At 40.9% G+C, this 142,907-nt stretch overlaps 10 protein-coding genes and 1 long non-coding RNA gene across 17 annotated transcripts in view; 5 read left to right on the top strand and 6 right to left on the bottom strand.

Moving 5' to 3' along the window:
• The window catches only part of LOC135500835 (mucin-17-like), a 104,529-nt gene extending 61,963 nt beyond the window's left edge, over positions 1-42,566 (bottom strand). For 4 of the 7 annotated variants that reach the window (XM_064792493.1, XM_064792498.1, XM_064792496.1 and 1 more), the window contains exons 1-57: positions 42,413-42,566; positions 40,925-41,089; positions 40,407-40,462; positions 39,934-40,038; positions 39,392-39,580; positions 38,934-39,130; positions 38,549-38,678; positions 37,938-38,120; positions 37,255-37,439; positions 36,824-36,998; positions 36,357-36,594; positions 35,619-35,772; positions 35,204-35,359; positions 34,747-34,923; positions 34,314-34,496; positions 33,890-34,130; positions 33,371-33,641; positions 32,659-32,872; positions 32,334-32,434; positions 31,628-31,790; positions 31,087-31,327; positions 30,619-30,830; positions 29,822-30,065; positions 29,130-29,288; positions 28,817-28,910; positions 28,393-28,565; positions 27,838-27,939; positions 27,280-27,402; positions 26,856-26,963; positions 26,503-26,526; positions 25,996-26,130; positions 25,697-25,744; positions 25,183-25,472; positions 24,870-25,050; positions 24,381-24,422; positions 23,800-24,089; positions 23,487-23,667; positions 22,998-23,039; positions 22,417-22,706; positions 22,104-22,284; positions 21,615-21,656; positions 21,034-21,323; positions 20,721-20,901; positions 20,232-20,273; positions 19,651-19,940; positions 19,338-19,518; positions 18,848-18,889; positions 17,713-17,999; positions 17,109-17,274; positions 16,848-16,898; positions 16,485-16,517; positions 15,528-15,805; positions 15,014-15,176; positions 10,039-10,053; positions 8,501-8,530; positions 1,450-1,611; positions 661-741 (exon numbers count right to left, since the gene is read on the bottom strand). In XM_064792493.1, coding sequence (XP_064648563.1) covers positions 661-741; positions 1,450-1,611; positions 8,501-8,530; positions 10,039-10,053; positions 15,014-15,176; positions 15,528-15,805; positions 16,485-16,517; positions 16,848-16,898; positions 17,109-17,274; positions 17,713-17,999; positions 18,848-18,889; positions 19,338-19,518; positions 19,651-19,940; positions 20,232-20,273; positions 20,721-20,901; positions 21,034-21,323; positions 21,615-21,656; positions 22,104-22,284; positions 22,417-22,706; positions 22,998-23,039; positions 23,487-23,667; positions 23,800-24,089; positions 24,381-24,422; positions 24,870-25,050; positions 25,183-25,472; positions 25,697-25,744; positions 25,996-26,130; positions 26,503-26,526; positions 26,856-26,963; positions 27,280-27,402; positions 27,838-27,939; positions 28,393-28,565; positions 28,817-28,910; positions 29,130-29,288; positions 29,822-30,065; positions 30,619-30,830; positions 31,087-31,327; positions 31,628-31,790; positions 32,334-32,434; positions 32,659-32,872; positions 33,371-33,641; positions 33,890-34,130; positions 34,314-34,496; positions 34,747-34,923; positions 35,204-35,359; positions 35,619-35,772; positions 36,357-36,594; positions 36,824-36,998; positions 37,255-37,439; positions 37,938-38,120; positions 38,549-38,678; positions 38,934-39,130; positions 39,392-39,580; positions 39,934-40,038; positions 40,407-40,462; positions 40,925-41,089; positions 42,413-42,495 — 8,860 coding nt within the window. In that variant the 5' untranslated portion in view covers positions 42,496-42,566. Of the gene's footprint in view, positions 1-660; positions 742-1,449; positions 1,612-2,293; positions 2,348-8,500; positions 8,531-10,038; positions 10,054-15,013; positions 15,177-15,527; positions 15,806-16,484; positions 16,518-16,847; positions 16,899-17,108; positions 17,275-17,712; positions 18,000-18,847; positions 18,890-19,337; positions 19,519-19,650; positions 19,941-20,231; positions 20,274-20,720; positions 20,902-21,033; positions 21,324-21,614; positions 21,657-22,103; positions 22,285-22,416; positions 22,707-22,997; positions 23,040-23,486; positions 23,668-23,799; positions 24,090-24,380; positions 24,423-24,869; positions 25,051-25,182; positions 25,473-25,696; positions 25,745-25,995; positions 26,131-26,502; positions 26,527-26,855; positions 26,964-27,279; positions 27,403-27,837; positions 27,940-28,392; positions 28,566-28,816; positions 28,911-29,129; positions 29,289-29,821; positions 30,066-30,618; positions 30,831-31,086; positions 31,328-31,627; positions 31,791-32,333; positions 32,435-32,658; positions 32,873-33,370; positions 33,642-33,889; positions 34,131-34,313; positions 34,497-34,746; positions 34,924-35,203; positions 35,360-35,618; positions 35,773-36,356; positions 36,595-36,823; positions 36,999-37,254; positions 37,440-37,937; positions 38,121-38,548; positions 38,679-38,933; positions 39,131-39,391; positions 39,581-39,933; positions 40,039-40,406; positions 40,463-40,924; positions 41,090-42,412 lie in introns of those variants that run through there. The other 3 variants (XM_064792494.1, XM_064792499.1, XM_064792500.1) reach the window with 3 other exon arrangements.
• On the bottom strand, positions 5,593-8,291 carry LOC135500757 (mucin-2-like). The gene is made up of 2 exons (XM_064792409.1): positions 5,746-8,291; positions 5,593-5,656 (listed from the first exon to the last, which is right to left on the bottom strand). Exons 1-2 carry the CDS (start codon positions 8,289-8,291, stop codon positions 5,593-5,595), a joined length of 2,610 nt encoding a protein of 869 aa, XP_064648479.1.
• LOC135500756 (mucin-2-like) lies at positions 12,007-14,173 on the bottom strand. The gene is made up of 2 exons (XM_064792408.1): positions 12,326-14,173; positions 12,007-12,108 (listed from the first exon to the last, which is right to left on the bottom strand). The coding sequence occupies exons 1-2, from the start codon at positions 14,171-14,173 to the stop codon at positions 12,007-12,009; spliced, it is 1,950 nt and encodes a 649-aa protein (XP_064648478.1).
• Positions 42,567-45,523: 2,957 nt separating the features above from the next.
• LOC135500722 (protein SPEC3-like) lies at positions 45,524-48,123 on the top strand. Its single transcript, XM_064792353.1, has 4 exons — positions 45,524-45,849; positions 46,163-46,442; positions 46,812-46,994; positions 47,275-48,123. The coding sequence occupies exons 2-4, from the start codon at positions 46,226-46,228 to the stop codon at positions 47,604-47,606; spliced, it is 732 nt and encodes a 243-aa protein (XP_064648423.1). The 5' UTR covers positions 45,524-45,849; positions 46,163-46,225; the 3' UTR covers positions 47,607-48,123.
• A 7,926-nt stretch (positions 48,124-56,049) lies between these two features.
• LOC135500694 (uncharacterized) lies at positions 56,050-93,379 on the top strand. Its single transcript, XM_064792308.1, has 6 exons — positions 56,050-56,606; positions 63,686-63,855; positions 67,654-67,853; positions 90,950-91,100; positions 91,475-91,647; positions 91,883-93,379. The coding sequence occupies exons 2-6, from the start codon at positions 63,765-63,767 to the stop codon at positions 92,294-92,296; spliced, it is 1,029 nt and encodes a 342-aa protein (XP_064648378.1). The 5' UTR covers positions 56,050-56,606; positions 63,686-63,764; the 3' UTR covers positions 92,297-93,379.
• LOC135500367 (FMRFamide peptide receptor frpr-18-like) lies at positions 76,563-79,555 on the bottom strand. Its single transcript, XM_064791801.1, has 2 exons — positions 78,150-79,555; positions 76,563-77,520 (listed from the first exon to the last, which is right to left on the bottom strand). The coding sequence occupies exon 1, from the start codon at positions 79,190-79,192 to the stop codon at positions 78,155-78,157; it is 1,038 nt and encodes a 345-aa protein (XP_064647871.1). The 5' UTR covers positions 79,193-79,555; the 3' UTR covers positions 76,563-77,520; positions 78,150-78,154.
• A 198-nt stretch (positions 93,380-93,577) lies between the features above and the next one.
• Positions 93,578-100,502, bottom strand: LOC135500693 (urea transporter 2-like). Its single transcript, XM_064792307.1, has 7 exons — positions 100,418-100,502; positions 96,131-96,690; positions 95,685-95,856; positions 95,206-95,353; positions 94,680-94,814; positions 94,366-94,415; positions 93,578-94,064 (listed from the first exon to the last, which is right to left on the bottom strand). Exons 2-7 carry the CDS (start codon positions 96,589-96,591, stop codon positions 93,897-93,899), a joined length of 1,134 nt encoding a protein of 377 aa, XP_064648377.1. The 5' UTR covers positions 96,592-96,690; positions 100,418-100,502; the 3' UTR covers positions 93,578-93,896.
• A 2,284-nt stretch (positions 100,503-102,786) lies between these two features.
• LOC135500277 (uncharacterized) lies at positions 102,787-103,874 on the top strand. Its single transcript, XR_010449412.1, has 3 exons — positions 102,787-103,037; positions 103,349-103,391; positions 103,664-103,874. It is a non-coding gene; the product is annotated as an uncharacterized LOC135500277 (long non-coding RNA).
• A 709-nt stretch (positions 103,875-104,583) lies between these two features.
• On the bottom strand, positions 104,584-129,609 carry LOC135500276 (uncharacterized). The gene is made up of 5 exons (XM_064791623.1): positions 129,277-129,609; positions 113,763-113,907; positions 110,133-110,235; positions 109,861-109,932; positions 104,584-106,803 (listed from the first exon to the last, which is right to left on the bottom strand). Exons 1-5 carry the CDS (start codon positions 129,291-129,293, stop codon positions 106,493-106,495), a joined length of 648 nt encoding a protein of 215 aa, XP_064647693.1. The 5' UTR covers positions 129,294-129,609; the 3' UTR covers positions 104,584-106,492.
• Positions 129,610-131,236: 1,627 nt separating this feature from the next.
• On the top strand, positions 131,237-137,749 carry LOC135500782 (DBH-like monooxygenase protein 1). Its single transcript, XM_064792433.1, has 13 exons — positions 131,237-131,522; positions 132,633-132,782; positions 133,086-133,262; positions 133,522-133,605; positions 133,878-134,054; positions 134,268-134,370; positions 134,618-134,784; positions 135,249-135,440; positions 135,739-135,798; positions 136,111-136,250; positions 136,586-136,724; positions 137,194-137,271; positions 137,744-137,749. Exons 1-13 carry the CDS (start codon positions 131,244-131,246, stop codon positions 137,747-137,749), a joined length of 1,752 nt encoding a protein of 583 aa, XP_064648503.1. The 5' UTR covers positions 131,237-131,243.
• Positions 137,750-138,676: 927 nt separating this feature from the next.
• Positions 138,677-142,202, top strand: LOC135500582 (partner of bursicon-like). The gene is made up of 3 exons (XM_064792125.1): positions 138,677-138,794; positions 140,141-140,414; positions 141,171-142,202. The coding sequence occupies exons 2-3, from the start codon at positions 140,145-140,147 to the stop codon at positions 141,318-141,320; spliced, it is 420 nt and encodes a 139-aa protein (XP_064648195.1). The 5' UTR covers positions 138,677-138,794; positions 140,141-140,144; the 3' UTR covers positions 141,321-142,202.
• Positions 142,203-142,907: the final 705 nt, after the last annotated feature.

Below are 142,907 nucleotides of genomic sequence, written 5' to 3'. Positions count from 1 at the left end.
TGAAGAGAACTTGCTGACTACTTTGATGACAAATTCCATTCAGTCACAGTACATCAGTCAATCACATTGTACGTTTAAACCATGCTGTTAGTGCCTGTACAGCATCAGGCTCCTTTTCTAAATTTGTGGGAATAAGATTGCCTCTCCGCCAGCCATTTTTTCGTGTCCTACCCTAGCAGATGTTGAGTGTGCTAGGTGTTTGGCATATTGTATCAAATATCAGCAATTTCAAAAGCACTTCACTCAAAACGTTGACCGTATATGATACATCCCTAATGATGTCTTGTTATTTTTTAGCAGGGGCTGGTCGTTCAAGAAAATCAAGACACTCATAAGGCATAGCTGCACCTATTAGATTAACCACCAATTTATCGTTGCCGCCCAAACTAGAATGACTAATTTTCTTTCAACAACCAAGACACTGGGTACTTTTTATGCACTTCTTTTACCTACCTTAGGTGAAGATGTTCATTGTCCTTCTTTAATCTTGATGCGAGTTTTGTATCGGTGTTTGCGTGTGTGGGTGTATAAAGCAACTAATTATTCGTCGGATGAAATCAAGTAATGATACAACGCATTATCAACCATTCACACTTCCATCACTTACGCATCTAATACACTATACATGAAAAATAAATCAAAGCTCAATGACTCACATACCTGATGTGGTACTCTCTGTTGTACTCTCTGTGGTACTCTCTGTGGTACTCTCTGTGGTAGTAGATGTACTTGTTGATGAAGCTATGAAACAAGAAGAATGCGCTTTTTTACTTGGGGTTACATGTACACTAAAAAAAGAGTTGAGAAATGCCGCGATGACTACCGAACTTAAAGTTCTAGCAATTATTAAAAGAAAGTCTACATAGAAAATGATATTGTGATGTACACAGACACTGCGCTTGTTTGTTTTGATATTTTCATGATTTTATCCAAACATTGTTGAATGTGACGAATGCATCATTTATTTTAACGTAGGCTTATACAACATCAATATATGCAAGGCGAGAAAGGCATGCAAGGTGCAAGTGGAGATATTTTTCCAATCACGGAACATTTCTAGTTTGTCTTTTCCTCGTACACGAATTGTAATTGTTCTGATTGTGAAAGTTTCATTTTTTTCTGGTCACGACAAAGCTTTAGTCCACATCGAGCTCATTCGAAGAAATTCGACATAACTTCTAATAATAAAAGATATAAATTAAAACTATAAGCTATATTTGTTTTTAACGTTCTTGTCTAAAAAAACACTTCTTGGTGCCAGGCTCTATTGTGTTGTTACATTATATTGCATAATCAGTACACCTCAATAGCTATTGCATATGCTATTTGGATTCCAGTTGAATGATTTTTTTTAATTTCCAAAATTATTCTCGGAGGTGTAAAATAAAGTGCCAGATGGAATGCACTTTTTGAAACGCGCCCGAATACATCTAGTACAAAGAAACTTACAACATCCTTCCTCGTCTGTTCTGTCATCACAGTCGTACACACCATTACAGCGATGGCCTGGATCGTGGCATGTATCATTGTCACAGACGAACATGTCAGCGAGACATTCAGTTGTCGTCGTTCCAGTGCTCGTTGTTACTGTAGTTACTGAGGTCACAACTGCTAATAAAGAGTGAAAATGTGAGCAAAGGAACTTGATTATGATATGATAAGCTATTGATGGACCAGTGTGCCAGTCATTTTAATTTACCTTACATCGGCTGAACATGATTTTCATGATTCTCAAATGGACATTCATCTTTATGAACACCACGTTTTGGTCAGGTATTGTCGATTGTCCGTCCGACCAGTAAGATAGAAGGAAAAACACACCGAAAATTCTGTATTTGAATATCATTTGTAGTTTGTGAGCAGGTCTAAATTAATGCTTTCCGCAAACGAGTTGTTTCAACAATAAATGCATATCAAAAGATCAAGGAGGTCTCAGGCAACTGACATAATATTTCTATTTTATATATATTTTCAAAGAGGTTATTTTGCTCACCCAGACAATGCAAAAAAAACCTCAAACTATGACTTCAACATCACAAGTTCTTTTTGCTTCAGTTGGCCATTATAAGATCAGCCTGAGTTGTTTTGTTTTTATGCAAGAAAAGTGTATTAATCAATGAAACCGGTGCCTGAGTACTATATATGTCCCACTGAAATATGAAAACTCGTTCATTACAGTAGGTTACACCATAAATACAACCTCAGATAACCTTTTTCTAAAAACGCACAATCAGCCAAAAATACAATGCTGTGTTGCTTCGTCTATTTCTTCTCAAAGCCAACATGTAAATACCTGTCGTGCTTTGTGTAGACAGTGGTGAAGGAAGTAAAGTTGAAATTGCAGTTGACCCCACTGTAGATACAGAGAAGCCAAGCGAAGTTGTTGGAACATTTGTAATTCTAGTTGTTGGAAAAGAGGTTTCTGGAGGTAAAGTAGTTGGTAGACTAGCCACTCGTGTTGTTATTGGAGCAACAGTGGTTACTTTAGTCATAGTAGGAGGACTCGCAGTAGGTACTATTGTTGGGACTGTTGATTGTTGGGTAGATGCTACAGCGGTAGATTCAGTGGTAGCCTCAGAAGTAACCAGAGTTGCGCTAGCTTCAGTTGTCGGTTCAACTGTGCTAGTTGGGGCTAACGTTGTTACCGAAGGTGTGGTTATTGGTGGACTAGTCACTCGGGTGGTTGTTGGCGCAGTAGTTGTTACTTCAGTCGTAGTAGGAGGACTAGTAGTAGGTGATGTTGTTGGCACTGGTGTTGGTTGGGTGGATGCTACAGTGGAAGCTTCGGTGGTAGCCTCAGAATTAACCAACGTGGTAGTAGCTTCAGTTGTGGGTTCAACTGTGCTCGTTGGGGCTAAGGTTGTTCCTGATAGTGTAATAGATGGTACACTAGTCACACCGGTGGTTGTTGGCGCAACAGTGGTTACTTTAGTCATGGTTGGGGGACTCGTGGTAGATATCGTTGATGGCACTGGTGTTGGTTGGGTGGATCCTACAATGGTAACTTCAGTGGTAGCCTCAGAAGTAACCAGCGTGGTGGTAGCTTCTGTTGTGGGTGAAACTGTGCTAGTTTGGGCTAAGGTTGTCCCCGATAATGCAGTAGTTGGTACACTAGTCACATGGGTGGTTGTAGGCGCAACAGTAGTTACTTTAGTCGTAGTAGGAGGACTAGTAGTAGGTGCTGTTGTTGGCACTGGTGTTGAATGGGTGGATGCTATAGTGGAAGCTTCGGTGGTAGCCTCAGAAGTAAACAGTGTGGTGGTAGCTTCAGTTGTCGGTTCAACAGTGCTCGTTGGGGCGAAGGTTGTTCCCGATAGTGTAGTAGAAGGTACACTAGTCACAGGGGTGGTTGTTGGCGCAATAGTGGTTACTTTAGTCATGGTTGGGGGAAACGTAGTAGATATCTTTGTTGGCACTGGTGTTGGTTGGGTGGATCCTACAATGGTAACTTCGGTGGTAGCCTCAGAAGTAACCAGCGTGGTGGTAGCTTCAGTTGTAAGTGAAACTGTGCTAGTTGAGGCTAACGTTGTTACCATAGGTGTGGTCATTGATGGACTAGTCACTCGGGTGGTTGTTGGTGCAACAATAGTTACTTCAGTCGTAGTACGAGGACTAGTAGTAGGTGCTAATGTTGGCACTGGTGTTGGTTGGGTTGATCCTACAGTGGTAACTTCAGTGGTAGCCTCAGATGTAACCAGCGTGGTGGGAGCTTCAGTTGTGGGTTCAACTGTGCTAGTTGTGGCTAAGGTTGTTCCCGATAGTGTAGTAGATGGTACACTAGTCACACGGGTGGTTGTTGGTGCAATAGTGGTTACTTTAGTCATGGTTGGGGGACTCGTGGTAGATATTGTTGTTGGCACTATTGTTGGTTGGGCGGATCCTACAGTGGTAACTTCGGTGGTAGCCTCAGAAGTAACCAGCGTGGTGGTAGCTTCTGTTGTCGGTGAAACTGTGCTAGTTTTGGCTAAGGTTGTTACCACAGGTGTGGTTATTGGTGGACTAGTCCCTCGGGTTGTTGTAGGCACAACAGTAGTTACTTTAGTCGTAGTAGGAGGACTAGTAGTAGGTGATGTTGTTTGTACTGATGTTGGTTGGGTGGATGCTACAGTGGTAGCTTCGGTTGTAGCCGTAGAAGTAACCAGTGTGGTGGTAGCTTCAGTTGTGGGTGCAACTGTGCTAGTTGAGGCTAACGTTGTTACCGAAGGTGTGGTTATTGGTGGATTAAACACTCGGGTCGTTGTTGGCGCAGCAGTTGTTTCTTCAGTCGTGATAGCGGGACTCGTAGTAGGTGCTGTTGTTGGCGCTGGAGTTGGTTGGGTGGATGATATAGTGGTAGTTCCAGTGGTAGCCTCAGAAGTAACCAGCGTGGTGGTAGCTTCAGTTGTCGGTTCAACAGTGCTAATTGGTGCTAAGAATGTTACCACAGGTGTGGTCATTGGTGGACTAGTCACTCGGGTGGTTGTAGGCGCAACAACAGTTACTTTAGTCGTAGTAGGAGGACTAGTAGTAGGTGATGTTGTTGGCACTGGTGTTGGTTGGGTGGATGCTATAGTGGAAGCTTCGGTGGTAGCCTCAGATGTAACCAGCGTGGTGGTAGCTTCAGTTGTGGGTGCAACTGTGCTAGTTTTGGCTAAGGTTGTTACCACAGGTGTGGTTATTGGTGGACTAGTCACTCGGGTTGTTGTAGGCGCAACAGTAGTTACTTTAGTCGTAGTAGGAGGACTAGTAGTAGGTGATGTTGTTGGCACTGGTGTTGGTTGTGTGGATGCTATAGTGGTAGCTTTGGTGATAGACTCAGAAGTAACCAGCGTGGTTGTAGCTTCAGTTGTGGGTTCAACTGTGCTCGTTGGGGCTAAGGTGGTTCCTGATAGTGTAATAGATGGTACACTAGTCACACCGGTGGTTGTTGGCGCAACAGTGGTTACTTTAGTCATGGTTGGGGGACTCGTGGTAGATATCGTTGATGGCACTGGTGTTGGTTGGGTGGATCCTACAATGGTAACTTCAGTGGTAGCCTCAGAAGTAACCAGCGTGGTGGTAGCTTCAGTTGTGGGTGAAACTGTGCTAGTTTGGGCTAAGGTTGTCCCCGATAATGCAGTAGTTGGTACACTAGTCACATGGGTGGTTGTAGGCGCAACAGTAGTTACTTTAGTCGTAGTAGGAGGACTAGTAGTAGGTGATGTTGTTGGCACTGGTGTTGGTTGGGTGGATGCTATAGTGGAAGTTTCGGTGGTAGCCTCAGAAGTAAACAGTGTGGTGGTAGCTTCAGTTGTCGGTTCAACAGTGCTCGTTGGGGCGAAGGTTGTTCCCGATAGTGTAGTAGAAGGTACACTAGTCACAGGGGTGGTTGTTGGCGCAATAGTGGTTACTTTAGTCATGGTTGGGGGACTCGTGGTAGATATCGTTGTTGGCCCTGGTGTTGGTTGGGTGGATCCTACAATGGTAACTTCAGTGGTAGCCTCAGAAGTAACCAGCGTGGTGGTAGCTTCAGTTGTGGGTGAAACTGTGCTAGTTGAGGCTAACGTTGTTACCATAGGTGTGGTCATTGATGGACTAGTCACTCGGGTGGTTGTTAGGGCAACAGTAGTTACTTCAGTCATCGTAGGGGGACTCGTAGTAGGTGCTGTTGTTGGCGCTGGTGTTGGTTGGGTGGATGCTATAGTGGTAGTTTTAGCGGTAGCCTCAGAAGTAACCAGCGTGGTTGTAGCTTCAGTTGTGGGTGAAACTGTGCTAGTTGAGGCTAACGTTGTTACCAAAGGTGTGGTTATTGGTGGACTAGTCACATGGATGGTTGTTGGTGCAACAGTAGTTACTTCAGTCATCGAAGGGGGGCTCGTAGTAGGTGCTGTTGTTGGCACTGGTGTTGGTTGGGTGGATGCTATAGTGGTAGCTTTGGTGGTAGCCTCAGAAGTAACCAGCGTGGTGGTAGCTTCAGTTGTGGGTGCAACTGTGCTAGTTTGGGCTAAGGTTGTTCCCGATAATGTAGTAGTTGGTACACTAGTCACATGGATGGTTGTTGGTGCAATAGTAGTTACTTCAGTCGTAGTAGGGGGACTCGTAGTAGGTGCTGTTGTTGGCACTGGTGTTGGTTGGGTGGCTGCTATAGTGGTAGCTTCAGCGGTAGCCTCAAAACTAACCAGCGTGGTGGTAGCTTCAGTTGTCGGTTTAACAGTGCTAGTTTGGGCTAAGGTTGTTACCAAAGGTGTGGTTATTGGTGGACTAGTCCCTCGGGTTGTTGTAGGCGCAACATTAGTTACTTTAGTCGTAGTAGGAGGACTAGTAGTAGGTGATGTTGTTGGCACTGGTGTTGGTTGGGTGGATGCTATAGTGGTAGCTTCGATGGTAGCTTCAGAAGTAACCAACGTGGTGGTAGCTTTAGTTGTCGGTTCAACAGAGCTAGTTGGGGCTAAGGTTGTTACCACAGGTGTGGTTATTGGTGGACTAGTCACATGGGTGGTTGTTGGCGCAACAGTTGTTACTTTAGTCATGGTTGGGGGACTCGTGGTAGATATCGTTGTTGGCACTGGTGTTGGTTTGGTTGATCCTACAGTGGTAACTTCGGTGGTAGCCTCAGAAGTAACCAACGTGGTGGTAGCTTCTGTTGTCGGTGAAACTGTGCTAGTTTTGGCTAAGGTTGTTACCACAGGTGTGGTTATTGGTGGACTAGTCCCTCGGGTTGTTGTAGGCGCAACAGTAGTTACTTTAGTCGTAGTAAGAGGACTAGTAGTAGGTGATGTTGTTTGTACTGATGTTGGTTGGGTGGATGCTATAGTGGTAACTTCGGTGGTAGCCTTGGAAGTAACCAGCGTGGTGGTAGCTTCAGTTGTGGGTGCAACTGTGCTAGTTGAGGCTAACGTTGTTACCAAAGGTGTGGTTATTGGTGGACTAGACACTCGGGTCGTTGTTGGCGCAGCAGTTGTTTCTTCAGTCGTGATAGCGGGACTCGTAGTAGGTGCTGTTGTTGGCGCTGGAGTTGGTTGGGTGGATGATATAGTGGTAGCTCCAGTGGTAGCCTCAGAAGTAACCAGCGTGGTGGTAGCTTCAGTTGTCGGTTCAACAGTGCTAATTGGTGCTAAGAATGTTACCACAGGTGTGGTCATTGGTGGACTAGTCACTCGGGTGGTTGTAGGCGCAACAACAGTTACTTTAGTCGTAGTAGGAGGACTAGTAGTAGGTGATGTTGTTGGCACTGATGTTGGTTGTGTGGATGCTTTAGTGGTAGCTTTGGTGATAGACTCAGAAGTAACCAGCGTGGTGGTAGCTTCAGTTGTGGGTTCAACTGTGCTCGTTGGGGCTAAGGTTGTTCCTGATAGTGTAGTAGATGGTACACTAGTCACACGGGTGGTTGTTGGCGCAACAGTGGTTACTTTAGTCATGGTTGGGGGACTCGTGGTAGATATCGTTGTTTGCACTGGTGTTGGTTTGGTGGATCCTACAGTGGTAACTTCAGTGGTAGCCTTAGAAGTAACCAGCGTGGTGGTAGCTTCAGTTGTTGGTGAAACTGTGCTAGTTTTGGCTAAGGTTGTTACCACAGGTGTGGTTATTGGTGGACTACTCACTTGGGTTGTTGTAGGCGCAACAGTAGTTACTTTAGTCGTCGTAGGAGGACTAGTAGTAGTAGGTGCTGTTGTTGGCACTGGTGTTGGTTGGGCGGATGCTATAGTGGTAGCTTCGGTGGTAGCCTCAGAAGTAACCAGCGTGGTGGTAGCTTCAGTTGTCGGTGAAACTGTGCTGGTTTTGGCTAAGTTTGTTACCACAGGTGTGGTTATTGGTGGACTACTCACTCGGGTTGTTGTAGGCGCAACAGTAGTTACTTTAATCGTAGTAGGATGACTAGTAGTAGGTGATGTTGTTGGCACTGGTGTTGGTTGGGTGGATGCTATAGTGGTAACTTCGGTGGTAGCCTCAGAAGTAATCAACGTGGTGGTAGCTTCAGTTGTGGGTGAAACTGTGCTAGTTGGGGCTAAGGTTGTTACCGAAGTTGTAGTAGTTGGTGAACTGGCCAATCGATTGGTTGTTGGCGCAACAGTGGTTACTTTAGGTGTGGTTACGGCACTTGCGGTAGGTTCTGTTGTTGGCACTGGTGTTTGTTGAGTAGTTGCTACAGTGGTTGCTTCAGTAGTAGCCTCAGGTGTGCCCTTATATGAAGTCGTTTCAGTTGATGATTTGGTAATATCCGGTCGGACAGTTGTTGTTTTTGTAGTTGAATGAGATTGTGGTCCAGTATTATATGATGTAATTGGAGAGGTAAATTTGGAGGTTGATGGGGAAGCTGTTTTCACTGAAACCATTAAACATACAGTGATATCCATATGAAAAATTTTGAATATTGTTATGTCACTTTCGACTATTTTTCGCCTATTATTAGCCTTGCAATTCATCAATATATATTTTGATTTGAATACAGAGGTAAGAGGGGCAAAAATGGTCAGTCGTTTACAGTACATGGAATGTTAAACTCCAAATATTCTTTTTTGAGTTCATAGTTTATAATACTCACTTGTCGTTGTTGTACTAGTAGTAGTGGTACCTGTAAAGAAAAAGATATAGGTAAACCGAGAGATTTTAGTTTTGACCTTAAAGCAATCCGAAGTTTTCATTTTGTATTTTTAGTAAATATACATCAACAGTGGCGATTCTTCGAGTGTGGCCAAAAATAATCCAGAATACATTTTATATTATTTCAAGATTACAGTACTTAACGAATACAGCCAAGCCTGTAGTACGGTGTTAGTATAAGCCATTTTAGTTTTCTCGAAGGCAAGGCAATTTGATGTCAACACTCTTTGCAGCAGAGGATTTCACATTTCAATGCTAGTTATCAAGTATTTGTATGCATTTTTTGTAAATTTACGTTGTTTATTTTCTCTATAAAGTTTATTTTGGAAAAAATTTTAATAACTTTAAGCTATGCGTTTTATAAACGAGTACCGATTACAAATGTTATCAAAATGTACAACATCTTAAAAACCTAATTGATACTCATTTCTGCACGAAATCGATTTTAGCGTTTCACCAAAAGGTTTTTAAAAGTGTCCAAAACACCTAAAATATGGCATCAACAATGCGGTGATTCTGTCTAAACGTTGTCTCTGCACTGGATCGGATGGGAAAAGATTATTCACTAACCGTAAGCTGTGTAAGATCTGGTTGAACGGATCGTGTTCGTCAATACACCTAAACTCTTTTAAGATGTCACGCAGACATGGTTAAGATCGTTTTAATCAGTCCACAACTATTCAGGAATCGATTTTCAAACAAGTCTTGTAGGAACAATGATCTTGTGTGAATGTACGTGCTAGGCACTGGGCATAAGAAGTGTGTTCGAGTTCTCAAGGGGTTTATCCAAGATTGTTAAGGCATCCATTGTAGAGGCGACTCATCGATATCTTGCCTGGCCCGTGTCAACGATTGTAAAAAAGTTTGGACATGAAGCCAGGATTGCCGCAGCTTTATAATCACACTCATACCACTTCATTAACCACATGTCACTAGCATACTTCACTACAGCCCAGAACAGCAAATCCAATTTCTTGACTTGATCTGCTGGGCGAGGTCACTACTTTGGCAAGGCAAGTTTTGACATCACAGCGACAAAAATATGACGGTTACTCATACGTCTAGGCCCGGTGTAACATCTGTGGTTGTTCCCCATGTGTCAGTGTTTCCAAACAATAGGCAGCTAGAGAGACCACGACTTTTCAATAGGGGGGATACACAGAAAAACTTGTCAATCTATTTTTGAGCGTTCCCAAACAATGAGGGGAAACACTCAAAAACAGAAACACTCAAAAACATTACACCGGCACAGGTCATCGAACATGTCATACTTCATTCTAAGGAAATCAATATGGCGTCAACACTGACATTTCTATCTGCTGTATCGATTATTTTGGTTTCAATTACAATGAAGATGACAACGTTTAAACGCTGTAAAGGTTGCATGGAGTTTGTTCACAGCGAATGCACTGAGAGAGAACATGCATACGAAACTACTATGAGGAGATAAAGCTTATTACAAGCAAAGAGTTAACTCACCAACTGTGGTCGTTTCTGTAAATATTAAAAGAGTAAATACGTTCAATGGAAGACGATAAAACCTGGTATTCACATTGAATAAAACACAGAGTTCTAGCAGATATTTGGAATAACATAATTCGCGTATAAAAAAAATGCAAAAATATTAATTGATGGAAAAATACAAGAAAAATCGTAATCCCATATACAATGCTTATAAAGGAGAAAAAAAATAGCGCGGACACAAACCTTCTGCTGAAGAGCTTGGGATAGAAGTTGGACTAATTGATGTTAGGTCAGTAAATTGAACTGAAGGGGTTTCATAGGTGGTCTCAACAGGAAGTTCGGTAGATGGGATTGGCGTGGGAGAGGTTGGCACGAAACCTGTTGTTGGTAACACTTTAGTTGCAAACTTTGTTGAAGGCGTTACACCAGCACGTGTTGTTGGACTGAGGGTGCCCGCATATACAGTTGTTGTGTTCATACTTCGAACAGGTGTACTGGTTGTTTGAACAACTGCAGTGGTAATGGTTGGAGATGGTGTGGTGGTAGTCGAAGGTGATGGGGTAGTTGGTTGAATTGGTTTTGTTGTTGATTGAAATGCACTAGATGTTTTAACCTCTGTTGTTACACCTGTAATAGGTGTTGTAAAGCTCGTCATGGGCGTCGACACTGATGTCAAAGATGTAGCAGTTACTGCTGCAGTTGTCGTGGGAGTAGCAGTTGTAGTTTTTCGTTCAGTAGTTGTTGGCAATACAGTAGTTGACAATTTCGTTGTTTTTCCAGTGATACTTGTTAAAATTGATTTTGCAGTTGTCGGAATCGATGTAATAGTGGTTGGTACTGATGTGGTTGAAGTTGGAACTAATGTGGAAGAAGTCTCTTGACTAGTCATAGCTGGCGGAGTGAAACTAGTCCTGGCAGTTGACGGTGTAAATAGATTTGTGGTTAGTGTAACTGTTTGTTCCGCAGTAGTTCCGGATGTTTTAGTGATTGTTGGTATGGCCGATGTTCTAGTTTGTGAAACTCCTGTTGTAGTAGATGGCAGCACAGTGTTAGTTGTTTTTGTTGTTGGGACTGTTGTTGTCGATGTAGTTGTAGTTGGAAAGGATGTTGTTGTTGGTTTAGTTGATGTAGCTGTCGAAGGAATTGAAGTTAACATTTCCCCTTTGGTTGTCGCACTTGTGAAAGGTGTTGTAAAGCTCGTCATGGGCGTCGACACTGATGTCAAAGATGTAGCAGTTACTGCCGCAGTTGTCGTGGGAGTAGCAGTTGTAGTTTTTCGTTCAGTAGTTGTTGGCAATACAGTAGTTGACAATTTCGTTGTTTTTCCAGTGGTACTTGTTAAAATTGATTTTGCAGTTGTCGGAATCGATGTAATAGTGGTTGGTACTGATGTGGTTGAAGTCGGAACTAATGTGGAAGAAGTCTCTTGACTAGTCATAGCTGGCGGAGTGAAACTAGTCCTGGCAGTTGGCGGTGTAAATAGATTTGTGGTTAGTGTAACTGTTTGTTCCGCAGTAGTTCCATATGTTTTAGTGATTGTTGGTATGGCCGATGTTCTAGTTTGTGAAACTCCTGTTGTAGTAGATGGCAGCACAGTGTTAGTTGTTTTTGTTGTTGGGATTGTTGTTGTCGATGCAGTTGCAGTTGGAAAAGATGTTGTTGTTGGTTTAGTTGATGTAGCTGTCGAAGGAATAGAAGTGAACCTTTGCCCTTTGGTTGTCGCACTTGTGAAAGGTGTTGTAAAGCTCGTCATGGGCGTCGACACTGATGTCAACGGTGTAATAGTTACTGCTGCAGTTGTCAAGGGAGTAGCAGTTGTAGTTTTTCGTTCAGTAGTTGTTGGCAATACAGTAGTTGACAATTTCGTTGTTTTTCCAGTGGTACTTGTTAAAATTGATTTTGCAGTTGTCGGAATCGATGTAATAGTGGTTGGTACTGATGTGGTTGAAGTTGGAACTGATGTGGAAGAAGTCTCTTGACTAGTCATAGCTGGCGGAGTGAAACTAGTCTTGGCAGTTTGTTCCGCAGTTGTTCCCGATGTTTTGGTGATTGTTGGTTTGGCCGATGTTCTAGTTTGTGAAACCCCTGTTGTAGTAGATGGCAGCACAGTGTTAGTTGTTTTTGTTGTTGGGATTGTTGTTGTCGATGTAGTTGTAGTTGGAAAGGATGTTGTTGTTGGTTTAGTTGATGTAGCTGTCGAAGGAATTGAAGTTAACATTTCCCCTTTGGTTGTTGCACTTGTGAAAGGTGTTGTAAAGCTCGTCATGGGCGTCGACACTGATGTCAAAGGTGTAGCAGTTACTGTTGCAGTTGTCGGGGGAGTAGCAGTTGTAGTTTTTCGTTCAGTAGTTGTTGGCAATACAGTAGTTGACAATTTCGTTGTTTTTCCAGTGGTACTGGTTAAAATTGATTTTGCAGTTGTCGGAATCGATGTAATAGTGGTTGGTACTGATGTGGTTGAAGTTGGAACTAATGTGGAAGAAGTCTCTTGACTAGTCATAGCTGCCGGGGTGAAACTAGTCCTGGCAGTTTGTTCTGCAGTTGTTCCCGATGTTTTGGTGATTGTTGGTATGGCCGATGTTCTAGTTTGTGAAACTCCTGTTGTAGTAGATGGCAGCAAAGTGTTAGTTGTTTTTGTTGTTGGGATTGTTGTTGTCGATGTAGTTGTAGTTGGAAAGGATGTTGTTGTTGGTTTAGTTGATGTAGCTGTAGAAGGAATAGAAGTGATCCTTTGCCCTTTGGTTGTCGCACTTGTGAAAGGTGTTGTGAAGCTCGTCTTGGACGCCGACTCTGATGTCAGGGTGATAGTAGATGTAGGAGCTGGTGTCGTGGGAGCAGCAGTTGTAGTTTTTCGTTCAGTAGTTGTTGGCAATACAGTAGTTGACAATTTCGTTGTTTTTCCAGTGGTACTTGTTAAAATTGATTTTGCAGTTGTGGGAATCGATGTAATAGTGGTTGGTACTGATGTGGTTGAAGTTGGAACTGATGTGGAAGAAGTCTCTTGACTAGTCACAGCTGGCGGAGTGAAACTAGTCCTGGCAGTTTGTTCCGCAGTTGTTCCCGATGTTTTGGTGATTGTTGGTATGGCCGATGTTCTAGTTTGTGAAACTCCTGTTGTAGTAGATGGCAGCACAGTGTTAGTTGTTTTTGTTGTTGGGATTGTTGTTGTTGATGCAATTATAGTTGGAAAGGATGTTGTTGTTGGTTTAGTTGATGTAGCTGTCGAAGGAATTGAAGTGAACCTTTGCCCTTTGGTTGTCGCACTTGTGAAAGGTGTTGTAAAGCTCGTCATGGGCGTCGACACTGATGTCAAAGGTGTGGTAGTTACTGCTGCAGTTGTCGAGGGAGTAGCAGTTGTAGTTTTTCGTTTAGTAGTTGTTGGCAATACAGTAGTTGACAATTTCGTTGTTTTTCCAGTGGTACTTGTTAAATTTGATTTTGCAGTTGTCGGAATCGATGTAAAAGTGGTTGGTACTGACGTGGTTGAAGTCGGAACTAATGTGGAAGAAGTCTCTTGACTAGTTACAGCTGGCGGAGTGAAACTAGTCCTGGCAGTTGAAGGTGTAGATAGATTTGTGGTCAGTGTAACTGTTTGTTCCGCAGTAGTTCCATATATTTCAGTTGTTGTTGATGTGGCTGATGTTGTAGTTTCTTGAACCCCTGTTGTGGTTGATGGCAGCACTGTTATAGTTGTTTCAGATTTGGGGATTGTTATAGTCGTTGCTGTTGTAGTTGGAAATAATGTTGTGGCTGGTGTTGAGGTCGGTTGAGTCGAAGGAATTGAAGTGAATGTTTGCTCTTTGGTTGTCGCACTTGTGATCGGTGTTGTTAAGCTAGTCATGGGCGTAGAAGCTGATGTAAGGGGTGTAGGAAATGCGGCGACTGTGGCAGTTGCAGTAGTTGTTTGTACAACAGCAGTTGAAAATTTCGTCGTTGTTCCCATAGAAGTTGTTGTGGGGTTATGAGTAGAGCTTGCTGGTGAATGACTTGTCTTTGTCGAAACTGGTGTAACTGAACTGCTGGGGACTGTGCTGGTTGTCAATGGAATTTTTGTGTTAGCTTCCGTTGTTTTTGGCTGGCCAGGAATGGTTGATCTTGATGTAGGAAGCTGGCTCATTGTGGTTGGTATCGCTGTAGTTGCAGATGTCATCTCTGAAGTCACACTGGTCATTTGAGTGGTAAAGCTGGGAGGGGTTGGATAAGTAGGAGTACTGGTGGGGCTGGTTTGGATTGATGACATAGCAGAAGTAAAGGTGGTTTCGACAATCGAAATATCTGAAAAACATTCATTGCTAATTATAGAATGCAATACTAACCAAAAGTTGATCCTGACACAAAAGGATAAAACTAACTACATAGTGCATTAAATGATGCTACAGTTTTACTTAAAGCAAGGTATGGTACTGAAGAAGATTCATTCAGTGATCAGTTTCAAGCAGTCTAAGTGGTTGGCATCCTACACTGATTTTCACACTAAAAGAAGGATGGATTCTACTTCTGATTTCGAGAAAGACTACTTTAAACTGATGAACAATTATTTATGGAAAAACGAGTGAGAAAAAAAGGGAACATGATGGAAATTGAATTAGTCTCAGACCGAGAAAGATCCACGCTTTCCTCAATTTGTGTTTATTGCTATCTTAGTTTACGGCTCTTTGTTGTATTTCGTCTTGCTTCGATTAAATTATGTCTCGAATCCCGGGGTTGGCATGCAATGCCTTCACCTACACCTGTATTCTGTTGGCTGTGTGGTGTACCCAATCGATTAATATTGTAAGGTTTGTCAAGGTTGAACTAATGAAGAATTATAATCAAACGCACGAAAATAAACCAAAGAGCTCTTGAATGATGTGTACTTGAAATTGATATGGCCTATTCTCTATTATCATGTACAGCTTGAGCTTAATCAGGAAACATGATGCAGTTGAAAATACCTAAATTATTTTTACCGCTACATACATAGAACTTTGAGATCTACAGAAAAACTTACGAGGTATTTTAAAGCATGCCCTGATCGAAAGCTGCAACTCAACGTCGTCTGCTGCGCCTGCGTTAAGATCTTTGGTGATGATAAGCTTCAAATCGGACATCAAAGTGCCAGGTAAGAATTTAACCTTGTTTCCAGGCTTATCTGGTGAATACTTGCTGGTGACCTTGAAAACAATGATAATTGAATATTTGTATCATTTAGTTCACCAGCTTCGCATTTAAAATAAAAACTATTATCAAATCATAAGCAACCTCGCGTAAACAGGTACCGATCTCATCATGGTTGACCGCTACACCTAAGGCGTCTGAGCAGGAGCCATGGCCGGGTATGGAGTATTAGGGTTTAGACACCTGGAAATGATCAGGCGTGTATCCACGATCACACACTTTTATACTCATAATGTGTGCGGCATTAGATATTCGCGAATGCTGAGCAATGAATAAAATTGTGGCAGTTCATTTTATCAATCAAATTTGAAGAAATGTGCGTTCTCTTGAAGATGAAAATCACTCACTGGCACAATGCTATCCCATGTTGCTTGTTTGTCAGCCATGTATAGCACTTCGAGTTTTCCAGCATTCGTATGTCGCAGCAAATGGACTCGATCAACTTCGATTGGAGTAACACCGAGATCAATCTCAATAGTGATTTTCGATTTTTTGGTAGCAAGGAAATCACCCGAGCCGTCCCTTAATTTGTCTATCTCTAATTTATTCGTGACACCTTCGACTTTTATGTTCTCCGTTGGGATTTTGGTGTGGTTGTCCATTCCTTCTGTATGCTCACAGGGTTCTGGGTATGAAATAAAGCACAAAATATCGGTTAAGCAAACGTGCATGGTCAGAGCATTAGTTGAGGCTTCCAAACGGGAGCTGGAGCAAAGCCCAAAAACAATGATAAACCGTATAATAAGCTAGTCGCTCACGCAAACTTTGCTAACACACTTCCACTGAAAAAATATGTATCTGGGGCGATAATATTATAGCCCTTTTGACATCCTTGTTAGGAGATGGTTAGCAGATAATTCAGTAACAAGCAACAGTATTATCTCGATGTCTACACTTACGCCGGACATACTGGCGGATACCTTACTGACAGTGATCACAATATCAATGTTGATAAAGCTATTCATAAATCAACGTTGATGATGCAAAGCCAGAGATTGATGACCCACTATTACTGGCTAGCTGAACATCGAGGGTACATAACAGATGCATCGGAATGGACATGGTATTATGGTTTCTTCATAGTAATTCTGTCTAGAAACATCGATCAGTCGGAAAATAGTAAATACATCGCTTCCGACCATTTCAGCGCAATGGCGTATGTGACTCTCTCGAGAAAAATGCAAATTGTCCACCACTGAGTTCCAAAATCGGGCAAAGTACGTTAACTAATGTGCCATTTGTCTTGAGTCGGTGGAAAGCGCTACACTTAACCGACAATTATATTTGACCTAAATCAGACTCACGTGGAGGTGTGGTTGTTTCTGTCGTCGTTGAAACTGAAAGGGGATAAAGATGATTGTATCGTCAATTATAGCCAAGAACTTTCTACTTCTAGCATCCCTACTTTTAATTATCAGAGGGATATGCTACTGAAACAATTTAAAGTGTCCTAAATGTTCATGTCCAGGCAGGATAGGATTCTATTTGAGGATAGGTTCATTTTTTCATAGACCTGCTTGAACTGATTTCTATTGCCTTTCCAGACCTGTTTCAATTGGCTGCTTTGTTAATAGTTGAAATATATATTCTTCCGTTTAACAACAAATGCAAGTGTTGAACTTTTATTGATGCACCCTGTAGAAATGAAAGTTCAATGCAATAGTTACCTGTTGTGGTTGTAGTTGTGGTTGGTAAAGTTGTAGTTGATTGTGTTGTTGCTAAAATGCAGAAATTGTGTGGATTGTTTGAGAGTGTTCTACCGTCATTTAGAGAAAGATCTTACGACTAGGACAATGCAAACGTATAATGTTCTTGATATTTCACCCTCATCAAAATGATTTCAAGAGCCCATCAATCCTTTACAGACTTTTGCAAACTGTATCATTCATTAAATTGTGTTTAAGAGCTGCTTTTTTCTATCAACTTACTTGTCTTCTCATGATAGCAAGCAAACAACTCCAAATATGTGCTGATTGGTGTGTACTCGTCTTCTTTTATAATAATGATAGTGATTTCAGTGGTGAATAGTGGTTCTTCTAAATCTAGAGGTTCTTCCTCATCGTATAGGTCGCCAGATGGATTTTGGGAAGTTTTCTTAAATAAAGCATAATAACGATGTGTAAGTGATGAACGTACAAATTGTATGCATGTTTCCTTGTCATCTTAAACATCCATAAAAGCGTGTTACTGCACACCACCAGTCAGTTTGGCATGCTACAGTGTCTGAGAAATATACGTTGTCTTCCATTGCGATGCAGTTTTATTCAGGTGACAATTTCAAAGATATTTCTAAACGGTCGAGATTTTCATTAAGCACGGGTAAAAATCCACTGAACTATGAGTGACCAAGGCTGATTGCCTTGTTGAAGTATATTTAAAAAAACACTTTCTTTGAATGAGCAGTAACTTATGGGTTATACTCAACCAAGCAGTGTTCCGATTACATCGAATGATGTCTTTTTCTAAATGCACATAATACAAGTTTTGATTACCAATATTATCTGCAGAAAGGCATTACCAATTGGGACATACCTTATCCAAAGGTTTAACGTTCCCATATTTATCCTTGTAATTGACCTTAAAACCATCGATACCTTCCTGGTCTCTCAGCACAAGCTTCTTGACTTGAATCGCTGGTTCCCCAGGTTCTACCAAACTAATCGTGATCTCAGTTTGCGTTAGATTTGACTCGAATTTAGTTGCACTGCCAGGTATAAGGTCCTCCGGCTTTGAGAGAAGGCTGTTAGTTTTGATGTCACTCTTGGTATTAATGTTTCCCGATGTCATGCCCTCTTTCTCTTCGCAAGGTACTGGCGTTGCTGAATTACAAATGGCAAAAAAGTGTTACAACTTTGTTAGGACAATTACATGTATATACGGTCATGTCAACCTGAAATTCTGCCACTTCATATCCATACTATACTAAATTTCTCGAGTGTATCACTTTCGTGAATTTCCCGGATACTATAGATTTCGTGAAAATAAAGTAAATGGCCACTTTCTTACGAAATTATGAAAGGCCTTGAGCCATAATAATAAAATCACATATTAAGTGGGATTTTTCAGCAATTTTCGCAAATTGCAAAAAGATGGGGCATTGAAATAGGGTTCACAGTACTTATCCATTCATTTGGCAATGACAGGCCATGCCGAATCAGAAGTGATTGCTCTTGCCAAAATGTTTTCACCTATATCGAAAATTGCTATATATATAATAAGTCTCAGTTTAGATCTCATTAAATTCATTTCTTATGGTTGATATTTTAAATGAGTATCGTACACGAGTATATTAAAAATTGTTCATAAACTCACACGTTTACAGAACAGAGCAAGTCCTTAACTAGGAATCTCATAAGCATCTTATATTATCTTTATCTTTTCGAACTGGGTGTACTAGTAAATGTTAGATTGATCATCAAACATGCTGTCAACATTGTTATTTTATGCCAGCCTAGGAACTCGATACCATTTAAGTGCAGTAGTGCATAGGCCCATTTGGAATTCCCCTGGTTGCATTCAAACGCACTCAGGGGCAAAATAATACTACGTTTAATACATGTTTTGGTTGCAGTTTATGTAAGCTCATCGCTTTAACTTTTCTTACAATAAAACTTGGTTAAACAAATCGACCATTTTCAGACCAGGATTGAGAAGAAGAAATACTCACTTGTTGAGACGGTAGTTGTCGAAGTCGTCTCAGTTGTAGTTGCTGTTAATAATATAAGTTTTATAAAACTGATTGCTCAAGTTTGATACAACTGATTATTATGAGTGCACTCGTCATTCTAAGTAATTAATACTATATACACGTGCTCATTTTAACATGTATGTTCATTCAAAATTCACAATTACGCGAATTCGCCATATACAGTTTCGCATCTTCGAATCTACCTAAAGTTGTGTGGTCAAGGAGATAATATTTTCAGTACAAAAAAGTAAATGTCAGAAGAAGTGTCTGGCATTCAAGCCTAAACTTCTATAATATGGTTTCCAACCACACCTTATCGCCACTATGGACAGTGTGAATTTAATCATATGCCGGCCAATAAAAAAACACCGAAACACAAATCATTCAGTTGATTCAAGAAATTATAACACTTGGTGAAAACGAGGAAAGAAAACCGCTGAAGGAAATCCTACAAATGAAATAAACTTACTAGAGACAGGGTGGAAGCAGGCACGGATGGCAATCTTTGTTGAAGCCGGTTCAGTCTTGTTTTTCTTGGTCACAGTTAAGCTAATTTGGCTGGTTGTAACATTGTTGAATTTAATTTCGCCACCGGGCGGTAGCCTTATTGTGCCATTGACGTCCGGCTTGTTCGGGCCACTGACCTCTTCCTGAATTGAAATTAAAATGCAATGTTGTCAGTACGGTTATCTAGTAAATATATTCGTCCGTCTGAATAAACAGAGCAATATAGATTGAAAACAATACCAGTATTTGAAGATATTAAGATGAGTGACACTTACTGGTTTCAGTGGTCGTAATGTATTCGTATCTGGATCCATCACCTCGATCGTCACTGACTCGACATTTGTGCTATTTTTCAGCGTCAATGATTCGACTTCGACTGGTGGTTCTGGCTTTTTTGTCAAAGTAACCTTGATATTCGTGTCTTCTTTGGTTAGGTTGAATGGTGAAGTGTTGTCTGGCCGTAACTTATTTGTGTCTTTGTCACCACTATCGCTTTCTATATTTTCTTGGGGGATCTGGGTGTCGCTTTGCATCCCTTCAGTTTTTTCGCATCTTTTAGGAGTAGCTTCAATTTGATAGGAAAATATCATCAAATTAACATAATGTATTTTTTAACACCGAAGAGCTGCTGCACTTGATGCAAGTTCACGATAAAGGTTCTTAAGTTGCTATTTCTGAAATACCTCATGGTCATTCTCCTTTTCAACCCACGTCACTTAGGGGCAAAATAATATTACGTTCAATACATGTTTTGGTTGCAGTTTATGTAAGCTCATCACTTTAACTTTTCTTACAATAAAACTTGGTTAACAATTCGACCATTTTCAGACCAGGATTGAGAAGAAGAAATACTCACTTGTTGAGACGGTAGTTGTCGTAGTCGTCTCAGTTGTAGTTGCTGTTAATAATATAAGTTTTATAAAACTGATTGCTCAAGTTTGATACAACTGATTATCATGAGTGCACTCGTCATTATAAGTAATTAATACTATATACACGTGCTCATGCTTACATGTATGTTCATTCAAAATTCACAATTACGCGAATTTGCCATATACAGTTTCGCATCTTCGAATCTACTTAAAGTTGTGTGGTCAAGGAGATAATATTTTCAGTACAAAAATGAAAATGTCAGAAGCAGTGTCTGGCATTCAAGGCTAAACTTCTATAATATGGTTTCAAACCACATCTTATCGCCACTATGGACACTATGAATTTAATCATATGCCGGCCAATAAAAAAGCACTAAACACTATGCATTCAGTTGATTCAAGAAATTGCAACACTTGGTAAAAACGAGGAAAGAAAACAGCTGAAGGAAATCCTACAAATGAAATAAACTTACTGGAGACAGGGTGGAAGCAGGCACGGATGGCAATCTTTGTTGAAGCCGGTTCAGTCTTGTTTTTCTTGGTCACAGTTAAGCTAATTTGGCTGGTTGTAACATTGTTGAATTTAATTTCGCCACCGGGCGGTAGCCTTATTGTGCCATTGACGTCCGGCTTGTTCGGGCCACTGACCTCTTCCTGAATTGAAATTAAAATGCAATGTTGTCAGTACGGTTATCTAGTAAATATATTCGTCCGTCTGAATAAACAGAGCAATATAGATTCAAGACAATACCAGCATTTGAAAATATTAAGATGAGTGACACTTACTGGTTTTATTGGTCGTAATGTATTCGTATCTGGATCCATCACCTCGATCGTCACTGACTCGACATTTGTGCTATTTTTCAGCGTCAATGATTCGACTTCGACTGGTGGTTCTGGCTTTTTTGTCAAAGTAACCTTGATATTCGTGTCTTCTTTGGTTAGGTTGAATGGTGAAGTGTTGTCTGGCCGTAACTTATTTGTGTCTTTGTCACCACTATCGCTTTCTATATTTTCTTGGGGGATCTGGGTGTCGCTTTGCATCCCTTCAGTTTTTTCGCATCCTTTAGGAGTAGCTTCAATTTGATAGGAAAATATTATCAAATTAACATAATGTATTTTTTAACACCGAAGAGCTGCTGCACTTGATGCAAGTTCACGATAAAGGTTCTTAAGTTGCTATTTCTGAAATACCTCATGGTCATTCTCCTTTTCAACCCACGTCACTTAGCGGCAAAATAATATTACGTACAATACATGTTTTGGTTGCAGTTTATGTAAGCTCATCACTTTAACTTTTCTTACAATAAAACTTGGTTAACAATTCGACCATTTTCAGACCAGCATTGAGAAGAAGAAATACTCACTTGTTGAGACGGTAGTTGTCGTAGTCGTCTCAGTTGTAGTTGCTGTTAATAATATAAGTTTTATAAAACTGATTGCTCAAGTTTAATACAACTGATTATTATGAGTGCACTCGTCATTCTAAGTAATTAATACTATATACACGTGCTCATGTTTACATGTATGTTCATTCACAGTTCACAATTACGCGAATTCGCCATATACAGTTTCGCATCTTCGAATCTACTTAAAGTTGTGTGGTCAAGGAGATAATATTTTCAGTACAAAAAAGTAAATGTCAGAAGCAGTGTCTGGCATTCAAGGCTAAACTTCTATAATATGGTTTCAAACCACATCTTATCGCCACTATGGACACTATGAATTTAATCATATGCCGGCCAATAAAAAAGCACTAAACACTATGCATTCAGTTGATTCAAGAAATTGCAACACTTGGTAAAAACGAGGAAAGAAAACAGCTGAAGGAAATCCTACAAATGAAATAAACTTACTAGAGACAGGGTGGAAGCAGGCACGGATGGCAATCTTTGTTGAAGCCGGTTCAGTCTTGTTTTTCTTGGTCACAGTTAAGCTAATTTGGCTGGTTGTAACATTGTTGAATTTAATTTCGCCACCGGGCGGTAGCCTTATTGTGCCATTGACGTCCGGCTTGTTCGGGCCACTGACCTCTTCCTGAATTGAAATTAAAATGCAATGTTGTCAGTACGGTTATCTAGTAAATATATTCGTCCGTCTGAATAAACAGAGCAATATAGATTCAAGACAATACCAGCATTTGAAAATATTAAGATGAGTGACACTTACTGGTTTTATTGGTCGTAATCTATTCGTATCTGGATCCATCACCTCGATCGTCACTGACTCGACATTTGTGCTATTTTTCAGCGTCAATGATTCGACTTCGACTGGTGGTTCTGGCTTTTTTGTCAAAGTAACCTTGATATTCGTGTCTTCTTTGGTTAGGTTGAATGGTGAAGTGTTGTCTGGCCGTAACTTATTTGTGTCTTTGTCACCACTATCGCTTTCTATATTTTCTTGGGGGATCTGGGTGTCGCTTTGCATCCCTTCAGTTTTTTCGCATCCTTTAGGAGTAGCTTCAATTTGATAGGAAAATATTATCAAATTAACATAATGTATTTTTTAACACCGAAGAGCTGCTGCACTTGATGCAAGTTCACGATAAAGGTTCTTAAGTTGCTATTTCTGAAATACCTCATGGTCATTCTCCTTTTCAACCCACGTCACTTAGGGGCAAAATAATATTACGTACAATACATGTTTTGGTTGCAGTTTATGTAAGCTCATCACTTTAACTTTTCTTACAATAAAACTTGGTTAACAATTCGACCATTTTCAGACCAGCATTGAGAAGAAGAAATACTCACTTGTTGAGACGGTAGTTGTCGTAGTCGTCTCAGTTGTAGTTGCTGTTAATAATATAAGTTTTATAAAACTGATTGCTCAAGTTTGATACAACTGATTATTATGAGTGCACTCGTCATTCTAAGTAATTAATACTATATACACGTGCTCATGTTTACATGTATGTTCATTCACAGTTCACAATTACGCGAATTCGCCATATACAGTTTCGCATCTTCGAATCTACTTAAAGTTGTGTGGTCAAGGAGATAATATTTTCAGTACAAAAAAGTAAATGTCAGAAGCAGTGTCTGGCATTCAAGGCTAAACTTCTATAATATGGTTTCAAACCACATCTTATCGCCACTATGGACACTATGAATTTAATCATATGCCGGCCAATAAAAAAGCACTAAACACTATGCATTCAGTTGATTCAAGAAATTGCAACACTTGGTAAAAACGAGGAAAGAAAACAGCTGAAGGAAATCCTACAAATGAAATAAACTTACTAGAGACAGGGTGGAAGCAGGCACGGATGGCAATCTTTGTTGAAGCCGGTTCAGTCTTGTTTTTCTTGGTCACAGTTAAGCTAATTTGGCTGGTTGTAACATTGTTGAATTTAATTTCGCCACCGGGCGGTAGCCTTATTGTGCCATTGACGTCCGGCTTGTTCGGGCCACTGACCTCTTCCTGAATTGAAATTAAAATGCAATGTTGTCAGTACGGTTATCTAGTAAATATATTCGTCCGTCTGAATAAACAGAGCAATATAGATTCAAGACAATACCAGCATTTGAAAATATTAAGATGAGTGACACTTACTGGTTTTATTGGTCGTAATGTATTCGTATCTGGATCCATCACCTCGATCGTCACTGACTCGACATTTGTGCTATTTTTCAGCGTCAATGATTCGACTTCGACTGGTGGTTCTGGCTTTTTTGTCAAAGTAACCTTGATATTCGTGTCTTCTTTGGTTAGGTTGAATGGTGAAGTGTTGTCTGGCCGTAACTTATTTGTGTCTTTGTCACCACTATCGCTTTCTATATTTTCTTGGGGGATCTGGGTGTCGCTTTGCATCCCTTCAGTTTTTTCGCATCCTTTAGGAGTAGCTTCAATTTGATAGGAAAATATTATCAAATTAACATAATGTATTTTTTAACACCGAAGAGCTGCTGCACTTGATGCAAGTTCACGATAAAGGTTCTTAAGTTGCTATTTCTGAAATACCTCATGGTCATTCTCCTTTTCAACCCACGTCACTTAGGGGCAAAATAATATTACGTACAATACATGTTTTGGTTGCAGTTTATGTAAGCTCATCACTTTAACTTTTCTTACAATAAAACTTGGTTAACAATTCGACCATTTTCAGACCAGCATTGAGAAGAAGAAATACTCACTTGTTGAGACGGTAGTTGTCGTAGTCGTCTCAGTTGTAGTTGCTGTTAATAATATAAGTTTTATAAAACTGATTGCTCAAGTTTGATACAACTGATTATTATGAGTGCACTCGTCATTCTAAGTAATTAATACTATATACACGTGCTCATGTTTACATGTATGTTCATTCACAGTTCACAATTACGCGAATTCGCCATATACAGTTTCGCATCTTCGAATCTACTTAAAGTTGTGTGGTCAAGGAGATAATATTTTCAGTACAAAAAAGTAAATGTCAGAAGCAGTGTCTGGCATTCAAGGCTAAACTTCTATAATATGGTTTCAAACCACATCTTATCGCCACTATGGACACTATGAATTTAATCATATGCCGGCCAATAAAAAAGCACTAAACACTATGCATTCAGTTGATTCAAGAAATTGCAACACTTGGTAAAAACGAGGAAAGAAAACAGCTGAAGGAAATCCTACAAATGAAATAAACTTACTAGAGACAGGGTGGAAGCAGGCACGGATGGCAATCTTTGTTGAAGCCGGTTCAGTCTTGTTTTTCTTGGTCACAGTTAAGCTAATTTGGCTGGTTGTAACATTGTTGAATTTAATTTCGCCACCGGGCGGTAGCCTTATTGTGCCATTGACGTCCGGCTTGTTCGGGCCACTGACCTCTTCCTGAATTGAAATTAAAATGCAATGTTGTCAATACGACTATCTAATAAATATATTCGTCCGTCTGAATAAACAAAGCAGTATAGATTGAAAACAATACCAGTATTTGAAGATATTAAGATGAGTGACACTTACTGGTTTCAGTGGTCGTAATGTATTCGTATCTGGATCCATCACCTCGATCGTCACTGACTCGACATTTGTGCTATTTTTCAGCGTCAATGATTCGACTTCGACTGGTGGTTCTGGCTTTTTTGTCAAAGTAACCTTGATATTCGTGTCTTCTTTGGTTAGGTTGAATGGTGAAGTGTTGTCTGGCCGTAACTTATTTGTGTCTTTGTCACCACTATCGCTTTCTATATTTTCTTGGGGGATCTGGGTGTCGCTTTGCATCCCTTCAGTTTTTTCGCATCCTTTAGGAGTAGCTTAAATTTGATAGGAAAATATTATCAAATTAACATAATGTATTTTTCAACCCCGAAGAGCTGCTGCACTTGTTGCAAGTTCACGATAAAGGGGCTTAAGTTGCTATTTCTGAAATACCTCATGGTCATTCTCCTTTTCAACCCACGTCAAATTTCCGGATAAAATAATGTTCTAATTATGTTGTAGTTGTTCATATTTTATGTGGTTACCATATAATACTCACTTGGTGTAACGGTTGATGATGTAGTTGTAGTCGATTCAGTTGTAGTTGCTGTAAATATAAGGTTGAAATAATGTAAACTGACCATATTGGTGTAGCTCTGCTAAGTGCAAATGACTTTGATTTGCATTTCTCGTAAAAGGTTCGAGGCTTGTGTTACAATATGAAATACTGTGGTCAGATTAGCCGACTGATTGAGACTAAATGCCAACCCTCATGGCAAGTGTGCACCCTAACAACAGGTAATGATGCATTAACAATGAAGTCAACAGTATAACGGGTGAAGGCAGGGTTATACGTACTCGATGTAGTACTGCAACCGAATTCGTCTTCTCCTCCGGGACAATCTCTTTCGTGATTGCAGAGCCTCTCCTTCTTAATGCACTCACCCGTCTTGCACTGATACTCTGTACAGTTAGTAGTTGTCGAAATCGAGGCTATTATAGGAAAAATCAAGATGTGATATATATATAACAGATTATCTCAAAATGGCCTTATGCATGAAAGAAGTATATTTTATCGCTGTCTGACCCCATTTAAAGACTGACCTCTGACATTAACCCGTTATTTTGGATCATGGTGCAAGGCTTGAAAAAAAAAGAAAAATATACTAAGTTTCTGCCAAGCAGCATTTTGTAGAACAGAATCTTACATCAATATAATATTGCAAAAATGTCCATGCATGATGACTGATGAAACTGAATAAGACCTTTAAAACGAATCGTGTGAGAATCCTATCGAGATTTATCTTGGTCTTGTTCTTTGCCAGTGACATGTCCGCACTGCCATCGAACCACCAGTATACTTACTTGTCGATATCGTTGATGTCGTGCCTGCAAGATACGCATACATATTGAAGGGTTAGATAATTTAATAACCTAGTTAATCATGATATGATAAAATCAAGGGAAAGAGATTGATGTGCACTTCCTTTTTTCTGAATAGAACATTCAATGTCTACAGCTTTAAGACGGCACGGTAGTTTTCAGAAAAGATTGGAATGAAGTCCCACTGCTCGTACGAAACTCAAATTAAGTCAATGTTTTAATCTCGTTTAACTTCAAAATATTGTCAGTATGAATCTGCCTTGGGAGTCGAACGTACAACCTACTTAATGCAAACCAGGCGCTCCAACAGTGATATATCACCTAATTTTACTTACATCCAATTTCGTCCGAAGCATCACCACAGTCGTCGTGGCCGTCACATCTTCTGGCGAAGTCCACACATTTGTCGTTGCCACATTGATACTTGTCTTTCTTTTTGCAAACTAACAATTAAATTACAAGGTAAGTCAGATTATGTTTTCAATGAAACTGATAGAAGAACACGCTATTTGAAATTTAGCACACACAACTCAACACAAACACAAACATTTCGCACCGCCCGGGAGCACCCCACGAGGTCCAACTTTACCCCTCCCAATTGCATAATGCTAACATCACTGTCAGTATTATCACATCCTACAGATTGGTTGGTGATAATGCTCCTAATAACTTCTCTGGTCCCTTAAATGTTTGTATAGTAAAAGCATGAGAAAAATGATAAGAGTTATTAACTGTGGACATAAGTCAATGTCTACTTACTTCCGCAATTGACCTCATCAGAGGTATCGTTTTCGCCACAGTCATACTGTCCATCGCATTTGAAAGTGAAATGAATGCAATGTCCACTCTTTTTACATTTCCATGAATGTTCTGAACAGTTGCCTATATCCAATTAGAGAATATTATTATTCGACACATAACAGTAATTTATCAACTAACAGCTAGAAACCACTGGAAATGTATGGAATCGGTGATTTGCGTGGAAACTTAAAGGCTTTCACAGGCATGGGATTATTTGGAAAGAAGTACATTGTAATTGCCTCATAAGTTGTATCTGACTACTAAGCCTGTGAAAGGGGCAAAACTGCGACTGTTTCCAATTGCAGTAGAATTTTACCCTTTTACGTTCACCAATTATCAAGTTTGAAGGCAATCGATCAACGGTGGAAATGAATAGCGCAACAAAGCAAAGACAATGTCTTGGCTTGGTTTCGTTAGTATTTCTTAGTTATCAACAAAGCGGCCTCACATCGATGAACTCGAGGATGAGGTAACTTTAGCTACATTAAGCACAACTCCATTTTTCATTTCACTTACAGTGCATTTCGTCAATTCCGTCATCGCAGTCCTTTTCGTTATCGCAGATCATACTAGACTTGAGACAGTTGCCTGGGCATGGTATGGTACCTGGTGGGCATGCTGGAAATAGCGACAAAAGCGAGAGAATTTACCAGCTAAAAGAGAGTTATAAATATTGATGTCATGTTCGAGCAAAGCGATACAAGACCAAAAGTGTGACGCTATGCCACGGTGATCAAAGCGGGTACTGTAATCGCTCGGCAATGTGAAGCAAGGTCGACAAATTGCAACAAGATTCTTATAAGATTCGTATTCAAATTCTTGTTCAGTTTTGTACACACTGTACATACATGAGATTCATTAGACTCCTACAGGAATCATGGAATCATGGAATTCACAAGGACATGCATCCGAAACTGAAGATCCGTCTTAACTAAGAATCATACATGGATGCTATCGCAACTTTCGACCTGACAACGTTCGCGCTTTAGGTTTCATGATACGCGATTAAAAATGAGAACGGGTGTATCCTTAGCTGACCAGATCAAAACTGATTGAGTTAAGATGACTTACTTGGATGCTCGCAATCTTCCTCATCGCTGGCATCGTCACAGTCTTTGGCATTATCGCATTTCCATGTTATGGGTATGCACTTCCCGCCCCGCTTGCAAGTAAACATGTCAGCAGCGCACGTTTCATCCTTACACTTCTCCCCGACACAAATCAACTTGCCTTCCTCACAAGTACTGAAATAAATATCATTAACAGAAATTCAAACGCCTCCTCAACCTTTTTTGATTTAACGGACACGGTCCAACGTGCTCACCTTCCTACACCGTGCACAACTGATACGTTCTTGGGCAAAGAATCGTTAAACATTTTTTAGCTAGAAGCGTTGGGTGTGAAAACGTTGGAAAGGTACGCTACAGCTTTCCCAGCAACACGTTGAGGACGTATCATTTCACAATGCCATTCTCACTACATTATCAATACATACCAGTTCTGACAATCAATTGTGGCTGAAGTGTCCGAATGGAATGGGACGCCCTTAATGTAACATGGACACTCCCTCTTCGGAATACAGACACTATCTGAAAAGGACAAGACCAACACAAATGTATAAAATTCGGAGTTCCTAATTTTTCACACGATGGGAATAGGCACTGTTATAATGTAAAAACTCTGTTTGCACTTTTCAAAATATTAATTGCAAGATGTATTATTGTTCCGTCACTCCGACGTCCCTTATGACCCTTTCAGTTATATTGGCTAAAGGGAGAGTTAAAGATATTAAGCACTTTTGACAGTACCTTGCAGAACGGTTCCTTTTGGACAGAAGCAACCTTCCGAACACATTGGTGTGTGTGCACATTCATCGCTAATGTTACGTCCAAGGCTCAAGTCCATGCACGTTTCCTGACAGTAGGGTCCACAAGGTCTGTAAACAGTACCTCCTTCGCACATAATGGCTGGAAAACAGAATGTAAGATCATCAGTTATCTATACAACTTTTGTAGTCTGGTAGAATTCTGGTTGAAATCTTAAACCACATAAACCAGAACTTTACAAGAATATTATAACCATTATTCAGGAAAGTAGATTTTATTTGACAAGATCTTATATCAGAATCGTATCAGAATATTTTTCGTCGTGTGACGGACTCGAAATGATTTGTGCAACAAGCCACTTCTCACAAACTCGTGTCGAGGGTGACTGAAAAAACGTTTGATTCATGCACATATTGCGTAGGATACCGGGAGTGAAGGTACTATACAAGCACGGTGGGTAAGGGTATCGGTTTGCCAAGAAAAATACCGCGAGAGGAAATGACGACACAAAAGAAACGGACAAAAGATTAGTTCATTCTGAGGGGCATTAAGGCCCGCATTTATTATTTTTATTCGATTTTACCCATCCAACACTGTAATGGGAACACCTTGTTTCTATTGTGTAACTAGGTAAACCAATACCTTTACCCTCCGTGATAAGTATATATACTAACGGCAAAGTGTTGGTGTCCTCCACTTCACAGGCTTCCCGACATTGGAGCAGATCACAGCAAACGCGGCCAAGGCTGTACACAAACACTCGCAGTCGCCTCCACGGTCACATCGACAGGCGTCATATTCGCAAATCTCTTTGAATTCGTCAGCGGCAGTGGTGAACTTGAGGCATTCCGCGAATGGGCCATTTTCATCCTTGATAATACCGCAACTTTGTTTCGCCCAGGCTTCCCTGAACTCGACCTAGGCGATGATGAGGAACAAATTCAGAATACAGAATTATTATGGCACGACAAAATTATCTTTTATAACCCGAGAAGACCTATTGTCTCAGCCACAATTGTTATTGAGCGTAGGGAAGATTTATCATTATAATTGCCACATTCATCATGTTCCCCTGCAAGAAATATTATCCAGAGGTCGGATGCTGACAACGAGATAGCTTACAATGTGTTGGGCGTTAATTTTAGGTTAGTGCTGTCACCTTCAGTTAAGCACTGTAGACTTAACGCCAAAGTTAAGTTTATGACATTATTATGTAAGTGACTAGACAAGCATTTTGAACGACTTGGCCATGATCTTGACGACATATAACCCTCGAGCTATTGCAAAAATGCGGCTAATTGACAGGCTAGTTCTTGATGAATAAATTATTCATGTCCCTGTTAGGTTTTGAATCATTCTTCTAATGTGCTTTTTTTAACTTTTACTATCTCAATACGTACACCAATTTCATTGACATTATTTCAGTTACATACATATTGTATGTATTTGCGACCACATGCTGATTACTCACCCCAGTGCATGGCTTGACATCGGCAGCTGGAGGCTTCACGTCTTGCTTGCATTTTTCGACACTCCAACTGGAGACAAAGGTGTCAGCACTCTCAGTCAAGGCACCGGATTCTGTCATGAAGTCGTTGTCCGGGTTACCGTCGTAGTTACCACATATTCCTCCAGAAATGTTGTTCTTATGCATCCCTCTCAGGCCGATGGACACACTGGTGCCTTGATAATTTATAATTAATTTTGATGATGGAATTAAGGTAATAAAACCAGCAGCGAGTTATAAAGTGAAATCTCGGCAAAAGAAAGTGAGCGTTATAGTCAGACAGTTTTTTTTTATTTAATGAGAATTGGGGCAGACTATATTTTGTTTCCTAAAATGACAAAACCCACTTAAAGATATATACTATACATATCTAGTACTTATAAATTGTGTGTGAAGTGTGTATGTGTGAAGCACCACTGATGCTGCTCTTACCCAAGTCCCATTCTAGCTTGACTGCCTTGCTCTCTATTTCAATCACAATCAACCGCTGACCAACCTTCTTGATAAGGATATCGTCATCGAGGTGGACTTTGTCGAAATTTGTGAGAGTGAGCTCGCCAGCAGTAATTGGTCTGCCTCTGCTGAGCACGATTGTGAGATCATTAACGATCATTTCAATTGTTTTCGTACATGTCACGCCTGTTGTTCCGCACTGTTCATTTTTGACGAAGACCTTTAAAAATAAAGAGGACAAACACTGACGCATAGGATGACAAAAAAGACTAAAAGTTTTTTGTCAATGTTAAGGTATCCCCAAAATCTAAGCAACAAAAACTGTATATATGATATACGTCGATCAACCAAATGCAGACACCTCCAATGCCTCCGTCTTGGAGCGACCTTGCTGCCCAATCCCATCCTTACAAATTGTGCAAGACCTTAATCTCGGAGGAGTGGGAGGTCTGATGATTTTAAGGTGTTGTCTGATATTTTACTACATTTATGTTCTTAGTGCACTATCCTTAATACACACCTTTATGGGGAAAAGCGCTAACTCTACGAGGAGCATTTTACATGGTTGTTGGCTGGTATACAAGCTCCCGTCAAATGTAAGGTAATGCGGGTCGCCGAAGGCAAAGCAGGTCTTGTAACAATCGATGTCCTTCACCTTTGATACACTTCCTTTCGAGCATTTGCTGTAATTAAAGGTAGACTAATATGTATATTTAACATTTCGCCAGTTGGCAACCAAGGATTACCCCCCCCCCCTTCCTCCCATGAATCCAGTAGTCATGTCATGTTGGTACAGAATGGAGAAGATGGCAACGTCTTACTGGGACACATTACTAGGAATGCTTATTAGATAATCGCCCCCTACCACACAGCCAAGTTGAGAGACGCCCTGTTCTCCTTATTCTTTGATTCATCCACGGATATGTAAGTGCAAAAAATCCTAGGTCTAAGCCTTCGCACACAGGGGTAATTGGGAGAGATGACTTCCTCTCCTCTCAATAACCTGAACGAGTCAGCGAGAACTTCTTCTCTATCGACTATCGAGTCTTGGGCTAGAAATGATTATCCTCTCATACGACTCGAATACAAGGAAATCGATCAAACTTCAAATGTGGCTTGTTCAAAATCATGTAGGGCTATTTCCCTAATGTTCGAGCTCTAAGAAACATAACCCTGTAGCAAACAATGCAATGGTTGTATGGCGAGAAAATGGAAGATGAACTCACAAAAGTGCACAACCGCCAATGTTGACCTCCGTATTTGGTGCCATGAAAATTGGTGTGTAACATGGACAGTCGGTCTCGTCAACACAATTGAATCTGCTCCCCTGGAAATAAAAAAAAAGTTGGAGCAACGTTTTGAACTATCATTGCATCAATCTGAAGGACCTGAAAACCTAATATTCGATTTTTATTCGATGAACTGTTTGTTTCCCTAAATAGATTGGTCACCACTGTTGGTAGGAAATCTGACCCCGCGGCCTATGGCAAAGTTAAGTCGACTTTCATCGCTGAGCTACTACTTTAAGGCTGAGGATGAACATGTACTTACATCTGTTGAATAGGCTCGGAACTTTCCAGCTGGGCAAACACAGAGTGGTTTGTTTGCTCTTATTGCAGGTATCGGGAAATTTCTTCCACACTTCATCTGTGGAGGTATTTTAGAAGGGTCTTTGAAATGTACTTTTCCAGTTGGACATCGAACGTTTTCCGTACATTGCGTATCGTTGTGGTTTCGGCACATTAGTAAAGCATTCGAGCATTCACTAAGTGAAAAGATATGAAAAGAAAAGAGTCAGCAACCTGTGACTGGATGTGCAAGCTATGGTACCACCAACCAGACACGCTGGAGGGCGTTCGAGCACCCGCCCACCGTTCCCACCATATTTCCAACCATCGACATGAACAGGGAAGACTTCTTTGAGTCTCATGCCTTATGAGTGGAACCTCTTCAAACGGAAAAAAAAGATGAAACCACATTGGTCACATTGCGTTTTAAGAAATCACCAATAGGTGCCACTACTCGGGATATCATAAAGAGGATTTTTGCCACCGAGTCAAACCAGACCCACTTCCCTTACCCCTAGCTTCTGCCTGTATTCCCAGATATAGCGAGTGTTTACGTCAATTCTGGACAAAATAGCCTCGTGTAATGAACATGAGGTTTCAAGCAAAATCATTCACTTTACTTACACCTTCACCCATATCTCTTACTGTCTGAAGCCTAGGATGGCAGTAGGAAATTATGCAACAACTGCACTTACCAAGTTATACAGCTCATCTTGATTTCATCTCCCGGGTTCAGCACTGCACGCTCTCTGTAGGGGTTCCTGCACTTGCATTTGTTTCTTGGCACACAAACTCTGCCCTCATTACCGTTTGAATCTGTTGCCATGAGTTGATCTTTCGGGCATCGACAACCGGGAATGCACTCGTATGGGGAACACTTGACTCGAGCTTGAACATCCGCACAAGCCGAGTGACAATTTTCGGAACACTCGACGTAAACGGTGTTGACGCAGTCAAAGATGGTTCCTAAAATGTAAGGCTTTAAGTAAGCTTGAGATAGATGCGCTTCTTAGCGCTCAAGCTAGAAATATATAGCTCCTTTTACTGGGGGCGTCTTTGTTTCTTGTTGATGGTGTTTTCGCGTGTTGTCTTAGGATTATGCCATTGGCATGTTTTGCAACCCATACGGTCTACAAAGAGCAACAAATGACAAATTAAAGTGCAAGGTATGTATTTATGTACGTTATTGAAGACATAGATAAAACTTAACTTACGGCATTGAGACACGGCAAGTGTCCAATCAACACTTATTCCCTCCAAGCTGCATTTTCTTCCAGCAATGTGGTAGGCTGCGCACATGGTTTTTGTTGAGTCAAACTCCTTATTACGACACATTTCCGCTATGCATATTTTGTACTGCGATTCGAGGTTAACCTTCGTGCCCAGACACGCGGCAAATGCGCCATCTGGGTCGAGAATAGGACTACAGGCTTTTTCCACATCTGCCTTTCGAGCCTGGAAAAAAATTGGGAGCTCAAACACTTACCGGTATCATATTATGTGTCACAATGCACCACAGTTGGTCATCATCCAAATGCCTCCGTGAAACAAAACATGCAGTTTTTAGGTGCATTTTCAGATAACTTGGGAAGGTTTTGCATTTGAAGTAAAGTTGGTAATGAAACTAATCAAACTTACTAGATTCGATGCACACGGCTCCTCCTTGGGTTCCCAGGAAGGCTTGCTGCATGCCACTTCACTCTCTGCGGAGTCTTTATCAGCAGCACTCCCCGCAATGAATCTGGCCTTGTTGACCGACACTCCAGCAGCCGTGGAAAATATATTACCTTGGCTGTCAACGATGCTGCAAAGTCCAACCATCTTTAAGAAAAAAAACGCATCAAAACACAGTTAAAAAATCGGTTCAACACTAAGAAGGCTCCGGTTTAGACTTTACTTCTATCGACATCATTCCTCCTCAAATCTATCAACTCGACCAAGTAGACGCCTGGTGTATTTAGATCTGTCACGAAGGTACAAGGCAATGATCAAATGATGTCTTTGGGCATTGAAATTCTGAGTTTCAGGGGCTATGGGAGATTTTTTACTAAAATGGGGCACATATACTGACCTTGCTTTGTAAATATGGTGCAATCCTAAAGTAGATTGTCCTGTAGGCGCCGTTAAACTCGATGGTCAAGGTTTTAAGTACTTCGACGACGTAGTACAAATTAGTTGGTTTCCGGATGTGGAAAGTATCATCTTTATAGGGCATTTCACTGATTGTTTTTGTGCCTTGATGAATGATCTGAAAATGAAAATGGAAGTGAATTTTGCGAAACGATATATTTATCAGCCTTCCGATCAAACCCAGTCACGAGGAGTGTCCAATTTTCAGCTTTAAAAACACACAAAACTTCTTGCATAGCTTCGAGTACATGCCGGCAATCTGTATTGATGAAAAAACTTCTTCTCGATGATGGGTAATTGTTTACGAAACACGGTGGCAATACGGTAGCAAATGATCGAGAGTATAAATAAATTTTAGAGGGAATACTTGACCACAATATCTTGGGACTTGTACTTACCGAAGCATCCCCTTTTCCGCCAGTGGGTGTCAAAGTCAGGACGATACCGCCAACTTTGATTTTTAACGTAATTAGGCATTTACCGGTCTCACAATCCTCCCGCTGCATTACAACAGTCATGTTCGCTCTTTCGTCTTGGGCATAAGCTGGCCTTGGCTGTAAAAAAGCGATTAAGAAGATGGAGCTGATGTAGCCGGCTCATATTGCGACCGTGTTGACTAATGAGACTGGCATGCGTGATGCGACAGAAATACAGGGTGGTTTTTAAAATAATGCACAAAATATGACCTCTGCATATAATTGATGATAGCTTTTGCTTTCTGACATGATCTCTTAAAGAGACATAATTCAAACAGTTGGTCTTTCAAAACTCAACTCACATGCCTTCATAACTTTAGGGGTGAACTTCACTTACCGTCAAAACCGTCATGGGACATGTCCCGACGTCGACTTCGTATCTATGACCAATGAATGGTATGACTGAGCTGCCGAAAATTAAGCAGTTCTGGGGGCACTGTATGTTTGGACATGTCCACCTTGTTCCAGTTTTCGGAGTGCCACCGCACACACTGTTGAAAACAGAAGGAAAAAATGCGTGGTATCTTGTTATCTTTCTGGCAAGGTTGAATTGAAATAATAGGCAGATTACTCAAGCCTAACGATTAGTGAAATTATTCAGCGACGGTTTTTTAAAGACACCAGTATCCCTTATGCTTTTTGCTACGAAGTGTGAAATCAGATTTAAAAGTGTGTAAATGAATTTGCCCAGAACTCGATGGCACCACTACGGGTGGCTGGGAAAAGACATCCCATGATTTATTTCCTGAAATATCTCGATTGATGGATTTATTACTTCAGTGATCGATCGAGATATTATCTCGGGCGATTGAGATAAATAAGTCGATCGCCCGAGGTGATTATCTCGATCAATCCAGCTAACATCTCCATTAATCGAGATAAGTCGATCGATTGAGATATCGCGGAGTTTACCAATCATAGATATTGAGCGAGATTGCCAGTTTGGCAATGATTGTGGAAAAAAAACGTCAGATTTCATAAAATAATGCTAAATTGACTTCTAAAGTCGACGGATAAATTATAAATCACCAAGATAAGCGAACATTTTCGTAACAATATAAAGAAGACAACTTACCACAACCGGCAGCCCTGATAGACTTTTTCGCCCTCGTTGTACTCTTTGTCTCTGTAGATGCATGGACATTTCATTGGGGCTATGCACTTATTCTTGTATATCAGTTTCCCATCAGGACAAACACAATCTGGACGCTTCTCATTGCAATTCTCTTTTGGCATTGGAACCTGACCGCAGAACATTACATCGCAGGAGCTGGCTGCTTCCTTGAACACTAAGCCAGCAGGGCACGTTTTGGCTAAATGAGTAGACAGTATACATGTATCGTTAATACACATTCACGTTTAAACTGCATCGTATTTGGAACTTATTAAGACATTTTCTACACGGAATATTAGTTAATTCTAATATTTGTGCATGCATATCATGTATATATGCTCCAGTGTCCCCGATCTACGACAGCTTCTAAACAAGAAAAAAGGTTTGAAATTATGCTCATGGTCGTGAAATTTCTTTCATATACTCACGGCAGAACCTCTGCGACCGCCATTCGCCGACCATACCGACTTCGGCGCACGTTACTGAAAGACAGGTCGCCAAGTCACAAACTGCCTCAACCAAATCTGTTTCAGTTACCCCAGGGGTGTTTTGCAGCTGACAGTGGGCGTTGACGCAATCGTCAAACCAGTCGTTCGGGTCTTCCTGAAATCATACAATGGGTTACAATTAAAAATCACAATTTTGAAATATCATCATCTCTCAAACGATGCAATGAATTCTCGCACGCGTTGTTCTTTTTCTTTCTACTAACATTGGCAAAAGCCTATTTTTCTACAGACGTTCGAACTATTGTGTGAAATGAGCCGGCGGTGTGTAACCCTGGTTATAATCAAGATAACCTTCGTTAAAAATGACACTCTACCCTGTGGTTCCAATGTAGCCTCGGCCTCACACTTACGTATTTAGTGCCACAATAAGCGAATTTCGTCTTGAATGCGGAACAGGCTTCAGTGGCCGCTATCTTGTGCTTTACATTCTTGCAGGCCATAGTGCTTCCACCGTCTGGGCACTGCTGAGAGGTGTCTTTATAGTGGATGAAGAACTCCGGTACAGTTAAGCTCTGCCCGTCAGCTACGAAATCATCTGAAACGTAGTTGTCAGTCGTGTATGAAAGGATAACGAAATTAAAAATCCGTCGGACATTTCCTCGCAGTAGCAAGGCCGTAATACAGCCAAAGTATACATGCCATTCCCCATTAAGTAGGTTTACTGTGCATAACCATAAATTTTCTGGCGCAGATTCTGGTGGTCGGGTTCCAAATGGGCGGTGTAAGATGTCCCAGAAACAGCGATGTTCAGAATGCCCCAAGAATCGGATTCAACACGTTTTTACCTTTGCGTCATCTTTTTCTGTTTACTCGCTTTTTATCGAACTGAATTTGTGTTACCCGGGTTTCATTGCATATTGCCATATGCAAATGTCACCATGAATAAAGCAATGCGTGTTTCATAGTTATTTTATTTGTCCTTGATAGCCCCGCTACGAAATCTATGACCAGCGCAACAGTGTGCGGATTGATACACCGGAAAATACGTAGTGAATAACACAACAACTTGATAAAACGCCATATAGAAACTTACTTTTAGGATCTTTGTCAAAGTTTCCGCAGATACCTTCCAGTTTAGTGGTATCTAACATACTTTTCTTCACGGTGATAAAGATGTTGTGTCCCTTCGTATTCCACTTGAGGAGCAATAAGCCTCCCAGCGCGTCAAGATAGTAGTCGCCTGCCTTGCTTTGATAGACTTTCTCTGGGGTAGCGACTGAAAAAAAAAGGATCTATAATTTGACAAGGCGTGGATCGTTCGTGTTCATCGTTTACAAGACTCTATTGTCTTGCCTGTAACTACATGTAGAAACATAACAGGACCGTAGAGCAGTTATGCACCATGCATTGCAGGCTACTTGCATTTCAGTCTACACAAACGCACGAAATCTATACCAGATCCGTACATATTATAATGAATTAAATAGGAATTCCTATTTGAAATTTGAAATTTTGATTTCAAAATCTAAAAAGAATATGCCGCTTCACCAAGATGTCACGTTCAATCTGCGACGTCTGACGAGCTGGTCTTACGCAGCAATGTATTAAGTCACCTTTCCCGAGAAAATGTTATATATCCCAACAACTCCCTCCCCAACTTCGACTGCGTAAATATAGAGTTGGACCCTTGGCAATATTGCTTACGGCTTTTGGGTGGGAAGGTCTCATCCTTATCCATGGTTGTTTCATATTTCTTGGAGTTGGCATCGTTCGTGTAGGTCACCTTTTTTCCAATGATTACGAACAAGCCGTTTCTTGTTTTTACGTAGACGATCTAGAAAGCAGACAGAAACGGAATCAGTTTAAGTCCGGTCGGATGGATGTGTGTATTGGTCGGGCGAGATAATTGTGAATGTGTTAACCAAATGAATTATAACCTGCACTGAATTTCACCTTTCATATTCATATTCGATTTTCATTTGGGAATATTACATACTATGCGTGTACACATATACTTAACATTATATTTTCGTGGATTTTATTGGTCCAGAAGTGATCAGTTAGATTTGCAAGTGCTGTAGGTAAATACCTTTTTACACGACATAGGGGTCCAACAAGTCGTGAACTCAATCTTTACATAAAATGTTGATTGCGGATCTTTCAACATCGTGAAGATACACCGTGCTTTGTAGGCAAATCTGAGACCGTCAAAACTCCGGAAGTTGTTTATGCCAAATGAGGCGCAAGTGGAAAAGGGGATTTTCGCGATCTGCGATGTTGTCAGGTCTAAAAAAAAAACGTATCAATTATTCAAGTGTCAATAATAAACATTCGAAATAAGATTAGAAATATGTAACGCGTTCGGTCCATAAAGCTTAGTCTCATGCTAAAGATACGTCTTTACACGTGCTGTTTACGCTGCTTTCATTAGCTCGCATAGTGGAACCATGCCTTCCGAGTTAAACCATCCTGACACACAACGCTACAAGATTACTAGGTCCCCTTCAACGATTTGGGAAAGGTGCTGTTTTACATAAATTTACTCACATAGTTTGTCGCCAATCTTCACTTCACCACATGGCTTGCAGTTGCTGGCATCAGAACCCTTTGCAAGGCCCCAACTTCCCGATTTACTCTTGCAGCAGTCGTCTTTCGCGGAAAGGCCGGGATATCCATCCTTTCTTTTTCCGTCACAATTTTCGCTCTGGTAGCAATATTTCGATTGATCATTGACAGCTGTAAGTAAGTGTGTAAAGTAAGGTTTTTAGACGCGGTCCCAACTCTGAAGCTGTTCAACAGGCCAGAGTGTTAAACAATTCTCTCAAGTGGAGTTTCAGTTTGGGCTGTTCGATATGGCCGGTACCGTTAGTACGAATGCTCTTTAGTCTCAATCCGGGCTGTTTTAGTCTGCAGACCGATCAAAGAAGGTCTGGTTTCACTGCTGTTTGCGAGCGAACGTCACAAGGCGCACTGTGCTGTTTCGAACCATCTGGATGTTATGTAACTGTGCTAATGATGTAAGTAAACTGAAGAAAAAACATGGATATAAAGGATATTTTACTACTGGCGTATTTGACCATAAGACGTACCTGCAACTTCATCAGCACAAGATTTTCCGACGTATTTATCCGGGCAGGAACATTGGTCCGGTTTAAGGCAAAGACCGCCGTTTTCGCAAGGGGCTTTGCATATAGCTAAGAAAGAAAAGATACAGGTCTTTAAACAGCCAAATATGCGTTTTCCGGACAACTGACGGCAAAAAACCAAACTGTTCTTTGCTTCCTGGGGAGAGGCGCCCTGAGAATCAGTTGCTCCCCGACGAATAGGGGTAGGCGCCTCATGGGCCATCTCTTTAAATCAGTCGGTGAAATCGCAACATCGCTTATAAGTGACATTATGTAACTAGATATCCTGTAGAGCGTCCAGTTAGTTGGCTCCTGCTACGCCGTTGAATGGCTGGTTCCTCTTTTCAAAGTCTTCAGGTGACTCGATCGACTGCAAATCCTTTGACAATGCTATTTGTGTTGGCATATTAGCGATAAGAGTAGATTATTTGACTTACCTGTCTTGCAACCTTTGCCTCCCCAGCCAGAGCAGCATTTGGTTTCGTCCATGACTCTGCATTTAGAAGTATCGAAAGAAAATGAGAATCATTTTTAAGCGATTAATAGAATAGAATGCCTACAAAACTGAAGAGTCTCGTTTCGCGTGGGAGGTTCCTCTTATTTGACGGAGGTACGAATGCGTAGGTCTTTATCTTTTAATTAGATTGGTCTGGGCTACGGTCAAGAAGCAACCAGAGGAATAATATTCGAAGTCTGAATGCCGAAGTTGATAGTAATGAGCAGTCTCTGGGCGTGAAAACGGAAGAAAATGAGAAATAAAAGGGTTTAATTTTGGAAGGACTATAGTAACAAGTGTAATTCAACTAAGAAAATCCCGCTTGTATCTTCATGAAAAGGAATCTGTGATAAATTCAAAGAGAGGCAACAGTAAAGTATCTTCAATGGGAACAACGGTGTTGACGTTTTATTAATTTCCCTACAGTTACGTATTTTTTATCAATACAGCGCTACTTACACGTATGTGCAATCTTGTGGGCCAGTATTTGCCTTTCTTTCCGTTGGAGTAAACTTGTCCTTCAATTTGAAACCGGCCGAGATCCTGTTGAAGTAGGTTACGTCATCGCATTTATCGAGGACTGTGGAATTCGCTTTCTCCTCTGGACATACTTGCTTCACCGCTCTGCGGAAAAGAAAAGCCATATCCTTTTTAAGTATTTCATTTCAGCAAGGGAATTGAGACGAGATGATAGTTTTTGTTCAATGAAAACACACCGAAGCTCGGACGTTCATCAAGGGCAATATTACTCTTTTTTGGGGAAGGTGTTCTCAGTATTCTTGAAAAATTCTTTGATAGTACAGTGTGAGCACTTTTTCAAGGATCCAGAAGAGGTTATGTTCGAAATAAAAAGCGAAATATAATTTCTGCATGACAAGATTATTTTGCACAGCGCAACCTTGAAATGTGTAACGCATAGACAACAGCCGCCGCCTACACACACACACAGTGGTGATGTACTGCTCTAAAAATACGAGTACCCGCTGTTTCGTTTATGTCACATTAAATAATCCACCCGCTGTTTCGATTCAAACTCTTGCGCGGGTCTGTATTCCCTACCATAGGGGGCCTAGCAAATGATTTTACTTCCTTTTTGTACAGAAACGCCTAGCGTAAATGTACGTGACAGAAATTATAAAAAACACACTTCTTCGACATAAGTCATAGGACTCATCTTTCCTGTTCTCTTCATGAGTGGCAGGGAAATATCATGCGAGTAGAAAGTAGGACCTGGTAAGGCCTATCACTGTATCGACTTGCACGGGCGTTTTGCGAACATTTAAAATTAGAGAGTTTTTACAAAGCCGCATAAACGCCTATCCAACCCAGGCGACGAACGATAGAACAGGCGTTCGCGTTGGCACTATGTGTACTTTGCAAAAACTCCCTGTTCTTGGGCAACCCGCCGCATAAAATACTGGTAACAATTATGGAAGAAAGGTGATGCTGTTCACCTTGAGCTTCAGCGCCTTTCATTCGACAATTTGTACCGAGTCTAGGCCCTGATGCGAATGTATATTGGGTCCCCTACATGTAGCTTCCAGAGGGATTATCGCTTGTTCACTTAGGCCGCCCTGGGATATATATCTACCGAATTTCGTCTCAAAAACCAGGAAGGGTCTCATGTCGGTGAAATAATAGTCTTTCTTAAGCGTAATCGCATAGACTCCAGATATCATTTTGCTGAGGAGCCACCGTTTTTTTAATACCATCTCAGGACATGTCTCAAATTGCAGGCATAAAGATGCCTGCAACTCATATAATTTTGTCAGCCTAGATATTTTTTTCAGGCGACACTTTTGTTTTCATATATGAATACTAAAAGGATTCCAATACGCAATCAGATTATTTTCTTTCTGAAAAATAACAAAATTAGTTTTGGCGAAAAAATGAAGCAGGTAAATTTCGATGGAAAATTAAAACCTATAATGTTCGATTTGTACTCACGCGTAGGTCGTTTTTCCGAATTGGGCAATTATGAATACAGCCAAGACTAGGCCTAAAAGGCCTATTCCTGTTGGACCTCCCATATTTCGGGGGTGTCAAAACCGTCACTTCTTGTAAGAGAATTGCCGCAATATCTATTTTCGTCGTATTGGTTTGGGGTTGGTGTTAAGAATTTTCGCACTCTTAGGGACTCTTCTCTGTCCCCTGAAACACTAACGCTGGGCTGGGCCGGGCGACTGACTATATTAGCGACATCAGCTGGTGGCTAATTACCATATCTATTGCTGATTTGACGCATTGATTTTGGCACATGTTGCAAGTTCGATTAAACAGGTGCTGCGGTCACTTCAACCTGGACACAGGTGGAGCTTAAGTCTCACTAGCCAGTGGAGGATACAGGTCGCCACTTTTAACCCCCTCCCCCCAAATAAAAAAACTAGTTCTTCAGACGCTGGCCGTTTCCATGGCTATGAGTTGGTCTATCGTGTTCAAAAACAGTATTTACTTTAAAGACGCCATGATCTTAGTTTCCATGTACAGAGGATGCTTTGGCGATTTGATGAGGCCGTTTAGCGTTTCCCCAAATGACTTATTTCGGGGAAAACGGGTTTGTATCATGCGCTTCAAATCTCTGGGGTATTGAAGACAGTCATGGCCTCTCTACAGTAGAGCTGTAGCAACCCGACAGACTACAACAGGGTCAGAGATTTTTTGCCAGGGGGACATTTTCTCCTTCTTCACCTGTCCAATATGCAAGTTAAACGTGGTGCCTATTATTGAACGCGTATTGTTTCTGAAAGAAATGAACAACTTGCCTCGGCGCAGATTTCACCAGCGACAGCTTTCAACCTGTTTGTTTCAATGACAATTGATAACGAATCTCGTATCGACCGAAACCGAAATTTTGCTTAGGTTTGCGTGTTTTTGCAAAACACGTTGCGGCTCAACAATGGCCTGGACTATCCCTGGTTAGGGTGAATAGAGAAATGACGCATTAATATTGATGGACGGACATGACACTAACAAACCGGGATTAACTTATTAATCATTATTTCTCGAAAAAGAACCATTTAAATGAAGTTTGTCAGAATTAAACTTCGAAAAAGAAAATGCTGGTCGCCTAAAAACTGTTAAAATGTTCATTGGCAAAATAACTGTAAAATGGATTATAACATTATCATATGTCTTTGTATTGTTTTCCACCTTTTCCCAAGAATCGTGGTAAGCTCAGTTTGTACTTTGTACACAACTAGAAAAACGCCATTTTATCATCCGTCACAATATTTTGACGCTTCGAACATTCGAACATAAGGCCATTATGTGAATAGCCAAAGGAGGGTTGTTGGAAATTTCTCCCCATCTAAAACTGCCCAAACATCCCATTTGCAGATGTCAGTCTTTAAATTATACGAAAAATCCGAAATAATGTGACAAAACGAGCGCCCGCCCCAACACTCCGATTCTGTGGTAAATCGCCCCCAAACCTTCCTCGTAGATATCATTGCCTCACTTATCATAACGATTATGGCAGATATTATGATAATTGCTATATTTTATCAATCTAATCACAGCTACATTTAAGACCAATCATCGAATTTTGAACATTCATCAAAAGGACAGTACCATAGAAACGATTATCTAAATTGTATTTCTCGCAATTAGAACGGCCATTTTGACCGCAAGCTGTTACAAGTGGCGACATATGTCGGCAAGTTTCTGAGAAACATATGCGACATGATCGCTTGTTTATAAAACAAAAAGTTGTTGCAAAATTAAAGGGTCACTAATTCATCTCACTGTGAACTTATAATCACCTCACCATCCTACAGGGTCCAAGTCTCTCGCCGAGTTTACATAATAATCCCAACTATGTTTTAAAGGACAACTGTGGCATGAGATATGTTGGTTTTTCCTACAAAAATGGCTTCCAGCAGGACCGTGACTTTTCCAGACAGCATAATTGAAAAGTCATTGAACTGTAATAAAGAATGCACTAAAACGGGGTGTAACCATAGGCCTGCCTGAAATTCACATGCATGTCGAAAACTGTCTCGCAAAACCGTCCAAAATCATTATTAGAACTCAGCTGTGTGATACTACTGGTGGCGGCGCAATGTGACAAGCAAGGTCATTAAATCCTCCTGGCCAGGTAACTACTACGCCCAAGTTGCCCCTTTAAGGTAATGGCAAATATATATACTCTAGATTCACCGATCGAAGACCGGTCAGTTAATTACAATCAAGAAAAAAAACAAAGTAGAGAGTCGGAACATGACGTCGTGAACAGTGCGCGCTTGATGGCAACACACTGCTCCTGAATCAATAACTGGGTGAGGCTAGCATAATCGAGACCTGCATCTGCCTCCAGATCATCCTGCGGGCGTCCAGGGATATTTTTGAACCTAGGCCAGAGCGCCTGCTGTTGCAAAGTCTTGGCTGGAAGAGACTTTTTTCATTCTGGAATATTTTTTTCAATCTCGACTTTTTTTTCATTCTCGAACGTTTGAGATTGTCTACCTTTTCCGATTACAGTCAGAGCAGTGCGTATTCATAAACCTTTTTTGTGGGCTGTGGAAATGTTCCTCCACCTTCATGTTACTTTGATAACTGGCACCGAATGAGATGATAACTAAAAATCTAAGAATGATCTTATCGACATTTTTCCCTTGTCACACAGTCAGAAAGCAAGCCTGATATAGCTAACAATGGATGAATTGGAATTCTAAACTACCTGTAGTTTTTGTGTTAGACATCCAGTGTACCCAAAATGACTGTCAAAATTCACTGTCAAATATATCGACAAAGCATGACTCATATTAAGATGGCAAATTAGATACTCTCTCTTTATTTGTTGAAAATAATACCCTCTACAAAAGGCTGCGCACCCATGGTATGTCAGCGGTCGTCATAATATCTTTCAATCTGCACGGCAATTCAGCTTTGATGCATGACCCGAAACGATTCACCTTTCGATGTAATATAAAAGATTAGAATTTGTCATCATTCGTGACGAGTTATTATGTTTGACAATAAATCACACAACTGTGCTGATATCTCAAGCCGAAATAGAAAGATAGAAAGTGCGCACTATGAATTGCCATTATGTTCTATTTATTTGGCAACGCATGGTTGTCACGATATGTATTGAAGACTTATATGTAAAGCTAATGTTTGGGAGATATATCAGGTTTAATGACCTTTTCAAGAAATATCTCTTAGTGTATAGGAAACCCATTCCGACAACTTTTTCGGTGTATATGGTTCTTCATATCATAAACGTCATATTTGGACGGACTGGAATTTATTTCGACTGCTTACATGAATCTTTCTTAAACGTCGCAACAACCCAAATTTACGTTAAGTGGACCTTTTATTTCAAGCATATATGGATTATCGAAAGAAACAATGGAATACTTGATGTTGTTTGATTATCAAAGGTAGGTGGGTAGTGTGGAAGTGTTTACTTACTAAAATCAGGCCCGTAGCTAGAAGAGAGTCATCGGGCAAATGCCCCGCTCACAAAAAGAGAATATCTTAAGAATCTAGTAAAGAATGTACATGGAGATGTACACGAAACTGGGTAAGATCTTAACTAGGAATCCATCGGGATTTTCAACATGATATTAAGGTGATACATTGTACCTCAAAATCAGTTGGTGACGCCAAAACACGGAAGTGATTTTTGGAAGGTTTCGCCGCTCGTCAGCTAATACGTCATTCGTGCTTTTTTAGTATTTTGTCTAATTTCAGAGCAAAATGTGAGTAAAAATCAACCAGAAATAATATTCACGTGCCTAATCTTATTCACACAATATGTCGGCTCGTCCGGGGCCTAGTCATGGAAACCGGGTATCCCCAGCGGCTCCGATGACGCCTGCTACACCACAGACTCCAGCAACGCCGACGATTAGGATAGAAATACCCCGTGAGGAAAAGCAGGAAGAAGACGAGTACCGATTTCTTTACCCTCCAGTACCTCTCAACATCGCTCAGGCGTGCTTTGTGATGAACTGTGTTCTACCAGGCTCAGGTATTGATATGTGTCTATTAACGTTTTTCCCCCTCACCTCGCAGTTGAAATAATTCAAGCCTAGTCCTGTACACGGTGTATTGCCTTAAAATAATGTCCGGAGGCCTAAATTCCCTTTGTTCTATTGTCTAATCAGAGGGTTAACAGGCCATATCTTTGATAACAACGACCCCCACAAAACAGATTTTCGTGGGGGTCGATTCTCCTAAACCGGCAACGGCAAAGAAAGGTGGTGACCTGAAATAAAATCGCCAGGGCCTCGCCTTATTTCCACAAATAATATTTTCAGACTAACTTTTTATCAAAAATGATAACGACGTCGACAATTATTCTGTGTATGCGACATTAAAAATTGGCTACTTTTTCCAGGGACATTTGTGATGGTTTTTGCGGTGTGTTGCTGCGCCGACACACACCGCTGGACGGGAGGGGACAAGTGTTTTGCAGTATTCTTTGCTCTTCTTATCGCTCTTCTTCAAGTGGCTCTGGCGCCCATTATCATCGGCTGGGTGTGGAGTGTCATTTGGGGAGTCAAATACGTCTATCATGCAAGTAAGTCGTTGTGCGTATATCATCATTCACCGCCGATAACTCTCCCCTGATTTGGTCGTCAGAAGGGCTGTTTCTTTATCGGTAGTCTCCCTGCATTCGCTTCCTTTCACGCGCGTCCTATGTCGCGGCAACACCAACATTACAGATGGATTAACAGACTGTTAACCCATCAGTCCGGTCCAGTGTTTCTAATTGAGCCAGCTTTTTCGGGTACCCAAAAATGTAAGAAGGAGCCAACAAATGAAATGTGGTGAAACATGTGATTCTTTAACCTTTGCAGGATTGCGCTATGAGACCGAACAAGAAAGTGATTATGAAGACGACGGACCAACAGAGCTACCGTATCGCCGGAAACAAAGCCTGCGACCACACTTGTTCATTGACCCATCCGAAACAAGGCCCTCAACGTCATCTTCGGTCAGCAGCAACGGGAAGCGGGTCTCTTTTGCACCGGGTGGTAGCCAGACATTAAAAACTGACAGAGACAGTGATAGTGGGGTGCCACCGTCACCATTTCCCTACTTGGAGCCGAATGATGTTCCGCCGTCTCCGATCTTACCCGACACTTACCGACCGCCAACAGGTCGGTCTGTGTCAACGGCCAGTATATGATCGTGAAATCATCACTCGGACACTTTTCATTGGGATTAATACGTTTAGTGTACATACTATTTTTATAAATATTTTTGTGTTTTAAAATGTCGTGTATATGGCCTTGGCAAAGGGCAATTAATGCGACTATTAAATGATATGGCTGTGACAGAAACACTTTGATACATACTATGGAGTCAGTTCAACGCAAATTGGACTACATCGTATTAAGCGACATCTAGAGTTCACCTCTACTTGCATGGAAAAGGGTGTTACAAGACGAGAAATGCTATTAAATGATCGTTAAATTTTAATGTGATTGACAAATTAAAGGATCGAGTCCAACATACATGTAAATATGTGGTCAACCTCCTGATGTTATCTCAGATACAGAGCTCCTACTGGCATATATATAATATAATGTACATTGGTAATGGCTGCAGATGTGACGAAGGTATTATGAATTAAGTTTAATTCGTAACCTCCTTGGTATGATACTAATTATGCATCGTGAATACAATACAATCATCTGAAGGCACGGATGTGTTGACTGGTCTATTTGAATAATCCTATGAGATTCCGATACTGTTCCACTTCAATATGATGAAATGGATATCAAAATGGCCAGAAGAATAGAAAGAAGTGCACTGCCTTTGAATATGCCCGATCCGGCGCAAATGTCATGATATTTTACACTATAGATGTTTATGATTCGTGGCTTCCTTGCCGCTACAATGTGACATTTTACGCCATGAAACATGTCCTTTCGGTATGTCTGCGCCCAACGGATGTGTTCCCAGGCATCGCACGTGCATTTGAACTCACTACCGTCGTAATAAACCTTCGCCGATGTCGGAATATAGGCGTACATCTCTTGCAAAGGATGCATCTGCGTGAAGTTATTTCCGGACAAGTCTATACGTTGGACAGATGATAATCCATAGAAAGCTTCAGGCGCCAACTTATTTAGACCATATCGCTTCAACTGCAGTTCTTTCAGTGCAGACAAATCATTAAATGCATCTCTTGTTATTGTTGAAAAGTTCGTTGTTTGGGGTTGTTCATGTCTACCGTCACTGCGTATCACCAACAAGTTTTTCTTTCTCTTGAATATCGATTCATCCAATACCTTGTCGCTGTAATAGAAAGTGACATTCTTGATTGTGTCCGGCATGTTTTGAATGATTTCTGTCAGCCTCGTCGCTGGTAGGAACCTGTGTATGTTGATCATGTCAGCCGAGCACACACACTCATCTACGTCACACAACTCGGGCGGACATTGTCCCCGGCCAGATATCCCCGAGACCAGAAAAAGCATAACTGCCGTGAAGGAAATGGTCATCATGTTGGCCTGAAAATAGATGTTGAATGGTATTAGGAAAAAACGTATGCCCATTCTCGATCTTAAAAGTCCATGAATTAGCAACATTCAACAATGAAAAGTTCGAAAAAACTAACAAGAAAAATATCAACTTACTTTGCACTGTTCAGAGGATAAATATTTAGCGTCTGATTAAATTCAGGTCAGTATAAGTCCCAATAGAATATTTCATTTTTTGATATGACTCATCACGCATGCGCTCTTAATTACACCGAACACCATAATACCATGCTAACTTTTCGAAAACACTGTGTATTTGATACGAACAAATGCTTTGATTTAATACCAAGAAAGGTTTCTGTAAATGGTCTGAGAAAATCTATACCGGTATCGATTGTCAAGTGTTTCACATTATTAACTGAATTGTATAACCAGCTGTCGTGTATTGATGCAATGTACGTGTATATGTCACGACATAGTGTGCTGTTTGGAGATTACCTCAGCTGAGAGACTGACAGCTTTATTGCGAGTTGGACATATCGAACCAATGTTCTACATTTGGATAATCCTAGATGAAAACATCCGCCCTCAAGATATGACCCTTGGCCACTAAATATCCGGTTTATCACATGTTCTCCTGCATTACAGGCGTTTTACTGACGATAATGATGGCATATGGTGTTTACGATTCGCCATGCGCCTATTCCTCAATTCGAGTATTTGTTCAAAGATTTAAAGATGAATTCCTTCACTTGACAAAGCTTAGTCAGTAGGTAGAGCACTTACTCTCTATAGTGATTTGAGAAGTTTGCACAGATTTCTTACCGTGACCTTTGACACCCTATTATTTGGAGAAAAGCGGACAGATGTCTAACTACAATGTATCGTAAAGAGGTCCCGTATCTGATGCAACAACTACGAATAACCACAGTGATGCAAGTGATGCAAGTGCTTTCTCGGCCCCCTAACTCCCTCTTTCTTAAAGCAGTGTCCGAAGCAAGTTGATATAACTCCAAGGTGCGAAGAAAACATAGAAAACACAAACCTAATCAAAATTGCTTTGCAGTCACGAGTATTTTGATTTCTAAATAATTCCTAGCAATGTCAGCATATTAGATCATATTCGGAAGAGGAACATACCCCATGTGGCTCGGTCAAGTTAGGTTATATACGTTTAGGGTGTGAGGGTTGAAATCGTGTGGAAATTCCTCCGCCATTAGATACTATTAACACAGTGTTTGCGATCACTCTACCACATCTGTCCAGCTCACTATTCAACAAGCTATTTCGGCCATCATGGACCATGCCTGCCTGAGCCCACTTGACATGTCAAATAAGGGCCACGCAAACAAAAGGTTGGAATCCGAAGATGGCCGTAACTTGTGGCAGGCAGAAAATCTTCTTGAAAATGCAATCGTTTGGTGGGTTGATGCAGACCGAAGTGTTGGTGTAAGTGGTTCATGTAATGCATTGGTTTGTGCTTACACTCAGTGAATAACAACATTTAGGCGTATTTGTTTGTAAATGCGTCCACGCATCATGTTCAAGTGAAAATCTTTTGGAACATCTGTATGGCTCTCCGAAGATAGAGACCTCCACTTGACAGCCCGAGAGGATTGGCACAAAACTACCGCTCACAGCGAACGCCGACGTAGGTTATTTCACTGTCAATATCTGCTTACCAGGTCGCACACGTCAGGTAAGACAGGGCTCCTGGCTAGCCCTCAGGCAGGTCACACTCCGTCAGGGCGCATCGTCACTGATGGTCTTAACCCCGATCTATGCCCCCACGGAGTAGAGCTATTCTTGCCTCGAAGTCAAGCCTTAGGCGTTCTGGCCAGACAGGTGTGCCCGACTCTTCGTTTTAAAAAGGTTAATATTCAGGAGTCTGAAGTGAGTTGAAAGTGCAATTTGACCATCTGTCATCATGACTTGTTGGTTCAACCTGGGCCTTCACTGAGACTGTGCAAAATCGTCGGTAATTCACTGCTCAACACTATTATGCAGAGAGGGTCTCCTCGTGAATCAGACAATGTATCATCCCACTTTGCATTAAAAGACGACATGAATGACTATATATCTTGGCTGGATCTACCGTACGACAGCAGCTAGAATAGACTTTTATAACAACATCAAGTGAGCTTCACAAGTAACATTGCCGTTTGGATGCCTTGAGACAATAGTTGATGTTGCTCGGTTAATTTAGACCTTCTCGTCTGATGATAGCGACAGCGAAACTCAATATCTCCTTGATCAGTCTCCTCCAGCCAAACGACCCAGCAGCCAAAAGTCCCTCCCTGGGCATTTCATCTCCAGACCCTACAGGTGGGCCGCTATTCATACCAACAACCGCGCCAGGCGACTATTGGTCGACCACGTGCCAGGGAAGTGAAAGTCGAAATCGTCGCCACATGCCACTGCTTATCCAAATCTAAATTGAGAGCAATGGACTGCCTCCACATTGGAAAAGCAAATGTTGGGAAGTATGCAATCCAAATAATAAGAGGTCATCTCGGCAGGTCATGATTTCACTCTAATGAATATCAAAAAACCATCGTCCCTTTCGTCTGAATATGTTGTATTTCAATACAACACTAACTCACTTGATCGGAGTTAGGCAAATAAATGTTGAGGTCATTTTGCCATTTTCTTATTCACATCGTGGAACTAGCGAACTCCGAAACTTTCCCATGATACATATGTATCAAGATTGACTCCACCAAACACCAAAACACTCAGAGTTATTACAATCCCGACATCAGTGGGCATCTCCTGAGCCATCTCATTCAAGTAGATTAGACTAAAACACTCCTCATCAACGCAAGAGGCTTACACTTAAATGTTTCGTATCCGTCCGTTCTTGATGTAATCCCATTTTGAAATCTGACGAGTCAGCAAAGAAGCAACTTGCTTGCGAAAGGGCTATACAACCTGTACCACGGCGGCATTCAATCTCTTGGTTGATTAGCCTCGTGTCTTACACTACACTAACGAGACATTGTGGACACAGCGACATAGCGCAAAAACTGTTCGGCGCTGCTGTGTAGCGAATTTGGCATCACAGACGACTAGTATCCTTACCCTGCAACATGAATGACGGCGGTGGTGTAGCACTGGATCTTTTTCCCAAGATATGAAAGAAATCCAGTCTAAGAGGTCAATTATTATATACCTAACTATGATTATTGTGGCGCTATTAACCAGGTCCGCAGCATCCGACGTGATGCCGCCCATCTTAGTTTTTAGAAAATTGGTAATTGCTGCGTACACAATTCTAAAGCCGACTAAGCAGGTGATGCTTTTCCCGGCATTCCAAAACTGGAACCCAACACCACAAATTAACACCATTTACTGCTCAAACTTAATGAAATTCCGAAATCTCTTCAACGTGCGTCAAAAGATGATTTTAATTGAACATCCGATTGGAATTCCGGGCATATCTCGAACAGCCATTTTATGGCGTTAATTTCGATGCTCGCTCTATTAATTGCTATCACTGTTGATCTGCAGGCGGCGATTTTGACTGAGGACAGCTGGGGTTGAGTACTTCCTCAATGGTTCCACAAGACAATGAGAGGTACACTACAGTGAAATCATAACAGTGTATTGTCAAATACTAGAAAGGAAGCGCCAAGTTGACATTAATGAGTGGGGCATAGCCACGTGCTGGGAAATAATTAGAAATTGTCAACAGTAGTACAATGGATCGCAGAGTTCGGTGCGCGCCCGGACTTAAGCTATCTATAAACAGAGGATGTGGCTGCAGCATTCTGGACAAAGACACGCATATAGACATACATGTGGTTTTTATTAAAGCAAGCTTGGCCTTGAAAGAAACTTTGGTCATGACTCGAATACTGCCAGGGATCATGATTTCAGCATCAAGTTGGTCCAATTTCCTTGGTTATAACACGAAAAACATAGCTCGCGTGTAAATTACAATATTTTCTCCTGACGTTTTATTTGGGTACAGAGTTTCCTTTAATTGACACTTAGAGTAACTTCCAAACATGGGAAAGAGCCTAAGAACCCGAGGCTGTTTTTAAAAACCAAAGAATCAGCGTTACGTAGGAGGGCGCCATGCTGCGCGTGTAAAGGGACGAAATATCGTGTGTCTTGCTAATTGGAGCTTTTAAAATATCACATAACATCCGAAGTAAGGCAATAATTACATCATTATAATACCAACCTTAATGTTCTAGAAAAATAACTCAATTAAAGGGCAATACAAAGGTGTGTTAACAAATTAAGACAATTACAATACAAGGCACACCAAGGTCACGTCTTTTTGGTGCGCAATCGAAGGACAAACATTTGACCATAGATACGCAGAAGCGGGACCACGCAAAAGTTAATTCTAAGGTCCATGGACCGCGGGTAAACTGAATGTCAAATGCGTAACTACTTTAAGTTTGTTGGGCCGTACATGGATATTTCTAATCAACCTAATACTTGCTTAGACAAGTGATGCAATTCCGACGGTTATGATTTGTATACAAAATAATAAGTTCGATTTGATAGTTGATTTGATTAAGTTAGTTGGATTACCGAGTGAGAGATGGAAGCACAATAAAAATATGTGACTCGCTCTACCAAAACTAGGCGCTTGTCGCATCTGAACTCGAGAGGTTGATACGGACTTGTTGTTCATTTCCCTATTGTAGACCTTTTGTGAAATCTATTACAAACTGATTTGGTCACATTTCACAAAAGGTCTACAATAGGGAAATGAACAACAAGTCCGTATCAACCTGTCAAGTTCAGATGCGACAAGCGCCTAGTTTTGGTAGAGCGGGTCACAAATGCTGTAGGTCTACGTGTAACCTCGCACCAATTGGCTGAGACGCGTCAACACAGTATTGGACATGCAATCCTCGTATCTGCCCGCTCATTATTGAACGGAACTACAATGTAACATAAACGCCAATCTTGGTTGTCATGAAATAATATCGGAACATTTTATCCAAATTTAAATCAATAAATGCCAGCGCACTCCGCCTATATTGCACACCTATCCCTAAATCTAACTACAAAATGTGGCAATAAAAATGTCAACTTTCCGATTATGGGTAAAATAGTCTATCTTCTATTATGAAATTCCATTGCCAACTCGAAATTACATCGTAAGTCATGCACACTTAGTTGAATATGGCGATACGAAGGGACTGCCCATCGCAATTGACCCTTGTCATTTACTTTAACGATAGCGATGACTATTTACAGCCTTCATAAGGGTATTACAACACCCGATTTAGTCCTAAATGATAGCTTTTCAAATCACACTAAGCTAAACTTAGCTGCTGATATTATCATGCCATTTCATTTTCTATAATCGTATTGTTGGCAGGTTCTCCATCAAAGTGGTAAGCACACAAACAATTCTCAACATCATGGCCATCATGGCCATCACCACGAGACATCCGTCCCCCGGGTGAGGTCATATGACTTACTCGAGAAGTTAGCCTGGTCAGTTAGGCTTACTTCGATAGGACTGTATACGCGGACGTGTCTCACTGGTCGATGCATGTCAGCGCAACCTGGGTGATGTAAGATCAGTGGGCCTGGTCTTGCAGATCTCCCTACAGGATTCCTAATTATGCACTCAGACAATTTGGACCCTGACTCGGACCCTCAAGACCTCTTCGCCTAGAGTAACAAGCGAAACATGGGCCTACTTAATTAGAATATTAACAAGTGCGGCTAATGAGTAAGTTTTGGCGGAAAAATGCATAAATTATCCACTCTCAAAAGTGTCACGTAAACATTATGGTAATTTATGATTTAGGCATTTATTATATTCGGTACAGTTGAAGGAGCAAACTAAAAGACAATGTCACAGATGCGGTGTTTATGTTGGTCTAGCCATAGACGCCGATTTATTAGATTGGCTCCGATCGTCTCGCCTTCTTTTGGATGCGTGAAGTGCAAATTTGTATTGGAATTTTGAAGAGTCACAAAATGTCACAGAAATACTTTGGATGCACTGTTGGATGATAGTAAAGGCTTAATATTTTGGTGATTTCATGGAACTTTAATAATCTGACATCTCTGGCCCCAGCCTTCCAATAGACTTCCTCAAAGATGACATACATTTCTTTTCGGCAGGGAAATATTCATTTAACAAAGGTGTGCTAAACCTTGCATATTCACATGCAGTATTTGACAGTTGTCGCAATAAAGGTACATGTTGACATGAACTGTTATCAGCAAATTGAAAGGAGTTTCTATGTATGGTATGATTGTTGCCAATTATGACAAAATAAATATACCACCCGCACAGATATTTCGCCGTATTTTGAAAACAATTGGCGCCGGCGGGTAGAAAGGGAGTGGGAAACCTTAAAATGAATGGGTCGCTAATCAAAACTGTAGCTGAACCCACAGTCAAACCATTATGCCCTGGCCAACCTAAAACAAGACGAGAGACGGCACAATCTTCTGGAGTTGGTATCGTCTTCGCCGAACACAGCTAAAAGAAAACTATGATCACGAGCCTCCAAATGTATCAGTACTCGCTACTGGTACGCCTTGAATATCAATCAAACCGCATTCATTGCTCAAGGTGAATCCGAATCTTTAGTGTTCTGTGGTAATATTTTATACTCGGCCGACATGGAAGAGACATAAAAACAAGCTCATGACATCAGGGAGGTGTGATAATTCAAAAAAAAACTCCCCTGGTGACATCAGGCACAGAAACCGAAGCCAAACCCCTTAATAACAACACCATCAACAAGGATGAAAACAATACACAACAATAACAAAACACGAGTTGCACATTCCGAGTTTTGTTTTGATTACAATGACCAAGCGATCAATCAACAGGATATAAGCACAATCAATGAGATTACTGCTGAAAGCACAGCCTGGATTTCGGCTCCCACGCGCAAAGTCCGTATCACCCAAATGAAAGCTATGCTTCATCTGATCCATGCTAAGAATACACGTTATCAACCGCGAGCAACAGCTTTGAGCGAATAAGAAAGGGTCAAAGTTAGATTGAAAGGGCGTCCCTGATCCGTCCATTGGGTCCGACCTGTGTAGGTTCGCCTGGAATGCTATTCAAGCTCACCGAAGCGCGGCAGAGCCACTCAAAACTACGAGGTGGTGAGCGAGAGGGGATCAGTTGTGACTATCAGGCCGACGAACCAGGAACTGCTGCCCATTCAACAGTGACACACACGTGATATAAATGTCCATAATTCGATAACTCATATAATATCATTCATACAGGCCTACCTGCCCCGACAAAAAAGGCTTACGTGTTTCAAAACTCATTATTTGATAGTCTGCCTGCACGGGCTTTACCAGGAGTACTTTGAATTTTGTGATATCGCACGGACGGGCGACCGCAGAAGGGTGCGATTATCGGCACTGTCTACGCCGGGTGCTCCGCATGGTGATAAGGTTGACCCGCGTACTTCGTCCGAGGGAAATATCATCGGAACTACTCTCCTAGCATCTCTATCGAAATGATTGTTTATCTAGACCAATTAGCGGAGACTATCCTTAGTGATTTATCGACCGGTGCGTAAATCACATCAAAAACGGATACTTTTCGAATCGGGGTTATTAGTGAGAATTCCGCAGGAACGGCCATAATATTGGGTGCATTGGCATAAATCGTTGGTACATTTCGTGATCGGATTACTAAAGATTTTAGCAGCACGTGGACACGTTGACTAGAAATACATATTAAGGTCAGTATCGTTACCCACAATATATCATTATTGTCATAGTTATTTTACCATTTGATGTAAGTATTATTCATTTAATTAAACAATATTGCCTTAATTATGATCGAGTTATCAGCCTGTTGCATTTTGACTTGTCAAGTATTACGGACAGTAATGATTTCGGGAAAAAAAGATGCTGCTTGATTCAATCAAGGAAACCTCATCGAAACCATAATTCCTTATATCTTGTTATTATTGTTAATTCACGTTTTTATGAGGTTTCATATCATTGCTGTTCTACAATGCTGTTTTTTAAGTTTAAGTCCACATTTTGGCCACATGGACGAGCCTTTACATTGCCGAATGTTGTATACAAGTTACAACAGTATGCCACTGTGCTCCTTCACGTTTGCCGTGTTTTGAACTATCCGAAACACGGGCTCCAAAACACATTTCAAATCGGTCGATTCTTTGGAAACTGCTTGATTGGCCTTGGCATTTTCGGAAGCCTGATTCACATCAACGTTTACCTTGCCCCTGGTCCTGTGTCTCCCCACCCTCTCGTTGACTATCGCTGCCTGTGTCTCCCGACTAGCCTGTGGCTACACTTCTCAGTAACTCCTTGAGATCTCACCGCCACATATCCCATGGTCGGCTTGAATCGGTGGCGCTGGCACTTTGTGTGCTTGAAGAAAGTTTCCGGGTGTACCCTTTCTCACTACAGACTGCGTGATATCAATAAGTTACTTTGCTACCATTAGTACGTATTCTAGCCTCAATAACGATAAGATGCTAGCAACACATTCGAAAGCATAGAATAGTATGATAGCAGTAAGTCTACATTTTTGGGGTTGACCTACAAGAAACTCTTGGAATTTTCAAGGTTTCCATGACACAATCTAACGAATCCTCTCTCATCTTTCTGAATTATTCGCATTATGTTTTTATTGTCTGTTCTGTCTGATACATTACCAACGAAGCTGGTGTTAGTAAGTTAGCTCCATCCAGTACCTAAATGAAGAATGACCAGACCCGATCTATGTTTGTGGATCTCGTATGTACCGGGTAATATTTAGGTAGTGCATGACTCTTCATCCAGTCCGATTCCGTTGGCCTGGGCTACAAATTGCACGAATTGTACACAAATGTATCATATGTCTCTAGAGTCCTGCAACATTTCATAATGAAAGTAGGCCTAATTATGTTCATTAGGTTACAATACAGTAATTATTCAGTAAAGCAAGGAGACAAGGGCGCTTGAAATCATATATATGATAGGTCACTGGCATGTAGAAGTGTAAATATGTTGTTTCTGGAATTAAAGAAGGGAGGGCTCTTCAAAACATTACGTAAGCCACCCTGGTCAACCGCAATCACAGTGACATCATGCACAGGCCCTGAATTCATACTGGATAGCCCAAAGAAAATACACATTCTTGTTGCAAAAGTTGTTGGCTATCAGTTATCAATACCAGGATGGGAGTTAGTTACCTCTCAGAAGGTCAGTGTCTGCGTTCGATGTGAGAAGGTATGGTGTCATTCAACTTAAGCTCTCGGCCAAGAGGTAACTGCAAATCAAGATCGTCAAATTAAGCTGTGACTTTCATGATGATACGGCTCCTGTAGAGTTATCCGACATTGGATGAATCGATTGTGTCCCGAACCTCAGATGCAACGTTCGAAGCAAAATGCAATAATGGGTACTGCTTGGATGCAATGCCTGAAAAAAGAAGAATCAGGGGAGACTGGAATCTTCATATTTGCTTCAGAAGCAGGTGCTTCGAGTCGTGATATACAGTGGGACCGTGTGATAAGTTGTAACTACTCGGTAGCAGTCAGGGGCTTCGCCCCCATCGTTCACATCTCCTGCACGCCGCACGTGGTGACAGACCCGGGTACAATTCCGCAATATTCGAGATACGAATACTCGGTGTTTAACTCTGCATGATATCAGCACCTTGGTGAACCTGAGGTAACGGTTAATAGGAAGAAGAATGTACGCAGTGGTCATGACTTGAAACCATATGACGGAGAGGATATTTTGAGATTGTATTCTTGCGGGAAGAATGGAGAAGTGTAGCCTACTGTTCATCACTGTGGGAGCGAATCAGTTCTTCGGGGAGGCTGTAGGAATAGGCAAGTTGTCGACCTCCTTAGCGAATCATTATGACCATATTGGGAGATCGTTTTGAGACGGCGATGAAATATATTTCAATGTACTGTGTACTCCGTCACTCGCAGCTCTTCTTAAAATTTGCGAAGCATACACAATATTTTGTTAGCGAAGGACGACACAGAGCTGCGTTTACAGTATGTCGCTGATGAATTCCAGTGAGGCATTAATCATCGCGATCAAAGTTTAACAAGCATGTTGTTTACATGATAAACACGATTAATTGTGTCAAATGGCTATTAATTGTCACCCACTCGCGACAAAAACAATCAGACTTAATTTGATACTCATGGTATTTAATTTGCGATGATGATGATGTGATAGCAGGCGTTAAAAAAGTAGCGACAAACCACCTTCAATTTAAATTTCGATCGTATTAACTTTTTTTTCGTAGAAAACCACTGCACCATTTATAGGACTTGAAAGTTTTATAAGGTAGTGGTTTTCCTAATGTAGGCTATGTTTTTCACTAAATTTTTGGACCAAAAAGGTTTAAGATTCAGAAAAAGCTCTCTGCCTGTGAATGTTTTCGGTAACCCTGGTTTTTGTTACTGGGTTGTTAAATTTCTGTACAATATATATGTACACACTTTCATCGCATCCTGACAACAGAGCAACATTGACACTTCTGCATCATTTGGCCATGAAACGCCCACCCATCCCGTAACACTGAAATGAGATCAAAATGGAGATATGCAAATAGAATACTGTATGATGATGGTTATCTATATCATACGAGGAAAATCATTGTTAAATCTAATTAGGGCAATAAAATAATTAAGTAATTACCACAATAATTACTTATTGATGATATTTCTTTGGTCCAGTGCAGTGTAGGCCAACATTTCTAACCCAGTGTCGTGACCTCAGAATGACTGATAACAAAATTGTAGCACTTTTCAAAGAAAGTTAATAATGATACAAACTTTGAGGCATCTCAACCAACTCGTTAATGGCGTACCGCCCCCAAGGTTCTAGGTCACAGGCGATGATTGAGATTGAATTATACTATTTGATATATAGTTTAGAATATCATCATGACTTATTTGAAAAAAACTTGGCGACCTTTAAAGTATCACGTTAGTAAGAAGAACGAGAATGATGTGCTTCGGATAGGTACAACATCTCAAATAAACAATACGCCAAAAATAAAGATTTTTTGTACAACACTGAGTGCAGATTGCTCATCAAAATACGATCTTCAAAAGCGGCGCTTGGAAAAACAAGGAACGATGTCTGCCCTAGTAGAACTTGACACTTCCTCTTTCTCCTTCCTCAGGCCTTGCGGGGACACCTCACCCTGAATGCACTGCAGTTACTTGAGCAGTGCCAGCCTCTTGCCAGTAAGATTAGAAGGCGCCTATAATACCAGTGTACCTTGTGATCGCAAATCCATATCGGAATGCATTAGCACTCTTCATAAACCTATTCTCTGCATAATCTCTTCATTCTTATTTTAGAACAACCTTAAACCCTAATTTAAGCGATGACGATATTTTTGTCCTCGGTGACATACCAAGGAAAAGGTCCTTGTGACAAGAAGGGCTCGGCTGTGAGAACGTGGTCTGGGAAATAGACACCTCGCTCAAGGCGGTTTAGTGAAGCTTATCGGAAGCTGGTCATGATAGCAAACATTTTACAATGCATGAGGCTACTGCATTCAGTGTATTCAATGCATCAAGCATCTACACTCAGTCCAGTACCAATGGAAAACCGGCGTATAATCGTGCATCTGACGAAGTGTTTGCGTCATTGCACGTACAGTGTCGCGTATGCACTGCTGAGGTGTGTAACGCTAATTATGTACCAGTTGTCGTTCATCTAGCTTTCAACTCAAAGGTATATTATAAAGCACATGTAGAACTACCGTAGCCAATGTAGCCAGGCTTCGGATAAATATAAGGGGTAGGTCTATATACCAAGTACTGCCAAACTGAGACATCCCTGCGAACTACCGTAGCCAATGTAGCCAGGCTTCGGATAAATATAAGGGGTAGGTCTATATACCAAGTACTGCCAAACTGAGACATCCCTGCGAACTACCGTAGCCAATGTAGCCAGGCTTCGGATAAATATAAGGGGTAGGTCTATATACCAAGTACTGCCAAACTAAGACATCCCTGCGAACTACCGTAGCCAATGTAGCCAGGCTTCGGATAAATATAAGGGGTAGGTCTATATACCAAGTACTGCCAAACTAAGACATCCCTGCGAACTACCGTAGCTAATGTAGCCAGGCTTCGGATAAATATAAGGGGTAGGTCTATATACCAAGTACTGCCAAACTAAGACATCCCTGCGAGGTGTAAAAAGCAAGTTAAACAATCGCAAGTTTGAGAAGTTGCTCTGTACCAAGTCCTAATGGAGAATCTGCAAGTGTTCCACAAGGCACTATGTGTAAGCCTTGGCTAAAATTTCTTCAACACAAAGAATGACGGCCTGGTGAACGTTCTCTAACCAATTCCTCCACACGAAGGGCCGACCTTATGTGATATGTATACATACATGTACATAAAGTAAGGAATTTCAGCTAACCCTGATTTATAGACATTCTGCCTTGGCACTCACAAATGTCAAAGTATCGTGTCCCACGTCTGACCTGGCACCCACTATGAAAGACGACACCGATGCGACAAGCTACTGTGAACGGGCATGTCAATAGTGGGCCGGTCTCGGCTGATATGTGTTTGTAATGATTGTTCAGTTGGTATGTCAATAGTCTAAGCTAATAAAGTGTGTATGTCGTGATATCTGTGGTCTCTTACCGGGGAGTCCCTGACCCCGACTCATTGCTCTAACTCCCTATAATATTGTGGTACTACCGTACAGCAGCACCTCGATCCTAAACCCTTCCTCCAAGCCAAGATAAGGTCAGAGACTCCGGTAGTCACAGGGTAGTTTCGGTTCGGTTTTGATCTCGGGCAAGTGGTTTGATAACTGTGCTTTCTTTGTTGGGCGTCCATGACCTTGGCTAATTGCTTTGAACACTTTTACTCCCACTCCTATTCGCGATGGACGCTTAACACCGAGGAAGATGCATGCAGACTATCACAATGATTAACATGGCATGTGCGAGAAGACGTTTAGCGAAGTAGCCAATGCACAACTACTAAGCACAACAATCGAGCATCTTAACCAGCTCAGCATTCTGGGCCGCCGATCAGTTAAATCAGTAAGAATTATTCCTTCTAGCCAGCCTTATCAATAAAACTTATTTTCTAGACATCATTGCCCGCCCCGTCCGTCCCCTAGCCAACCTTAGAAGTTATTAATAATGAATTCTGTGTTTGATGGGATATCTGTTGCATTCATTGCAGATAAAGTGCATCGCTGTGTGCACATACAAACAGAGATGCAATTATCATGTCGGGCCAGTATGATAGCCGGATATATAGTTACTTTCCTGAGTCAATGCTGCGGTTGCTCGGGCAAATGATGGAAATAATTTGTAGTACTTCCTAATCCAAGAGGCATGTGGGATATTAAACTATTGCGGTTGACAGTGTTGTTGTTACGGCCGTTGTTGCTGCTTTTTGGTTGTTGTTGATGTTGTTGGTGGTGGTGGTGGTGTTTTTCTGCTACTGCAGAAGCTCCTATCCCACGCGTATTATTCAAATTCTAGAGTAAGAAATATCACTTGAAGATATTTCAACATTTGGCCTTAGACAACAGAGACGCTGGGTCATGTAGAGAGACAAGGGGCAGTCTTCAGGGCGACGTGAAACAAGAGATTCGTCGAGATGACTTATCATTTAATTCAATTGTACTGCAGATGGAATGAAAGTAGGCTTTCTAAGAATCATATGTTGATACGCTTGTAAATATCATTTTCTGAAGAGATAGTTGTGGGCACAAAAGAGTGCACTGGTGCTTCACTGTGATAGAACCTCCAAAGTTCTAATTTTCTTTAAGTTCTCATAAAAAAAAGTAAGACTAAAAGGGGAGAATCTCTGATAATATTTGATGCAGTATTTTCAGGTATCCTCTTTCTCGCGAAGATATTCTCATATTCGCAACGACAGGGTGATTCGTACTGTATTTCCCAGAATCGTTTTGCCTTGGTGTGTCAAGGAACAGGGGAGTCTACATTCTCACTGTCAAGTCAATGGATTTTGGGGGACATAAAAGGAACACGTTATGTCCTCCCGGGAATGACCTTGAGTGTGATGTTAGCTTCATGGTGTGAATCAGCGAGGCTCAGCCCTTTTCTCGTGACCCTCAAGCAGTTTTTTGCTCTGTCTGGAGCCTTGCATACCAAGGGTCAAAACCTAGATTCTCGCATCAAACAACAATGAGAACCCTTTCATCGGAGGGGTTTAACTTTAGAGCACTTCTTGGTCTTTTGAAGAAGCTGTCACACGGGGGTCCACCCCCAGTGAGGTCAACCCCTAGTTTAAGAAAACATAAGTGCCTACAATTCAAAGCTTAGAAATATTCAATGTATCTGTGATCGTTTCAAAGTCAATGAGTAACTCCTAATCCAAGAGGCATGCGGGATATTAAACCATTCGACTAAAGGAATTTGTTCAACTATTGTCGATGCAGCTTACCTTGAAATCGCATTAGAACCGGTTTAGGATGTGTTTTTCTAAACGATTTCAAACTCTTTTAATGGAGAGAAAACTGTAGATTGTTCACTTCAAAACCAGTTAGGGACACCAGGACTGAGCTAGTTTTGACAATAAAAGTCACGGATAAGATTGTTGTAAGCTTTCTAAAGGCTGTAAAAATATTACTTGGAGGTGCCATGCCGTCGCCGACGCCCAGCAGGGGGCAAGTGAGCGAATTCCCGGCTCACTCAGGATTTTTTTCAATGCAGTTGACCCCCTGCTTGAGATTTCTCTTCCTGTACGCCTGCTGTTGTAACGTGCGGAAGGTTTCCGTTGACATTACTTCATTTTATCTAATGATTATTTTCTTATCATTCCAGGGCTGCAAATTGAGACAACCGCTGCCATTCGCCGGAAAGATCAAATGACGTCATATCGCTGACATCACAGCCAATAATCATGACGGTTGTTAGAAACCCGCCGGGCTTTGGCCTGAAATTCCCATCTCTAGTCATTCTTGCTACCAGTCTGTTCTCCATTCAGAATATCAGTAAGTAAAAACTTAAGGTTTTGAACATTTCGATATTACACTACTGTCCAGGGAACTGTACACAAAATGGCCTTTTCTCATCGTGTAAACTGCCCTAAGTGATTCCGAGCATGGTCGTGAGTGACACATCATTTCTTGAACGCGCTAACAGATAAACTTCCCTCGTAATAATCACCTTCCGTGGACACATTTTCCCCATCCTTATCCGACTGTGAGGAATATTGAATGTCGACACTGACGTTCAGGCGGGCAATCAACCGTATAGTTAGTTTTCACCACGTGGAAACATGGCAAGAGACAATTTCAATCTTACCATTCGGGATCTGTGCGTTGCGGTAAACTACTGTTATGTGAACGTGTGGTTCATGCTCACAAGAAAACTTCCAATCTTGCACGACATGAATTCGAGACGAAAGATGCAAGAAATTGATTCAGTTTATGTTGAATATTGATCGAGCGTGTTAGAGTAATATGATAAAATATTGAGATTGATCTAAGGCAAGCTAAGGTCGCTCTCGTGGCGTTCCCCTTCATTTAATTTGCGTAAGACATTAGATGATCCAGAAGAGACGTGGAACGTGACCCTCCCGCCTGAGAAACAAGTAACAAGATAGTTTGTGATTTCAACAAAAGTAGATACATGTATATGAAGGTTGCATTGCCGGCAGTAATATCTGCTACACCGACAACTATCTTCAAAAGATCTAATCAGAATGATAGACAGTCTGCTGATGAAGTGATTCTGGTGCAGACATTGACCGTGACCCTTTTAAACAAATTCAAAGTTATCGTCGCCGCATATTATGGTTTATTATAAAGTTCATAAGTAAATGTAAGAGTGTAACAGTAATGTAAAAGTGAGCGGTACTTTGATGATTTATGTGGTGGGGGAACGAGTCTTCTGAAAGAAAATTTAAATGAACTGGCTATGTGATTGGACTAATTCAGATACAAGATCAAGGGGATGCGAAGTGTCAGATTTGGCAAAGCCAAGGATTATATATTGTGCTTAAAATAGATACTCCAAATGCACCGATCTAAAACAGGTTGATAAGTTACAATCGATTACGCCGATCACGCGGGAACATGACGTCATGATCGAACAACTTGGTGTCTATCCAAACTGGACATGCTAAAAAGAATTGGAAGACCATGCGCCCTATATCTAACTTAAATTGAGCAGTTGAAACCAAATTTAGATAAGTTAAACTGGTATTATACAGACTAATTTGGCCGAATATGTTACTCCTGCATGGCCAGAAGTAACGGAAAGAGCCGAAGCTTATACTTCTTCGATATGAAGTAGATGTCACGGAGAAATCGGTCACATGGCGTCAATAACAAAATTTCATCAATAATAAGAAAGACAATATGTTTTCCAGCTCGCCCACCCCTGCGGCTGTAAATTAGCACATCACAAATTGATACACTTGTTTCATCAATGATGCGGAAGGTCACACTAATTAACGTAATTAGTTTGGTTGGAGGGCGCTAGAAAGATTTATGGAGTATGAATGGTGTGGTGATTTGTGGATTATAACGCAGGATGTGCTGCTTTGGCAGCTAAGCAGACAAAAGGGTGGTCTTTAAAGCGATCGTATTCCGGCATTCAGGTCATGACTTCATCCTCATAAGAACATAGGATGAATGGAAATAATTTTCAGACACCACGCTAAGTCTTCCCCAGTGCAACACTTCGAACTTCTCTAAAGTCACGGTGAAGGAATCACCGTGCTTTATCAAAACGGTTACAGAAATCGGTGTAATTATTTCAATGTTTGATATCGATAAACCAGATAAGACACGACACACATTAGTCAATAACTCCAACAAACGAATTATTCTTCGAAGCTACGTTACATTTGAACCTGTTCAAACGGAGATGTATTTGTCAATATATCACGCCACTGATCATTCTTAAAGGGGCAAAGCGAGGTCTGACGAAACCTTAGCGAGAGGGCGTAGCCCTCTATATCATTCCACGTCGCCATCGTGGAATATCAGTCCGCGTCGCATTACATTTATCGGCGATTGCGTTCGATAACCATTCCAAGAGCTGTTCTCGTCATATGTATAGTAAATGGGAGTACAGTGGTTTTCATTGAATTTGAACACCACAAATGACACATTCGTCTGTGTTCAAGTAAATTAGTTCTCAGATCAAACTGAATCGTTTCGGTACTACTTCAAAGGTAGTATAGGAAAGTAATTAGACTCGGAGTCTGTTATTGAAACCTATCAGCGACTATTCGTTTGTCTGTGAATATACTGATAAATTTCCGATAGCCGTTCGTATACAAGGGACCCATTTGTTTGATCATCTCAACTGGATTATTTGCTAGTCAATTGACAGAAAATGGATCGTCCAGTTCTCAGTCGCCTTATCCAGTACGTTGGTAGACAGCCACAGCGAAATGTGTCTAGTTTTAGAATTCTTCATTTATCGAACATGTAAAGAAACATAGGCCTACGACCGACAGTAGTTGGGGGACACAGATTAGGTTTTTTCCCCGAGTGAATGCGTCGGCCATGTCCAGAGATCGAAAATTGATATCACGACCGTAAGTTAAATACAAGTTAATCAGGAGAGACTCGCGAAGTGGTATCATATTATCAACAACAAACATTCGAGTACCCACTTGACTGCCGCGTGCAAATAATTTGAGTTGGCTCGGGGCTCATATCAGTTGGCTAGGACATGTGTCGCATTCCTTAGTACGTGCGGTCAAGTGCCTGACTTCGATATATTTAGCTTCTTTACAAGAGTTCTGCGAAAGTTTCGGGGGCAATTCATGATATACGACAATCAGATGATCGACTGGTCCTGACCAGGCCGACACTTAAAGTCTTGTCCGTGTATGAATGCAAAGTGTCATAGTTCTTACAATGAACCATCTCTCTCATACCAACAGATTAACGTTAAGATTGTATACGTTGAATTCCTAATAGCACTATATTTGTAAAATATGTTACAATTCTTTGCCATTAGATTTAAAAAGCTGAGTGTTTTGGTGATGGCCACTTTTGAAAAGCACCTAAAAACCAATAGTGGCATGTTTGACTTTGACCTCAGCAGACTGAAATTAAACCGATTTAAAAAACTACTAAACCCTAAAAGATATAAGATTTGTCACACAGATTCAAGTGATAAACATGAACAAAAATGACAATGCCAAATATTGGCTTAATCGATAATCCTTAATAAGATAACCTAATCCACCATTAATAGCCTTGCTGACAACTTTGACATAATGGATGTGAAGAATTCTATAACCGCTTCCAAATCCGAGATAGGCCCAGCGGATCAAAGGATCGAGGTGATCTTGTTAAATAACAATATAATGGGAATGCTGAATCTTTGAGACTTAAAATATTAAATTCCAATGTTTAATTTGTCTCTGGATAAAACTACTGCCATGGAACCAGGCCATTCGAAAATGGTTGTGGTTGTTGCTAATCGTTTAACAGAACGGACAATTTCATCGACTGCTGTGATCGCTCGATCGAATAACGCCTCTGGTAGTGGCCTTAGGCATGTTAAGGTAGTCTGCTCTCTGATTCCGTAATACGAATGCCAATACCAGGCATGGACCATTAGCCTAGGCTCGTGGCTTATCACTGAGGTTGTCATGATCCACTGGTTGGAGTGCCAGAAATGTTGCCTATTGTCAGAATGATAGGACTGTAAAGTGCTTATTTGACATATTTTGCTGGCAACAGTGTAAAATTATTAGCGATATGCCACGCAGTTGATACATATTGAAGCTAATACAAATACTTTGTCTTTGTTCAATTCAGATTTGGTGAACTCCTACCAATGCTACCAATGTGTTTATACCAACATCAGCAAGTACTTAGATAACAAGCTACCCATCAATAACGCCCCAGCCGGAAAGCAAATGATCCCTTTTGCAGCTTGCTCCGACACCAACACGACAATCAAGAGCTCAACTAGCGACTATATTGAGATCAATAAAGACTGTCCATATGGATGCGCGGTAAGTCATTGTTTTAGATTAGTTGTTGAAATGGTAGTAACACACCATGCTTATCTTGCACAGTTGTTTGTTGATCGTTTGGCACAAGGCCATGTCGCTCAATGTTTGCCATGCCCCTTATCTGTTACCTTATCTGTCCCGTTTTTAATTTCACAGCGTGTTCCAAAGAAGCAAGGATCTGACTGGCAAATTCAGCCCCCAAGAAATGCTCTCCCCGAATCCCCATTTGTTTGCAGAATATGTATTAAATTGAAGCATTCCTCATCCCTCCCCCCTCACCACCCCCCCCCCTCACCACCCCTCAAAAAAGAAAGAAAAAGAAACACACTGACATTTACTCATGGTTTATGTTTTATTAATTAAAAAGGTTCATTACATCAAAACCAGAAATTGAAACATCTGAAATAAATAAATTACAATAATCAGACAGAATGATGAACATTACACTATATATTGCGCCCTCTCATTTGGTACAATATATAGCAGCTCACAAAGTCATCATCAATTCAAAATACACACATACTTGCACACAGTATTCCGGTTTCAACAAGAGACCCAATGATCTCAACCAAATATCATCACTCTCCTCCACAAATACAACACGCACAAACTTACAAAGCAGAACAGCACGTACACACACATTCATCGAACCTCACACCTCAACTGACAAATCAAGTCTGCCACCACCTAACATAACATACCATGCGCTGCCAAACCCATTACATCACAATGATTTAAAACAAGAATGGAAACTACACAATCAAACATCTAACAATAGGTCTTCATTCACAAGTCATGATAAGTACACGTAGTGAATGGTTTATTTACATCGTGGGGCATTGTTACACCATGAAGGTAACATGGTCACACACAATGAAGCTGCAGACTTATAAAGGAGCACTGTCCGTTCCTAACTTTTCGATAGCTCGTCAAGTTTGTACAAAAAATAACCACTTTTTCATTTGCGGCAATATTTTCTTTGATGGCAATGTTTACTTTCTTAGTATAGATTTCGGTGAAAAATTCCCCAACATTCCAGAGAGGATAATCCCATATTTAGGAACAGCGTACAATCCATTTCGGAGTATTTATACAAAATAGCATGGCAAATGTCGCTCAAATAGCAAGTTAGTCGATACCTTATACTCTAGGCCTTTTAGGGACACAATAGGTCCATGGACTTTTCATTACATGCCGTTATAATGGATTTCCTCGGCTATATTGATGTGTGAGTGTGAAAAAAGCTCGCCAATTTGACCGTGAATTTTTGACCACGGGCGATATCGCGGAGAACAATTAAGATGATTGGGGGTAAAGCGTGACCTATTATGGATGACAAAGTTATTAACATTGGTTCGATGGTAATTTCCTGTGCTGGAGAAATGTTATGGAATTTATAGCCGATTCTTGGGGCGCCGGTCTTACACCTTTGAACATTTGTGAAATTCGTCATGAGAATTAAGTATGAATCTGAAATCGCTCGGAATTAAACTCCCATCATATGTCCATGGCTTGGTAATACAATCTTATCTGTTTAGACATGAACTTTGTGTCCGAACATATTTGGGGGTTAGTCAAAACGGAATAAGTTATTTTGATACTGCTCGGTACCATAAATGCTAAATTTCATCGACTTTGTATACTGTACTACGACGATGTTTTTTTCCTATTGGGCTGAGCCAAGAGTAAGTGCAATATACAAGAACAATGCTAGTCTTTAAAGGTGTATAGTGTTTTTCCAACGGTATGCCACCCTGCTGCGGTATAAGAATGGGCGCACTGCTCGCCCACAACGCGGGGGTGGTGACCATGCTGAGATCTACAGAATGTCAAATTCAGTCTTATGAATATCGGGACGAACCCAAGTATTAAAAGCTATAATTATCTCACATTTATATACCGTTAATGCCATCACCATATTCAAAAGGGTATTTGAGATGGTGTAAAATATGTTCCACCATTGGACACATTTTGAAGAGAATTTGAGAGCGCAGTGCTAGTGTTATTGTTTATAGGAATGTTGTGATTATTGAAATATTTATTTTTAGGTTTTGTGACAAATCATGCTGAAGGTGGTCTATTCAGTAGGTTTGTGATCAATGATGTTTACATGAAACATTTTTTATTGAAAGAAAGGAATGTTTATTAACGAAGTACATATAAATTGCGTTTTTGAATAACAGGTAAATTTGTCATTGTGAGCCTTCTATCCTTCGACCAAGTACCTGACAGGAATTTTATGATGTACATAGTGTGTCTCAAAACTTTAAAATTTATGACAGGGAAGAAAAATCTTAGCCGAAATATGATATTGTCATCAAACTCTTAACCATGCCGATCTACAGCATAGGTTATAGAAGGGAAGGTTTTTATGTAAATGATAAAACTGTGACTGGGATTAAAGTCCGCGTAACAAAAGAAATGATGATAAAGTTTGCTGAACATCTCTATTTTCAAAGGAGATGGTAGGATATTTGGCAACGTAGTGGCGAGATTTACTCAGTCATAGTGGCTCTTTGCAAACAAAATAACTCTACTACCACTCCCCGATGTCAAAAATTGCCCAAAGTCAAACTCTCAGTATCACTTGAACGTAAGCTCAAGGCATTGTGGACTTATCTCTAGACAAAATATTAATCTCTGGGCTTTCAATTAAAATAACACTGCCCTTTCCTTCGGGATCTAAGGGGGCCAGATGCGACACGATATGCCAGCTATTGTTACAAAAACGTCCATTTGTTTTGCAAAAAATGGCTTAGAGATTAGTTTTTATGTGTTTCGGGTATTTAGACGGCGAGTTGCAGCAGATTTTCGATGCAAAATGTTCAAATACAGACGCTTGATTTTTTACCACATTAACAATTGTTTAAGCACCCATTTTCTAGAATTTGCCTCAGGCTACCTTACTGCAAATACCACAGTTTGTTTTCGTCGCCAAATGATTTTTAAGAATTAGTTCAGCGTTCGTGAAATACCATTATAATATCGCTGTATTTGTTTTGTTGAAATATTATCGTGTTACTAAGGAAACTGAAATCATTTTGAAAGTTCATCGGGTCAGGCATGGTAAAAAATGACGACTTTTCCAAAATTGCACTTCGCAATTTCTGATCCAGCCCGAAGGTAAAGAATTCACGTTGTACGCTCATTAATAAAAAATAATCGAAAATTAATTTACGCAGTAATTTGTAAAAGGCTACTACGTAGTTCGTTTGTATACCTTTATCAGAAGAACGAAAATTCCAATAAAGAGCTTTCCTCTCCCCAAATCAGACTTTTTGATGCCCGAGGGTGTTGAAATTACGTTTTAAAGTCGCAGTAAACTAATACGCAGTTTAAAAGAAGATTTCAAGTTCCTTTCGATGACATGCTAGATCTGACACAGGTCCCTTGAGATACATTATGTCCAACCGAAGAAAATTCTCAGAACAAGGTACGCTCACATAGGCCCTTTAATGGAATTAAGTGACGGTCAGAAAATATGGAGGTCGGCGCACACAGAAAGACTGGTAAAGCAATAAATTTCCACTTATTGATGTTTGCCAAGATGTTTTGCCAACATTGACGTGATCTAGTTGTAAGGGGCTTAAAAGTAGACACTGGATTTAAAGTGTCGGTGAAGTAGCGCTTCAAAGTCATTATTTAAAAGGAAAGTCAATACATTTGAGTGGTAGAGTTGAACTTTATTGATCACTAGTAAGTGTTGACTGATCAGATTGTCCTTATGAGGTTTCTACGTGTACAATAATCTAGGCCTGTTACACATTTTAAGAGATTTGAGTACACATCTACAAGGCTCAGGAACGGGAACACCCAAATACGTTACACCGGAAAAAATTTCGGCCGTCGTTAAGATTAAAAAGATGCAAATATGTTCTTCGAACTTAAACTGCATGCTTCACTTAAATTGCAACATGTATGTATCCATTAGCGCGCGCTTGAGGCGATCATAACTCGCGAATTCATGCTATTCTATTGCGCGTTCCCAGTCATTTTCTAATCAAACTAAACTAACAATTTCCTCTCGAGTTAATCACAAAAGGGAATCATTCGGGCAATCGCCATATACAACACAAATGCATACCTGAGATTTTAAAGTATTTAGTGCCATTGGTGTCGGTATCAAAAGTCTAGTCGGGCGTATCACGTCCGTCATTTAGAGGTCACCTAAGGCCACATACCACACAGGTGAGAAATATACCTATGAAAGATCTTAATTATACGACAAGAGTCGTCCGGGCAACTTTTCAACGTATTGTGAACTTTAAGTCAGTTCGCCAGACACAATACAACATCAAGTGAACATTTCGGTGAGATTTATTAGTTATGCCAGTGACACTAGGTGCTTTGGAGCATGAGACAAGCATTATACGGTATGCGTGGCAGTTTTTACTTGATAATACCACGGATGTAATACCACGACAATTATTTTTCTTTTGAAGCGAGTGCCATTGCAGTAAAGAACAGTTCTGTCGCAGGCTATTGTAAGTGAGGAGAGACAGTCCGGGGTGGGGGGGGGGTATTTTCGGTCTCATCGATCGTCAATCCTATCTAATCATAAATATGATCATCGTCATCATTCCCGATGCAGTAGCAACTGCCTTCAATAATCAAGGAGAGCGAACAGCGGAGCTACATCAAGAGCCAAATATTCGCTCGTTTAATGTATTTTGCTTCAAAACCTGACGACGGGACAAGATAATTAAAGGAAGCTAGCAATTACCCGACTGTACCCAAGGGACGTAAACATAATTAGCTCAGGCAGATAAGATGGAGAAAGTGACGTCACGGTGATGAACAGATTGAAAACCATTGGTGCAGAGTGAGCAATAATTGAACTAATCCCTAAACTACCATAAGTCGTCCAAAAGACGTGTTGCTAACCATTTTGTTCTCATGGTTTCTGCTTTTATGACGTTTATGGTCGCACGCCGCTTTGGCTGTTTGATTCAGATGAAATATGCTGTCTCCTCTGACCATGGGCGCGTGTTTTCTAGGTTTTTGTAACCGGCCAGCATTGATATGACCCCTCACAGAATGAAGACGTGAATCTCAATCTTGTCAACCTGCCTCCACCAGCCACTTTGCTTATCATCTCGTTTCGACGGAAGAAACTTAGAAAAGAGTGCCATTAACACGACTATTTGACACCTGGGTGTCACCAACCGCTGGTCTTGGCCTCATTTTATCACCAGTAAAACAGGCGGTCAGGAGGAACATCTGTTACCGAATTGGTAATACCTTTAGTACCTCATTCATCGAGCATCAACTTGCATGTTCGTGTATGTGAATGTGCAGGGTTTTTTTCTCGCCATGATGACCACTTGCATGCATGTAATTGATAGCTTTCCTCGGCCGCAGCTGAAGGAGGAAGGGGGTCGAAAAGGGTGAAGGCCACTGAGCAAATTTCAATCTAACCAAGCGTTGCTCCAACATCTGTTTTGTGAGATCGATATGGAGACATGAGGGTTTTGACTGTAACTGCCGACGATGAACTATCGGTCCATAAAGCGACGGTAGGCCTACTACTCATTTCGCACCAGCTTGCTTCAGGTTTTGCTCAAGTTTGAATCATGTGCGTCACCATGCACACTACAGACACAAGCATATGCTAACCATGACTTTCTCCAGTGATCCCCATGAAATTGATAATGAAGTCCCCAAAGACCCGCTGTCATTGACGATCTTCTTCAAGTGTCTTAGCACTCAATTAACGATATAAAGAGACGCGGGTCATCGGCAGACAATCGCGGTCCGCAAAATTGGTTCTCTTGGGACTGCATCCTCGTTATGTAACCTGCTCTGTCAACATGCCGGGGTCATAGTATTGTAGAAGTATAAATTGTTGCACATTAGAAAAACACTCTGCTGGCCTTTTTACATTGGAAATGGGAGACTGTGGCTCTTTTACGTGTAAAGGGTGGCGAAAGGACTCGGTCACGCTAAAACCCCCTGTCATCGGCCAATAGCTTCTTATCGTCTCTATGCAATGTCAATCTTTGATTCGAAAGTCAAATGAATTCCATATGAACTCACAATTAGATTGTTTGTACAATTCCTTTCCAATCGACTACTATTACAAGGGATATTTAAAATAATCCGTTTGGTTTTCAATTAGTTAGATGTCAAATTGGTATGTTTGTACAATTACTGTCTCATTGTATTGGTTTTTCTTTAAATCTTAAAGAAATACCAGGCCTTTTAGAAAAGCAAAGTCCTACTGAGTAACGTTGTATAAGCTCGTGGTACAACATCACAACAACCTAAGAATCGGTGGACAAAGGCCCTTCGCCGAGTGAGCAAATATCTGAAGGCTATGGGAAGCCGAAAAGGGAGGGCCTCAACACGGACTGCATTGTCCATATGTTTCTAACGATTTACATTAAATTACTTAAAGAAATGTTGACTTGGAATCTAAATAGTTTACATATGTTACGCATTAAAGGTTGACTCGTGTAAAGTTAGTTGTACTTATTACATGGTCTGAAGACACACAGCGCATTTTTTGTGTCAATTTTATTTAATGGTCGCTTTTAGACAAGTAAATCAAAGAAAATTCGGATAATGGGAGTTGTGTACCTCATTGTTTGCTCTCTAAGTAGTTGTCTACAAGGCTTTAAAGAATAACTAATAAAATTCCATTGGGCTTCCCGTTCGGACAAATCAAACTTTTGTGTGTGCTTTACATTTACGTTGCAGAAGGACTTAGAGAAGAGAGGTTGCTTGTCGTCAAACCTGCAGAATTCCCAGTAAACAAGTGACCAAAACCTAAAACCTGAAACATGTCGGCTTTTTAATGAAGTTCTAGGAGCATTCTTTCGAAATCCCCAAGGGTATATAGCAGATTGACACAGCGTTCCAAAACTCTCACACACAGCTTGATATGCTGATCGTCACAAAATGGACAATTCACGGTGTTACAAAGCTTAGAGTCACACGTTGGCAGTCTTCTTGTTTTCAAAGGGAATTCATTCCAAAAGCAGTTTAGTGATACCCAATTACAAAGCGTTTGACGTCTGTAAACTTCAATTTTCTCCAAGTACAATGAGTTGTCAAAGCCCCTTCGAATAAAGTGGAAAATTGCCACTTAAAATGTTAAATGACCGAAATTTTGTATTTTTCCCTTTTATCTATGCATACGAAAATTCTGTGTAGCTAATTTGCTTAGATAAGATAAGGTAATTCTGATGGATGTGTAAATCATTAGTGGTAATCAGAATGAACGCAAATTATCGAAGTAGACGACAATGTAATCTTCTTTATTTCTTCCATTTGTTGTGATATAACTGCAGTCAGATAAGAACCCTTCAAATCATCTTGATATCTTCAAAGATAAAACTGATTCAGTTGGACTTAGTAAAGCTTTTTTAAGTAATTTGTTTAATGATCCAATGACAGAAAATTCAGCTCAATTTAAATCGGCTTTGTTCATTATTGTGAAAGCATTTTCTTTAAATGTTTGGTGTTATTCCTGATACATGTGCCTTGAGTTCAGCTGGTTTCTTGTACTTTAATCGGACATAGTCAAATGAAGCTAAAAATTGAAACCTTATATTAACCATTTTTTTTCACTTTCAAGAGATTTTGTCTCATTCTCACAAACAGTCGCACAATTCTGATCACTTTTAGAATTAGAGAGACATCCGATACGTACAGTAACCTGGATCATTGATGCCTAGACGATTAGGGCTTGTAAAGTCACAAGAGACAATGAATCGTGAAAAGGATTCTCCCGCAGTATGTCAAAAGCCATTAGTGTCCAGACGATTACGGAATGATGCTTTGTGGAGAAGGACGACGGATGCGCTGAGATGACATATTGATAAAGAAGCTCGGACATCTTGTTGTTGGGGCAGACGATAAAAGGGAAATTTGTAACTCTGGAGGTCCTTCTGTTATGTGAGCCTCGGCCTGGGGATGACAATTCCTTCGTTTTGTTTGGGTTCATCCTTTTGTTCGTCTTTCATCTCTAAATACATTAACAGACAATGTGCACGGCGCATAAACATCTTTAACCACGACCTGTATTTTTTCTTCAAATCGTTGGCATTTTGCTGTTGGATTTTTTTGTAATGTTGCGTGGATCCTGTTCACATTTTATGATCCAGTTAACAGTGATTGAGTTAATCCCTCCAGACGACATACCATACATTGTGCAGCTTTACAACCTGTCTAACCCACCGTTTTGATGTTTTTCTCTTTTTCTTTGCGGTGTTGTGTTTCTAGGGGAAACCGAACGGATGTTGCGCAACGCATGACAACAAAACATCAGCTGTCGCGCAGAGCAAATATTTTCCATTCGCGAGCTGAGGTTTTCACAGGTGGGGAACCAAATATTCCGACATGTAGTGTCAACAAACACTCAAATGGAATCCATCGAGAGACGATTTTAGAGTTAACAGTTTTAAACGGCCCGGTCAATATGATATTGGTAGAATATCGAATACGACAGTCCTGTAGAGCCCCACCACAACATTACATTACAGCCTTGTCTGACCTCCTTAGTATCATTTCTCTTATCATATTACTGAATGTACATGTATTTGCATGCATCCATCTGAATGGTCAGAATGTAGGCTCAGAAGTATCATGACACCCAATGTTTTTTACTCGCACAGCGACCGGTGTCTAAACATAACCTTCCAATTGACTTTTCGAACTGTTGAAAGTGACACCGAAAACAAAGGCGGAACACCTGAGAATGTAATGACATAAATCAGCTACTCTTGGACTGATACTTAATAGTGTCGTTTGGAGGGTCCTTGGAGTTCGATCCGTGACATCCTTACAAAACGACCGGTGGATATCATACCGGTCCCAAGGACCCTCGAAGCAAGTGGGGAATTTCTTTGGTTTCGAATTTCTGCATTTGGTCAGGGGTGATGACCTCCAAATTATTGCTGCCTTCTTTCTCTCGCTGAGTATTCTGACGTAAACGAGACTAGGGGGAGCTCATTGTGTGGGTTCGTTAGTCCGGATTCCACGATTCGAACAATCGCTCGGCTTTATAATACTTGTAGCTCAATACATTTTCCAACAAGCATTCTCGAATAAGGGTGACGACAAATATACATGGGGTTTTATCAACCGTCATTTCTCATCTCTGGGCTTCACATGATGGACATGTGACCATTGGAGACACCAGCTGTCACTCATATAATGACACTTCATCAAAATTAAATGAATGAAATTCCTTCGTTGGCTGTTGACAATTACATACAGTTTTCACAATGCAAGGTAACAGTAACCATTATATGTTGTGTAAAAGTTTAATCTCAAGACACTATGCAAGCACCCTCGTGCAACTGCGTTCTGGATTCTAGGGATAATCTGATTAACACCGTCTATCGGTCAGGGAAATGTCAAGTGAGTTATGAGAGTACTTCGATATAAGATTTAGTCATTGTTCATGAGGATATAAAGATTTAATGAATAGGTCTCACGAGGTAAATGTACAATGCTACCAATCGTACCTAATAGTGAAGTGGTTTTAATCAAATGTATTCCAACAGAAGTGCCCGAACGCTACACTGAATAGTTATCTGCGTACACCTGAAAATCCATCCGCAACAGATTGTATTCATCGATTTCTTCGACTTCGGACTTTGTTGATTGGTGGAATCACTTTTAAATATTCCACCCCGCACAAGACAGAGGTAAACACGTGCTGTAAGGCGATGGAGCATTATCAATGTATTCCCGTCTTCTCTAACTTCAAAGACACATTACGATAACGCACTTTGATACACCCATGATGTGCCCACTTAATGTGCCCTTAGAGCAACTAGACTGAAACAGTAAGCTCCCACGAAGCGAAGCCGTTTGATTTTCGACAAACAAAGAATGACATTGGGGGATTCGTTGTGGCAAGCTGGACTCAGGTAGAGTGTGTAAGATTGAGCATGCTTCGCGAATCGTCGTCACGCTGTCTAGTTTACTCTTAGATGTGCCCTTTCGCCACATACCCAAGTCCACAACCAAATGCCATTTCAGAGATGGGTGCATCATTTTGCTCAAAGTTTAGAGATGTTGTTAATGCGATGTTAATTTCACGAGATGTGGATCACGTGGAATTAAACATCGCATCAACGTAACCTCACATGCAATGTCTCGTCCCAGTACTTTGTATCCATTTTGAATTCGAGGTTGGCTCGGAAACCAGGTGGCTCTGGCCGGAATTGCAGAACTGATAACGAATCAAAAGTGATTGATAGGAATAAAACGCTTTCTCTATACATACATGTAGCTTACCATTTAAGCTTGACAATTATTCCTGCTAGATAACGCAAAACTTACCCGATTTATTGCGTAGAGTGTACGTTTGTCGACTTCGGTCCAGTTGTAGAGGAAGTGGTCAGAGACATAAAACTGCCTAGTTTTCCACTAAAAAGGCGGTGTATGTCTTTTCTAAATTTTTGACTGCTGGCGAGATACATGAAAAAATTCAAAGAATTATTCAATTGAGATAGAGCAAAGCCTATTTCGTACGTGAAACTCCTGAGGTGTTTTAGGGATGGTTCTCTTGCTAAGCGGCCGGTTAAGAATATATCCCAAGCAATGAAATCGAGGGTGTACGGAAGGATAAATAGCATTAAAGATAGGGCAACTATCAAAAGCATGACAGTCAAGGATCGCTCCTGTTTTGAACGTTTCGACCCCTTGCCTCCTGTGCTGTCCTTCAGGCCTGCACTATGCTTCCGTAAGGTGAGAATAATGGCGACATTGATGAAGAATAGCGAGCCCATTGGGATTGCCACATCTAGTGCGTTGACGATTTTGAAACCGAATATGTACCAAGATGCACCAGGCGGCATACCACAAATTACGTAGTACCCGTTTTCATCTTTACTTGCCGTACGCAGTACGTTCGGAATGTATATCAAGATGTGTACGATTAGATCTATAGCGACAAGGATCTTTGCTTTCTTCATTGTACACCACTGTGGCGCCTTCAAGGGGAATCTCACCACCAAGAATCTGTCCAGAGCGATCAGGAGAATCAAGGAATTCGATGTCGGACAGAAAGTAAACGAAACATAGTAATGTAAAATACACGCGAAACTCCCAAGGGATGCGTTTTTGAGGTATACTGGCCACACATTGAAAACCCAACGCGGCACAAGGAAAAAGTTGAGGGCGAAAGTATCACACACCGCCAAGACTCTCAAATAAAAGCCCATGATGTTCTTTCGGTTAGAGGGCATGCTGAGGATTATGAAACTGAGTGTGTTCCCGAACAGGCCAATGACGACCATGATTGGGTAGGCATAGCGCTGGATCATCTTGACGTAGAAGTCAAAGGATGAAGTAACCTCATCCTCGTATGTTGGCGTCAACATACTGGCGATTATTCTAAACAAAGCGTCCAGTTTTAACAAATGGATTCCTGTCTCTTCATGATCAGGCGTTCTCCCGTCTAGCTCCGAACACCAGCATTGGTTTCAGTTAAGAGTCTTCTACGTCCCGCTTAAAGTGTTGTTCGTCTAGTTAGAGCTTTGAAGCTTGATGTCGAACCATTTCACTCTGAATACGAAATTTATCCGAAACTTGGAAACGGCACGCCAGGCATTGTAGATTCCTCCACGTGCCTCCACGTTTGAATTGATATCTAACTGTCGGCTCCTGGTCGCAGGCCCCATGACGCTGAGCCATGTTTTTACTATTGTTTGACTTACCATATATAAATTATACGAAATAAGATAATGAACGATTCCATTGTTATATCGTTCCCGCACTTCATGACACTCATGTCACCACAATGAAATTGCCTAATCTTGGGTTGCAATCGCCCATTGATTTAAATCAATGAAATTACTGTAGTAAATAATAATACAGGTAGTTTCATTATTTCGCACCAGAACAAAAGACGGCATTAATTTCGCATTATTACTCGGACACTTATTCAATTATTTTTGGGGTAATTGTTAGCTAACATACTTTCTTGTTACAAATATCAAATAACACCATTTAATCAGAAAATTAATTGTCGTGATGATTCTGCCTTCGATCATTCAATATACGAATCGTCTTTCTATGACAATTATATCGAAAGCGAGCGATGCAGGGGTTAGAAACAATGGGGTTTGTCTATTTGATAACCACATTTAATAACCAAAATTTTGTCTTTGTCTTACAAAAATCATCATTCATATAGTAAGTGCATGTACTGTTAAAATTCTAAGGCTACTGTAGGTGACAAACTGAAAAAATTGAAAACAAAATTAACCAGGAGGAAATCTTTCTTCTTTCCTGGTTGTAATTTCTCATACATGCCATACGATGCCTTATCAAAGAGAAAACAGAAGTTATACGTCTCAGTATCAACAAACTATTTGGAAACACTCAAAATATGTACACCAACAGGCATTAAATGTCTTCTTCAATGTCTCAATGATAGATTTGCATGTATTACGTGCTTCACATTGATCACCTGCACACAATGCACAGCGTGATGCATGCCTGGTGCTTGGTAGACCGTGGCGTGCAACACATGTCGTGAACAGCTCAGCCATAATCACAGCTGTATGGGGAATGACTGCCAGTAAAGAAGAAAAATTTTCTCCTGGTTATTTTTTTTCAATCTTTTTCAATCACCTACAGCAGTGCTAGATTTTTTAACAGTACATGCACTTGCTATGAATGATGAGTTTTGTCTCTCTCATACCAAACACAAATTAATACAATGATAGATTTGCATGTATTACGTGCTTAACATTGGTCACCTGCACACAATGCATAGCGTGATGCATGCCCGGTGCTTGGTAGACTGTGGCGTGCAACACATGTCGTGAACAGCTCAGCCATGGTTATGGCTGATCCCCAAATGTGCAGTTGCATGATTTGAAATCAATTAATACTTCCTATCTTTCAAGTTTGCTCGTTTACCGATTTTCCCTTATCGACTCAAGATCAGCGAGTTTTCATACCGAAATTGCTCATGACGAAAAAAAATAAGTCGAGATAGTCAAAATGTTAGTAGATTCCAGCGGGGTGATTCTAGGTCGTGTGACTCTATTTACCTTAGGAAAGATGATAGGGCCAGTTTTGACGATATAACCTGGCATTCTGGCTACTTTCCCATTTTCGCATTGTTTCATTTTAATGGAATTTACTATATGTCTGTCACTGGTGTTTTCCAAAGTGGAGAAATATTTATATCTTGGCCCTTCAAAGGCGATGGTCCTGTCATGTTGACAACACAGGTTTTCACAACTACGATAAACTTTACACACGGAGCGAGTCAATAGTTGAAGAGACAGAGGGGCCTCCACCAGACAGTGTCCTACCATGGGAAGATATTTGATATCATTTGTTGATAGGGCCTTTGATTGAACAGAATGACATGAGATGTCAGGCATTTGAATATACCATTGGCAAAGATTCAAAAAGTGATCACAATTGACAACGATTTCAACGTTACTTCGCCTGGTTTTGATGTACATCATCAAGTTCAATACATTTGAGACGGAATCCTAGTCTTAGTGGCACTCGGTCATGGAAGACTGGTAAAGGAGATATTTTTGGTGGCACTTGTGGTACATGTCCGTAGTGGCACTGGTTAGCCGACCTGATATTCGTTTCAATATTGTGTGGGTTGGATTCCAACTGTGCTGGTATAGTACATTCGCATTAATAGACAGATTATTGTTATCTATATGTATTTATCTCAGATATCTGGCAACTCATCAAAACTAGTCAACACCTGTGTGCATGCTAAGTAGGTCGGTATGTCTGCAGACGATCAGAGCCACAGAATATCTGCGAAGACAGTTTCGTGATTTCAACTAACAACATTCCAAATGTTTTCTTGATACTGATCTAAAACACTTTATTATATCATATCTAATGGTGATGGTCTTGTGGCAGTATGCAGACATTTCGTGACAAAGTAACCAATATTCGGGGGTGTCATCGTAACATGCAATTGGGGAATGCTACCTAAACAGGATGACCAGACACAAATAGAGATCTGGTGAGCGACAAACATTCCCTGGCCTCGTGCCACTCGAGTACATCCCAGCATGAAAACATTTGATCATACATTCCGGCGGAGACAACATTACAACCACAGCTGTAGGGTCATATTCAGTTTTTGAAAAAAAAAGTTGGAATGCATCCCGGATTATCACTTCCCACTGCTTTTCTGCCTCTCATGGTCATTCCCCGATCAGATTCCTTACCGGATCCAACCCATTTGTTATCACCAAGGGGGCCTTCCATGATCCTCTGAGAGGACCTCCTTCCCCTCCGATCCATGACAGCTCCCCAAAAGCTACAACCCTGCTCATTTCGTCAGGAATGTCGGCACCATATTTTTGGACCACGACCCTTTTGTAAGGGGTTGATGGAACAGTGTGTATTAAGGAGAGCTGCTGACAAAACACACTCGAGTTTGGAAAGGCCGAAAGGGTCTAAATTTGGTATGGGTGTGATGATGGTCTGTTTTGAAGTGGCTAGGTGGAATGGTATGTGGAATGATTCTAATATAGTTATCAAGTTGCCCCGTCGGTATCTCACCTTCTTTCCTGGTGAGGACACTAAAAGCTAAAAAGACTTAAAAACTATGAGGTGTCTGCTAGAACTTCTCACGTTGACAAGAAAGTTTGCCCTCTCGAAGTTTCCCAAGATTCGATCATCGCTCATAGCCAGGGATTCTGGGGAAATTGCTTGAGGTCAGCACCCAATTCTATGTTTCTGTGCTAATCCATACTACGACTTATAGTAGTAGGGAGTGTGGGACGGTACCCATTGATAATGTTGAACGTTCATCCCATTGTCACTTTGGCTTAGGGCGGTTGTTTCTCTGTTGACACGGAGTGGATCTGGCAAGGGATAGTTTTTGATGGAGACCTGTTCTCACGAGACTGAGGCTTCACGCAAAACTCCGGATTCTCTGTTTCGCCCTACTTAAAAGTTTGGACTCCACTTCGCTCGGTCTTCGTTACACCTTTAGCAGTTCAGTATGCATTGAATGTTCAGCGATGAAGTTTTGACTCTTTTATCATCATCGAATTGAAAAGAGAATGATTTTAGCCTTTTTGACGTAGAGTCGTGTGTTGTCTCTGACCTCTTATGTTGTTCTTTGCCCCCATGCTATCATCGACAGTCACTCTCCTTCAATAAGAAATGTCATCCACCAAATGGATGAAAAGGAATTTCTACTATTTGATTTGTACAATTCATTAAGGCTCTAATAAGAATGCAAAATAAATAATCTTCTCTTGCATGTTTTTTTAAAATTCTGTACGCATTCAACCTTTGTCGATTCAATGAATCTCTCAAAACCAGCATGATAACGGCATTTGCGTCCTAAACTTAGTTTTTTTGTAATCATTCATCATGACACAAATACACGAAATGTTAAAGAGAAGCGTTTTATTGATTCAAATCGCGTGGAATACTACGCGTCAAATAAAGCACGTCCTGTTTTTGATTCTTGATAGCTATATTGTAACTGAGATACAATCCTCCAGCTAGTAAACAATTTTTTTCCAACGGAATTAGAAAAGATTCCTGCTTTAGTTCTGTTGGATATTGCCCATCAGGATAGAGTTCATTTGGAACGAGGAGCTATTAACGAGTCAAAAGTATGACATGTCTTATTTGACACGCAGTATCTTCATTGCACGCGATAAGGTGTTGATACAAGACTGTATAATCACCACGCAATCTCGATTACACATGCAAAACCTCTTATTCAAAAGGGTTACATCCGTGACAAGAATGTGAAGGGCGTGGTTTCTCATTGGACGCATCTGGAGTTTAGCGTACAGGAATGCGGAAGATGTACTAGATGATAACATCTGGTAGTATCCGGGTTAGCAGTTTCCATCCTTAACTTTGTATCAAAATGAGACAATTTGGGTCTAATGTTGCGGACGGGTCACCTGAAACCATATTGTTTACTTTTTCATTGAAACTACATGCCCCATATGTCAATCTAAAAGGTGTCTTTTTTACACCACCACCACCATCCCAATTCGAAAGGACCTGGTGACAGATTTGTCTCACATACTCTTCGACTATCAAGTCACTGTTCTCGCGCACAATGCACATTCAATGACACTTGGGTCCGTTATCGTCAATCACGGGCATCAGCGGCAGTGCGATCAATGCTATTCCTGTGTCTTCCACCGGGCCCGGATGGACCAGCTAACGATCTAGGTAATTCATTTTAGCTAATCACTTTCTCTGGGCAATTTGTACCAAAGCATGTCGGAAGACGTCCGTTGCTACTTCTCGTTATTCTTGGTGTCCCTAATTGGGAGTGCAGCTACTCGAGTCTGCTTCGAAATAAGCGTTAAATGGTAAAAGTGTTGAGCGGCCTGTCAGAAGAAACTAAATGATGAGAGCCTTACTTCCCATAAGCGTTTCAAAAATCTTGCTCCCTCAATGCCAGACTAAATTCTTGTCGAAAGGTCATGTTGTTGCAGAAATGCTCCTACACCATTTCATATCATTCAGGATTTGGCTGCCTTTTCGGAAAAGCAGCTTATTCAGTCGTTACGATCTTACATAAGACTGCCATTAAATGGTCTTGTTGGCGAGTCTAATATCAAGGGAACGACATCATTCCTCGTTATTTCTTGTCAATAACCTAATTCTAACAGTTAGGTCCAGGGCACAGGAAAATAGCGTCGAACCCCTGGGGTACGGACAAAAGGAACAGGTTCTCGCCCTTTGATGTCTGAAGATAAGATACATCTGATAATAGGCAAGAAAATCGAGCAGCATCGCAACGGGCAATTTGTATTGTTGAGGGGAAAAAATTACAACTAGCGTACCCTTGAGAAGCACCTTCCGTGTATTGTCTGGACTGTCCGATTTGGGAGGACCACATTCTTGAGTAATTGGCCGAAGACCATGGATGCGCACTTGCTCCCGGCAATAGTGGAAGGGGTCCCACAGTCGTTCGGACCAAGATGGAAGATGTCACCTTGGTTTCATCGCCTTCACAGGGTGGCATCCATCTGGGTGGCACTTCTAGAATTAACATTTTGCCCCTTTTCAGCTTTTGACTGATGGTACCTTTAGGGGCACATCGATAATTAATGAAAATTAAGTGACAATGTGGCGCTTGGAGGTGACTTCTTTCGTGGTGTTTATCAATTACGCTAATGATCACTCCGTCTGGCCTTTTAAGCCACAGTTATATTTCGTATTCATTGGTATGAACTGACTAAAGCTAATTCGAATATGCAGGTTGTCAGGGGTTCATCGGATGCCACATCTGGCACTCGAGTGAAACCTGGGTCGTCATCGTTCTGTGCTCACCTTTACCCACAACTCGCCAACTACATGTATAGAAACACGTGTTTGATGTCATTGAATTGATCCCTCGCCATGACAATACGCTTTTACTTTCTAAGCAGGCACAACTCAAACTTCACAGTAACCATTATATATTATAATACACATTTGTACTGACAATGAACTGGTTTGGGTAGCTTATTAAGCACCTTTTTTAACAGCCACTTTCACTATTCTGCCTTTGGATACAAGCGTCCCGTCAAGCTGTTGTACCGCTGACGATGGCTTCACGGAAAGTCCTCTGTCAAAATCAGTCATAAAAGGGTCACGCAGTCGAATATATCATATCGCCAGGTTTTGATTCTATAATATAAATTGGGCTAATCATCCCTTCGATACCCAACACACGGTGCTAGTTGTGTCCCCTGCCTTCCCATGTCTTGTCCCGGACCTGTTGGAGCAAAGACCCGTCGTTTGGCGCTGCACTAGTTAGACACACATTCAATGATACCCCCAAATACCTTATATTCAGACATGCTTTTGATCCCGTGTGATGTCCGGACTTCTTATACCAGACCAGCGGGTACGATGTCAATGATACATCATTCCAAAAACACCGATATAAATTTCGAACTACGGGACTATCAACATGATTTGTTTGGCTATGGGGGTATTGTGTTGAGCTCCAGGCAGACCAGTGCCGGTTTTGTCATTATGTTATCACACTCACCGCCCCTAGGATGACCCTTTAAAGTGCTATATCCAGTAAAGTTGTGATCTAACAAATATACACGTCTGATATCAATAAGTTAGTAAGTAAATTCGATCGAACTATGTTGTGACACAGTGATGATATTTCAATAATACCACACATTACCATATTGACCATAACTTCTAAACTGGTATGAACTTTTCATCTATCGTTCTACAAGCTGCAATAATTGACCATGATAGGTCTTAAGGTATTCGTAGTGAAACTTTATCTAAACATCCTGGCTCAGTTGCTTACGAAATAGGCACACATTCTTAACAAATCTACAAGCGAATCTTAAAGGCATGTTGTATGCATCAGAAATTATGCAAATTCAGTTGCAGAAATTGTTATCTTGATCTCGCAGACAATATAGAGGAAGTAAGACCGCCTGCAGCCGACCAACATCAAACTGAACTGGTCCAGAAATAAACCACAGAGTTTTGAAATCACCCAAAGATAGCCGGAAGTTACTGATGACACTGACAGTCACTTTCCACTTCCGCTTGTTGAGTCGTTGATACGAAATTGGTGAAATTCTCAAGGGCATCAGTGGTGAGGTTTAATATTATGCTATGCAGGTTTATGTTTGGTTTGTTTATGGAAATCTAGATGTTTTGCCGGATGCTACTCGGTTTTAATTTCAATTGTAGTTGGTGTCATATGGGTCTCTAGTGCTCCTCTATAGACACTTATCTTGGACATGACCCTGGCTAAGTAGTCAAAGATTTCTTCAACAAAGATAATGTGATTCTTAGTTTGTGATACGTTGTACATTATATACTGAGATGAACAATAATATGTGCATCGTCTACATTAGTATACGCTTTGTAGTTGCAACATTGAGTAAGGTTTTGAACGACAGCAAACGAGAAACAAATCTTGTTGGGACATTATTACTGATTGCTGTGTCAAAGCTGACTCGCTGTTTCTAAAGACCGTCGTTCCCGGAGTAACTGGGCATCTGATCCAAACCAGCACAGCAGTTACAGTACATAGTAATCAACAGGTTTGACAATCAGATACCAAGGAGAGGGTGGACCACGACACGATTTATCAAAGAGTCCGGACAAAGGGAACCGCAGGGTCGCTGGCCGAGGGCGAGAGACACTAAATCTACCATTGCAATCTGTGAGAAGCAACCGCAGGTCCCAAGCTGCACGGGCGAGCATGGTAGAGGACATCATGCACTCCAGGTTCAACCTTGTACTAACCTTTGACATATCCCGGGGACTGGCGGCCAGGGAGATGCATATTCACACACCGATTTACATAAGCCCTTTCAACATATGCGGGCTTATTCAAATCCCGTAAAAAACCTCTGCTATCAAATTTCGACCCAGAAACCTCTCAGCAAGATAAATATCAGCCTCGTCGTTCGTAATGATGCCCTTCGGTCATCAAATGGAACTTGAGATATAATTAAGCATCATTGCTTTTTCTAAATGGTTTACAGGAGAAGGAAAATCAGAATGTTTTCATGGCACATGAACTGGTATAGTTTCAGTGTAGTGCACTGTAATAGCATCTGAAGAGTTCAGATGGAAGTTTCATTCTCACCCGGATCAAAACTATGATACAAGTCACTATTTCTCACCCGTCGGATGACAAGAAATAAGCTTACAGTTGTATTCATATATTCCACAATGACATCCAAGCACCTGTTTTATGCAGCTAATTTCAATAGAAATCATGAAGAATTGAAATCGGTTTGAATATTCATTTGATAATACCCGTATACAAGGTCCATCAACGGAAAGGTCAGGGGTCAGTGACCAAGCTACCTGACTGTAACACGAGTCCCACGATTCTTAATATTTTCAACAATCGTAAATTGGTTTATTGTCAACAGTTCGTCGAGGTTTTTGTCCCCATATTTATCATAGTTTGGACTTGCTGTTTGAGATACCTGTCAGTTTCATTTCTGGGCTTCAATTGATCTTTTGGTCCCGAGTTTGTCCTTTGGTATTCCCGAGCCCGCGAGTCAAATTACAGTTGTCTGTGGCCTACTGAAGTGGACGATGTGTTGCTGAGAGGAGGGAGCGGATTTGATACTCCGATAAGGTGAACTCCTGTCTTCGATCTTGTGCGCATATCTGTATGTGAAGATCCATATATCATCATTTGTCAGACCCTTTTTTCAAATCCGAGCGTCGTATTTGGTGCTTCAAATGTCATACAATTGCAAAAACTCGCTTTTTTGAGTACTCAAAAACGTGTTTGAAGTGCTTTTTGTTAGGGCACGTGGATAGCATGATTGTATGATACACTGTATAACGTCTCGACCAAATGAATGCGCATTGATAAAAGCATCCTTATGTTTGCCAGTAGCATAACTGTGCAGAATAGAACAAGAAAAAAAAAGAGATAGGAACCCATGATGCACTCACTGGTAATAAATTCATGAATTGAATTTTTCACGCCACACGCTCTACGACATCACGATACAATCTCATCACAAAACAAATCCGGAAAAACAAATTCCCAAGACAATTTCAATTGTAGATGCCCCGAAGGTGTCAAGAACATTGTACTATTCCTCAGGGGAGGATTCCGGTAGCGTGTTTTGCTCCACTTGCCTCGCACTCGGTGACCATGGATGGCGCTGGATTACCTCGGGAGTCGTGTTGCGTTGAGTTAATTAAGGCGTCTCCTCCGATGGCGTTTGGTCTTCGATCGGTCACACTCGATAAGGCCGCGAAAGAGATCAGAATTCACCACCGCAGCCGTCTAATTTTGGAATGCGTTTCATCTAAGAAGTTCCGTTTTTCAACATTTCGCTATGTTAGTTTATGCTTGTAAATGTATCGTGAAGTATGGAATGAGAAACCTCGAAAACGGTTGCCCAAGCTAAATATCATCAAGTGTCACGGTATTTCGACATTTCCTGTAAGAATCTGAAAAGTTGCTTGGCGTCTCCTATCGTAATTCAATTGCCATCGCGAACATGGCGAATATTTCAATATCTTGTCAATAGCTATTCATTGACCTTCGAAAATTGACAGGGAGGCAGAATGATGATAGATGGTATTCAAATGAAGTCTGTCGTGGTTAGTTGCCGCTTGGAATGTTCCTCAACGGGTAGGGTTCGGTGTGAAAGCCGTTGCTCATGTGGATTTACGCCCCAAGAGGTGTTTTGTGGACAGGGCAAAGCCAGTACCTGACCAGAATATTGACAAGGAGGCGAAATGACGATTAATGGCATTCAAATGTGGTTTGCCCTAGTTTTTATGAACCTTTTCATAGTGCCATAAGGTTGGCGAAGGTTGTTGCTAACATATATGTGCGCGTTAGCAACTTGGTTGATGCGTATCAGAAACCACGGGAGTAAAACTTTCCGTATATAACTCACGTGCTTGCCAAAGCGTTTTGTAACGTGAGTATGCCATGATAAGATCATCGGACCGACATCTCGAATTAGAACTGTCTTGTTCTAGTTTCAAGTTATTTCCCAATGCCTTTACCAATGTACTGACAATGCAGTGGTCAACGCGTTTCCTTTAACCCGGGGTTACGTAACGTCATCGTATCCGAAACCGAAGAAACGAATTTTGGCCGCTTCTGAAATTGAAATACCAACTCTTGTAGTATAAGGGTACCAGGAAGTAATTGAATACAAACAGGGGTTTCTATAAATCTGGGTGGAGACCGGGCAGAGATTCCGTGTCATCGGGTGAGTTGGTCAATTCAAACATCGTTATCAATCGACCGGTAGGAATCCCCCGAATCAAAACTGCATCAATTCATTGAGGATGTTCATCGAGTCGTGCCGCTCTCGACCGCCACCCTTGTCACACTGAACAACCACAAAACGGATTACATGCTGGCTTCACAGCCCAGTCATACGGTTTTGATCGCCCATCTGGCCGTGGATGGTGCTATCTCGATTGGCCGAGAACAGGCTGCGGGGATTTGGATGCCTTTCCAGTGAATGGGTCCGAAAGGGAAAGGGACAAAGATATGACGTCTTAAGATTGAGAAATCTCGTGGGAATGGGAAAGAAATGAGGAAACTAATTTGAAATTATCTTGAGACCAATTATTCTGTGTGATGCGTATAAGAGAAACTGTTGAATCGATTTCTCTGATGTTTAATGAAGAGAAGTGAAAGGATATGGACAGTTTCTGTGAAGTATCTTGGCGTTCTTCAAAGCGCCATGTCAAAGGCTTATTTCATTTACTCTTCTGTAGTGCTCCTCGGCGTCTCGTACAAATAAACTCTTAATCTCTGTTATAAGCAGATAATCATTTGATTACCGCGTTGCCGATTGGATCTAAGAGGAGCCCCTCCCCTCACACTGATGACCCCAATGTGCCAAACCATGGTTCATTCTTTCACGAGCTCCAGGAAATGCTACAATGATTTAAGGAGTGCTGATGTTCTATAATAACAGTGCATTAATCACAAAATAACTCATTATGATCACTTAATTCTTTCATCCAGGTATTATAAAGTTCAGAACTCGGGTAAACATCTGGAAATTTCTCACAAACAATTGAAATAATAGAATAGCAGCTGAAAAATTATCTTGCCATTTATAATGAGAGAACATCATTTTTACGGTTGAAGGTCGGCCATGTTCATTCTTGCGTAAACACCACCTGCCGGCGAGATGTACCACTATGCCATTTGTTGACATAATTGCTGTGATTTAGATGCTAGATTTGATTGATGAGGTTTTAACCTAGCAATTTGGTTGTTTACGCTGCGGTATTTTTCTGGGTGTAGCCTGGGGTTGATGCAAATGTTATGATAATCTTATTTGGTGTGTGTTCCTGTTAATTGTCTATTTACGTTGACCTTCAGGCGACCTTTAATGATACCTACAAACAAACGTCCCTGGTTTAGGCGATTCAGGATTTGCCCTTCTGGGTGTGCCCTAAACAATGATTTCAAACACAGAACTCTTTCTGTTCAAGAAGTATCAACCAACTGTTCCAATTGACACCTTAATCAAACAACGTTTCTATTGGCTGAACACATTTTTTTTCAGATCTTTTTTACCCGCTGAAGTACACCGTAGCCTTTTTCGATCCTTTCATTTCTCATCATTGAAATGCTGTATCTCATGAGCATTTTCGCTTTTTCGTTTTAGATCATCGTGGTCGAGTTCGGGGGAAAGAAGATCGTGAACCGAGGATGCGTGACCCAGCCCTTCCTCTGTGGGAACTACACAGTTGGCGAGACGTCGCAGAGCTGCTGTAAGGGCAATCTGTGTAACGGAGGGCCGCACAAGAAACCAAAAGGTAAGAAAGGACTCGGTGTTGTCCACACCATTCTGCAATGTAGAAACCCCATTCCATTACACATTTCGATCACGTCACGAATTGCGACGATTAAGTTCATTTGGCACAGTTTGTGGAAGAACCGAACTGTTCTCCACTTAGAAACAACATTATTCTACCACACTGCTGATTCTACCAAGTGATGGTATATGCTGCCCTCTACATTCAGAAAAATAAACTAAACAGCTCAGCGCTTGTCCTCTCAGCATTTGCTACGCATACATTGTAATTGCACAGATTCTTCATCAATATGTTTTACTCGCATGAAGGAACGACTGAGTACATTACTTGGCCATTACACGTGTTTTAATCTCATGATCCCTTTCCATTTCCAGGCGGACCATACTCATGTTACCAATGTGTTGGTTCAACGTCAAACAAGTCTAAGATGTCCATGAACGTGTACGCCAATAGAACCATGACGGTGACGAAGGATTGTCTTGATAACTCGTTCAAGCCGACCAGCCCCCACGTTGAGGTGAACCACGGTTGTAAAGGCGGATGCCTGGTAAGTTGCAACAACGCTTTATCTTGACGACAGCGACATCTACTTGGCAACGCTGAGAGTTAACCATTATTTACCATCTGAAGGTAGTTCAAGTCAGACAACGGGATGGAGCGTGATAACGTCTTTCTCAGTGCTCTGATAATGCATTTGATAATCTTATTACATGTACATATATCCTGAATTTCATGGTGTTTTCCACTTTTTAAAAAATAATGTCTCGTGCTTTTGTTTTCAGAGCGCCACGATGGTACCGATGGGAGATAGGAAGAACCGTATCGTCATGCGGGGCTGTGCTCAGCCCAGCGGACTCCCTTGCATTTCAATGGCCCTGAATCGTGATGTGCTTAAGATGATTGCTGGAATGGACAAATACGACAGCATGGCTCAAAAATGTTGCAACTCGCCGTTCTGCAATGCTGGAAGCGCTGTGAATTTCGTCACGTACAATGCGTCGAATTTCGAAACAGAGTATAATATTCATAATGATGAGAACGGGATGTCCACAGACAATACCATCAACACTTCGCCGGAGAAGGGACAATCTCGAAGTGCGATTGGACGAGCATCGTCATTATTCAGAGAGTCCTCAACAACAGGGATGTGCAGTTTCTCAATACTAACGTTTATTTTATCACTTGCTATATCATAATTGGACAAAAATATATCAAGCATATTAACAATAAAAAGAGATCGATTCTAACCTACGCCACCATTAATTAAAAAGCATGTGTACATTTTGTAAATAGTATGGGTGTTGAGAATAGTCGTCCCGAAGGAATTTTTGGTGTTATTCATTGCACACCTATCGGATGCATTTGTGCACGATTCTACGATCATGTTTTCATTTGCGGTAAAAACACATTAGAGGGTTAAAGGGTCAAACATTAAACAGACGGGGTTTTGGAGAAAGGCACTGGCCATTTGTAGGCCACTGAATAGCCAAATCATATTGCGGTAACTTTGGGCTCCGTGTGAGTTCTAGTGAGTTTTTGACGCTGAGCGAGAACACCTTCAAAAATCGTGTCGTGGGATTAGGTAACGAGAATACATGTACATGTAGTAAATTTAAATTAATGTGCTATCGAATGTTTTTAAAAAGTTTTGTGCAATTAATAAATGAAAATAATACTTCGTCGATATGTGCTAATCTGATTCTGAAATAATTTCACTGTACATTCCCTGTAGAAGTTAGTACGGTTAAAACATTCCAAGGTATTGCATGTATACCCAATGACAAAATAATTTGTAAATAAACGATTGGACGTTTTGTATCATCATAAAGAAGTTGGGCCAGTGATTGGAGATATAGGATGAGATTTTCCTATATGTCTTATGTACACTTGTGAATAGTTTCGATGCAATATGAGATGGGAGAGACTCCTATCGGCGACTGTGTGTAGCTTACCCTGACCTGCCTGGCTCCTGCCTATATTCCCTAGAAACAGAGCATTGGCAGTGATCAAGGCTAAATTAGAGATAATTTACCGACGGTAACCATCTGACCTCAACATTACGGAAGGCGATGCACTACAAACATTGTAATCAGACCAGACCGTGCTTTGATTTTGTGGTTTGATGAGACCTTGGTAATAGAACAGGCAAGACGTGTTCCTTGATAAACATATATAGTATGTCTATGACCTCCCTCACATCCAGTATCTTGATTATCAAAAGTGATGAGGACAATATTGTAAATAAGTCGAAAAGTAAATAAGTTATACTTTTATATGAACTCCTGCTTTTGTTTTTTATTTCGTTCCTTCCTTCTCGGGATTCAAGTTGATTGCTGATGGAAGAGTTCCGTAGTCTGAGTTCTTTCAGCGAGGGTTTTCAATGTCTCTTAAACCTTAAGGAATCTTTCATTCCACCGAAATACTTCTAGGGGGTGCATATATGTTTTGGCCGAAAAAAACTCAAAAACTCATTTTTCAGAGTCTGTGACTCGAAAACATTGTGCGTACATGTACATTCACATGCATGACATGTATGCTAATCAAGAAGTAATTGATTCGTTATTTGACACATTCATATGTACGTTTCGCTATTTACAAAAATGTTGCTAACTACATACAAAATACGAACAACTGGTACAGATGAGATCGTAATATACTTAGACATCAATCGTATACTAAAACATGTCCCGCTTCTGAGAATTTGATTTTCTCGGTAATCTGTTGAGTGATGGCGGTAAGTTCTTGAAATCATTGAAAAAATCTTAGCCATTTGGCATTTCTTGGCGAAGAGGGTTACTAGTTACTGATGTCTGTAACCTTTGTGTTCCGGTTAACCTTCCAATGCAGCTCAGCGTATGTAATCTCATTCATAGGTACTCGGACCAAGGACGGACTGCTGGTGCTAACGGACAGGAATATCGTTGTAGTTAGGTTGAAGGCAAATGCAACTGCCGGAAGGTGAAACTGAAAGATAAAGAGGCCAGTACATTAGCGCCATCTCGATAATTTGACGCCACCTCACAGCTCCACACAGCGATGGCTGGTAACTTAATAATTCCCTTAGGCGTCGGGAGCATCGCTGTCTTCATGGAAGAACTAATTTCTGCTTATTTCACTCCTCTCGTCCCTCGCTCGGAAAATACGTCGGAAATACATTAATGGTTTTGACGGTCTTTAAATTTTCCTGTGCTTGTAATCGTTGATTAAAACTATGAAAAGTTACAATAGACAGCCGCTAAGTTGTAAACCTTCGGGGTATACCTACCACCGCCATCATCTTTGCCATGGCGCCGAATACATACGTTGAGAAAAATGCTGAAAAATAATAGAAATGCAGTCTTTATTATAAAAAAAACCCAGGTGGTCATTGGTCATCAAGTATTTTTTTGGTCATGTTCGCTTTTCGGTAGCCTAAATAATGGTGTGGTATGTTTGGATCAGGGAACTGGATTAAACCTTGACACCTATTTTCGGCAGGGCTGTTGTCCACTTCTGAGTGATCACAAAACTAAGATTGACCTCCACCGCCTCTGAATCCGTTGAGTCATTCAACTGCCCTTCGTATCGTATCACTCTCACCTGCAAAAAGTGCCACAAAAAAGGAATGAATGCTGATGACGTAGAAGAAGCCACCGAGCGATGCACACGTCAGGACGGCGTTAAAGGCCCACACTCCGTCGTAAATTTGCTGTGGAGGCGCTGCGATGCTGATTGCTGGTAAAGAAGACGGTATAAGTTTATATCTATCATTGGTAGGACTTCTTTAGAAAGATATTAGTCAGAGCTATATCGAACTGTTATTAAACTCTGATTAGAATTCTGATTACATCAGAAAACTTATAACGTGAGAAAGTCTGGTCACTGTCAAATGAAGTGGCCTTTTTAGTCACTGCAGAAAAATGCGAAATTTGCCATTTTTAACATAACAGCTAGGGTGCAGTGCAATACATCGTAATGTGAAATATAACCATTGCATCGGCCGTTCAAGAGGAGTCTTAAGGTAACTTTGTCGTACCCAAAACTGTAAGAATAGACAAATATTCATGATATAACAATACTCTTTTTCAATTTCCGCACTTGTTTCTTCGAAACTATTCTATCATACCTGCGAATATACTGATTGTCGATCCAAGGATTGCATGCAGGCATGTGATTGGAGAGGCGACTAGCATTGCCAGCAAAATAAGGAAACCACTCGCAATGTGCATAGAACCGTAGATCTGGCCCATGCTGTTCGGGATGGCCAACCATATCTTTAAAAAGAGTCACGAACTAAGTATAAGAAATCTCTTTTCTATAAAGACCTTCACTGTAGGCCCGGAGAGGTCAACGAAGTTATATGTTGGTGAGCTGTGTGTGTACAATCACTTCAAATACTTAAAAAGGGACATGAGAGATTGGAGGGATACACCATCCTATCTTTTATCAATATTTCAATCTTTTCGCTGAGAGATGGAGGAGAGCAATGGTTTGGTAGTTCTTTCTGACAGCTCTTACTTTCGAGATCTTCACATGTTTAGTTATCAAAGTGTGATCACGTACGTTACCTATCCGCAAAAGCCCGATCGTTGTTGGCTACTTTACCTGTCCCCAATTCAAACTGGTTACATTTGCAGCTGGTGGACTAGTATCGAAGTGTGGATTATTCGTCCCAACTGCCGCCAAGAAGATGAAAATGACGAGGTTGAACGGAAGGTTGAGTGCAGGCAGGTTAAACTTCCCAAAAAGTGTCCCCAGGCCGCTGGCTACGTAAACACTGAAGTTAAATCATTGATGATAACGTATTGAAAGATGTAGAAAACGGGCTTGGAGGCCCACGTACCGAAACTTCAAAAGTCATTCCGATGGCCAGCATTGACTAAATGTTGCTAATCATATATACCGGTAGCCAAGAACATATATCTGATTTCAAAGCGAGCAGTGATATGCGTACCTGCGTACGTAGAGATTTATAAAGACAGGCATCAGGATTTTCCTTTGAATGATATGCTTCCAAAAAGATAAAAATGCCCAGAATCCGCCTCGCTTACCTTATAATTCCAAGTCCCAAGGTCTCGAATATCACCCAAGGGTACCACATAGGCTTAACAGTAGCAGCTATTACAATCCCAATAAGCATTCCATGAAACGTGCAGCCTCCCGACTGAATGTCTCCTCGGTTTTGCTTCAGTGCCAAAGCAGTCAAAATGGCGGTGACAAGTCCTAACAGCCCATTGATGGCGACCCATGCATTACTGATAAACATGGCCACCATAATTATCAAACCACTGATCGGATTATTCAAAAAGATCGGGGCGCCTATTCCCCGAAATATCCAGTTAGGCATCTGCACAATCCACGGCTTGTCCGTCAGCCAATCATTCAGAACATTGATATCGCCCATGACGTATTTCAGGAAAGGGTTACTTGGCCGTAGTGACCCAATTTTCTCTGACCTCGACCCCGACGCATGCGATGGCGCCATCTCCTGGTCGGAACCCGGATGTGACATGGCGGCCTTTTCTAGTTTGCCCGGTTCCGCTGGAACCGTGAAGAGATCAGTGGATTCTTTCCAGTGGATTGATGTTGTTTTCTCGGCATGTGTATTTGGCTGAAAGCATAAAATTGTAAGAGGAAGAGCTGAGAAAACAGAAAAGTTGATTCAGGTGGACTGATGAAAGTGAAGACCTTCTCATTGAGCGTTGGCGTGAAAATGCTTGTTTGGTGGATGTAATCGTATTGTGTTGACACCCTCGTCGGACTACTTATTCATCGCAAGAGGAAACTGTCGGGTCGTAACGTGCATAATCGTAAAATGTGGCCAGGACCTATAGCTATCTTTTTTGTCTACGACTGTTCAAGAACTCAAAGCGGGCAGAAGCACACTCCTTATTCTGGTTCGCCAATCGCATTATCCTTTTTTTCACAATTTATTGAATGATATGGCATCTTCTTCAATTAATTATAGTCTATTTACACAGATCTATTTAGACCGCCCATAAATTACTTGAAAATCAACACCTATGCAAAGGCCATGACGTGATCACCCTTGAAAGACTTGTAGTAATCCATCCCTTGTCAATCGAAATAACAAATTGATGTCATCGCACGACCACGAGCATAACATATAATTACGTTTGTATCAAGTAATCTGATTTTGATGTAATCGTTGAAACTGGAGCATCCTTATTTACCTATGAGAACAAATTAGCGTATAGATGCAACGCAAGCTGTGAGCAGCAGTAATCGAACAAAATCCGTTAATTGATTGTGTCTAATTTGTTCCTTTAGTTAATCAGCAAGAAAGAAATGTACCATGAACGACTGTGGTCGTGCGAGAAAGAAATTAACGTTCTGGCCTGATTATAAGCTTCAGTATGACTGTATTAGCAGGTGGGTGATTTTATGCAGTGTGTCTATGGACACGAAATTAGTGTTATACGTGTATCTTTGTTTGTCGTTCATGAACAACTTGAGTTTTCGAAAACATGTAGATGTACCTTGATACAATCGCATACCTTATGCCTTCTTAAATGTCACGAGAGTAGCAGGATCCGAACACAGGTACACCTTGTGCGTGGGTTAGCATAATTGATTTCCTGATTACCTCCATTGACCTTGGCGGGGAGATATTGATAAGACAATGATTTGCATGTTTTGCCGCGGATGTTCGGATCATTATGAAAGGAAGATGATTATGGTCAGGAAGGAAATCCTGGCTGTATCTCGTGGTGCAACATGGATGCACCAAATGCACAGACTATATCTGTGATGGGGATAGAAAGGGTGCGTTGGCATAGATAATTTCGTCCGACTTGATATTCCGTTTGTTGTCGCTAAAAGATGAATATCCGGAGATAAGGCCGGCACGTTACTACTGTTGTTTGCTGAGTTTATAACGAGAAGGTTATCGTTTTTTGCTTTATTTTGAAATCAATAAGCAACAGCTAGGATACTATAATCAAATAAACATAATTTGTAAGTTCCCGGTACATGACGTGGAGCATGTATTTATCGATTCCTTCAAATCAATACTAATTATCTTTCAGAATGCCCCTCATGTATTTTCAAGTTTCAAGTAAATCAGACTTTGAAATGTTATACCATCTATTATCTTGTCGCCACCAGATGAATAGTAACTTCTATTCTGATGAGCGTGGATACCGAGGTCGCATGTTGTAGTACGTCAATGAATACTGCATACAGGAACGCCAACCTAATTAGACCGATTACTTTCACAACGTCTTCCCTATCAGTAGTTAGTCAGACGAATCGAATCGAATCCGTGGGTCGATTTCATAATTCTTTGGACGGACATTACAATTGATCGAGCTGGTCACAATCGTTCATTTTGGGAACACTCCTGGGTTTTTTTTCTTTAGGGAAAACGAAAATTATGGCTGTGAATAGCATACACTCGCTAAGTGTTTTAGCGCAGCATGTTACTATAATAGCCGTAACGATCGTTACTTCCCTTTTGTGTACCCGCTCCCTGATATCTCAGGTTATTTTCAAACTCTCATGATTCATTTTCGATCGAAAACTGAAGTATATTACACTGGGCGGTCCAGATCGAACGAAACCACTCGGCGTGAAATAGTTTCCTGCTTAAAGATTCCCCATTTGTAATTTAGACTGAGTTCTTTCATTATCAATATATATCATTGATATTTGGTTCAGTTTTCTTGGTCAGTTAGTATTTGGTCGACGTCATATGGTCGGCATTGGCAATTGTGTAGAGGTCAGGATAGGTTTTTTGCCTTTGACGTGCTGCGCCTACATAGCAAGGATGATGCATGAAGGCCGATGTGAGGGTCAATTTTAGAACCTTGTAAAACAGGTCGAAACTAGCCGTTAATCATATATCCAAACTTGAAAATACCTTAAAGGATTTGAGATTCTGAAAACAATTGATGTTTTTGTTAGATTTCGCTGAAAACCTTCCGCGGGAATATGATTTTTGTATCGACCGAAAAAAAGCTGCTGAAAAACTTTGTTTCTGAGCGCGTACATGTACATGAACGCATAGCTTAACATGCTAAATGTAGAGATTAGACAAACCCTGCTGGTGTAAGGGTTTACTAGTAGCTCGTACACACCTGATTTATTTTATTAGTCGACGACTGGCTTCTGGGTAAAAGTACTATACAATATTTAACAACTCTAAATTGCATAAATATGGCGGATTCGTTTGGCAATGTTGCATATTCGTTACCTCGGCTAGAAAGTCTGTAAATATTGAACGCTAATTTATCGATTAGAAATTTATTTGGCGACCATTATATAATTGATAACATATATAATTGATTGATTGTTATTGGAGGCTATTTAAATAACTCTTATGTAGGCGACAGAAAGGAAAAGGTCTATGTATCATTTAAAGTTCAACACTGTATTTTGATAACCCTACTCTGAATTGAACCATTGTCGTCCTAGTTTAATGTTCATGCACAACAGGTCACCCGCAATACACAAAAACAATGATTTCCACACAGCTTTGGTGGTCGAACATGACAGATAATAATTTATTCAGTTCTTCCCTGCGAATATCGTCCCATTGGTCCACTCAGTGTGTCCACTTTAGGTTTAAACTCGTTAACACGGTCGAACCCATACTGGAAGAGTATGGAGGGTGCATAGTGCATTGCAAAATACTAGTGGAACGTCGATAAAAAGTCAAATTATTTAAAAAATAATAATTTTCGATAAATTGGACTGAAAAGAAATCCGTTAAAATATAATACCAATTATAATACCGTTTATAATATCAATGGTAAAATTTCACACCAAATAAATTAAATTGATATTAAATAAACAATGTCAATTTTAAAGCTGATTGTTGGCATTGCGGAAAGAAAACGTGTGCTTACGAATGATTGTGGGGAGATTAATCATTGCGGTAGTGCAAAATATGGACAGAATGCTCCCAAAGGTAGTATAAAATATTAGGCCGGGTTTCAATAACAAAATGACCATCATTTCTCGTCAAAGTTACCATGGTAACGAACAAGAAAATTAGTCTGTTGTTGACTTGTAGTATCTGATCAAACTATCGAGGCACGCGCCGATATTTTTGACAAAGGGGAATTCGCTAGGCGTAGTCAGGATTTCTGAAGGGGACGTCCCTTATTCGTACGAGAGAGGATATTTGCTGAAAAAATAAATGATTTTTCGGCGGTACATGCAGATATCAAGATTTCTTCAGCAATTACTGAATTTCAAGGTCAACTTCGAAGATTTATTTAACACCCCCCCCCCCCCTCCCCTCAAGCACATGATTCATATTGGGCATGATGCTTCTAATGCTAGGCCTACGATAACTACAGTCCTCTCCTTACCTGTAATTTTTTCCTATCACATTTTGAAAAGCTCAGCAACAAAAACACATCTTCAAAGATAATCCGAACAGCATCACAGCGCTCATCCTCGAGACACCAACTAAATGTTTCACCCGAGACAGAGATACAGTATCATTGGTTACTATAGCAACCCACAACAGTCGACGCTGAGTACCCCTATCGGCTCCCGGTTTCTGTCATGGTGTAATTATCATTTGAATTTAGGAACTTGACGATTTCCAACGTACATGTGCGATTATTGAAAAAATGATAGAAAGCTTTAGCTACTTCATCTACCTTTTTCTACCGCTAAGGACATCACAATTTGAATTCAACATCGGAAGTGTTCTAATCGTAACCACTAAACGATGGATAGCTGGAGGAATAGATTCGTCATGAGATTGTAGAGAAAGGCCGAAATTCATGAAAGTGACACTGAGCTTTGAATTCTGCGGATAGCGAGTATGTATGGTGAAGAGTTGTTTGCCTTTCATTGCATATCATAGCTGAAATGGACATCGCGTAATAGAGTAATGGATTTGGAACGTTGTAGTAGATCTCAATACCCATTGGCCCAAAATAGGACGCAATTTTATCTGTGCTATTGCCTCAACTACCCAATTAGCTGAAGTAGACCAGATAGAATTCCTCACTAATTGGAACAATTGCACAACTTGAGAACCATTAGTATGAAGTCAATGAGCAACGATGATGAGTCGATTTGACAATTCGTTTTTTTATGCATACCTTCATTGAGAAAATCGTGACTTCATCCTCGGCGTCCTCGAGCTGCAGTCTTTCTGTTGTAATCAGTTTCTTCATGATGTCGGTGAAACTAAGTGAAATGCAAACAGGGACTTTTATGAATTTGATGAACGAAATCCTATGTTGTACGAAATAAGAAGGTCTTTGTTACGAATACGACGAAGAACGGATTTTATCAGAACACTCTCCCTTTTCCGTACTGTAACTGATCGCCTGACCGTTGGCAAGTAATGCTGTTTTCAAGGTATATGCACAGGGGAAAAATACAAGCACAGACCACCTACAAACAAAAAAAGATCAATTTATTACCTCGCAATGTCAACAAAATTATCACAGTATAACACTAAAGCTCAAGTTGCGCGAAACATCAATTAATTAATTATTTCAGTTGCCCTGTCGTCAGGTCTGTGGTGTCTTAGGGTCAAATGTTCCCAGAGACCTATTTATCAGTTTATATTACACCTTATTATGCGTCAAGTATTGAACAATGTCTCAAATTAAAGTGGAAGTGCCCGAGGCCGTTGTGCTCGGCATGACTTTCTACGAATTGAAGTCACCGAGTCAACTGGCGCTGCCTTGAAGTTACTAAATTAAATGGCGCTGTCTTGCAGTCACTAAGTCAATCGTAAACTCAAAAAGTATCGATACACAAAATGGCATACATCAATAACATTATATCAATTAAAGGGGGTTCGGGTTTGCACTGACCGCTGCATACACTCAGCGTGGGCCCGACACTTTATCCAGCAAAGTCTGGTTGTGACCATTGCCAACCAATGCAAGTTGCACACGCGTCGGCACCACCGGAGCATATTATGATGTTGGTTTTTGTTTTTACGAGAGTATAAGTGTCGCATTTGGCACACTTATCATCATCAACTGAGCAACCATTTGGCCACAAATGTAACAGATAAATGTATGTTAATAACAGAGACCAATAATGCCTGGCAGTAACTGTGATAATTCACTCAATACAACAATACGATGTCAATGGTCGATACGAATTTATAGTCCACTTGGCATTTAAGCTTTGTTAATGGCATAATCATTCTGCAATCACCTATACTTTTGTTATGGTTGTAATTCATACATGGGATTTATTGAAAGTAAAATGTGTTCATCATTGTTCTTTGTAGTTTCAGCGTTAAATCATTTAAGATTCTTTCAAGTAATGTTTCCCTTGGGGAGAAATACCAACCACAACCAGATGCACATTGCACTATTTAAAATCACGCGTCATTTTTTAAAGAAGCCTTAAAAGCAATTTAGCATTTTTTCGAAAAGAAACACTTTATTATTTAAAAAAACCAACTTTTATCTAACTTTAAAACTACCAAGGGTATTTTTTTCTGTAAATATCACCCTTGCCGCTCATTTGTCAAAGATACCTTCACATTTTATCGGCCTAAGAAAACATTACCACAGTGCCACTCCACAACGTGTTGTCTTCACACGTGTATCTGGCTGCATAAAAAAGTCGGGGAATCTCAACATCACCAGGTTATGATGAAACATGACCACGCAATCTGTCAAACTGTTATGCCTGACAAACATCTAACCTAGATTTATAATTGCCTAATCAAACGTCTACCCAAGTCCCGGCATTTCGAGAGTGACTGTATTCATAAGCACCTGATGTAATCCAGCTCTCAACTGTGGAAAGGATAGTTCATAGATAAAGTTGGTGTGACTTCTTCAAAATTCTTGTTGCTACTAGCTCCTCACTCCATCGGCGCTTTATGCACTATTCATCCGAGGATCATCACAAGGATGGATTCAAAGGGAAAATGCTGTTTGCTGCTGGTACTTCTCGTAGGGGTGCTCATTCACGCGTCAGGCGCGTCTGGGAGGCGAGGTAGGTTGGCTCTTGAAAAATGCTTTGCAGCCAAACCATTAGTCGTAGTAGAAGTCGTATTTTGTGCATGGTTCGGGACGAGAGCCGCACTTTACCACGGTGGCTTACAGTAGTTCAAAGGTCACATGTAAGTGTGGACATCGGGATAATACGTTTTATCATTGTAATTGGGCTTGGCCCAGCTCCCGTTCGGAGGCCAAATGGAGTTACAGCTTTCGATCAGGGCTTGTTTTAAAATACCTCGTAATTTTTTCTCTATCTCTGAATGGCTGGCCGTACAAAATCCCTTTCAATGATTACTTTCTTTCCAGATCAAGACAGACCATTTGATGGAATCAGCGAAAGGCACGAAAGGTATAACTTTACCGTTTTCACTCTCTGCGACTTAAGGAAGCGTATATCGAAATTATCTTGAAGCAAAAAGGAACACCGACCGTCTGGGTCGACAAAAATGTCGTAATTTGGTTGATTTGAAAAACTGTGTAATACATTTGAAAACTTTGCTCTTAATCCTTTTTTACAGACCCACTATAAAATACTGAAATAAAGTTTCAGTTTTATAGTTTCGTGTTATTTTAACATTTGTCTATGTGACTGATTTTCCATGCTGCAATTGTCTTTTTCAGAGGTGCTTGCCGCAGAAAGAAAGATTTTTGCGAGAAGGACAACCCCGGCCTGACGTGCTGCCCTGGTCTCTTATGCTCGTGTGGACTGTACGACTACTGTAGATGCTCCGACCCCACAGAAATTATGTAACAGCATGATCGCAACTGAACTGTAAATGGGGTGGTAAAGCAAAAATGCAATGAGCGAATGCTTAATTTTTATTCTCAAAAAGGCTTGTTCGAAATTTGTACCCGCAAGGACCCGCTCCGTACGCCTGATGCCAAGCTGAGAATACAATGTTTGTTTGTGCCCGACCGATCCCCATAAAAAGCTTTGCCCTGATCATATTTCAGCAGCATATAGCACAATGCCTTACACTGATAAGTGATATGCTCTAATTTCCCCGATCGAAGACCACATAACGGCGAAATCGACATGACCATCGGACAAATTGGTGTCGCCAACACAGTGTCTATCCAAATTAATCATGTTGAATAGAAACGAACGAACATGCGCACATTTTGAGGCCTAACTTCAATATTGAGAAACGGTCAGAGATCCGTGAAACTGGAGTATGTTACTGACCATGGGCTTTCGAAAACCTTCGCCACTGTGCGCTAGACAGTTGCCACAATAGATAAGATCATCGTTCGGAATTTACTTCATTCCCGCCACTGCCTAACTAGGTCAATGGCCCATCTTATAACCCGAAAACTACACGCGCATCCCGAAAGAAGAAGTCTACTTGGTTGTTCTTGAGTACTCGCCCATGACCTACATTAATCTGAAGCCAGAAGGGCATCGGGTAGGATTCTTTGTTATATGCGGTAAGTATCCTGCTGAACTAACGAAAAGGGTCGATGTCATTAGGTCAAGGCTTGTAAAATTGTGATTTAAGAGTCGTGCAAATGCAGAATGAGAAATTGTAATGAAAACATGGTTGGTTATTTGATATCATTTATTTACGGAGGTGTACAACATAAACAATTCTATCACGGAGATACGAACCGCACAGCATAGCAAGTTAAACTCAGTGAGAACGACATGACGGGGTGATCAAGTTAGGAATCGCTAATGAGCTTAATCATTTGTTCATATTTGGGCCGTGTCTCATCTGAACGTACTGCGTAGTGAAATGCACATTACATGAAGACAGAATAAAGGGGTAACGATGCACACCACACTTTGTACAGTGTCCCTATCTACATGTGAACTAATACATTACAGCCAGAGAACACAGACATAGATGATTGGTAACGAGACAACTCAGATGGAGACACCAATTCAGCGTTACAACAGTACACATACTCAATATTTTAAACGCGATTTGTAAATATCAGTAATCTGAAGGAGAAATTTCTACCACATTTCGCACAAGACAATACATATTAACAGTCGACATGTTACTTTTCAGTCAAGATGAACACATCTTTTGATTGTTTACAGTTCTGTAGCATGATACTCGAACTTGAGTCACCTGACTTCTTTGTCTAGCTAACGAGAGACGTCCCACATATCTCTTACTGTTGGTTTGCTCTAACTCAGCCGCCTCTAAGGATATGCGCTAATACGGACAAAATATCTCCCGTATGGATTATGCCATTATGAAGCAATGTCCTTGTTTGTGATCAGCAAGATAAACAATGTACAATTTGAAATGTATGTAAATAAACATAGCTAAAAGTACAGAGTTCGAAGGAGATACATGTTTTAAACTGTATTTTCATACCAAACTTTTGCCAAACTACCAGCGTGAAAGTAAACTTACTCACCTCCCCGTCCCCGCTGTAGAATAGTCATCTCTGTTGCCTACCTTCAAGGTACAATGCCCTAAGGGTGTCGATTATAACTCAGTATACACAGTTAAATGTAAGCTAAATGTATAGTGTCATCGACGGCTGACGAATCAAGGTTTAAAAATTCTGAGAACACAACGTACTGGCCCAGACGACCAAACTAATACCCGTTCTTAAGTAATGAGATACATCTCTAACGCACTCCCCCTCCCCCCTCCTGTGTAAGAACCTACATTCAATTTTGAAGTAGTTCTTTTGTCATATAATCGTTCGTAGATTACGCTGGCACGATTGAAAAAATGCGTATTTCAATATAATCAAAATCAAGAAAATTATTAACTGGATGACCCAGATTACCCACCTCAACGGAGGTGGAACTGATTTTCCACAACGAGAGATGACAGGAACACGGCCCTCTCCCTTCTCTCCCTCCCCTTAGCCGCCACCCTCAAAAAACTATTTACAACCGTTATACAATAATAAGTGAGCATATACCAGAGCATGCTATCTCTGAATAATGTCCTCTGAAGAGCTACTGTCATGCACTCGTTAATCTTTACCGGTAGTTCCTCTCGTTTATATGGCTTGCGAGGGACCCGCTGGACACATACATTTGCTGCTCTTCTCGCCTACAGGTAGCGTAGGAGTACGTAGGTACCCCATTTACACTCCTGCAATGCAACGTTCTTACAATTGCGCCGAGTATAATAGGATGTGCACTCGCATCTCCAGCGGGATGCTTCAACATTGTCATGTACTTTTCAGAGTATCTTTATCAGTATGTTCAGATACGTTCACAGGCCAGGTTCGTCAATACCATGGCTATATGATAAGTTTGAACATTGCCAACTTAGAGAAAACAACAGCGCCAATTCAGTGTGCAATGCCCAGCCTCGCCGAAATATCATCATCAACAGCCATTTCCACATCCCAAAAGCAAAAAGTAATCTCCACTGTGATTAAAATGAGTATCGGCCGGCCATCTTGGGCGCCGTTAAAACCACCAATCCCGTCCAATTCCTCACAAGCCGTACCCCACAATAGTTTTCCACCTCACGCCTTAGCCCTTGCCCTAGCCCTCTTTCGCTTCCTACGTCGCCGCTGCTTTCTCCGGCGCATGCGACGCTCCCAGCGCTTCTTAGCCATGACCTCATTTTCCTCAGGATCGTACAGCTGTTTCTTCTTCGAGATATCAAGGAAGATCATTTGAGACTCTCTGTTACCGAGGGGGCTCTTCACGCGGATGATGTAAGATCCAGCATCCTTCTTCGTGGCTTGATTTATACGGATGCGGAAGTCCATCCAGTGAGAGTAGACCTTGCCCTTGTTGTGATGTGGCGAGGCAATGAGTTGGATGCGGCTCCCTGAAAAATTAAGACAAATATTTCAGAGTAATTTTTACGTCGTTCTGGATGAGGCTAGACTGGTGAGTGTGCCATATATCATCATGATGGGATTATTGCGCCTGTCATTTGAGTTGTCGCTACTGCTTGTATATCCCGCTCGTCATATTAAGACCAATAAGGCCCTGCATCTTCGCACCCAACACAATGGATAACAATAGACCGATCTGCATTCTCGTCGAAGCCTTGAACCGCAAACCATCACGAACTTCGCGTATACTGCTCTGCACCCTCGCGCCCGTCAATTACGTCAATATGCAAATAGACAGACCAGACTTTCTCGACAAGAAATAAAGGATACTGTCCCGCAACTTCGCGCCATCTATTACATGAGATGTCTACACACCGCTGATAGACATATTGATAACGTTGTTACCGCTGTCAACACGAAAGCGGAGCTAATCCGACACGAAATTGATCGGGGACGGTACCTGATCGTCAAGGCGATTAGCTATCAAGTCTACCGTGAAATTGACATGAATGTAAATTGCAAAAAGGCACGTTTACCATCTTATCTGGTTTGTCGTCGCACTTGAAACACACGGTCGAAGAATAACATTAAGACTACGGTTAAGATTGTTTGGTTCGATAGGCTGTGATTGGATGCTATTGGATTAGCTGGCTCCTCTGCTGAGAGGCAAAGACGACAGAAAATTGGCCGCTTCTGGAGATTGTTTGGAGAGATTTTGGGCGACATTGATTGTATAAGTAGTTGTACCGTCTCGCTGATAAGAATAGATAAAAGGTGGCTAAAATTCCATTTGGACGGTGACATTTAGTTATGAAAAAGCCTTCGATTGTTTGGAATGGATGAGATTGCCACATGGCAGATGTACGCCTCCCCCCCCCTTCCCCTTTTAAAAGTGCAGTAATACCCATGCATGAGACAAAGCCAAAGTCTATCGTTCCATCCTCAGTCGCACCGCCAGGCAATCTGAACCATTAGCCCAGATCCTCTCGATCCATATGGAAGAAAATTCAATTTAACCGTCTCTACCTTGAAGTGAAATTCTTCTAAAACATTTAGCACGGTAAGTGAGTTATTCGTAGAAATGATCAACCTTCTTGAGGGGAATTTTAAGAATCTAATTTCAAAATGTAACAGTTCATCATGAATATTGGGTTGACATCAGGTTCGGTTCTCATGGCTCGGGCATCATTCAAGATTGGTGGTCATAAAGGCCATGTTGCTTAGTTTATACATGCTGCGAAATCTGAATTTTTCTAATACTAGTATTAGAAATGTCCGATACAAACACAAACAGAAAAAAAATCAGTCTGGGTGTGATGCACGGATCTAAAAAACAGCTTTCGTGACTGATTTCATCGCACTGGCATAACATTTTAGCCACGTTCTTTTCTTATAACACTGGTCACATTTAAACCTTGTCATCCCTCACCTTGCCAATATTACAGGGACGTGTTTTCTGTCTAAAAGCTACCCTTCATGCCTACATGGCAAAAACGGATGGACGTAACGCTTAGAACATGTGGAAACAAGACCGCAAGTTTCCGACTTTCGCTACAGGAGACCGCTGACTTTCTGTCCTTGGTTGTTAATGGTCTTGCGGCACCCATCAGTTGCATACAGAGAATACCCTCTGGGTATGTAAGAGCTGTAGGGATGCACGTTGTTTGATAACCTATTTTACTAGATGCATGACAGTCTTGTGACGGTCAGCGGGCGAGGCGGTTATACGAAAAGTGTCGTTCGCCAACCGATACTGAATTGATTAACTTCGGGGGTTGATACAAAAACTCGTCCGTTCGGCATGGATGGCGAGATTCCTAAGTGCATGTCGCTGTCCACGATTTTGATTTTTCAATGAGATAGGCTACTGTACATCATCTGGGTTCTTATTTATTCAAAGCAAGGATACTGTCATAGGCGCTGAAGTTACTGATACAGGCATTGCAATCCGCGTTTTTGCTTGACTCATACTCTCGTAAGAAGCAAGATGTTGCAATGCTTAAAGCCAATCGAGCCGATCGTTTGAAGCACAATGTCACGCATCTGACAAATAATTTTATCATATATTCTCGGCGACACCACTTCCTTCGAGAATCCTCCAGAACCAGACAAAGCATGTAGTCATTTCGACATGTCTGAAACCCCACTTTCCAGAGCTACTCGAGCCCAGACACCAAACACTATTAACACAGTGTCACGAGCTTTCTCGAGGAAGATACCACCCACAGCTGCCAATCGGACTTGTACACAAATCTATGGAAAATATTCAAAATGCATGGAAAGTTTCTGTATCACTGCATGGAGCGGACGCAATAGCTTTCCTCCTTTTGCATTTAAACGTATTCACCCTAAGCGTGGTATACCACCATTGTACATTTTATAACAGAATCATGTACATAATGCAGAGTTCAATCACGGTCATTCTCATATGAAACCGACTTTAATGCTTGTCATCTTTGATCGCTAATGATACATTATTCATGTGAAAACGCTGGTAAGAAGTCACGGCACCCGACAATTTCCATTTTATCAAAATATTGAGTGCCAATAAAAGTTGAAATAGCCGTCCACTAATCTGTCCGTGCGCATCCAATGATTGGCGACAATGACAGCTGCGATAACCTCAGATTGGTTTTTTGACGATGTATACTATTCTGGTGACCGGTAGGACCGATATATATACCTAGTTAACTTAACATCAGCACTAACCTCCAGCACTTAATTCACGAATGTATCCAAATCGCTCTGAAAGTTGAGTGTTTAGAAGTATTGGTAAAGCGACTCCCCCAGCGCGATGAATACATTGGAAGAAGCCCAGAAAATATTCCCAATAGTTGAATCAGACTGATTAGATGAAAAATGCACATGATAAGACTGCTGATTTTACTCCAGACGCTTTAGTTGCGATGAACTGAAAACATTAAAGTTTGAAACCATAAACGTATACATCTTCACGCTGTATGTTTTTTGGCGTTTTCTTGTGAGCACTTTCGCCAACGTTTCTTTCCATCGACAATCGAAATCACTGTCCCTTTTTTCACACTCACCTATTTTTACTTTCTGCCAATTGTGGAACAGGTCGATTGACTTAACTTTTCCAAGAACCTCACAGTATAACTCTGAAACAAAAGAAAATGTGTTTTATCATTCATCAAATCACACTCAGTTGTCCCGCGTGCATCGTCCTATTCTGCCACAGTTAGTTTTCTCTAGACCAGAAATTACCAACTGGACCCTTACCTGCTCCTTAAAATAACTTGTTCATCAGCTTTTACAGCATATGCGATATTGTTAAGAAGAGGAAAGAATGAATTATCACCTATGTAATCAAACGGCAACCCTGTCCATTTTCTTGTAATGGCGTTTTTACATCTCCACAGCATGACATCGGTGTGATACATCTCCAAATACCTCTCAATATCCTAAAACGACAAACATAGATGGATATGAAAACCATTAAGCACTGCGTGACTTATGTAAATATGGTTAGTTGAAGTTTCTTTGGTAGGAGAGACGCAATTTTTGTTTCTCTCGATAGTCAGCGATGAAAGCAACCTTCCGAAAGCTTAGTTGCCGAGACCGCCTGGATATTACCCAGAAACTGCCAAGGGCAAGTGCTTCTTCCTTATTATCATTGATTACACCGTCAACAATATGATCGTCCGATCGCTAGCCCGGGGCCTGAGGTGACGAACTTCGCGCTGCTAATGAAATCAGTGTCAACCATCTCTCTGTGTCTGAGTGGGCAATGTCTGGGTAATTAGACTGGGTCGATTATATCTTTGCTTGAATGTGTGGTCAATCGTTCATCGCGTATATGGGTCTAAGCATCACACGTTTATCTTAAAACTGCGCCAGACATTGTCAATATACTTGCTTAAAAGTCTTTAAATATAATTCCAAAAAAATCTGATCATGTTTGACGGTGTATTGGCCACACGAGCAAAAGTAGTATTTGAGGCTGTATTAAAACTCCAATAGTAATCGTTTAGATTGTCAGACGTTTCAAGGGCCATCTACGTCTTTGCGCAGACATAGTTTTTATCACTTACATATGCGATACATTGGTTCTGCTATCGGGAACGCAATACAAATTAACACGTCTGTAGTTGATCTTTTATGACCCGAATCCTTGCATAAGATTGTAGCTATTGCCAGCCGCACTCCCAAGGCGAGTTCACCCGGATACGTCGAGTTGGGCCTTAATCATCGGGAAATGCTCAATCACGGCTACCCGGCCCCCGGCGTCTAATTCACACAACGAGACGACACGAAGATTTCAATATTGCAGGACTGTCGCATGGCTGAGGGCACCCTTGGGACCTATAGCAGCCTAATCGATGTGACAACGATGATTTACAATCGAAAGGTGCTTCGGGATTTAAAGAAGAAAAACGAGCAATCTGCACTAGGAATCTGCAAGTGTTTTTATATAAGCGTACAATCTGCATTTAACAATATTGCCTCATGACTACGTGATGTCTTAAAAGTATGCCGAGTTGGTAAAATCCTTTACAATATTATCAAAGTCACTGCGACGACTACCTGCGCATTCATGAGAAATATTACAGGCACCCACCTGATGATCTGATAAACAAGGTATGAGAAAAATATACGGGAGCACGGGAAACCACTCTAGTGATAGAATAAATATTTTTAGGTCAAATGATTCGTCCTTGAGACCGGAACATCGCCAGATGTCTGGTCAAAATCTCACCTTGCTTTTGGAATGCAAGATTGAAGGCGGAATGACTGAAATGTTAGGGTAATTCACATTTTCTAAACAGATTTCAAGCAGTGCCACGACAGAGTCCAGACATCGACGTTGCTACTTGTTGTTAACATGCGTTGTAATTGTTTTATTAATAAAACCACTCATCTGATGATATTTATAAAGTTACGCACAATAAAATCTCAATCCATCAATTTGTTTCATTTTTATACTGGCATATCCTGTAGCTAAACATGACTTATGGCAAAACGAAATGATTAGAACGTGATTACAACAATGGTCGACGAACCTAATAAAATGGCTTTCAATAAGTTCTAATTCGGCACTCAAACAAAGCTAAAATTGCTCATCATTTTGTCCTATTCGGAAACACGTTGATTGATGCGGTGAACTGTGTCAAGGGAATGCACTGAACAGCAGTACAAGGCATGTAAGTTTTACTGACATATCCGTCCGTATAATTGTGATCGTGATCCTTTTGAATAAGATGATACACCGATGCAATATGTATTAGTGGCACCTCTGCCAATACAGTACCAGTGTAACGTTCTGGTTGTGCCTCACAGTTATCTCGGTTTTATTATCTGAAAACGACATTGACGAATATGTCATGGACGATACCCACTCTTACTTTTCAGCAATCGAAGAGCAATGACAAGAAGCACTAAAATGAGCACTATCTGCAACAAGCCTTGCACCGATACTGAAATTCTAGTCCAAATAACTATTTTACTATATGAAACAAAACTCGGTTTACCAAAGCAACCTGCACATTTGCAACGAACGGTGATGGTATCTGAGAAATGGATCGGAGTAGAGACGATGCATAGACGAAGTGCACAACCATTATCAGTCTATATCGCGAGAAGAAGTCAGGTGTTCTAAAAAATGTGGTGTTCGCTGAGTGCATTTTGTGGCAGAGATCTTGATCTGGTAGGCCACCCACTCGTATTTTTTGCTCGTGGCTTAGTGGTTGCAAGCAGAAGATGCAAGCCTTGAGGCAAGAAATCACGAAGTGGCGCGAACTCCGTCAGTCAGAAAATACCATATGTACTGTAGGCTGTCAGGGAGCAGTGATACCACGGCCCGGCTGTTAAGTAAGCAAGTTAAGTAGCTAATAACATGTTGTCATGAATGAATAATTACGTATTTTGCCCCTCACCTTTTTGTTACAAAAATTGAGGCCTAACCCAATACACGGTCTATTGTCTATAAACAAATCCCGCTCACACCTAGGCCTAAACTCCCATTGTTGTACAGTATTATCAAGGGTCATCAGGGCAAAGTTTGATAACATCGTCCCCCATGAAACAGCTTAGAATAATCTTGTTAACATTGTACATATGAAGAAGAACTTTATAGAATTTAAAAAAATCGTAGCGGGAATTTGTTCCTGCGAGAGAAGGCCATTGATGGAGAAGCGATGCGACAGAGATTTAAAACCCATTTAAAGTAGGCCTGCACGAGATGATAATATTCAAAAGTATATGCACCTCTAGCCTCTCTCTGCAAGAATCCCTAAACAATAAGCGAACGGTAGGTGTATCAAGATAAATTACCTAAGTCTACTTTTTCACTGGTATTTAATTTAATAAAGATCTTAAAAACCAACATTATCCTCCTTGTCTGCAACTTTCTAATTTTGCCCGAACGGCTGGAGCAATGACGAAAGTTTCCTTCGATAGATCATCATATAATAAGCACCAAAGGCCAAATGTTCTATAGACTGAGATTTCTCCAAATTATGAACAATGCCCCGTGCAACGACAAACCCAAATGACAAGCAAATTGATCAATTAGCCCGAAAATTACTGCGCAGAACAGTCTTTGCATCGTGTATAATTATCTTATAGAGAACGGATGGGGTCTGGGGAAAATAGAATCATTATTAAACCTTGGCCTTCGCCTTTAGAGACACCAATTAACGCATAACGGTTGAGCGCATGGATTCTGGCTATGAGTGTCAAAAATGCCCGCAAAGGGCGCTCCACAAAAACAAAATGGAGGAATCATATCACTCTCTGCTTGAGTAGTCTCTTTTACATAGCGGCGGCATTCGATCATGCAGTTATCTCATATACTTGAATGTGGAATGCAATAAACCAGTTTTAAAATATTCCGAAAGTACATGTAGCTCTTAAATAAAAGTTGAAATTGAACTACGATTTAATTGCGAATTCTTTAACAGAAGAGAATCGTTCTCAATTTTTCTCTTACTGAGTCATCTTTGAAGTATGCTGGCGCCCTCTCCGGTGCATCCTTTTCTGCCTGGTATTTGCCTGTTGATGTTGACGTCAGGAAGACAAAAATGATGACGTAGGGTATGAGGTAGTTCACCAGCTTGATGACGTCAATTGGAAGTCTGAAACGAAAAATTCAGAATCAAATATAAAAGTGTATTGCTCAATACGATGATTCTGGTTTTCAGGTGTGTCCGAAACGATTCTAGTGAAACAAGTCCTACTCGAAAGTCCTACTCCAAAATGGATAAAGGAAGTGACCGGTGTAAGAAGCCAATGACGGATATGAACTTACAACAACAATTTCTTTCTTCCGAAGACCTTCTAGCCACGAGACTGTTTGTGCACATTGAGTAATCAAGGACCTACTTTAACGCAGAAATACTATAACATAGTCACAGGTGTCGGCGGAAATTTGAATTATTGTAGGCCCCTTTTACAGGTTGCAAGAAATTGGTGCCCAGCGTCTTAATGCGACCTCTTGCAGGCGTCTGCAATCCGTATAATTACAATGAAACAGTTGCAATCGTTTCCAAACATCTTCACAGTCATTATTTAATTCCATTGAGAGCTTCCTGTCTAATGAAACTCAATATACTCAAAGGAATCTGAACGATCATGCACTCCGTCGAGCACAGTCTGAAAGTAAAAGGGTCTCCGGTATGCAACTGGTAGCCACAATTCTCGGAGTGGAATGGAATGATGTGATCTCTGTATTTCATATCAAAAATATTGTAACTCGCAAGTTTATTTCACTGTTTCGAGAAAATAGTTTGATTTCGAACACAAGGGCCAAATTGGCTGTTTTGGCCTATTCCTTTTGAAAGGTAGGAATGTGTGAACTACTTGACGCTGAACCTCATCAAAGACGTATCACCTTTCAATGTGGCCACATTCAGCACAGCATTTGCTAATTTAAAGGTGACTAGCTTGAGCATCTATTGAGGATCTCAACACACTAAAAGCCCAACTGATCCAAGTCAATTAAAAACCCACGTAATATATCATGTCTGATATTCTGAATACCGGCTCCCCATTTCCCTATAAACCACCGATGATAGTGCAATTTCTGCCACGGCGATTTCGTCATGATTATTGGGCTACTTTTCCTTGGCAGGCGCATTTGTCTTCTGGAGGCTGCGTATAGCTCGAGGCGATCAACCCACGAAAGACCGTAGAGGCAAATAGAGGCACTTAGGTCTTCAGACGAAAGAGCGGTGTACTCTTGGGGCTTTTGTTGTTAAATACTGCTTCTTGTGTGGCTGGGTAGATTGGCTACAAGCAACAGTAGCGAAATGTCATATAATGGCGATCGGATCAAATACTTTTTTACTTATAAAAATCCAAGGAAGAACTTTCAGTTTTTTTGCCTTGTCAAGACGTCGGTCAGAGACATTTCCGTTTTAAAGATTTTGAGGTCACGTTGTAGTCGCTGAGAGTCACCCACGGTATTATATCCTTGTGGAAACAGTCGGGCAAAAACATGCCATTATCTTTAGAGGAAGGCATTACTGCATACCTGCTTAGCATCGGATTTTCATCTCCGCATTCTTACAGAAATCTGCCAGTAGAAAGACGTGACGAAGTACCAGGTAGACCTGCATTGACTGCAGGTACTGAGATGTACCCGTTTAGAAGTACATTTTTGCGAAAAGACTTATTTGAAGGGAGAGGGGCGATCATCAGGAGATCGGCCTCCGTCATCAGATAGATTGGCCATATTTCTGGTGCCCTGTTTGTTGTTATAGAACCAAGACAACCACGGTATTTCACCGCATTGAAAAGAATATCTGGTTATCATCACAGATTTACTACATTGTTTCAGACGCAGATGGATAAGTCAAGGCAAGGACGGCTGCAGACGCAATCAGGAACGGATCACTTGCGGGGATTCCTTGAACACACATAACTGCGATTGCTCTTTTTATAACCTCGCAGGCGTGGTGGGATACTCTTAATAACCACGGCTGTCCCGGGGTCAGCTGAGAAGCTATATTCCGTGATGTAATGGGTTAGCCTTAAGGGAACGTGTTGTTTGTCATGTTTGGCTCGTCATTATGAAAGTATAATTTGCTTCGTCTCATTCTAATGACAAGCCGAACAGAGTAATGCATTTTGTGATGTTTATTATCGCGAATCAATTCGTAATAATGAAACTCCCACGACCACTTGGTGATTGAGAGTACGATAGTGACTGCGGCCACCTTACTGATGGAGGTTGAAATCGTACAATACCACATTGCCCACGAGTGTGAACGTTCTCGAAAGACACATTGTGACTGCACGGAGGAAAATAGTTGACAGAAGCAGGGTCATGACATGCACTAAGAAAATGACAATAATTCCGAGGAAATTGATTACAACTGCCTCTTTCCTTCTTTGTTTAAAAAATAATTTTCATCTAATGACCCTTTAGAATCCTACCAAATGCTAAATACTTAGAATTCTTACAGTGGTTCAATCAAATAGCTAATTTGTTTATCATTCTCCAGATGTACGTCATACTTCGATAATAACTTACTTGGTACAAATCTACCACGCTCATGGCGATGAAAATGCACCTTAACCTTGATAAACAATGAGTTTGAGACACCATGTCGTCCAATGGCATTGATGTTATGTTCTTGTTTCGATTTTCGCATTAAACCCCCAACTCTCGAGTTCCGGGTTGAGGTAAAGAACCAGTCATTGTGATACGCAATTGATTGTGATACGCAATTGTGATACGCAAATGATAAGGAGACCGTTTTATCACCACCTTTTATACTCGCTACCTTCTTCACTGATTTATAGAGTCATATAAATAGAGTAGTTAGGTATTTAGCAGTACCTCAAACTGCGTTGTAAGTAGCTCTTCGCCACAAACATTACCCGAATGACCTCAACAACAAAGCCTGAAAGTAGCACTAGAATAACCTTCAGTAACCACCAGCCGAATTTTCCTCACATCTGCCCGTGACAAGCCTCCAGGATGGTGCTCATACACCACTCATGGTCACTGCACCCCGGCAATTCCCAATGTTCCCCCGGGCAGTCGGGTCTTGAGTACCCAACGAGCCTGGAACTCCATAACCTCGTTCAACCATTCTCTTCCAATGCGTAACGACGTGCTCATTACAGAGCCTGGAGGGTAACGCCATTTTCCTAGCGATCGAAAACATTAAATTTCAATCAGAATTACATTTTCAAGGTGACATAACCAGTAAAGTGGTAATAAGAGAAAACAGATATTGCCACCTAGTATAGGAACTGACCTGGTCGCCGATTGGTACCAATATCGATGCGGTTTGTTCCAATATCCACCATTGAAACACTACTGCTTCTTGTTTGATATGTACTTGGACGTATAATGGATGTCCCAGTGAGACTGCAATATGTTTATAAACATGATCAGATCGATATGATGTGTAACTTATGAAAATATGTACGTCAAATTACGGAATGATTTGCAGCTGAGCGTATGATTCGGTTGCTCAAACATCGCTACAACTTGAGCATATCCAACTTTTGCGTACTTATACAACTGGGTCGACAAAGGCATGAATGCAAAACCACCTGCCTGGCTAGTCTTAGGCTAACAGTAGGTATCGACCTAGGGGCTTTATAAGCGCTAGTTAGAGACCCGAGCCACTGACTAACACTATCCCGGCTCCTAAGGTAAAATCAAGCCTTTGCCACTGCCGTTTCCGATCATCAGCTCGGCGACCTCAGTATCGGAGGCGAAAACAGCAAGTGGTACCTCGGAACCTTTGACTGCAATCAGAAAATCGTATATCCCGAAGCGGTGGACGGATGACCACACGTGGCGATCAGTAAGATAGATATCCCTTTCTGATCATGGCCGCGAGTGAGCAAAGATCATTGTCATGAGGAGCTGTGAAACCTTGAAAGATGTTGATTGTTCTAAAGATCCTGGGTCGAGTTTCCTAGATTGTGATCGTTTGTTTCACGATCCGCTCGCCAGCAGCTTGGTTTATGAAGGTTCCACTGCACCCGTTTTGGATTTCACTCTGAAGCGAACTTGAATTGCATAGTGACTTTAAAGGACTGAATCCGCTACTGCGGGAAGTGACCACATCAGTTTGACGAGGCGGTCAAACCACCTCGTTTCAACAAAACCGCCTAAGTGGTATAATTATAAGCCCATCGATCTGCACACCAGTAGTACCCCAATCTCATCCCAGTCACTCCGATGACACCTTTAGGCGAAAGGTCCTGGTCCAATCAGCAGTTGATTCATTTAGAGAATACGAGGCATACATACCGGGTATATTTTGTGAACGGATTTAAGTGATAAGCATGTTAAGAAGAAATATGCATCATGGAACTACCAATACAACTGAACGATCCTTCGTGATGATACCAATATTAGTCACTTGATTATATCATGACTTGCCTCCGGCTGTGATATTTCGACTGCAATCAGACGCCCCAAGAGAGATCTGCCGATTGGACCACTGGTCGCGATCACCAAAACTGATTAGGTGGTCACTTGTCGCTGCATGGCAAGGAAGGCTGGACAGTGGGGGCATTTGATTCATTTTCCTCTACACGTAACACGATTTTTAATAATGAATAAAAAGATCTGGTCACATTCCGACATGATGTAAAGATTAAATTAAGCTACTACATGTACTTAGAGCGATATTAGCTGGTGCACTGCAACTTTGTTTTTTTTCTGCACTATGAATACAGACAATGAGTGGATCAGGTTCAGGGTCTGTTTGCTCCAAAAGGGTCTTCGAAGCTCGTGATCATGTCAAAGCAAATCTTAGAGACTTATCAGCAGATGTGTGAGCCTCATGCCCCTTAAAATTTCAGGCCATCGGTACTTATTGTTATATCACAAACGTAAAGTTACACAGTGTAGGCCTACCTTCACTATATAGATATATTCACCATTGTTCTCGGTGTTAGAAGTGTCCTATCATTTTTTCTTTGGACGTTCATCTCACAATAGGATAGAATGTAATTAAAAAAGCACGTAAATCAACCAACAATTTGTTTCCCAAATCGTTGAAATTCAACGGATGTTCTTCATATTTACTTGACAATTTACGTAATGTTAAGAAGAAAAAAATATAATTATCTGCGGAAAAAGGAATGGTAATTGGGGAATATGATACGCGTTTATAATCAATGACAACTTAATTGGTACTTGAAAGGTCATATTGCAATTAAGATGTTAAATTTGCATCCTGCGAAAACCAACACATTTTAAGTAGTCTCAGATACATTGAGACGGACATCTTGGTTGGATGTCCTACACAACAGGAACTGCCCCATTGTCAATTTGAATATAAGCTAACTCGACTAACTATCAAATGTTTAGGCCTGCCAGTTCGTCTTACTGGTCAATGCACCGCCATACACATCATAAAGATCATCGCATCGTAGTATTAAATCTCAGACTCCGTCTCCCCTCAAGGTTTCCCAAAAGGACATCCAGCCACCTGCCTATGTTTAACAATTCCCCCCGCACGCTAACCTCGAATCATAATCGCGAAAAGTTGATGAGCTTCGTCTCTCACTGATGTGGCGTTACAAAATAAAGAAAGTTCCACAGTTGATGCTCTTCAATTTCATGACAATCGAGCCGTCATTCAAAATTGGTCCACAAAATATGATTGTTGCGATAGATGGACAGTATGCGACGGCAGTATTTGGGTAATTGGAAAATCACAAATTCACAAATGCTTTTGTCTTTAAAACAATCGTCATGAAAAAGATTTTCAACCATGTCATGTGGGTTAAAAACCAAACCTATTTCCTGTCATGTTGAATCGTAATTAGGAGCAGCAATTAAACTCTAAATTCTTCAAAAAAGCATTATGTATTTGTAAAATCTAGGTCACACAATTACAGCATCGCTTCAGAGAAGAAATGACCCAATTAATGGCCAGCTTCCACTCTTAAACATCAACTTTTTTAGCACTTTGAATTGTTTTTCGGCCAACACAAACATACCCCGGTTGTTCTGCGAAATGAAAAACCCCGAGAGGTTGAATGATGATGGCGCGTATGCAAAGATAATTAAAGGGCTCAAGGATTTTGGAAATGCTTGAACATAAGGCCCCCAAATAATTCGTGATGTATATTTACGGATAGGCCAATGATATAGCAAAGTGTTACCCTAAATTTAAGGCCACATGTATGATCATTAAGAACTTGATAACATCATCTAAATAGGCAAATAGAGTTTATTTCCTTCATTATATTTGCTTATACTTCTCCAGTTATCATATATCATGAATGGCCCACTGCTAATAACTTGTTTATCACTGCAATATAGGCCGCAAGGACAATAGCCGCACTTACACCACCTGAAAATGGACCACCAATCTTGGTTCGGGAACCAATGCCGCACCATCGAAAATCCACCAAGCGCTTACACCAGCGCTGCAGCTAGTTATGAAATCCGGCTACAGATGGCGCGCAAACAATAAGCAGAACGCGGAAAGCCTTGGCAGAAGCGCCATTTCGAAAGCGCCGCCTGGAGCCGAACCATCTAACTAGCTAATTGCCGATCCATTTGCGCTTACACCACGACAAAGCCGAGCTTTTAACAAGCCGGGCGAATTTGGACCATCAAGCTTGGTGGGACAAATTCGCTCGGCAATTTGTATCGGCAATGGATTGCCGAACCAATTTGTCGCGGCAATGTGGTGGTGTAAGTGCAATTGGTCCACCAATATTTTGTGGTGTAAGCGCAGCTATTATGCCGCACGATTGTGAAAAAGGGGTCATCAGCGGCTGACCTATCCAATTACAAGGAAAAAAACTCCAATTAAAGTATCTGTAGTGAACATTTACTTGATGTATAAGGCACCATAAAAATACAATCTCTTCGACCTTATCGCTGAGTTCCTCCAGGACTTTCAGCATGCATATCATTTTCCGGATTACTGTTTGCCTTTTTATCGTACAAGGTGTTTCATGAGAGTCCGTATATTATGTTAAAAGTTTATGAGCAATCAAGTCAGCTACCAACAACTTATGAAGCAGGAAAGCTTACAGCACTATAAGTTTATAGAAATTTATCGTCCGCTTGAGGAATATCTCAACTCCAGGGAGATGCTGAGCGATGTCATTCGGAATATAAACCTTGCCTGAGACTAATGAACGAATGAATGTTTAATGGACCAATACGAGGTACGTCTTAACCTCGGGAGGAGTAGGCTGTGGGTCTATTTCGAAAGAAACAAGTAAAGATTGTGATAACAGGCGAATTTGGTGGTGAAAAATGTGTGATCAGATAGTTTAGTGAACCACTAGGCCTATCTGATGTCAGCTAATAAGATGAAATACGTAAAATATCCTTTGCATTTCCGATGAAACTTTACAAAGTTGAAATGTTGGATGACATACTGCTCAACCAGGACAACATTTGCCCTTTATTCTGCACAAACATATGAAATGGCCAATAAAGCAACGAATTCTTGACCGTGATATCGTCCGTGAACCTCTACTCAACCAGATCCGATATTCCTTCACATGACTGATGTAACAAAGCAATTTAATTTGTTGATAGCCCATGGCACTTATTTCTAATAAAATCCTTATGAATAATCTATAAGGCACTTTATCAAATACCAACATATCTCTGAAAGAGGCCCACTATATGCGATAATGTTTGCTGAATGTCTGTGGTAGGCCTTCACTTAGATCTAAATAAGGTTCAGAGACCACACCCCCATAAAGAGTTTCATGAGATAACGTTCTAAGTCAAGCAAGTATTGAATATGATTATGGTTATTATCAGAGTCCTTCAGGACTCGGGTGTTATAAGCTCCATGGACGTGTCCATGTATGCAGCGCCATACCTCACGCCGCCTCCAGTATATGGAGAGTGTTATTAGTTAAGACAAAATAATGCTTAAATGCTTGTCTTCTTCTCAGCATAAAATGTATCTCTTTGAGTTTTAGTAGTTATAGTCTAATCTTTGAGAAGCGAATTGGAAATTTGCATTTACTGGTTGTCCATGCCCATTCAGTATTTGCGGCAAAAGAGTAAATCTGAGAAGGCCCCCAGGCCTATTAGTGAAAAACAAACTTCAAAGGCCATACGAAAAAAACACACTTTCTGAACGGCCCATGGTCTGGAAGCAGCATACTTGAGTAATTATGTGAAATGAAGGTATATTCAGTTCAATTCTGCCTTGGTGCCGAAAACACAGACCAAGGTAACAGTCAATTCCCGCAATGTTCTGCTCTGAAACTTAGCAGGTATAACCGATTTGCAAATTAACGCACGGCAGGAGTTAACCTTCAATTTCCGACACGGAGATAATTGGTTGATTGTTTTGATAGGTAGGGCTGGCCCCGCTGTCAGGCGTGATTTTTTTGCGATGAATTGTTACAGTGGTGTTTTAAAAAAAACAATCACCGTAGAAGATTCCATCAGTGGACATTTCATACTCTTGCGTTAAGGCGCGGCTGAGGGAGTTTCCGTTATTTTTTTAACACCCGACATCACATTTGTCGATGCACTATTCGGCACACGAGTATCACACATACATCACTCAGACTCTCCCCACGATAAGACACACGACCCGGTCGATGACCCCCCACTTCCAAATCCCGATGACAATTTTATTCTCTGCTTGATTCATCTGTCTAAATTGCCATTGCGGTGCCTTGGGGAGAATAAAGGAAAGTAGAAGAGTCAATCATTAAAGATAGAGTGGTTCTCGCGACCCTTGGAACTCTCGTGACTAAAACCAGGCATCAGAGAGGTTCAGGACCCTGCTTATTATCTCTCCTAAGTCTCTTTTATCTTACCCGGCGAAGGGTTTTAGTTGTGACCTAATGTTGATCTCGTAGTACGCGTCACACACCGCATAACAAGAGCCAAACCATCTTTAATTCATCGTCCAAAGATTAAGGTAGCCAACTCCGCATGATAGATCAAATCAGCGCTCGATTGAGCGGTGGTCCCTGCTGAGACAATTGGCTCATGAAATATGCGTTGATTTTACGAGACCATTGAGACCAGTAATTTTCAATGCAATTTGGTCCAGATTGTCTTGGCTGAATAATAACCGCGGCTTAGGTATCGTGGTCCTATCCGGCGCTAGAGAGGCTGAATGCAGTAATATTCCATATTGCTGGAACTATGTTGTAATCAGGTTGCACTTGTTCAAGGTTCTATACATTCAAAGGGAAAAAAATACAAGGCCCTTTCCATAAAGGGGGTACGATTATGTTATCGAAATAAGCATAGACTGCTTGTTGAAGGTGGTAATACGGTGTATTAAAATGGATCGAAAACATTTAGTCTTTGACACCTCAGATCCTCAAAAACTGACTAAATGAAGAACTATACTCCGAGATACATTAAGGATATTTTACTGAAGACCAATCACAGAAAGAGACACCCGTGGCTAGAATTATCTGATATTGATTTTACCAACTATTAATGAGTGAGCCGGAAAAGTTATTCACACAAGAAGGTGCGAATAGTCCGTGTCCGAGTGATGACCCACAGCAATCTAATTATGGACATTGTCGTGATAAACATCAAACGCATTAAAGCAATGGTCAAACATGATATTCCGTCGGGACGAAGAATAAAATTCACGAATTTAATTGATTGGAGACTTCGCCTCATAACCATTAGATTAGACGAAAACGAGCGTATTGTTTTCATAGATCAGGGGGAAAATTATTGATATCAGATTGGAGAAAATCTTGAAGTTAGTATAGGGGGACACTGGGAAGTGAGGGATGGAAGAACATAGAACGGATTTAGACTTGGCATGCTGTGGCGTGTCTGTGGTACAACCTTTTAGTTCGTGCTGAAACTTCAGTTAACGTTGCGTACAGAGTGATTATCATGATTTGAGTGACAGCTCATCATTTGGTGCAACTACTGCAATCAATCAAATGACTACTTTTTCTCCCACAGTGACCTAGGATGTTTTTAGATTGGCTTTCCGTTGATAGATACAAAACACGATTACTATAAAACATATTCCAACTACTATAATCCATAACACACCACCGTCCCCGTGTAAAATTGCCCTGTGTTCCCCGTTGAATGTGCAGTCCAAGCCTAATGACCTTGGACTAAATGCGTGTAGAATCATTTGACAGCGGTCTCTCCTCTTCTACACTCGGAAATTTATGTCTTTCAAATACAGCGGGTTCATTAACTGGTTAAGTTCATATCCATTTATTCCGTTACCCGTTATAGCCCACACGATTATCCGAAAAGTGTATTGAACTGTCAAATGAGAAAGTGAATCAAACACGTTTTGCAAACAACACTTCTCAAAGTCGATGGATAAACAACGACGGTGTTGGCTTTATCAGATCCTCGGTCCGATTCCGAATTTGATGATGACAACTTAATACATGGATTGAGTCGACATATAGTGGGCAGCTGAGAGCTTGGTAATCATGCGCTTAGTTAACCAGTTGGTCCTTTAGAAGAGACTGCCAAATTAGCGGTGGCGGTTATAAGTTGTGTCGATAGTTAAAGACGTGTCGCCAAATCCCAAAGACACGAAAAGAGACGGCTGTTAAGATTAGCCCTTCGATATCACTCAGATTGACGCGTCAAATCCGGATTGTCGCAACTTAGGACGGTATGATGGGAACCCCCTGGGATGCTGGCATGATCAAGGGGAGAGATAAGATTTGCACAGATTCAACGGAGATCAGACTAGAACGGCTTATTTTATGGTAACTCGGGTCCCTTTCCTTTCTTCCCTTGTTTAAACGTCGCTCCTAGCATCTACGCTTATTGGCATTGTTTCAAAACCACGTTGCTCTGAATTGGTCAATAACATATGTAAATAAATAAAACATGATTTAATTGAAATAAGCCGGAATAAGTACCTCTTGTTAGGCTCTAACTTTCACACCAGATCAAAAGGCATTACCGTGGTGGACTCAGCAGATTTTCTGCGCCATATACTGCGGTCAGGAAGATCACATGAATCGTTAAGTCCGACTAGACTCAGTTTAAATGATTTTTGGGGGACACTTCTCTCGCCTAGAAAACCTAAATGCTACCCATTTGAGAGTAACCATGCTGTCTTCGAGATAGATCTTGACCGTGGTCCGATTGTTATACGTTCTTTGCTGCAGACATGTTACTTATATCAAATTCTGTTTCTATAACACAGCACTGAAGACCATGCGTAATGGTGTCTCTGCACACCTCTCCTTAACGTGCTATAAAAGGCTCTATAAACGATTTAGATAAATGAACCGAACATATGAAAATCGAGGTAAAATGCTATGTTAAATCTGACAAAAAATTTTAACACGACCTGACAAAAAAGTCACAATGAAAATTCAACTTTTAAGTTTACGTCAAGGGATCAATGGATTAATTTTTTCTAACGATTGTTTAGTAAAAGTCTTCGTCAGAAATAATTGAGTTTTGGAATTAGAATTGACATGAACGAATGAATTGGCAGGTTTGACATTGATTAAGACGAGATTTGTGTTGCTAGTTTTTGATATAGAAATGTCAACTCGGTGCTTTCATAACACATTGAAGCATTGCAGCCTTGGATATAATATATCCTCAGTGTAGAATTCTGTTCGAGGTCAACCTTTGCCCCACGAGGGGTCCAATCACAACTGCTTGGCGTTTAAGAAGTGTCCTCGAGAACGGGTTACCTATTTTTCCGAATTCAATCCAGCCCACAGTCTATTGCTAGTCTTATACATGTACTGTCTTCAGAAGGAATCTTTTTAGAAATGAAACGATGCTTTAAACTAATAAAATAAGTCGTGTAATGAGCATCGTTGTTTCCATGTTTATGTGTACCAACTGTCCAGTCGATGGTTGGAAATAACGTTGTGTTCGCAATGATGAGATGCTTTCGTCTCTTCGGCAGATAAAGTTGGGGAAAATACAGTGAGTAAACGTGAAGCAGTCCAAATCCACTAAGAGTAAGACATATATTTACATGTACTAAGCAGTAATATTACAAATATAAAGTAAAACAACTTTGAAGTAGGCGGCGAAGACTTCAAATTTAAACCCCCCTGAAAAAAACTATTCAATTAAATGGAATATCTTTTAATCCCTGAACGCAACATTACTCAATTATTTTCACCCCATTTGACACGATTGCAGTTTTTACAGTATTTAATCGAGTTTAATCATAATCCCGAAGGAAATATTGTGCTCTTCTTGACTTGTTTATGGTGTTGTTTAAACAGGGAAGGGTATACGACTTCGTGTTTAGGATCATGCGATCAATCTGGTTTCTGTTTTATATTTTTCCAATTTTGTATACTGAATAGAAGGAATTTTACGAAAGCACTGTTTAACCTGACCTAAAATGATGTCAGGTATCAAGAGCTAAAAATGGTATAATGACCATATGCTCAAATGAGTAAGCCATTTGCAGGTTCAGCAACGTTAAAAATTGGTCAAGGTCATTGTGTTTTTGGTAGCGTTGAATTTATGAAATACCTAAAAATCCTTTAGTTATTTTAGATATACATCATCCGCAAACAAGGTTTTGTGACATTGACCCACTTACTCTGGTTACGTATGATACAAAAAGGGCCAATATTATCTCATCACCTTTATATAAAGGTATGTGGCAAAAACGATTTCTTAGCAAGCATTTTTAAATGCTATGCTCTGTCAGAATATTACACCTGTATATTAAAGGAACTTCTTGTTGATTGCTGGACTAAACCAGAATACAGAACATCTTCCGCAAACTATAAACAGATGGCAAAGAAAACTACTGACTCAGAAACTAAAAAAACGTTCGCATAAATTTAAATAGACACACGTTTCGCTTAGTTCGGTCTTAAACGATTAAGTGTAACAACATCATGAAAGACGCCAGCTCGAAATTCATTCCAGCTCAAAGAAACATATTCTGATAGGAAAAAGCACAACAAAAACCGATATGAAATAACGACAAGAGTTTGCTCGAACTCATGTCGCTCTGCAGGAAGGAATATGTTTTTATAACAGGATCCGATCGAGGAGAGGAAGAATACTCCATCAACTAATAAAACTTTTTTCACAGCACGATATTCGAAATAAATAATAACAGAGTCATTTTTTGGCTAAATCTCCAGACACAATAAATTATAGTGTCTTCTTGAACATTAGAAAACAACTTTATGCGTCAATAGTTATGGGTCATGTCTTGTCAGAGAAGTAAGTAAAAACCTGCCCGTTGGAACTTATGTCGTATTGATAAAAATATTCAATGATATCATTGGAAGTGTAGCCTGTCGTAAAGTGCTCTGATATTGTACCATATAACATCTTCGGGGCCTTCGTACAATACTGTGACGAATTAAGGTCTTCATGACCTGGATATACCATGCACTTTTGAACTTTCATGACTGTAATAACTTGAAAAGGTACATTGTTGACATGAATTTCTAAGTTGGGAAAACAAACTATGAAACATATTACCACACAGACAGGTTTATAATGCACTTTAAGAAAGAGACTATTCGATCTTTTTGGAAGAAATCTTCGAATAACGGCGCCACGAACCAATAGTAATGTATCGACTGTAACACTAAAACAATGAATTCGCAGGATCGGATAAAGCACCAGACATTTCTATCCGATTTCAGTTTAAGAACATCCGATTTAATGGGACATTCCTAAACTGAAATCGGATAGAAAAACTTAAATTATATACACTGGCTTTGGTATGGTACAACACACGGAAATCAAAGGGTCTTCTGGATATGATGAGTCTGACTCTGCCACTCCTACTGTCATGATTGTAGGCAAGTTGAAGAGCGGGTGTTCTGCATTGTCATACGGGTTAGATATACCTCAGGTGACCCTTGGCGATTTAAACCCGTCGACGTAGTGTGGGCTATGTACAGATTGGTCCTGAAACGACTGAAAGGCAACCCTGAGGATCCAGCAATATACTGACACCGCCAAAGCCGTAAAGTGGATTGTACTTGCTGGTCTACATTCTGAAGTACCACTGCTAAAGTGGCCAGGACGAACACTTATCTTCGAGTGGAATATCACTTTCGTCTCTTCAAAGGTGGATCAATTCGATTGAGCTTTATTTATGATGGGTAACTGTATCACGAATGTTAAGCACACAGCGAAGAGGCATCGGTGATGAATACGGTAGGCCTACATTACAAGAATGCACTGGACATTGCTAACCCCTTCCAAGCAATTTCTTCGCCGCGAATGTTTACCGTAAACAGCCAAGCCGAAGACGCATGGAACCAGTTTTTTGGAGGGGAAATGACATCCTGACAAGTGGTGAGATTTGGTAATTTTGTCTGCGCCGCTTCTATTTCGAATTGTTGCATCCATAGCCAAAACATTGTGCACATGAATTTGACTGGATCGGATAAGTCGGAAATATTTCGCCTTTTGTGTCTGGCCATCGCTGCAGATGTGATATAAGGTGCAAAGTCTAACTACAGCAGACTCTTTCTGGTGACATTTGGTCAGCCTATCTGTTCCATTTCTAATGGAGGTAGTTGCATGAAGCCTAAATCAGTATATATGATCGGATAAATCGGTGTGTTTGCTAAGCAATCGAATTTTGGTTTGTGTCTGAACACCATTGATATCAAGGCAAACATGTAAAAAAATCATGGCAATCATGTACGCCTGCCTAGAGAACATATGTAGGCAAATGTCAGACACTTGATTTAAAGTCGTAAGTAAATGTAAACTAAAACGGGGCTGCTTCAACCAAGTTTACATTTACTGCCGTATATCTCGCAAAGGAACTTCAAAATCGAAAAATAACGTTGTCTCCAAAATTTAAAAAAAAACCGTATCAGAAGAAACAAAACATATCCGCGTACATCACCCTTAAATTGCATACATAGGATAGCATCGTGAATTGCTAGGGTATCTGCTAGCAGTAAAAACCATTACAGTTTGACAGCCACAAGATGATTAACAGCATTGTCAGACATCTCAGATAGCAGGCATGTTCAACGTTCGGTCTTATAAATGCCCTACTATATATATACCGACATCAAGGTGAAAGCGACTGCCGCTATGGTAAGAGAGTAGTTTCTTACTAACTGTTCCTAAATGTTAACATAGGTAAGTGATTTCTTTCTAAGCAGGCATTCAGTTTTTGTGTTTATTTACAATCGAAAATGACAGGGACGAGCAGAATTGACTATTTAGGCAAATAGGCAAATGGCTGTGATTTTGGCATTGACCGTAACTTTTGTAATTTTGGGGGAAAATGATTTTTCATTCCACTACATGCGACATCAATAAGGATTCTCACAATTTTATACTCTTTTGCGTGACAACCTTTTTTCTTTTCTTATTAGGCAATAGATAAGAATCTCACTATTATGATAGGCTTTTAATAGCAATGTATAATGAACGAATTATCTAGTTAACTCTAAATGTATCCTATAAAATAAAATTATATAAACTGATTTGACTCCAAGAGTTTTGATTTTGCCTAGATTGACGTACTCTGATTTTGATGGAATACAGTTTGTCAGTGCTGAGGATGATGAAAAAAATACCTTACCTTTTCGTCGACATCATGATTATCCTGATAAATCCACTTTCACACAACTTTTTTTTCAAAGTCCTTCATCAACGCAGAAGATAGTTCTCTTCAATATCTACATTACGATAACTTAACATTAATGCACCCGAAAACCGGGGCAAGTTCAACAGGCACAGCTAACGAACGTCTATCCTTCGTGAATAGTCAATGCCAAAAGAGAATTAGAACGCAACTTAATACCCAATTCGTTTGTAAGGAAAGCTTGACACAGTAAAGTTGTAGGGCGCGCTTCCCCGTTGAAGGCGGCGAGTGCAGCCAGGCGACCAGGCGAGGCGAGAGCTGACGTGCCTGGTTGGTACTTCGGGAATATCTCGCAGTCACCGACTTGCAGCCTTCAAATAAACCTTTCGATTCATGTTAGGTTACAGCGCCTTCATGCCACATATCTCTGCCTCAATTTGATATGTGTATGTTCCTACATTTTGTGATTTTTTTTGTTTTCTTTCCTGTCTCTTTCGAGATGGATCCTTTGCGTACCTTGGCCTTTGACCAGGTCATGCACCCGACACGATCCAAAATCACATTGAGGACCAAGGCATTATCAATTTGTCCTTCTGGAAATGCAGTCACAAAAGCCGTGGAACGCCGGGTTAATCAGGGTAATGATTATCTCTTTCAGTTCACAGTGTAGTGCACAAAATGTAGGTCATATATTTTGATTCATCCATTATATATTTTGATAGATATTATGAATATATTTGTATTGAGGTGACGCGTACCGAGTAGGCCTAAGCAATGCCTAAACACCCATATCTTAATTTAAGTCAATTTCGTACGAACACTGCAACATACTTATCTTGTAAAAGCCCCCTTTTGTCAGAATTCAGAACCAAATATTGCTAGATAAAGTTTGTAGTGGGCCTAAATGTATTGCTTCCACATTGTATGTTCTTGATGTAATGCATGACTGTGTATTAAGTTTGTTACAGTGTCACCTGCAGAAAACATCGCCTTTTCTGAGACAACTTTTTTTGGGGGTGGAGCGGGGGAGGGGGGGGGGGGGGGTTGTCTTCCTTTACCGATGTGCATACATACTATGCTCTTACGAAGTTCATGCGTGGCCTTCCTGATCTGATCATGTGCGATGAAGCGCCACTAAAGTGTAACTAACGCGACATCTAGCAGTTAGTATGATAACCAAAATTCCTCAGAATTTTGATGTGGACAGTAACCTATGTAGTGAACAAAGGCTACCTGGTACTTCTTATGGAATAGAGCAATAGCGAGAAAAAAAGATGAGTATGTTTGCCAAACATGTCAATCAATAGGCAGGTTTCGCAACCCTTACGAACGTCGAAGTGCGAACTACGTAGGTCAGTGATGTCATCACGGAGTATGCCAATTCACTTGCGAGTCTCTCGTAAATCATACAAGGAAGAGTGAAAATGTTTAAATTCGTCGATAACATCCATTCAATACATTATTGGTTAATCGTCGTCCGTAGCCCGCGAAGTATTCGAAACATTTTTTATTGCTTTATCTAACGACGGATATTGGTATTTTTAAGACCAGTTTCTGTAGAATTCGGAAATGACTGGCACAGAAAAATGACTGCCATGAATAGCGGCTGGTGGAAAAATGACTGGCATGAACCGTGGCTGGTGGAAAAAGGACTGGCAGATTGTGGAAAAGTACTCTTCATGTCACGAAGGACAAGTAACATGTTACATGTGAAAACGTGTGAACCCGGTCTAGTTTACCAACCCGACCTTCATCGGGGTCACCTTTAGGCTTTCGGGTCATATGTTGGATAAGAATGTGCCATTGCTATGCTATTAGGCATACAAATCGGAAAGGGCGAAAATGCTTTGTTGACAATAAGTTAGTTCAAACCCTTTAGCGTAAGTAATATCAAATCAAAGTAGGGCAACACAACTTGGCAAACCTAAACATTTTCGTTGAGCTGTTTGACAAGAAAGGACGTGATGCTAAGTTTGAGTGCTGTCTTTGTATCCCTGGCTTTTCTCTGCGCCCGGTGCACCGATGCCCGGCCAGAGACCAGCATGGAATACTCTCACTCCGTGTTCCTAGACGAAGATGAGAAATATCAGCTGAACTGGGAGGTGTTTGATGAACGTGTGACGTTTGAAGTGATTGTTGAGACGACAGGTTATGTTGGCCTTGGTTGGTCAGCGAAGGGAGGTATGATGGACGCAGATATCATCACGGCATGGGTTGACAGCCAGGGGCAGGGATATATTCAGGTAAATATAAAATTAGGACTCAGTTTGCGGACATTGACACAGTAGGCCAAATCAATCTGGTAATTGCTTGTCTAAACCTTCATATCCCCAGTTCTGAGATATTCCATTGCATCAGAAGGGTATCGCAGTGCCCAATTGATTAATAGTGTTTGGAATAGATTTCTGTCAACAATTTGTGAATTCGTTTTAGAAAAGATTTGGAAGATATAATCTATCGCGGTTCGGAACCGGTATATTCATTCGATTGGACAGTGGCTGTACCAATTGGAACCAGTCCCAGTGGTTCCCAGTCGGTTCTCTTCACGCTAAAATCCGAGGTTTTATGATATTTTAGAGAAAAAACTACCCGTAAATGTGTCAGGGGTTGTTCGGCTCGTCAGAGGACATCGAGTCGAATATTCTGCATTGTCAGAGCGAAACCATGCTCACCAAGTGTTATATCATTTGTCCCTGTTAGAAAACATATTCAACAATAAAACCGCTTATTCTGCGAACCTTATTTCAATAAACATTACTGAACATATTTGTCTTTGCCTGTGCCCGTTCACAACAAGATGTGTCCTTTCACAACAAGGTACACAAGAAAGGTTAAAAAGTGTGTTGTAAGATATAGGAAGAGAAATGGGACTGTTATACAAGCCTCCCGAAATTGGTGGCTTCCATTGGAACTAACTTTTTTCCCCTTTCCGTCATCAAAGGCATTCAAGTGTGTTGGTCAACCATGACTATCTCCTTTGTCCCTCCACCATAAGGCCTAATTTCCCCTTATGACATCACTATTTCGGACACTCAGCGCCCCATTTCTGGAAAGGTGTATAGTATAAGTTCTAGTATATTATACGCATATCATCCTCTTTCCTTATGCCACCTTATAACAGGTACATCCAATGTTACATTTCATAACTTTAAATACAGCGCGTTTCACAAGACCTCGGTCAGAAAGAGTGATAATACCTTTTGTTTAGAATGACTATAAACGTCATTCTGTTAGAAAGCTCAGAAAACGATTGGATCCCCAGACCCTATAAACTATAGTATCGGCCAGGACTTCATGCATTCTTATCAACCAAACTGTTGCAAGGCAATAACTGTTTGCTTCTTGTCAAAAAGGATCGGTTCGGCGTGGGTTTCATGAAACCAGACGAAGACACTGTCAGTGATATCTTCCTAGAGATGGCGATGGAGATGAGTGGATTCACCATCATTAGGTTCTCTAGACAGCTGGATACATGTGACAAAGAGCACGACAGACCCATCACGGTAAGGATTATATAAGACATACTTACACAAATTTATGTAATTGTAGACAATACAATATATTGTTTGATATCAGAATTAACGGGCATCATCAGAATCACTATCCCTTATACAAAAAATCCTTGCCAGAATGATATTGTTGTTGACTTCAACGAGGCAATTGTTTCTTTGAAAAGTTGTTTTTGTATATTTCATTCCTTTATTCATTTAAAAATGTATTCTTTAGTACTTTATAGTCATCGCCCTCTTTGAACAATGGAGTATTCCACTGTATAGTTATTATCCCTCTCGCTTTTTTTATTTTAGACGGGCACTATGAGGGTTATCTGGTCCTACGGTGAATCGGATCCAGCAAGCCCTGCTGGTCTCTACTACCATTCGACCAACCGTGGTGTCAAGACCTTAAGGCTGGCAGGAGGCCCTGCAGAACCGGATACAGTCCTGCCATCGGATGCAAAGACTATCGTCATCACTGTTGACAACGTAAAGATTAAATTTAAACATATCAGGTTTGGTCGTATCACAGCTTTAGGTATATGGTCATAAAAAGGGGACGATATTACCTGCCACCTACTAAATCACCTGACTATGGACAGCCAAATGACGCTCGCTGCCATGTTCATCCTAAATTTCCTCGTAGTTTTGAACAGATCAATTTGAAAATGTTCCTGCAAAAAGGGGAGTTATATACACAAATAAGTAATGGTGTCGAGCGTATTTACATCCGGGTTTTTCGTTTCAGTTCAACGTACCCGTCGTCGACACATTTTACGAATGCAGGATCATAGAATTGCCGAAGTTGGACACAAAGCATCACGTGATCAAGGTCAGCAAATAATTCGTTCAGTGGTTGTATTTTATTTCATAATGAAAAACAGAATATGAAAAAATCGATGACTATCTTTCAAATTATGATTTACGATCGTACCTACATTGCACTGCTGTTCAAGGTAGGAGTGCACGGCGACTAAGCTTCGCGAGTGATGCGAACAATGACGTTCACTCCAAACAGCCAAGCCGTTATATTCGGCCTCCCGGAAATTTCCGTACACAGTGGACAAAACGGCGTAAATGCATCAAATGTGTCTCCAATTTTAGGACGAGCCAATCATCACACCCGGTAACGAGGGCGTCGTCCATCACATGATAGTTTATCCCTGTTCTGCGTCATTCAAACCTGATAACACCAGCATCGGCGGACAGTCCGTGGCTTGTGAGGAAACCATGTTGCAAGAATGCACTAGTGCTGTCTTCCTATGGGCAGTTGGAGCAGGTGTAAGTCCGCTAATTTATCTTCAATGATGGCGATGCCATGGTCGTTCTGTCAAAACTAACATCACTGAATCGTTTACTGAAAAATCCGTTGTTCGAATACGGGGAACACATAGACTCACCACACATCCCAAAATGAAAATGCCCGCATTGAAAGCACCTTATTTGATATTTCGAACTTAATATTGATTTATGGACAACATCGTTTCCTTCCAGGCAACTAACTTCCCCGAACATGTCGGTTACCCCCTGGGTGGCCCAGATGAATCGAAATATGCCAGGCTAGAGATCCACTACGACAATCCAGAGTTGAGGTCAGGTACGGCACGGAAATAAAGAATCGGCAACCGCGGGCGCCAAAGTACCGTTTTAATGAATTTGACTAATTTTGTGAAATATAACGTAATTCAGTGTCTCTGTTAGATGCTGATCTAAACAATCGAGAAAGTCATCTTACGTTTTTAATCGAGGGCGACCCCTAAGATATAACTCATCTAAGGGGGGTCGCTTGGATATTTATTTGCTAGGTCCAGTATCTACAGACAATCTTATCATCTTTCTTTAAGATATATTTGACAATTCCGGTATGCGGCTGACCTACACTGCGCAGCTACGACCACATGACATGGGTGTTCTCACGGTTGGCAAAATAGTCTCTCTGTCCCACGTGATCCCCCCGCAGCAAGAGGCATTCATCTCAAACACAAAGTGCAATGAAAAGTGTTTTAACGCAGTACGTGCAGAATATTTCTTTCGGTCATAGTGTTTAAGGAATCTAGAACATAGAATACTCTGGAATCTCAAGAGTTTGACTCAAAGATGCAAGAACATGAGAATTTGATAAAACAACACCGGTGTAACATCTGTGGTTGTTCCCCATGTTTCAGTGTTTCCAAATAATAGGCAGCTAGAGAGACCATGAGTTTTCAATAGGGGGGATACACAGAAAAACTCGTCAATCTATTTTTGAGCGTTCCCAAACAATGAGGGGAAACACTCAAAAACAGAAACACTCAAAAACGTTACACCGGTCCTACTATTGGTTTACTCTGTAATTGATTACACACTCTGTGCATTGCATTTGCATACGCTTAACTCATTATGACGTCATCGCTTATCAATCATTGTATTGAATTTATAGCAATTGGGCAATTCAAACAAAATCGGGTTCAGTAGAAAACAACCCCTCTGTTTCAGGCGTTCGAAAGTGATGGTGTAGATGAGATTAATGTGTTTGGTGCTGCACCTCATACGCATTTGGCGGGGCGAGCTATTGTCACGCGCCACATCAGGAACGGGGTGGAGCTTCCCTACATCGTCAAAGACGACACTTACGACTTCAACTACCAGGCTTCTGTGAATCTTGAGCCAGAGGCTGTCATTCGCAGGGTAAGTTCAATGGTCATGTCTACAAGTAAACCAAATTACGTGCACTACCAAAACTAGAGTGACTATACAAACTTGCACGGTCAATTTCGTCTGAATCGTGATCAAATCATGCCAGGCTTTTAATAAAATCAGATCGGATACATATCTACACCTATGTTAAATATTACAAATACAGTATATCATTTTATATGCTGACGCCACCTGCTTTTTTGTAAAAACGATCTCAAAAAGCAACCCCACAGACTACCATAACGATATAAAGTGCCCCTTCACGATACATCTAACATTTCGATTTCAGACGGACTCGGTAACCGTGGAATGCACATACGGTACAATGGACCAAAACGAGGCGATTTTTGTAAGTGCAGGCCTTCTAAAGTCTTTCAGCGCTTCTTACAAATTCAGATTTACGCAAATCTACTACGTGTTGTTTTTTCGAATATGGAACTAATTGTCCATCATGTTTTAACATGTATAAGACATGTATAGAAACATTTGGATGCTATTTGAAATAGGCCAACAGTAGTAGCAGAAACGTTGAGTGATCAAATTCGGTTTATTTACAAATAAAGACAATAACAGCGGGTTTACCGGTTGTTACAGAAACAGTCGGACATGAATATTTAAGTACATAGCTCATCTTACAACGTGTACAAAATGCTCTTTTTAGGGAGGACTGGGCACACGAGATGAGATGTGCATATCTTTCCTCTACTACTATCCGAGGATATCACTGTCGAACTGTTTGAGCAAACTGACCGATCAGAATTTGGAAGAACTGTTTACTGAGTATCATACTGTCACAGACCCGTAAGTACAAACGCCAGAGTACAATCTCTCTCCTGAGAACAACAAATTTACAGAAATGTGTCCATCCTCATGACCCAATTTAATTTGAGAATTTCAAGCGACACCATTTCAAGATGTTTAAGCATCGGAGCTATTTCTGTGGCTGCGGTGAACAAACGACGGGGAACCGCTCATATCATGGTAAGTTTCAATTAATTGATTACCCTGGCAAGAACCCATCCACCAACAACATGACAACAACATTCGTGAAGCCGCGAGCATTATAACCGTGGCCATTCTCGAGCGTGAATAGGACATTCGAAGTTGCCGATTGAAAATCCGCACGGTCTTTTCAGGAAGTACGACTGGTCAAGTTTAGATGCAGAAGGTTACTCCGACCTCATGAGGAATAACGTGTCTTGGAAGGATGCTGCAGGTCGACTTCAGGAGATCGAGATGGCATCAAACTATGATCAATTCTGTGGTTCAGGAAAGGTAAGGACTCAAGCGCCCGGCAAACGAGAATTGAATGTCGCAGCGATCTGCAATATCACAAGCCGCAAAATCTCTCATTTGCGGCGGTCTAGGTATATGCCTGCGATAGAGAGACTTCCTGCGATAAAGATCAAGCCTATATGCAGTTATGACCGGTTTATCTGCAGACAAGCAGCCTCTTTTAGCTGTACACAGGTATCGATCTAAGCGTGGCTAAAGTACCTTACAGTTATTACGTTTTTTAAAACATATCACAAATAGTAATTCGAATTCCTTTAAAAGCAAAACCATGATTGTGTATTTGTGTTTATGTCTACCCGAAAAAGGATGGCCAACGCCCAACGGCAATCGCTGCTCCCCGTGAAGAATTTCTGTTTCTGGTACCGTAAGGGGAAACCCATGATCAACAAACTAGTATCCAGAAGCTCATTTGTTTGCATGTCACTGAAATATTTCTTGCTATTTGCAGAAGTACCAATACCATCCAAGCGAACCGGCCATTACTATTAACGTGCCGTACAAGCCTGCACCTTCCCCATGTGACCTGGTAATTGCTGGCGGAAACGACATCAGAACCAACACCGTCCTAGTGATGACATCAGTTTTATTCCTAATCCTTACTACAGTATAAGAATTGTAGAAGAGCTAATAGGGCTAGTTAGGCCGAACACTTTCACGTCAAAACTGATTTTTAGAAAGATTCTGCACGAGATAACATCACTTTAAATTACCTGTATTTGAAACGTCGGTGACAGTCGTGGCAGAGGTTAAGTTATGACCATTGCTGACTGAGCCCTGAAACCGCAACATATTTCCATGCTATGTATTTTCCCAGGCCTTGCCGAATAATTGGCGGCCTTTAATTCTATCATTAGATTTAGTTCACCTTAAACATTTTCTTGTTCTAATGTAAAATAATATCGTCGCAATTGAAAATATGTCTCATTTGTTCAATTTGCATGTTTGATAGTATCGAGATTCCTGACGCTGTTAATGTAACAAAAAATACTCATATTCAGGACTGACACAAATTCTGCTGTTTAAACAGTCTGGCCTCACCAACGATAAATCTGGACGCCCATAGACTTTTGTTGTTGTTGGTAAAGTGATAACACCATTCGCCGCATGCACGTCATCCCATGTCGCGCATGGGAAATGTGTTATCACAGGATGTGGTCTTGGCGTTTAAAACAATTAGGACACTTGGGGATGGGGTCTAGGGGTGTCAACGAGTTAGCACGTCTAAATCATTTCGCCGCATCTGTCATCTCGCCGAAATTCCTGCATTAACTCAAGTGTGCTCCACCAGAAAAAATACTGTCATCAGCCATATTTTGAATTCGGTTTTGGCTGCGAACGCTTTCTAACTACGGACGCGATCTCGCAATAAACGATCAATCAAAAGGAAACAATTAAGGTTGCTATTACCATTTGTTGTCTTCCACATGTGATGTCATCAACAGCCAGTATCTTTCGAAGAAACACACTGGTTACCTTGGCAACATTTTTGACACTTTACCGTTCGTCACGTTTGAGGTTTGTAGAGCTTGGCCATCAGAATGGTTATGTTCCTGAATATGTGGTATTATCAATAGCTGTCCCCTATGATGACATCGTAAAAGACATCACAGTACGCCTACACATGCCATGCCTATTTACATAATGCGTTATTAATTGATACGAAACGGCTCTTTGTTTTTTCTCGTACAGCAAATCTACTCATTTCGTTGCTTCCCTCTTTCAACTGTCTATGCTTACATAGATATGCGAAATCAATGAATTATTTATCATGGATACCAATCGTCACTCTTCAGTAGAACATTATTATGTATTATGATAGAAAACACACTCAGCAGTAATATTGTCCCCTTCTCCGAGGCGACCAACGCACTACTTCTTCACAACGGCGCGAGTGACGTCAGCTACATGTATTCTTGCGCACACCTTCGCCATCCAATGCTCGCAGACGAGAACTGAGCAGCAGGGATCCCGGGAGTGTAGCAGAAAAAGATATCGACGGCGATCAACACGAATTTTGAGAGGGGAGGCACGAGTCACGCTTTCGCCAAGGTAGGTGACTTATTTTCTGCTTTGACAGTGGTTTATCTGTGATATACTTTATAGCCGCTTGAAGGGCGCTCGTTCAAAAGGCCCGTTCAAAAGGTTATTACGTGGAAGAGGCCTATCTAAAACATACGCACCAAAACCCGCTAAATAGCGTCTACACAGTGTATTATGTCACTCGATGTTGGTGTTTGCCTGATGTTAGTGCATGTGTTTTTGGCGTGTACTGTCTCTGTCGGAGGGATGCAATCGATCTCGAAATCTTGTGATTGTGTGAGTTTAGCCTTCTTCCCAAGACCTTGCAGCATTGCCTGATGTAGAATAAATGGAAGACTCTCAGTGTATATTCCTCAGATCATTTTCTCCCCCCTCCCCCCCCCCAACTACTTTTTCGCATGAAAACTGTCTTTTGGTTGTTTGTCATTATCAACCAATCAGAAACGTTAGTTGCATACATGGAGGTTAGAGTCACTACGGTCGTCGGTCGTTCAAAAAAACAGAAGTCATGTTAACCCTAACGGTTACGACTAACGTAGAACGTATGTGTTGTCGTTAGTTTTTTTATTTTGCTTTTTCTTCTGTATTTTTATAAGTATGAACGTGGGATAAATTAAGAAATTTATCATTGCATTAAGGTGTGTTCGCAATCTGTAGTCCTATTTTTTCCAATAGACAGGGAACTGACGTAACCTTTCGGTTTGTGGTGGGGAGGGAAAATGTGTTACCTAAACAAAAGTAAACACGTCACAAAAGGTCACAAAAACTGTAGTTTCTGAGAAATGCGGGAAAGAAAAGGGTTTTTCATGCAGATATTTGCCGATTCTTAGACTGCTAAGGTTGAATTATAGTTACGGATACAATGACGGTGTTATCAAAGTCATACGCCGGCACCACGACTTTGAATACGACTTTATCGTTTCAACCATGGCCTCGTCACACTTCCTCAATCTGAACATTTTCACAAATTATCGCTCATACTACTGTGACACTATTTTAAGTTCACAACCGCTTCCTCTCCATCCCCTTCAGATAAGCCTTAATGAATAAATATCCTTTAACCGATTAACACAAACCAAGAACATTCTGGCCAGCCCATGCGATATCAAGCCAGACGTATTATGCGTATACATGATCGTTGAACTAAAATGTGTGCTGTTTTTGTTTTGTGAATAGGGTGAATATGTACAGTATTTTATTTATCTCGTGAACGTGTCGACGACTTTCTTACCTCGTTGATTTTCTCTTTAGCACAATAAAAATGGCAAAACTCGCTCCTAAAAGAACATGTAGCATGCATACATCATGGAAGAACCATTGTTTTATTTACCTCTTGATTCTTTCTCTCTTTTCAGCAAAATGAAAATGGCAAAACTAACACAGCTGATTCTGTCCATGGTAACACTGCTGCTAGCTACTCTTATAGTAACAAGTCAAGCCGCGGCGGGCGATGATGATTTATGTGAGACATTGGAAACAGAACTTTATGTCACGAAAGAAAAGACATATGACTACAATGGGCGGACCCGACGGCTGTTATGCGGCGGAACAATCATGGTGACCAAGTGCGAAGGCCTGTGCAAGTCGCATGTACAGCCCAGCGTTGTACATTACCCAGGATTTAAAAAGGTATGTGTGTACGCTACAAAACGAGTTGGGTCTGTTTGTAACTGTCGTTACACATTCACGATTTCAACCCGAGCATCTTTAAGTGTAGATATTCGGTATGATTGAATACTTCGATATGATTTTATCAAAAGAACTATTATGCCATAAATGCCAATGCGCAGTTTCTTCACAGAATACTGATTCAATGTCGGGCGAATATGGAAACCTTAGTTGAGTCAACCATATGATAAGCTGGTATGACACAACCCGAGCTCTTACCTATGTGTCACCACAAATAGATCGGTATTTTGTTTCACCGGCAGTGATTTATTTTTGTGCGTTTATGGCTTAAAGTGGAGTAACGTTGGTAAATTACAAATCGCGTATGGCTTCAGTGTGATATTGGATACTTTCTTTGAATCACTTATTCCTGCCCCCGCGTTGACCTCTCAGTGTTCAAACAATTCTAGTCAGAAGCCTTTCTCAAAACCGTTCTTCTTACTCTTATTTGATGGTCATCAAAGCGAATGTAGAACAAAAGATTTGCCACGGTACTTCTGTACCACCGCCTAACATCAAATGTCTCTATTGAAATAAAAGTTAGTGATGAATATAGTAGAAAGTCATCCGAAAAGTATACGGCTAAGCCTAGGACTATTTGCTACGTGACCGAAGTTATTTTTTTTCAACTAAAGAAAATATGAGATTGGTTGAGGGTTGTTAACTACTTGCCCTGAAATATCTAAAATGCTTTATTTTTCGCATTTTGTTTTTCAGAGCTGCCAGTGCTGCAGAGAAGGGAGCCTGAGAAGCAAACTGGTAACTTTACACGAATGCTTCGACGGAAGTAAACGAATAAGCGGGCAAACTGCAAACTTCCTCATCAAAGAGCCTGCAGAATGTGCTTGCTACGACTGCGCCATTTAATGGACGATTGTAAAGCTAGGAGGTGTTTTGAGCGGAAGTGACGTTTAGAGAGAGAAGTGACGCAGTATGTGATACATGAATTCGTAAATTTCGAATAAAGGGGAAGCAACTGGAAGAGAGAGAGACTCTTATTAAACGGAAATTGTGCAATATCGCTTGAAATGCATTTCTTTAGACATTTGTGTCGACACTCAGAATCAGTGAACATGCTATAGTATCCGTATTGCTGCAGAACAAATTATGTTAACCATAACTAGTTGTAATAGATTCCTCATTGACTATGCTAAAATGTATTTCAGGATTTGACAATGATAACAACTTTGGTTTAGCATTTGATGAATGTGAGTACGAGAACGAGCGGGACAGTGGCCTTCTTGCGATGTTAACGTGATGCTATAACTGCTGAGAACACGCCTTCAGTCAGGATAAGTTTTATTGATGCCTTCATGACAAGATATGGCAGAATTACTGATAGGAAGCATGATGGCAAAATGAATGAACAAATAAGACGCATTGCTTTTACGTTAAAAAGGAAAATGGTATTGTCTCTGTGTACGTGTACCCTTCCCTTCCTAAGGTAACTTCAGTACATGAACATGCTAATAAGTACCGAAGTGTTTGAGAAAATGCTTCATATCGTTTTCCTGAAAAGTAACACTCACAATTGACAAAGTAAATACAAATTAACACTTGTGTTGTACGTGACCCTGATATACGTTGCTGACTAATTTTACGTGAACTTTGGTATAACATACGCATGGTGAAGGCTTTAATGTATACGTGAAATGACGTGAGATTTGAAAGAGAGGGGTATGGGAGAAAGGGTAGAGGAAAAAAGAATACTCTTTTTTGTGTCAAAGAATAAATATATTTATTCAAATACGTTGTTTTGTTTTTTTGTTTCTTCTTTTCAATATGGATTTTTTTTTAATTGACGAGAAAAATAGATATCAACCACCAGAGACTGCGTTACTGCCGCAATGACCTTAAAGACGCCCTTAAAACCATACTATAAGCAATTGCACATGTTATGTACCATTATTACATTCGTACGAATATTCCGGCATGTAATGTAGAGACTAGCTAGCAGCTCCTCAGATTGGCAAATGAACACCTCAGCTAGAATCACTTCAATCTAGAATATAAACCGAAAAGCATTGCCACACATGGAGTTAGCAATCGCACATGTCCTTTAACATGATATCCATATCTACCAAAAAGCACTCCGACAAGCCTCATTTTTTATATATCATCAAGATTCTTCAGAATAATCAAGCAATGTTCAATATATCACTAAGATTTACGGGGACAACTCCGCTTCTCACGTACATCCATGATTCATTGACGCAAATCGACACTAAAACCTTCGATATCATTGATATCACACGCCCCACAAAACCATGCACGGACAAGAAGATCGGATCCAATGTGCCACACAAAGTTCGGAAATTCATGTATATGCATACCAGTCCTGTAAAAGGTCTACCACTTATACATAGGATCGACCACGCAGATATGACTGTGTTCACCTTGCCCATTGGCAGAGAACCGACAATGAATACAATGGATTACGTTACGTCATCACTA

The sequence above is a fragment of the Lineus longissimus genome, chromosome 16, assembly GCF_910592395.1.
Source record: "Lineus longissimus chromosome 16, tnLinLong1.2, whole genome shotgun sequence".
In the NCBI taxonomy this organism is placed as follows: domain Eukaryota; kingdom Metazoa; phylum Nemertea; class Pilidiophora; order Heteronemertea; family Lineidae; genus Lineus; species Lineus longissimus.
The sequence above is the reverse complement of the archived record's forward strand: the minus strand, read 5'-3'. Positions and strand labels throughout refer to the sequence as shown.

Excerpts from the sequence above, each read along its gene's own strand:
- LOC135500722 (XM_064792353.1), top strand. The coding sequence starts at position 46,226 with ATGTCGGCTCGTCCGGGGCCTAGTCATGGAAACCGGGTATCCCCAGCG. Across the intron at positions 46,443-46,811 it reads CTGTGTTCTACCAGGCTCAG|GGACATTTGTGATGGTTTTT; the intron begins GTATTGATATGT and ends TACTTTTTCCAG. Across the intron at positions 46,995-47,274 it reads CAAATACGTCTATCATGCAA|GATTGCGCTATGAGACCGAA; the intron begins GTAAGTCGTTGT and ends TAACCTTTGCAG.
- LOC135500276 (XM_064791623.1), bottom strand. Across the intron at positions 110,236-113,762 it reads CATACTTCAAAGATGACTCA|GATATTGAGAGGTATTTGGA; the intron begins GTAAGAGAAAAA and ends TTGTCGTTTTAG. Across the intron at positions 109,933-110,132 it reads GTTGCCGTTTGATTACATAG|AGTTATACTGTGAGGTTCTT; the intron begins GTGATAATTCAT and ends CTTTTGTTTCAG.
- LOC135500782 (XM_064792433.1), top strand. The coding sequence starts at position 131,244 with ATGCTAAGTTTGAGTGCTGTCTTTGTATCCCTGGCTTTTCTCTGCGCC. Across the intron at positions 131,523-132,632 it reads AGGGGCAGGGATATATTCAG|GATCGGTTCGGCGTGGGTTT; the intron begins GTAAATATAAAA and ends CTTGTCAAAAAG. Across the intron at positions 136,251-136,585 it reads TATCATACTGTCACAGACCC|GAAGTACGACTGGTCAAGTT; the intron begins GTAAGTACAAAC and ends CGGTCTTTTCAG.
- LOC135500694 (XM_064792308.1), top strand. The coding sequence starts at position 63,765 with ATGACGGTTGTTAGAAACCCGCCGGGCTTTGGCCTGAAATTCCCATCT. Across the intron at positions 63,856-67,653 it reads GTTCTCCATTCAGAATATCA|ATTTGGTGAACTCCTACCAA; the intron begins GTAAGTAAAAAC and ends TGTTCAATTCAG. Across the intron at positions 91,101-91,474 it reads GCCGCACAAGAAACCAAAAG|GCGGACCATACTCATGTTAC; the intron begins GTAAGAAAGGAC and ends TTCCATTTCCAG.
- LOC135500693 (XM_064792307.1), bottom strand. The coding sequence starts at position 96,591 with ATGTCACATCCGGGTTCCGACCAGGAGATGGCGCCATCGCATGCGTCG. Across the intron at positions 94,416-94,679 it reads TTTTGTGGCACTTTTTGCAG|CATTTTTCTCAACGTATGTA; the intron begins GTGAGAGTGATA and ends ATTATTTTTCAG. Across the intron at positions 94,065-94,365 it reads TGGCAAAGATGATGGCGGTG|TTTCACCTTCCGGCAGTTGC; the intron begins GTAGGTATACCC and ends TTTATCTTTCAG.
- LOC135500367 (XM_064791801.1), bottom strand. The coding sequence starts at position 79,192 with ATGTTGACGCCAACATACGAGGATGAGGTTACTTCATCCTTTGACTTC.
- LOC135500756 (XM_064792408.1), bottom strand. The coding sequence starts at position 14,173 with ATGACATCTGCAACTACAGCGATACCAACCACAATGAGCCAGCTTCCT. Across the intron at positions 12,109-12,325 it reads CTCCCCCGACAACTGCAACA|GGGTTTCACAAACTAGAACA; the intron begins GTAACTGCTACA and ends CTACTACAACAG.
- LOC135500582 (XM_064792125.1), top strand. The coding sequence starts at position 140,145 with ATGAAAATGGCAAAACTAACACAGCTGATTCTGTCCATGGTAACACTG. Across the intron at positions 140,415-141,170 it reads ATTACCCAGGATTTAAAAAG|AGCTGCCAGTGCTGCAGAGA; the intron begins GTATGTGTGTAC and ends TTTGTTTTTCAG.
- LOC135500757 (XM_064792409.1), bottom strand. The coding sequence starts at position 8,291 with ATGGTTTCAGTGAAAACAGCTTCCCCATCAACCTCCAAATTTACCTCT. Across the intron at positions 5,657-5,745 it reads ACCACACCTTTGGTAACAAC|CATCCACCCAACCAACACCA; the intron begins GTTAGCCTCAAC and ends CTACCACTATAG.